At 56.8% G+C, this 103,347-nt stretch overlaps 7 protein-coding genes across 23 annotated transcripts; 3 read left to right on the forward strand and 4 right to left on the reverse strand.

Annotated features, from left to right (window-relative positions):
* The first annotated feature begins 11,851 nt into the window (after positions 1-11,851).
* NFIC (nuclear factor I C) lies at positions 11,852-59,020 on the forward strand. Of its 6 annotated transcripts, none has more exons than XM_064175380.1 (11): positions 11,852-11,942; positions 30,893-31,424; positions 41,794-41,865; positions 42,395-42,469; positions 42,616-42,739; positions 42,935-43,059; positions 47,688-47,816; positions 47,930-48,114; positions 49,568-49,727; positions 51,212-51,297; positions 53,205-59,020. In XM_064175380.1, exons 1-11 carry the CDS (start codon positions 11,940-11,942, stop codon positions 53,220-53,222), a joined length of 1,509 nt encoding a protein of 502 aa, XP_064031450.1. In that variant the 5' UTR covers positions 11,852-11,939; the 3' UTR covers positions 53,223-59,020. The 6 variants fall into 6 exon arrangements, with proteins under 6 accessions (XP_064031450.1, XP_064031447.1, XP_064031451.1 ...); XM_064175377.1 differs by lacking the exon at positions 11,852-11,942 and adding an exon at positions 12,336-12,404; XM_064175378.1 differs by lacking the exon at positions 11,852-11,942 and adding an exon at positions 12,599-12,625.
* Positions 59,021-60,076: 1,056 nt separating this feature from the next.
* On the reverse strand, positions 60,077-61,091 carry SMIM24 (small integral membrane protein 24). The gene is made up of 2 exons (XM_064175389.1): positions 60,417-61,091; positions 60,077-60,238 (listed from the first exon to the last, which is right to left on the reverse strand). The coding sequence occupies exons 1-2, from the start codon at positions 60,734-60,736 to the stop codon at positions 60,151-60,153; spliced, it is 408 nt and encodes a 135-aa protein (XP_064031459.1). The 5' UTR covers positions 60,737-61,091; the 3' UTR covers positions 60,077-60,150.
* A 4,053-nt stretch (positions 61,092-65,144) lies between these two features.
* Positions 65,145-68,183, reverse strand: DOHH (deoxyhypusine hydroxylase). 2 transcript variants are annotated; one of them, XM_064175388.1, is made up of 5 exons: positions 68,106-68,183; positions 67,333-67,678; positions 66,919-66,995; positions 66,463-66,700; positions 65,145-65,615 (listed from the first exon to the last, which is right to left on the reverse strand). In XM_064175388.1, exons 2-5 carry the CDS (start codon positions 67,604-67,606, stop codon positions 65,299-65,301), a joined length of 906 nt encoding a protein of 301 aa, XP_064031458.1. In that variant the 5' UTR covers positions 67,607-67,678; positions 68,106-68,183; the 3' UTR covers positions 65,145-65,298. The 2 variants fall into 2 exon arrangements, with proteins under 2 accessions (XP_064031458.1, XP_064031457.1); XM_064175387.1 differs by lacking the exon at positions 68,106-68,183 and adding an exon at positions 67,871-67,951.
* An 885-nt stretch (positions 68,184-69,068) lies between these two features.
* Positions 69,069-72,096, reverse strand: LOC135192028 (uncharacterized). The gene is made up of 3 exons (XM_064174829.1): positions 72,042-72,096; positions 71,529-71,842; positions 69,069-70,466 (listed from the first exon to the last, which is right to left on the reverse strand). The coding sequence occupies exons 1-3, from the start codon at positions 72,094-72,096 to the stop codon at positions 69,345-69,347; spliced, it is 1,491 nt and encodes a 496-aa protein (XP_064030899.1). The 3' UTR covers positions 69,069-69,344.
* Positions 72,097-74,083: 1,987 nt separating this feature from the next.
* On the forward strand, positions 74,084-97,024 carry FZR1 (fizzy and cell division cycle 20 related 1). Of its 3 annotated transcripts, none has more exons than XM_064175383.1 (14): positions 74,084-74,200; positions 86,314-86,450; positions 87,465-87,590; positions 87,829-87,892; positions 88,239-88,366; positions 88,734-88,816; positions 89,206-89,389; positions 89,581-89,646; positions 90,100-90,202; positions 90,906-91,090; positions 91,902-92,135; positions 92,215-92,319; positions 93,088-93,180; positions 94,010-97,024. In XM_064175383.1, exons 2-14 carry the CDS (start codon positions 86,382-86,384, stop codon positions 94,049-94,051), a joined length of 1,482 nt encoding a protein of 493 aa, XP_064031453.1. In that variant the 5' UTR covers positions 74,084-74,200; positions 86,314-86,381; the 3' UTR covers positions 94,052-97,024. The 3 variants fall into 3 exon arrangements, with proteins under 3 accessions (XP_064031453.1, XP_064031455.1, XP_064031456.1); XM_064175385.1 differs by having other exon boundaries at positions 74,086-74,192; XM_064175386.1 differs by lacking the exon at positions 74,084-74,200 and adding an exon at positions 74,281-74,305.
* On the forward strand, positions 95,966-98,647 carry TEKTIP1 (tektin bundle interacting protein 1). The gene is made up of 5 exons (XM_064174830.1): positions 95,966-95,996; positions 96,692-96,795; positions 97,799-98,024; positions 98,282-98,407; positions 98,491-98,647. Exons 1-5 carry the CDS (start codon positions 95,966-95,968, stop codon positions 98,631-98,633), a joined length of 630 nt encoding a protein of 209 aa, XP_064030900.1. The 3' UTR covers positions 98,634-98,647.
* Positions 98,648-98,843: 196 nt separating this feature from the next.
* Positions 98,844-102,778, reverse strand: LOC135192115 (GRAM domain-containing protein 2A-like). Of its 9 annotated transcripts, XM_064174988.1 has the most exons (13): positions 102,367-102,773; positions 101,974-102,057; positions 101,611-101,742; positions 101,381-101,477; positions 101,108-101,281; positions 100,924-101,022; positions 100,716-100,790; positions 100,556-100,615; positions 100,226-100,289; positions 99,851-99,964; positions 99,631-99,715; positions 99,328-99,435; positions 98,844-99,250 (listed from the first exon to the last, which is right to left on the reverse strand). In XM_064174988.1, the coding sequence occupies exons 3-13, from the start codon at positions 101,718-101,720 to the stop codon at positions 99,235-99,237; spliced, it is 1,002 nt and encodes a 333-aa protein (XP_064031058.1). In that variant the 5' UTR covers positions 101,721-101,742; positions 101,974-102,057; positions 102,367-102,773; the 3' UTR covers positions 98,844-99,234. The 9 variants fall into 9 exon arrangements, with proteins under 9 accessions (XP_064031058.1, XP_064031061.1, XP_064031057.1 ...); XM_064174991.1 differs by lacking the exon at positions 101,974-102,057 and having other exon boundaries at positions 99,328-99,409; positions 102,367-102,778; XM_064174987.1 differs by lacking the exon at positions 101,974-102,057 and having other exon boundaries at positions 102,434-102,773.
* Between the last annotated feature and the right edge of the window lie 569 nt (positions 102,779-103,347).

Consider the following 103,347-nt stretch of genomic DNA (forward strand, 5'->3'; position numbering starts at 1 on the left):
GAGAGCCTGGCAGTGGTGATAGCTTGATTGACTTTGGCTGGGATGCTCAGCTCTCGGTGCACACTGCCAAGGATGGCCTCTCCCAGAGCCAGCCCCTGTGACCTGGAGGACAGCATCCCCTGCCCCCTAACTGCTCTATCCCTCATGGGCACAAGGGACAAAGGTAGCAAGCGGGGGGAAGCCACCCAGTGGCCCCTCTCAGAAAGGACTGGGGTACCACTTCTGGCAGAGCAGGGGGCAGCTGGGAGCCACTGCCAAATCCGAGTCTGCCTTGGCCACATCTCCAGCTTTGCAGCTTAGCACTCAAATCAGCTTGTGAGGTGCTGGCTGCTTAGCATCCAAATCCCCAGCCAGGGCTAAAAATACACACACACACACACACACACACACGGGCTCGGCAGGTGGCAGCTGGCACTGCTCAACAGTACCTTGGCACAACCAAGGAGGGGCCCTGGAAATGCCACCACTAGAGTGGGAAACAAGGACCAGGAGGTGGGAGCTGGCTCCATTGCTTAGCTGGGTGTCCTTGCCTGTCACAAGGCCACCTCAAGTTTCTTGCCACCAATTCCTCCCACTGGCACTATGGGGAGTGGTGCCAGGCACTGCTGGCCTCTCAAACAGAGCCAGGGATTTTCACCTGCTGGCAGAATCTCTGCAGTAAACAGGAGGCTGTTTCAGAGGGAGCATTTAATATTACTTCATTACCCTGTGACACTGATGCTGCCTTCACATCACCCCTGATCACCTTTGTCCCTGGCCTGACAGACAGCATGGGGCTGGTCCAGTTGCCCATCTCTGCCTGCAATGAGTTTGTGCAGCCTCAGCCTCTGGGAGGGTGTTTGAGAGTTGCTGGCATTGGGGCTCCTTGGCTGTGGAGAGGAGCAGGGGGGCACTGCCACCTTATCAGAGATGGAAAGCTGAGCTCAGGAAGCCTCAGACCATGTCCTCAGTGTAATGGCCCCAGTGTGATGGCCCCATGGTGGTGGCTCCATGGTGGTGCCCCCATGGTACTGCTGTCCCTACTCTGCTGTCCCCATCAGCAGGACACCTCTGACCAGGCCACCTTGGCATTCTGGCACCGGTACTGCCAGGCCTGTGAGCTGCAGCTGCTCCTGGACCCACTAGTGCCCAGTGAGCCCAGGGGGCAGGGGGAGGGGGCATCAGCCATGAGTAAGAGTTGTCAACCACCCCCACACTGATGATGAGGCAGCACCTTCATACCTGCAGGGTCATGGACAAGGCTCCCCAAGTTGTGTTCTGGCAGCACCTGTGCCTGGCAGCTCCCAGACACCTCAGTCATGCTGTGCCTGCCTGCAGCACGCTCCCAACACCACTGGAGCCGTCACCAGGGTAAAAATAGCATCTGGGCATAGTGCAGCCACGCTCTTTACAAGCCATGTGCTTCCAGTTAGAGCATTAATTGGAAATGCTTATTTCGATTTGCAAAGTGATTGGATTTTTCCAGGGCATTTTGAAAGGAAAAAAGTCTGAATTTAATTATCACTATTCCAAAAGGCACCATGGGACAGAATGGTGAAGGCCATCTCATGTTTGCTTCACTCTCCTCTCCAAAATGCAGGCAGGCCATGGGGGACGTGGCAGGGATGCCTCTCTGTCCTCTGCACCCACTGTCAGGCCACTGTCCAGCTCCCAGCAGAGGGCAAGGCACCAGGACCATGCAGTGAACCAGCCACCCCTGACATCAAAGCAGTGAGTCCCAGGAGCACCCACCCGCATCATGCAGCACTGTGCACAATGATGCAGCTTAGACAGGACAGGAGCTCAGGGTGAACTGTGTCAGTGTGGACCAAGCCTGGTCCTGGAAGAGTTTTCTTTCACCAAGCTCCTTTGTTTTTACCAAAATGGATCTTCAGCAATGGCCTTTTTCTTTTTCCTTTTTTCTGTTTTTTTTTTTTCCCTCAGGGCAAACCTAAGTTCCAGTTACGTTTCTCTGGGTTTCCATTGAGAAATGAGAAGCAAATGGTCTTGCACACTGGCAAAATGCAGGAAAATGTCTAGGAACATTTTTGTCCAAATGAAAGCAGTTTCAGCTTTTTTCTGAGATCTCTTTTTTTCCTGAAAAGAAACCACAGTTGCCTTCCCAGTTCTTCTAGTCGGACTGGTTTCAAGACAGACTTCCCAGTTCAGAGCTGAAGCTGGGTTTATGGTGCTAGAGGGCAGGCAGCGTGGGCCTCCCCAGCAGCCCCAAGCCAGTGCTGCCGTGGCACTTTCCGCCACCTGTAGAAGGATGAGGCAGGAGCAAGGTGAGAGCTGCCTGCAGCCAGCACGGCCCTGCACGGCTGTGTCGGCAGGTGTGGGGTGCCCCGGGCTGGAGACTCCCAGCCCCATGCCCAGAGATGCTCCACACAAAACTTTGAGGCCAGTAGAGTCCTCCCCAGGCATTGGGAATGTGCCCAGAGCCCTGCATTTATGGGAGAGTTTGGGACCCTGTTGCTGCACTGCTCCCATCCTGGGGTCAGATGTGGATGCAATGCAGGCTGAGGACTCGTTGGCAGCTTCTTCACTAGTTGACAAGATGTTGGGATAGGGAATTTCTGCCCCAGCCCTGTGTTGTACACTGGGTTTGATTTCCGTGTGCATTTGTGTCCTGCACACAGAAAGTGGCAGCCAGGGGCCGAGGGCAGGTGACAGATCCGATACATTTGGGACTCTTCTGCAAGCACAGCAGGAGATGAGCCCACACAGAGGGCTGGAATTTCAGGATGCAGCTTCACATGGTGCCTGGCCACAGCAAAGCACCTGCAGAGGCCTACTCTTAGCTAAATAAACCCTGAATTCAAGATGCCTACATCCCTCCAAATCACCTTTTATTTGGAAGCTCTTCCTGCTTCCATGCCCCTCAGTCAGGTCTGGACCTCAGAGCCAGGCTGGAGAGGACACAGGTGCAGGATGGCCCCATGGTGAGCAGGCTGTGGCTATGGGAGCTGTTGGCTCTGCATGCACCAAAGTCCTGCCAGGCTATAGGATGGGAAATACAAAACTTCATGTAAAACTTTATTGCTGGGCTGAGATTTGGCTCCACTTCCCCACCCATGACACTGCCTTCTCCCTCCATTCCTCTCTGGGCAGCTATCCAGGATGCCCAGGCAGGTGTGGTGTGCCAGCACTGGAATTTTGGTGAGAAGCTGTGAGTCTTGTCTCAGTTCCATGCTGCAGTTTGTCAGGGCCAGGTGCCTTTTCCACTGCCCTGCTTGATGCTTGGCCTCAGTGATATCCCTGTAGTGGTGCTTGCCTATGCAGCCCTCCATGAGCAATGTATTAGCTGTGAGTGGGGTTCAAGACCTCCTGTCACTGCTGTGGCAACAGCACTTACTCCAAAAGGCATAAAAATATTGGTGTAAAAAGATTCAGGATCCAGTAGAAAAATCCTCCCCTGCAGGTTTGGTCCACTCCTGCTGCCACTGATGGCTAAAAGCCAGCAACAGAGCCATGCCTCAGTTTCCCCACTTGTTGAACACAGGGGGAAGTGGTGACTCTTCTGCAGCTCCACAGGAATGGGAGAGCAGAGACAGATTCTGCATTTGGCCCCAGGAAGGGGACCACAGAACTCCTTCTTAACCCCAAAACAGATGGAAGCTTGGGCCCAACCCCAAGGCAGTACTTGGAGAGCAGCAGCCAGGAGGCTTCAGCCCCACTCCTTCATGGGGGAGCTGAAAGCTGCCCCAGCGCTGGCAGGTGGCAGGAGGAGGTTTGCTGCAGTCACGTGGGTTATGCCACATATTTACACACTGGAGCAAGCCAGCCCTGGTGACAAACATGGTGCCACTTGAGTAAACATGGCCTCTCTGAAGAGATGCATCTGTGGCCACAATGGGAAGAGATCCAATTAAAAAAAGAAGAAAAAGGAAAGGGGGAGACAAAAACTGCAAACCACCTCAGCAACTAAGTACTATTGCCCTCACTTGCTGCAGAGGGGCCTGGGAGAAATGCTGGGAGCCAGTGCCCTGCTTGCCTGTTTCCTCTGAAAACATAAAAGCCCCAAGCAGCAGCCCGGAGCGAGGACACAAAGTCCACTTGTCACCCGCCGCTTGTACCCTCCCAGCCTGCCGCTCGCATGGGGCTGCTGGCACACAATGGTGCCTGTTGTTGCTGGAGGTGGCAGCTGGCTGCAGTTCAAGGCCAGGCAGAGCATGTGCAGGCGGTGCTGGCACTAACTCTCCAGACCCTTCCCTGAGTCCCCCTCATCCACAAAATGAAGGGAGTCAGCCACAGAAGCTCCCTTCCCTGGTGTGATGTGGTTGGAGAAACTGAGGCACAGGTGCCTTTGCAAGTTGTTAAGGGGGTGAACTCCTCCTCCTGCAGCCTGGGAACATGCCGCCCCCAGCCCTTCTTCCTGCAATGGTGTTGGGTTTGCAAGCAAGCCAGACCAGGACTATGAAGTGTGCCCACATGTCCCCTTCCCAGGGCTATCTGAAATCCCACCACCACCTGCCCTCTCCACTTTGCAGGGAGGTGGCTGTCCCCTGGCACCACTCACCAATGCCACCTGGCCAAACAGCGCCCACCGGGGATGCTGGGATGATGCTGGGATGCTTCTGAAGCATGGTGGCACTTTTCCCTGGTGACTCCATGCCTGAAGGGACTGCCACAGCAGCCAGCGCAGGCAGTTAGCACCCATGTGTCCATCGGGTACCACCATATGCCTTGGAGAGCCTCTGGCAAGTAGCACAACATCTCTCAGCACCTGCTCAATGTGACCATCCTGGTTGGCTCCTAGGATGCCAGCCAATCTCAGGCTGGGACACTGTGGTGCAGCTGCTGGGTGCCTCCTGCTCACCTGGGATGCTGCAGAGGGGTGAGCTCAGCAAAGCACCACAGCCAGCCAGGGCAGTGCTCTCCCGTCTGCCAGCACAACCCGATGCCCTATACCAAACACTTTGGGCAACGTGCCCCCTACTGAGTCTCAGGGCTAGCAAGTGCGCGTGCTCCCACCCCTGTGCCCAGCGGGTGGAACCCCAGCACCAGCAGCTCACAACTGCTGCAACCACAAAAGCCATTTTTTTGGTCCCTGCTTGGCCAAGCTGCCCAGGCCCACTAATAAAAAAAATTAATAAGGACACGGAAAATTCTATAATGGCCCTTTCCAGCTCCCTGGGTTTGGCTTTTGCTAATTCGAAGCAGACCCTGGAGGGGGGCAGGGAGAGTCAAACCAAACCAGAATCATGGCACAAAAAGCCATTTTTTTTCACAAAAAAAAAAAAAAAAAAAAAAAAAAAAAAAAAAAAAAAAAAGCCAAACACAAAAACAACGAAGCCAAGCCAGCAACCCCAACGTTTGAATGCAGCAGGGAAGGGGAGGGAGGGGGAAGTAGTTCAATGTGTGCTTAAAAGCAAAGGAGCAGGGGCATCGTTTTTAGTTAGGAGCCTATTTTGAACACCCTTATTGCTTACAGCCTGCTCAGCATCCAAGCGATTCTCCTCTCGTAAAACCGTGGCAGAGGAAGGAGGAACGCAGCCCTTTGTGTGGCCGGAGAGCTCTTCGAGCCCAACGCTCAGGCAATTTGGCAGCAATTGCTTTAGCTGTAGATGAAGGCTGGCAGCTGATCCTGGGAGTTGCTAAACTTTTCCCGGAGCAGGGACTCTGCCTGCTCCGACTTTCCTGCGCCTCCGGTTTGCGTCGTGTTCTGGAAAACTAATACAATTCTCTGCCGTGCTGTGCAAACTCTCTTCTTGCAAATTCCAGCCCAGTTTTCTCCTCCAGCAAACAAAAACCTTGAGAGAAACCATTTCCTATTGCAGCAAACGCCTCGCCCAAAGGGCTGCCAGAGGGGCCAGGGCCAGCGCTGGGCCATTACTGCAGAATTGTGGGCATGGGAGCTGTGCCAGCAGAGAGAACCCCCATGCCTGTCCCTGGGCTCAGAACTGGGTGAATGTGATTTTCATTTGCTGCTGCCAGGGCATTCGGCCACTGGTATTGCTTGGAGCCCCAATCCCCAACACCACCTGCACCAAGAGAATGGGGGCTCAGGGCTGGGCACAGCCTGCTGCTGTGGTGGGCGGTGAGGTGCCAAGTGCTGGAGGAGACACGGGAGCAGGTAGCTCACTATCTTCCCACACTTCTGTTTGCTTTGGCAACTGATTAAAATTCCCCCATGCTTCCCTGCTTCAGGCTCCAAAATGCCACCACCAGCCACATTTTTCCTCCCCAGGCCTTGGCAGCTCCCAGAGACTGAAACCCAGTGGACAGGGATGCCAGCTGTGTACCAGGACACACTTATGTCACGCACCGCAAGCCACTTTCACTTTCTGCTCCCCAAAGCCAGTGCAAGGCTTCTTTGCTTCTCCACCATTCCCCCCAGCTAAGGTGTATTTGGGGTGATTTTTGTTTGCCCCCCACCTTTGAGTGATGCTCCTGTTGCCACAAGGGTGTTTTGGGGGCCCTGCTGGGTGCCACACAGCGGCAACCGTCCGTGTTGTGCTGGTACAGAGCCACAACGAGGAAGCCATCACGGTTATGGCACCCAGCCGCTCCCGTTGCCAAAGCTGAGCCTTCCGCTGCTGCTGAGGCCAAGGGGTGCCTGTGGCAGTTTAGCAGCTCTGCCAAGTGGTGCGGGAACAGTGGCAGCAGCCCCTGTCTGCCAGGTTCATCTGCAGAGTGGGTTAAAAACGCAAACCTGGATGCACTCCCTCCAAACAAAGAAACGGAGCTGCACTGCTCCCAACTCCTCCACTCCAGACATTTCCCTAAAATCCCCCAGCACCAACATGACAAAATCAGCCCTAGGAGAGAGGCTGCACTTCAGGTCTTCCTTTTGTGCAAAGGAAAAAAATACAATCTGGTGAGGAAATATTTCCTGGGTGCATTTGGGGTTTGGTTGTTGGCTGATTTGGAGGGTTTAGTTGTAGGCTGGTTTTGGGGGGCTTGGTTGTTGGTTGTTTTGGGGGGGTTAGTTGTTTCTGGGGGGTTGGTTGTTGACTATTTTTTGGGGGTTTCTGGGGTCTGGTGGTAGGTTGTTCTGCTTTTTTTTCCCTGGGGTTTGGTGCTTTTTTAATGAGTAGAATTTGGCATTTGCAGAGTTTTCAACACCTCCATCCACACCTCCACAAAATCCCCAACAGGGTTTTGCCCACCTCAGCCCCTGGGTTGGGTTGGGCAGCAGCTCCATGACTGGATTTGAAGCTGTTTGGCGGCAGCAAAGGTGGCACATGCAAGGCAAAGGTCCCTCTCAAAATAAATATTTATTTTCAAGTAAGGAAACAAATTTAGGGGCAATTCAGGGGAGTCTGGTCCCAGTGAAGTGGAGCTTCCCAGTGCAGAGCAGCATGGAAGCAGGGGAAAGGGTTTGCAAAGGCTTGCAGTGGAGATATCTCACCAGCCACAGCTTTTCAAGGGCTGCTTTCCAACAAATCCAAAAGGAAGAGCTGATGGAAAAAAATACAGAGGAAAGAAAAATTTGGAGATGTGTCTCTTTTTTTTTTGACATCTAACCTGTAGCCAAGAGAAAAAAAACCACAGCAAAAATCCTAAAACTCCTTTGAAATTCTTGCAGAATAATTAACTGAAATCTGCTGGCAGTTTTTAAACTGACCCCCACCCCCCATGTCAGCAACAATTTCACCAGTTAAGAACAGGCTTTATAAATAAAAAGGGGAGGAGGTGGGGGGGGAGGGGGGATCTTCTTTCATTGCATGTTTTGGCTTTGAATTGAGCAGGGCCAGAACTCTGCCTGTTTAGGACTCAGGCCAAGAGCCATATGCAGGAATAAAGTAAATAAATTCTGGTCAAAACCAGAATATTCTCCTTAAAAGTTACATTAAAAGCAAAGAAAAGAAGCAATGAAACTGAGCATGGCTTATTTCCCTTCCTCTCCCTCTTTCCAGTGAGGGACGCGGCTTGGCAGTGCTGGCAGCACCCCACACTGAAGGCAGCAGAACGGAACCTTGGAAAAAAACCTGCAAAAAATGATAGAAATGAACCAGGAAAAAGGCTGCTGAGGCTGAGGGGCATTCCCCTGGTAATAGCAGGGGTTAGCCAGCCCTGTGCTGCTCCACAGGTATCTGTATCCCCTTGGCTGAAGCCAAGAGTTGGCATCGAGGCATTTTAGCAGCACGAAGCAACCATGAAATACCCTCTAGAAATAAAATGCAGCTTTGAGAAGGAGGCAAGCACAGCTGCACTGGCTACTGGCACCTAGGGTGGCAGCCAGCTGGCACTACTGGGCAGCAGCTCTTGCCCATGAGCACCTGGCAGGGTGGGGGGGATGAGGCAGTGGGGAACAGCCTGTGCCCACTGGCATGGCCTTTCACTGGCTTCTTGCAGCAGCAAATTTCAGGAGAGAGGTGAGCAAATTCCCAATTGTTTCCAGCACCAAGTTTATGGATGGGTGGTCAGAAGCCTGCAAATAGGCTGGGATATAAACCTGAGGGATGAAACAAAGGGCCTGGTCTAGTCGCTCTATCTGCATGCCAAAATAGGAGTAACTCAGCTTCCACCCTTGTGAAAATCCACTAGGAGAAACAAAACTGGACCCCAAATCCTCCCATGCTTTTTAAAAAATACTTTCTCTTGTTCTAATAAGGCAACAAGGGTGACCTGCACAGCAAAATTAAATTGGGTTTGGATTTCTATTTCCCTCCTCAAAATGCTGTTTACAGGGAGCCTGGGAACAAAATCAAACAAACCAACCAAAAAACAACAACATCAAAAGGAAAATTATTGTAAGTTTAGTGGTTTTCTGCCCAGGGTTTACACTAGGAATTGAGATTGAGGCTGGGGCGGCTGTGGGGTCTAGCAGAGGCTCCTCAGCCCTGCACCCACAGCCTGCACCCCTGGGCAGCAAATCCCACTTGCAGCAGGGTTGCCAGGACCAGGGCCACGGCCAGCTGGGACCTTTGCACTCTGGCCCAGCTTCAGAGCAGCAGCGTACAGGTGCCACTGGCGGCACTCAGATCACTGCCACCCTGGGCCACTGCTATTCCGTTTCACATGAGATCAATCCTTAGGGCTCCTCAAGGAGATTGGAGGAATGGGATTAATTGAGAGGACATCAAATGTGTGCTTGTAGATCACTGCACAACCGCAGTGGTGTCTGAGACCAGGCCTGCAGCCCTGCAGCCCTGCAGCCCAGGTTTTGAACCCTCCAGGAAATGCTATTTGACAGCACTACAAAACCAAGTCAGGCAGAGCCCCCTTGCCCACATTATCACATCCCAGATGCTCAGAGAAGTAGAAATAAACCCCCAGCCCTACTTTTTCTAGCCCTCTCATCAATCTATCAGCCTCCTTTTTTACTCCTTGCCTACCAAGCACTGGCCTCAGCAGCTTGGCACCACCAGCCTGGCAGAACTGGGCAATATCTTACAACGCTGAGGCTGAAGCCAAACATTCACAGCTTTCCCAAAACACAAGCAGCCAGGGAATCACCAGAGCAAAATAAAGGTGGTGGTGAGAGGGAGAGGAACTGATGAGCAAGCACCGATGGCAGTCCCTAGGAGCAGTTAAAAATTGGCCAATTCTTCCCCAGGCTCATTTCTGCACTGCTTCTTGTCCGGCGTTGGGCAGAAAATGAAAACTCCATCGTGTGCGCAGAGTTAGCACCGAGTTTGCATTCCTCAAGGCTTCTGGAGCTGGGGTGAGGCAAGAAAACTGCTAGCATCAGCCAGGAGCCTTCTTTGCAGCCTTCAGACAGGAAAGTGCCTTGGGGGGGTGCAGACAGCGATTTAAAAACAGAACAAAACAAAGCAGTTCTAGACTGCGTAAATACAAAGAATGTCAGAATAGGGAGGTTGGTTTGCTTGTTTGAATGGAAGGCTGGAACAACGTGAGCTGGCATTTCCACGAGGCCGCTCGGACTCCAGTGCCTTGACAAACAACTTGCACGGCAGTAAAATGCACCCTGCAAATGCACAAATTCCGGCGTGTAACATCCAGTGCCTTGCTGTATGCACAGAGGGTTTAGCGGGCAAAGGGAATCCAAGGATGGATAAAATAAACCACTGGTCTTTACGAAATCCCTGTTAAAATTGAGCTGATCCCTTGTAAAAATGGTCAGGACTCGCTGACTCTCTCGGACAAAAAAAAATCCAAAGAGGGAGAAATAAAAACCAGAGGAATAGCAGCATATCTTGCTTTAATTTTATTTAAAATACAGAGAATAAATTATTTAGCATATTATTTATCACACTGAAATCATCTGAGCACAAGACAGATGGAGATGATGTTCCTGTTTGTTCAAGACTACGGAGCATGCCTAAAACTACAGCCGTGCAGTGCACCCTTCAGCCCTTAATAAAGTGGACGGGGAGAAATGTAGCTTTTTGTTGCCTTTCTGTACAAGAACGTGCCCCTTGTAAAGAATTAAAAAGATTAACTGATAACTCGATAACAAGGGTTAAAAATACAAGTCCAGACACAAAGGAGGTCTACAGATACAGACACAAAACGCTACTCTCCGACCAAACCCAGCTCCTGCCCGCTGCCAACTTTCCGCTGGAGCCCAGGGAGTGAGGACGAACCTCAGCCCCACTGCTGGAGCAGCCCCCTCGGCTGCCAAGCGGCCTGGGTCCGTGAGACACCCAGAGAGGGCAAACGGAGAGCATCTGGGAGTAAAGCTGTTGAGAAGAATGGCTGAGTGAGGGTGGAACAACAGAAATGAAGGCACAGGGACGAGGCAGCCTGGAGGGGCTGGGGGAGCAGGGCCGGAGGATGTTCGGAGAGGTTGGAGCCTGGGGGGGATGACGGTGGTGTGCGGATCCCTGTCCACGGGGCAGGGCTGGGGGTGGCTGCGGGTGCCGGGGGAATGTCTGCTCAACAGGGGTGAAGATGTCCATGGGGACATAGGTGTGCGGGAGGTGGGAAGATAGGCGTCTGTGGACCGGAGATGGCTGTAAGCAGTGGGGCTGGGGAGGTGGGGGGGACCGGGAGTGTGCGCGACACGGATTGTGCGGGGCCGGGGGTACGCGCGGCCGCGGGTGACCGGCCCGCCCGATAGAGGCGGGCGGCTGGGCCCGGCGCTGCCCGCGGCTCCTCCCCGCTCTGCGGTAGCTCCGCACCGGTGCCGCGCCCCCAGTTCTTCATCCCAATCCCCCACCACCACCCCCCGCTCCCGCGCCGGGCAGGGCCCGGGGGCGGCCCTGCACCTCCCTCCTCAGCCAGCCAGCCCCGGGGGGGCCGCGCCGCAGCCCCCGCCACCTACCAGCACCAGGCGGGGGTCGCCGTCGCGCTGCAGGGCGAAAGGGGCCGGAGCCTTCCTCCCCGCCCCCGCACCGGGAGCGTCCCCTCCGCAGCGCCGCCGGTGCCCCGGGCGAGGGGAGGAGGCAGAGGCGGAGGCGGTAGCGATGGGGCCGGGGCGCTGCGGACTGCGAGGAGGAGCCGTGCCCGGCCGGAGTTGGGCTTCGCTGGGGGGGGGGCGGGGGCGATGCCAGCTCTGCTCTCCCGTAGGCGCAGCGCGGCCCTCCGCCGGCACTCTCCCCGCGGCTCGTCTTTATTTTTTTTTCTTAAATTCTTTTTTCCCCCTCTTGCTTTTCAAAACCAACCATCGCCCGCGCCCCCACTGCCCTCATCCCCGTCACCTCCGCGGTGCATGAGGCCGGGCCAGGCCAGGCCCCGTTCTCCCGCCGCTTCTCGCCGCCGCCCCGGAACTCGCCGACGGCGGCCTCGGGCCTTTGGCTCCGGCCCCGCGGCGGGGAGCGCGGCCCGGCCTGGCCCCCGGTACGCGGAGGCCGGAGCATGGCCCCCGGCAGCCGCACCGAGCCGGAGAGAACGTAAGCGCTCGCCGGGGACAATTTGACGTTGCCAGTGGCCTTTGGGAGAGCTATTATTCGGCGAGTTTTTAATTTTAATTATTTTTGAGGGCAGCGATTTTCCCCCCTCCGGCGGCTCGGTGGAAAACACACGGTTTAGAACAAAATACAAAAAACTCCCACCCTCTTTGCTTTGCTTTCCGCAGCAACTTGGAAGCCCGTTAATTGCACTTGGCTATGGTAGGTCCCATGACACTTTCATTTTCCCTTCTACTTTCCTCCTCTCCCCACCCCCATGTGCGTGGATTCGCGTGTGCACCCACCGGAGCCGGGGAGGGGGCGGCTGGGCCGGGGCGCTGCCGCCACCGGAGTTGAACAGGATGCCCGGGGGGGGGAGTGGGGGGGGCGGCGGGAGGGAGGGAGGGTGCGGGCCGGGCGGAGGGAAGTTGCCGCTGTCTCTCCTCCTCTGCTTCCCCCCCGCGCTGTAAGGGGGGACGGGAAGGTCGCAGTGCGGGGGGGGCTGCGCAGCCCACGGAGGGCTGGGTAGAGCTGAAAATGGCCGCTAAAAAGGGGGCGGAGAGGCTGCCAGCCGCACCGACTTGAACTTGGAAGTGACGCCCGGGGGGTCGCGTTCAAGTCCGCAGCGCGATGCGCGGGGCCACTCTGCGGGGGTGGAGGGCGACAAAAAAAAATGAAGCCCATGTAAGCATCACCCCCCAGCCCTCTGTGCTGGGCTTCTCCGCCCTCTGCCAAGGCCACAGCGCGACGCGGAGTCCTGCGTCCCCAGCTCCCCCGGAACAGCGGCGGTGGAGGGAGGGCGGTGGAGAGCGGGCCCGGTCGGCGAAGTTTGTGCGGGTCCGGAGTGGTGCTGCTGCATGTCACGGAGTGGAGCTGCCTCCGGGGCAGGTTTAATGCAGAGGAAGGTGGGGATTAAGCCCCCAACTCCTCGGACGGGGATCGTGCTACAGCGGCCGGCAGGAGTTGAGAGTGACAATCAGTTGTGTGAGAAGGGGGTCTGCAGGGCTGGGGAAAAAATGCTGTTGGAGACGCAGGGCTGGAGCCGCGGCCTCGCGGCTCCCCGAGCAGCCCCCGGCGTCAGCGGGGTCTCTGCTGCGCTTTGGGGCACAGCAGAGAGAATTAAACCCCCTCAATGTATGTGGGGCAGCGAGTGGGGCCGGGATCTGCGGCCTCGGCGGCTGCCGTCTGCCCTGCTGCGTGGCCAGGACTCCTTTCCACAATTAGGTGCGAGGATTCCCTTTGTTTTTCTATACGTGGCTCGCGCCCTCGCTAATTAGGTTTTATTAGAGCCGGCAGAATGGGTCGGTGGCGGTGGTGCCTGCAGTGAGAACTTGCGGCTTGGAGATTGCCGGCGCCGGTCTCGTTCACTTTGTGCGCTCGGGTCGGGGGGAACGCGGGGCTGCCCTGGCGCTATCCCCACGCCGGCCCCGAGGCCGTGCGTGGAGGCGCTGCTGGGCGTTAAAACAGGCGGGGGAACGATCAGCGTCGCTCCGCGGGCTGAGCGGGGATACAGCGAGGCAGTCTCTCTGGCACCGGGGCTCGGAGCGACCGGGGGATACCCCCTGCCCGTGCCAGGCCAGCGTCTCCCGCGGCTGCTGCCCAGAAGTTGCACGTGAACTTGAAGATTTTTTTCCTCTCCTCTCCTCTCCTCTCCTCTCGCCGTATCGGTTCCGTTTCTTAAATGCAAACTTTAAAAAACGCAAAACAGCCCAAAAAGGGCGAGCCCGCGGGGGGAGGCGACCCGTCCCTCCCCCGCTCGTCTCTGCCCCGCAGCGCCTCGGCCCTGGAGCCAAAGGGGGTTCCTACATCTTTAAGTGGGATGTAATATTTTGGGATGGGCTTTTTTCATAACGTCACTTCATTCCTCGCTCCTTTTTTTTTTTTTCTCCTTTTTCTCATTCTTTCTTCCCTCCCTCCGCTGCCCGTGGCTCGGATGGAGCCGCTTCCCCTCTAACTTCCCCGCTGCTCGCCGGCCCTGCCCGCAGGCTAGGTGCGGGACCCCCCCAGCCCCCTCCCCCGGGCAAAGATGAGCCTTTTGTCTCTTTAAAACGCGCGCCCCCCCCCCCCTCCAGCCACACAAACAACAACAACCAAAGAAGCGCTGGATTTTCCGGGGGGGGATAGTTGAGGGCTTATACTGCCTTTTTTTTTTCTTTTTTTTTGAGGAGGGGTGTGGAAGTTGGACCCTTTTTATTTCCTCCTCGGCCCCCCCTCCCGCGGGGACGCCCGCCTCTCCCCGTCCGCCGCCCCCCCCCCCCCCCCCCCCCCCGCCTCGGGCCCCGCACAGCCGCTCCAAAGGAGAGAGAGAGAAAAAACGCCCGGACTGCTCCAGCCTCCGAAATGACTCAGTAACTTTTACGCCTCGAGTCTCAGCCCTGCAATTAGCCGCTTTCCCAGCACGGCTCGGGATGTATTCGTCTCCTCTCTGCCTGACCCAGGTAACCAGACCCCTCGCGGGCCCCCCCCCACTTTTCCCTCCTTCGCCGCAACGGACTTTTACAGTTGCAGTGCAAAAAAAAAAAAAAAAAAAAAAACACCCAAAAGTAAAAGCCCCTTCCTGATAAAAAAAATAATCGTAGCAGGGAGAGGGGCTGCTCGGAGGAGTCGGGTTTACCTCTTGCTCCCCTCACACCTTTTTTTGGGCGTTGTTTTGGTGTTTCTGGTGTTTTCGGGGGAGTTTCTGCGTCCGCTTTCACTCGGGGCGCGGGAGGGGAAGGTTCCCTGTGGTTTGGGTTTTGTGTTTTCGCTGCGCCCGGGGGTGGGTGGTGCGGGGAGGCTGCTGGCTTTGGGGCTGCAGTGGAACGCGGTGAGACGCGGGGGGGTCCATGGTTGGGTTTGGGGAGGCTGGGTGGGGGCTTGGCACTGCGAGTTCGGCCTTGGCCACTCCACCTTTTCGCATAGCGTGAAACTTTTTCCTTCCTTCCCCAGCCGCCGCCCCCTCCCCCCCCCCCGCCTGGCGGCACATGGTGGGGTGCAAGGAAGTGGGGGTGGGGGCGATCCACACCGGCTTTATCTTCAAAATCCTCCTAGTTTGGGATTATTTGCAACCAGCTGTGCCATGCCACGCTGGCGAGCAGGGATGGTGGGGGGGTCATGCATGGCAGGATGGGGGGGCATCCCCTCAGTCTGCAGGGTGAGGCGCTGCGATGGCCCCTGTCTGTGTGTAGGGGTGTCAAGAGGTAACTCTGGACCATGTGCATGGGGACGCTGGTGTTACTCCAGGCCACGCCAGTGTGGCACGCGGTGGGGTGGCTGTGCCCATGGCGCAGGCAGAAGGGGGCATCCCTAAAGTCACCCTCTGACAGCTGGTATAGTGGCAGGGAGGCTTCAGGAACACTCCCCCCTGCCCGCACCACTGCCACTGCAGCTCTGCCTTTGCTCTGTCCTTATTGATCGCTGATATTTATTTAATTATTGAGCAGGCAGTTTCTCCCCCTCCACCCCGGCTTGTAACCTCTTCTCTGCTGGCAGCTGCTGTCTGCTCCAAATCTAGCCTGTGCCGCACCCAGCGAGGGCTCAGCTTTGGTAGGGGCAGTGCTGCTGCTGGACCCCTGTGCCCACAGCACCTTCCTTCCGGACCCTTCCCTTGGGCCTGATCTGCAGGCAAGGTCTGGCTCCACTTCAGAAGCTTGGAACCAGCTGTCCTGGTGGGGCTCAAGAGGGTCCCCTTGGCAGCACCATGGCACCTGCATTATGCGGAAGGGCAGTACAGGGCCTGGCCTTGTCTCTGGCTCTCCCTGGATGTGGTGTAGCATGTGAGGCTGTTGGTGGCACAGGTGCAGGCATGGGCACTGAACCGGGCACAGATGGGCAGCGCTAGGGCTGTTCAGAGATCCTGGGTATGGTGCTCCCCACCATTTGGTTGACTTGGTATAAGTCACACCTCAGTATGCCTCTTTTTCCTTTATTCATTTTTCCCCCTCTATCTTATTGTTTTCTGTTTTAGTGGGAGGGTTATGGGATTTTTTGTTTTGTCTGTTCTCTTCTTTTCCTTTTCTCTTTTTTCCTTTTTCTCTTTTTTTTTTCTTTTTCTCTTTTTTTTTTCTTTTTCTCTTTTTTTTCCCCCTTTTTCTCCTTTTTCCCCTTTTTCTCCTTTTTCCCCTTTTTCTCCTTTTTCCCCTTTTTCTCCTTTTTCCCCTTTTTCTCCTTTTTTTCCTTTTTCTCCTTTTTTTCCTTTTTCTCTTTTTTTTCTTTTTCTGTGTTTTTTCTTTTTCTCTTTTTTTCTTTGTCTCTTTTTTTTCTTTGTCTCTTTTTTTTCTTTGTCTCTTTTTTTTCTTTATCTCTTTTTTTCCTTTGTCTCTTTTTTTCCTTTTTCTCTTTTTTTCCCTTTTTCTATTTTTTTTTCCTTTTTCTCTTTTTTTCTTTTTCTTTTTTTCCCCTTTTTCTCTTTATTTTTACTTTTTCTCTTTTTTTCCCCCTTCTCTTTTTTTTCCTTTTTCTCCTTTTTTTTCTTTTCTCTTTTTCTTTTTCTTTTTTTAATTTTTATCTTCTTTGTTTTATTTCTTTTATGTCCTCTTCTTCCCCCTCTCCCTCTCTTTCCCTGCTCTCCAACACCATCCTTTCTGGGGGCCCCATTGCTTCCCCACCGTCCCAGTCTCCAGCTGGTACTGGGTTGGCAGAGCCTGTTGCTGCCAGCTACCATGCTTGGTCTGATGTGGGAAGCTGTGCAGTCGCCGGTTGGCCATGCCAGGGCTGGCAGGAGCCGTTTGGTCACAAACCCGAGCTGCTCCCAGCGCTTTGCCCAGGCGCTGGGTCTAAGCCTCTGCTCCGCCGCCTTCGTTCGGGGAAGGCTCTAGTTCCACTCCTTTGCCCTGGCTTAGCCTCAGCTGCCACCTAGCCTGACCGGGGTGGGATGAGACGCTGTTTGCACTTACCGGACCCAGCCCAGCCGTGCTCCCCCAGCCGCCAGCCCCAGCGCTCCCGTCCAGCCCGCGCAGCAGGGAGGCTCTCCCGGCCCGGTTGCCGCGGATGGTGATGTGGATACATTGGAACGTGCGCGGGAGCCGCCCTGCGCTGCTTCGCATCTCCTTACTGCCAGCCCCTGGAGTCCGGCACAGCCGCTCGCAGCCCAGCTACTGCTCGAGAAGCCTCCCTTCCCAGCCAGAGCTGGTCCGAGCTGGGCCTTGGCAGGCCAGCAGCACCGAAATAGCCCTGGCAAAGGCTTCTGTAACATGCTCCCAGCTGGGCCCTCAGCCGAGCCTCCTGTCAAGCAAGGAGGATCACTTTGTGCCCTCCTCCGCCCTCTGTCCCTGCCTCGGGCCTTGCACTCCCCCAGCTCACTTCTGTCCACTTTCAGGGACCGGCTGGGAAATTAAGAGGGAGCTGCATGGATTAGCAGGGAAGTGACACTGGCACTGTTGCCATGCATGAGGCTTCACCCTGCCCACAGGGAACCAAGGGGAGCTCCATCTGCCAGGACGCCGAAACAACCCCAGCACTGTGCACTTGCCACTGGCTCCACATTTGTGTCCCTTGCTACACAAGGAGCTGTTGGCATTTCCAGAGCCATAGCAGTTATCCCTGGCTCCTGGATCTGCAGTAGGGTGGACAGAAGGGGGTTTGGGATGCTCCCAGAAGAAAGATGGGCAAATTCTATGACAGGTGATGCTCCTGCAAACCTCTGGCTTGTCCCTGGCACCTATCAATCACCCTGGTGCTCCCTGAGACCCACACCCAGGTACTTGTAGGTGGAGAGCAAAGTGAGATGGGAGTGAGCCACAAAGGCAGCTGGAGCAGCAGGAGCCAGACATCCCACCGGGGTCTGTCCAGAGACCCTCTTCTGGGCCCCTTGGGTCTGCTGGGGCCCAGGAGAGGGTCTCTGGCTGGACCCTGGCAGGATGCCCAGCTCCCAGTGCTGTGCTCAAATGCATCCTTGGAGAGTGCAGAGGCAACATGTCCACACTGCCTGCCTAAGAAGCAGCAGCCAGGCATGAACCTCTGCACATGCCATGGCGAGTGGCACCCAGTCCTGGGGGCATCAAGGAGCAGCCCAGCCAGGCCAGCCTGGCACAAACCTCTGTACTGGCAAAAGCCATCATTACGTGGGGAAAGAGGCCTGCTGCAGTGCTGAGGGACAGAGCCCTGCTGCAAGAGGCACTGCGGAAATGTGGCCTGGTCGCAGCTGCTGTACCCTGGGTGCTGAGGGGGCTCTTGCTGCTCCCCACCCACCGCTGGCTGCTGCACATCACCCGACTGCTGCCACTGACTCAGGCACGTGGCCATAGCAGGGAGCTCCCTGATGGATGCATCTTACTGGGGCATCCTTTGGCAAATCTCTTCCCCAAGAGCGCTGGAGCTTTCCAGTAAGAGAGGGCAACACTGGTGCTCACCCCCTTAACCAGTAGCTCTGGCAAACTGATTTCCATCCTGGAGCTCAGATCGCCTGCCAGAGGATGGGAGAAGCAGGCCAGGCACGGCAGGGTGAGAGAGGGATGGTTGCAACACACTTTCAATTCTCCCATCTGCTCAGTATTGTTTGGGAAAAACAATGAGGCTGTTCTTTAAATGAAACCTTCAGGAGAGCCTGGCATTCCCTGCGAGGCGCCTGCCGTGCTGTGCCCGCCTGCCCCAGCTAGCCCTGCCCGGCCACTCACACCAGCAGTGCTGTTGAGGACCCTGCTGCTCTGCCTGATACGGTCTTAAATCCTTACCTGAAAGAAATAGATTGCAATTTGAGTGTAGTGTATGATGCCATGTTGGAGGGCTGGGGTGGGCATATGGGCGATGAGCTAGATAAGGCCTGCTGCACAAGAGGCAGCATTGGCTGCTTGCATGTGCTGCTCTCCACCACATCACCTTGAACTTGGCGGGAGCCGCACACAATAAATCAGCTGCCCTCCTGCAAGCACACTGAGGCACCGGCCAGTAATTCACCTTCCCGGGCAGCTCTGCCCTTGCCTGTGCTTTCTTCCCTGCCCATGATTCCCTCCCTGCCTGCATTCTCCGTACAGGGGCAGGGAGTGCAGGCACTGCCTGCCCAGTGCTGCAAGCGTGGGAACACTTCTGTGGTGTACGGAACAAAACCCAGGCACCAGGGCTCAGCTCACTGCCCAGCTCACTGCCTAGTTGTCTCGAAGCAAACAGAGCATAGCTCCCTGTGCCCAGGAGGGCTAAGGACAGGTGCTGGGCACCATGGTTTAAGTCTCTTACCCGTTGTGTTTTCCCCTCTTGCAGGGGTATCGGTGGCAGCGGCTGTGTGGCAGGGTGCGAATGAGGCAGTGGCAGAGCAGCAAGGCTCAGCACCGTGCCAGAGACAGCCTAGCCAGTTGCACCCCCTTGAGCAGAAAAGGGCAGCTCCCTGGGGTGCCCTGGGCAGTCCCAGCATGAAGGCTTGAGAACGGTGGGGGAAGACTGTTCTAACAGTGGTGAGATTTGTGCTGTGGTGGCGGTGGGGAGTGTCCCTGGGAGCCCTTGATGGAGTAGAAGGGAAGCTGGCAGGGAAGTTAAAAATCCCCTTGTGAATCTGTGTCGTTGCGTGTCACCCCGGGCTGTGCTGTGGCTCTTTCTGCAAGAGGATGGCAGTATTGGCACTGAGCACTGCTGAGGGGGCAAGGTGCTCACAGGAGGATGTCTGAGGCTCCTGTGCCCACCAGTCCCGGTACCCAAGGCAGAGGTGCTGGCAGGGCCTCCACAGGGTTGGAGTTTCTCCAGTGGCATCTCAGGGTGTGCTGGGCAGGTTGGGGCAGATTGGCAGAGGTAGTGGGGAACAACCAGGGCGTTGATGGGTGCTGAAGCCTTGATGGATGGGGCCAGTAGTGTGGCATCACCAGTGATGTCCCCATGGCATATCTGGGGGCTGCTGGTGAGTCTGAGCCTGAGAGCCTCAGGGGGGACAGAGGTGGCCAAATGCTTGTGAGTTTTGGGTACCAAAGCACCTTTGGAGGCTCTGGGTGCACCAGACTGGCACAGCAAGAGCCTGAGCTCAGCTTCCCTCCCATCCCTGACTGTCTGGGCACCCTGAGGTAGCACCACCCTCAGGGAGGGGATGCATGTTCCTGGGACGTGCCAGCTGCAGAGTGGTGATGCGCAGAGTCCTTGCAGGTGTCCTGGGGCTGGCTCACAGCCAGGTGGGCAGCTGGGCTTGTCATCTGTCACACCAGCCCTGGGCAGGTATGCCCTGTGGCCATGCCATACTGTGCCAGCTTGGCTGGGACCCAGCACCCTGCACCAGCTGCTAAGGCACGGTGCTTCCAAAGTCCTGGAGAAGAGCTGGGAAAGGATCCTGTGGCTCAGGTGCAGCAGTGCTGACATGCTGGGGGATTCGCTGGCCACCCCCTGCCAAGGATTGATTTCTGGGTTAACTCGCTGCTATTGGAGCAGTGCATTCATTCTCCCTTCCCTGGCCAGCGGCCAGCTCTAATCAGCATTTTGGGCAGAATCCCCAGGTCTGGGCCTCGGATTGCCCGCTGTGGGCATTGCTCTCTCAGCCACTGCTGCTGCTCAAGATGGGGCAGCACAGCCTGTCATGGGAGTATCAGGATCCAGCCCTCCTGCTGACCTCTTTTTCCCTGAGAGTTTTTGGGAGTTCGTGGCCAGGCTGACGTTTGAAAATACTGAAGGCTTTATCTTGTTTTCTGTGAAGGTTTTTGCTCTCCTTGCAGAGGGCCCCTGCATTCCCTTCACAGGGAAGTGGTATTTGAGCGGCTGCTACCCAAAAACCCCAACGTGGTTCTGATCATGAAAAAACAAGAAATGTGTTAGCTTTCATAGGAGGAAAAACAGCCCAGAGAAAGACATGTTGATTTTCCACACAGACGTTTCCCCTTGCCCTGAACCAGTCCCAAAACAAGAGGCATCACTGTTCCCTCTTCATCCCAGGATGCCATCCTGAAGGCACAATCCTACTGGGGATGCAGTGGATGCCACTGCCGATTCATCTGGGCACCACTGGCAAGGGTGATGACAATGCCAGGCTCTGGCAGTTCAGCTCATGTCCCCTTCTGCCACCTGCTCTCACCTTGCAGCAGGCATCATGGACTGCCAGGGAGGCTGGAGAGTGCCAGAGATGCAGCAGCTGTCCCTGGGAAGCCACCTGTCACGCTGCCTGCTGCAGAGCTCACCACTGCCCGCCTGCCAGCCCACCTCACCCTAAGAGAATGGCTTATGGGGATGTTCCATACTGTGATTGCTTGGTGGGAGTTGTGATGTGCCAGATCCTGCCTACCTCTACCACCATGCTTTGGCTTGTGCCTGGTGATTCAAGAAAGCGAGACAGGGTGGGCTGTAATGTGACCCCCCCATGCTGTGCTGCAAAATCTCCTTTAGAAACCTGTGTGCCAGGACAGGCGAGCAGCACAGCCTGAATACCAATGAGACAGTGTTGGCAAAAAGTGCAGAGCAGAGGGTTTGGGATGGAAATGGCATCGCATGAGAGAGGGAGGGAGGGAGTGGGAGCATGCGCCTGCAGCCTGCACCTGCCTGCCAGCCAGTGCATGGGCACTGCACAGGACACACATGGGCACTGCGCAGGGCATGCATGGACGCCACACAGGGCACGCATGGGCACACGTGTGGCCCAGGGACCCGGCGGCTGCGCACCAAGGTCGGGCAGGGTGCCAGGTCCCTGCCGCCCCGGCAGGTGTGAGGGCAGCAGGACGAAGCGAGCAGAGGAGTATGCAAGGTGCCATTTCGGGGGCGCGCGGTCAGGGCAAGGGTTTGCCGCCTGCAGCACGTCCGCAGGGGCCGAGGCTCCTGCTGTGGCCCAGCGTGGCCCTGGCTGCTGGCTGGCTGCAGGGAGCCGCTCCTGTGCCCCGGCGCAGCGCCGCTGATCAAAGCCGCGGGTGGGGAGGGAGCAGGCCTGTGCGAGCAGCGCCCCTGGCCGTGTGCCACCTACCTTCCCGCCCTGCTCCCCTGGGAGTTTGTTAAACAAATTTCTCTAATTGCACAAGCCGAAGAGGTTGTTGGAGAAAAGAGATGGGAAATTCCCCTCCTGTGGGCCAGCTCTTTTCCACTCGCCCCCGGGGCAGTTGGTGGAGAGCAACCTCCCCGTGCTCCCTCAGGTCTGTATTAATCTGCGACCCCAACGCCTGTGGGGCACAGCTGTGGGGTGTCCTCAGGTCACCCCTGCTCACACAGAGACATCCCCCACTCGACCCTCTCCTCCAGCCCCAGGGCTGGACCCTGTCGATTTACACACTGACACCCAGCACCAGCGCCTGCCCTTGCCAGCTGGTGTTCTGCCTCTCTTGGCTGAACTGCCCTGGAAACAGTCTTTATGAAGCATGGGCAGCCCCTGACACCGAATCCCCACAGATGAGTGAACGTATGGGATGAAAGCCTCGGCGAGGCAGCAGCTCTCTGACACGTGAAGGCTGTGGTGCCATCCCGGTCAAAAAGGGAGGACGCGCAACTGAGTGCCTGCCCCAGCTCCCACTGAGGTCATAGCTATAGATAGCTTGTGAGAGCTCAGGGCTGAGGGCAGGATCTCTGCATGCCCTTGTCAGCTCCGCCAGAGCCCCGTGGGCACCCACTGCCTTGGTAGAGGTGCTCCCAGGGCTCTGGGGGTTGCTGGCTGGGAGGAGGACGGCTGAGCCAGTCACTGGCCATCTTCAGGTGACAAACTGGTGCTGCAGGATGTGACCCTGCACCTGCAGGGACGTTCTGCTGCTGGCATGCTCTGCCCCAGTGAGCATTGCCTGTTGCCACCATTCCTTCTCCATCCTCAGTGGCACGGGTGGTTCCGCAGCCTGGGGCCCCATAGCCAACACAGCAACTGGGGGCAGCTTTGGCTGCTGTTTTCCACCAGGTTTCCTTTCTGAGCAAAAGCCAGGCTGGGCCACCCTCAGCATTACAGGGCACCTGTGCATGCAAAGCTGCTGTATTAGGGGACATGGGGACAGGGTTTGGCCCCCGCAGGCACCCAGTCCTGGGGCAGCTAACTCTCTTGAAAGGCAGGTGCCTGCCTAGGGTGGCCCTGCCAGCCCTATGGGACCCTGGTGCTCCAGGGTGGCTGGAGAAGGCATTTTTGATCAGAGCACTAAAAATAGCATAGAACTGGGATCTTAATGGGACTTTGTGGGAAACCTGGAAACATTTTCTCATCCCCATAAATGAGTCCAGATGCATTAGCGATGACTGCATAGCATCCTGAGGTACTGCCCTGGGGAGCTGGGATGCTCTCACCGCCCTTCTTGCCTTGTGGTGAATTGCTTGGAGAGAGGAGTCGCCAGCAGCAGCATCAGGGACCAAGCTGTGGCCTTGCTGCATCTGGTGTGAGGATGAGGACAGGAGCTGGCCAGCCAGAACTTGCCTGGAATGACCCTGGTGAGGACCCTGCCCCTCAGTTGTTCCTTGTTTTGGGGGTTTCTGATCCCCTCAGATGTGGCTGCACATGTGGGAGCTTGAGGGCATGTGTGGGCTGTTAGCACTGCAGCCCCCAACTCTGGGGAGTTCCAAAGCCCTTCGGGGACTGGAACAGGTAGTAGGCAAGGCCTGAGGTCATACAGGAGGTTCCCCAGCCCCAGGGCCTGTAGTGCTGCCACCCTGGTGCACCCTGTCATAGTGTCGAGCTGGCAAGATCCAGCCTGGGCTCCTTCTGCTCTGCCATGGAGCTGCTGGCTGGAGTGCTGGCTCCCAGAGCGCCTGGCCCTGCTCAGGGACCTTGGACTCCCCCAGGGCATGGCTCTGGGCCAGCCTGGGCAAGTAGCCCAGGACGGGTGGCTGGTGGACTCCACATCACGAGGCAGGTTGGCAGAGCCATGTCCACAGTATGACAGTGTCACTTAGCGGTTATAGTGGCAGCCCAGGAGGCAGTTTACCTCCAGGTGGGGGCCGGCACCCAACACAGGAGAGGGGCACTTCCCCCGTGCCCCAGCCCTGGCTGCTGACTCATCAAGCGAGGAACAAGGGGAATGGCCACAGCCACCAGCCTCTGCGCCAGGCACCGCTGGAGCTCAGCATCCCAAACAGAGTCCCTTTGTGCAGGCCAGCCCCCACTCCTGCCGCTTGGGAGCCATCCAAACCCCTCCCAAAACAGGACTCGTCCAGGAAGGTTCTGCTGAGCTGCTGAAAGCAGATGATCCTCCCCCTGCTGCCGCTGGAGCAGGCCTGTCCTTCGTACTGACAGTGCCGGATCTGACTGTGGTCGAACAGTGCGGATCCCTTGGGGATGCCCTCGACTCCATTTGCTGTCTGGGAGAGCCTGGCACTGCCCCATGCTTCAGCATCCCCTTCCCTATGTGGTCTTGGCAAGGTGTCCTCAACCCCCAGGGAGCCTGCGAGGTGCCAGAGGCCTGTAGCAGGCTGTACTGATGGCATGTCCATGGGGTGGCGAAGATGATATGGCTACAGGGGAGCATGAACTCTTCACCCCCAAGGCTCCAGGGGCAGCTGATCCTCCTGCAGGGTCGGCAGCTCTTCGTCTGGAGCCTGGGGTCCTATCTAACCACTGCCTTGTTCCAACCCACCAGGGAGCAGATTCGCAGCAGGGTGAGCACTGCGGACTCATTGCAGCACTCCGCATTACAGCATGTGGAGGTGGTGCCGCCTGTCCTGGCACATGCTCCTGGGAGGGAGCTGGGGACACCTCCTTACACCCCTAGACCATTATAGTGTATGAGGGAGGGGGGAAATTAATCTGCTTTAGAAAAGCCAGGACGGACCAGGAAGGGCTAAAATTGCACTGGGAGAGGAATCTCCTATGTCAGGGGTCAAAGCCAAGCTCAAAGCCCTGGGCTTGATCCAAAGAGGCTGGAGAGTCCCTGCCTGGTCCCAGCTTGCACACTGCTCGCTGTGTGGGATGCTGAGCTGAGGTTGCCTGCTGCTTTCCTTCACAGAGTGCTGCTTGCCCTGGGCTGTGTCCTGCCTCAGTTATCCTCTGTTATTCTGGAGGTGGAAGTTGCCACCATACCTGTGCCGTATCCCAGCGTCTCACAGTGCCAGGGCCTGCTGGCAAAGCCTTTTTTATTTTTTAATCCATAAAACATTTCCCTTCCTTGGATCCCCAGAGGGATTTCGGATAGGGAGGCACATGGCCACAGGATGATTTCTAGGGCAAGAGACATCTCCTTGGCTGTGGGCTGGGTCCTTTCTGTGCTCCCCCTGCGCTGCTCACAGGGCTCTTCCTGGAGCTCAGCAGCCATCGTCAGGTCCTACAGACTGGCCTGGCCAGTGCAATGCCTCCATTCCTCCATCTCTGGGCAGGCAGTGCTGCATGCTGGGGGCAGGTGAGGTCACCCACACGGAAACAGCTGAGCCATTGGTTCCCACACACTGAAGGGCACAGGCACAGACTGCACCTGGGAAAACCAAGGCACTGGGGGATCCATGTGAGTTTGCAGAAAGGCAATGAGTGGCACTGGGCACTCTCGCTGCCAGCTATCCCTCCACAGCACTATCCTAGCTCTTCCCCCCACCAGTGCTGGCAGTACAGGGACTCAGGACAATCCCCAGGGCAACCTTACCCTTCCTGTGCACCCTGCATGTGCTGCTCCCTGCCTTGGGCTGTGTTCAGCAAAGCCATGGACCAGCAAGGCCGATTGCTGCTGGAAGTGCTGGCACATGAAGGCAGACCAGAAGTGAGGTGATGGGCACAGGGTTGGGGCACATAACTGTGCCCACTGGAAGAGCTCTGCCTAGCTTCCGCCCACCTGAGCCACCCCTGATGGCTGGCTGCCGGTGGTGCTGCCTGACCAGGGAGGGCTGTGCTGGCTGGCACAAGCCCAAGCAGTGTTAGCACCTGAGCCCAGAGCTGCACAGAGTGCTGCTTCTCTTCCTGCTGTTTTCCACAGCAACTGGCAGGTTAACTGCCTGTCGCAGCCTCCCATGACCTGCGGTGGCAGCCTCGGCGAGCTCCCCGTGCCCCCCGTTCACAGCCGCACCACCTGCAGGGGCGAGCACTGGCATCACCTCACATCCCGGCACGTAGGCACAGGCAGGTGGGCACTGGCCTGATGGAGTGTTCGTGGCAGCCATGGTGCAGTAGAGCCCTGCTGCTCCAGGATAGCTCAAAAGACCACTGGGGCAGTTTTGAGCAGCACTGGGCATGAGAGAGCCAAGACATCTTGGTGCCAGGCACGTAGGTGAGCACCAGTTGCTTTATTTGCTCATCCACCACCTCCTGATCTGGTCCTGAGTGGGACTGAGTATTAAGGCAGTAAATGACTCCTTGTTGGAAGCAAGAGGGTGTCCACATCCAGAGCAGAGCATGCTGTGGGTACACTTCAGCCCATAAGCAGCCTTGAGCTGTGCACAGAGGTTGGGTGGAGGATTCTGTTGGCTCTGGGGGTAAAAAAGCTCAGGGGTCTGGGAGAGGAGGTGATGGGAGGTTGCAGCATGTCCTTCTTTCACCTCTGCCCTTGCTGGCAGTGACAGCAAGGCTGCTGTAGGCAGTGGAGCTCTGTGCCCCAGCACAGGCTTCAAAAGGAGTTTTGCAAGCGTGGGTCTCAGCCATCCCCCACCCCAGCTCAGCTGCCTCTGATGAGAGCTGTGTGGGACCATGGCCCTGACAGCCTGGTTTGCCCCATGAGCAGCTCCAGTACAAAGCCAAGTGTCTGCTTGCAAGGCTGGCACAGCTTCTACTATCCCCAGCTGCTTTCCCAGGAGGTCCAGCTGCCACTCTGCTCCCTGCCTCCTCCTGCCCCATGCCCAGCATGCCCGTTTCCTTCCCTCCAGCATGGCAGTGCCACTCTGCAGGGCCAGGGAAGCTGGGTTATGTTTTTTTTTTGAGCAGGCTGGGGAGCCTGGCTGTGCCATGCTGGCAGGCTGCAAAACTTGTGAATAAGCTCTTGTTAATAAATACTTTATGATGAGTCCAAATAGATTTCCTCCTCTGGAGCAATTATTGTAAAATGGGCTCTAATACAATGCAGGGCTGGCCCAGGAAGGCTGGGTGCTTCTCGGGGCCTAAGTGCCTCTTTCCATCCCTGTAATGAGCACTTCCCGGTCATTTGCATCTGTCTCGGCGGCAGCTCTCATTACCAGGTTAACTTAGTATCAAGAACCACAGTTAAGCAGCGGCTGCCGGAGGCTTTGTTGGGGCCACAGCAGAGCGATCTGTCCGTGCCCTGGGCGCCTGTAGGCTCTGTCGAGGGGAAACCAAGGGGCAAGAAGCGAGTCCCTGCTGTGCCCCTTTCAGGTACCAGGATTTCGGGATTTGCAGGATTATGGGAGCCTCTCTAGCTGCATCCCCCCTGCCGCTGTGCCAAGACTTCCTGAGGCCCGGCGCCAAACTTGCCAGCCCCTGCCCAGACTCGCTCGGCCGCGGGGGGTGGGAGCTGGCAGGAGCGGCAGCCGTGGGAGCTGGCAGCGGTTGGGAGGTGTGCGGCTGCCTGGCGGGGAGTCGGAGCCGGAGCATCCTCTCGTCAAAGAAACTCTGTGTGGTCCCCGCAGGGCCGGCGAGGCTGCCCCGTGCCACTCCCTGCTCACCGCTCCTTGCTCCTCTGTGGGGCCAGGGCCACTCTGGTGGGGAGCAAAACTCCTTGCGAAGTATCTGAACCTTCCCATTTCCCCCCCGCCATTCCTCTGCTCCCTACTACCCTACCCCCACACCCCACCCCCCTCCCGGGAAAACTGCTCGGGAATTTCCTGAGGAAGCATTTTCTCACTGGAAAATTCAGGCTGATTCGCCAAGCCCAACCTGTTTGGACAAGGCACTCAAGTGGAGGATGCTCCTAGGCCTGGCCAGCACATGCTGCAGTGCCCAGCCAGTGTCCATGCTTGCTGCTCTGCCCCTGTATGGCACAGATCCCCCATGCTCCCCAGAGTGGAAAGGCACCCACGGCAGCTGAGCAGCCAGGGTACAGAACCCTCACCACCAGCTAAGCCAGTGAGGATGGGCACAAACCTGGCAAGAGGCAATGCTTCGGCTGCGTGCCCACCAGGTCCCTGGCACTGCTGAAACTCAGGCTGCCAGAGGAGTTAATTGTGGCATGGGGTGCCTGGCTCCATGCAGAGCATCATTCCTTCCCCTCCCTGCTCCATGGCAGGACTGACACCAGGACAGAGATTGGCTTGACCCATGCCTCAGTTTCCCCTCATAGCATCTGGCGCAGAAAGGCAGCACTTCATCAGTCTCTGGAAAGGGGGGAACGAGGCCAGGCCTGGCAGCACCCTGGCACAGGCATGAAACTCCCTGGGTCGCAGGGCTTTACAAGCCTGGGCTGGATGAGGCCCAGGCAGAGGCTCTGCTGCCAGATTCCCATCCGGAAATGCCCTAGGTGCAGCCTCGTCTGGGGTATTGCAGCATGTCTCTGCTTTCCAGCCCTGCAAAGGAAAAACAGCAGGAGAACCACTTAACCAGCCCTTTGCCAGCGCTCTGTGCTGCCAGCTGTGGGGCACCCAGCAGGGAGTGGGGACAGAAAGTGCCCCCCTGCCTTTCATTTCTGTAGTGGAGCTGGGCATGAAGCTGGCTGCTGTTAGCTGGAGTGGTGTGCCCAGCTTAGGGGCTCACTGGCTGCATGATGCCAGCTGTGTGATGCAGATGCAGGGACACAGGCAAGGGCCCCAGGTCCTGTCCTCAGGACCCAACTGCAGCCATCCCAGTCGTCCCACCAGCTGGTTCTGGTGCCCCCCAGCCGCCCTCGCCTGGCCCCTCTAAAGCAGCTTAATTCTGCTCAGCATCTTGGCGCAGCATAAGCCGGGCGGGAGGGAAAGTTGGCAAGGGGCTGATTGGCTTTCAGCACAGCTCCCATCCTGCCATAATCCTGGGGAGGAGATGGCCCACAGTAGCTTCAAAGGCACAGAGCACTACAGGGCCTTCTGCACACGGTGGGTTTTTTGGGGGTTCCAGACTCTGTTCAAGTGAGATCTGAATGTTTTTGGGGGTTCCAGACTCTGTTCAAGTGAGATCTGAATGTTCTTGGCAGTGTGGTAAGAGGGAGCGAATCTAGCACCAGCTCTGCGCTCCAGAGAGACTGGAGATGGCAGCTGTCACCCCTGGGGCAGGGTACCGAGCATCCCCTGGCCCTCACAGCCAGGGTAAGCAGCACCTAAGGGTGATGCCTCACTCAGCTGGGAAAACCTGATTCTTGCCCAGCTTTTCTGCAGTGGTGCCTCAGGTGGCAGTGCCCAGCAGGACAGCAGGGACAGGGAAAATGGCATAGTGTTCCTTCTCCCTGTCCCTGCAGCCAGCCCTGCCAGCTGCCTGGGAAGGGTGGCAGGGCCAGAGGATGGCAGCAATTTGTAGTCTTCGCCGGGTCAGTGGCCACCAAGGAAGATCAGCCGCCCGCCGCCCAGCGCCAAGTATTGGTTTTGGAGCTTGCTGCTGCTTTTTTAGCTCCTGTCTTACTTTTCTTTGACCTTCTTTCCTGATTTAAGACACATGCCCAGCCCTTGCCCAGCTGTACTGAATTAGTAGCTGCTGCTGAGGAGGGAACCAGACTCTGTGGGTGTGCAGGGCTGCAGCCACCCCGGGAGCAGCTGATGGTGATGGGTTTCCCGGCGGGAAGATTGATCTGACATGGTTAGGTCCCCGTGGATGGGATGGGTTCCTCAGCAAGGGTGGGTCCCTGGTTTCTGATAGGGTACTGGAGGATGCTCGCTGAATCACGAGTTTGGTGAAGCTGGATCCTCCAGGGGGATGGGTCTGTGCTGGCAAATAACAAGGTCTGTGCCTGGGGGGCTGTTGCGGGCTGAGTGGGACTGTGCTGGTGGTTGATGCTGGCTGTTATTGACGTCTGTGCCAAGTTCAGGGTGGGGGGGTCTGTGCCAAGATGTCTGTGGGAGGTTACAGTGCAGTCTGTTTAGGGGACACTGATCCAGGGCCCACCAGAGGCTGTGCCAAGAGACCTATGCTGGCTGTTAGCAGGGTTTGTGCCGGGGGAGCAGGTTTAGGGTTTCACCGGGGCTGTGCAGGGGCTCACTTGGGGTTACTGAGGTCTGTGTTGGACTTGAGGCCAACCTGAACTCAATGGAGTCCATACAGAGCCAGTCCAAGCCAAGAGCCTGCTTCAGGGGACAGCATTTCCTGTAAGTAGAGTCACTCTGGGACATAACTGCTCATCTGGGGAGTGGCATCACTGCCCTGGGACGTGGGGCCAGCTACCATCTCTGTAGCCACTCACCCCATCCCACTGCCGGGGCTCTGTCCTTCCCTGGCTCCTGCCATGGTCACATCCTGAGTCCCTCTCTAGAGCAGTGCTTGCCCTTGGAACACTCCCCAAGGGAGGGTGACCCAAACCCAGGCACTATCCTATGAACCGAGGCAGCAGCACAGTGGTGGTTGTTGCCAGTGACCAACTGCCACCCAGCCCTGGCTGCCTGCATCAGGACTCAAGTGCTGAACTGGGCTCCTTCCTCCACATCATCATCATCTGTTCTGAGGTACCCTGTCAGCAGTATCTCAGGGACCTGCTTGCTGCTGCCCTGGCCAGACACAAGGCTGCTTGACCCTTTCCCTGCCATTTTCCAAGCTGTGCTGCTCCCTGATGGGATGGCTCCTAACACCTCTCCATCCTGACTCGTGTCCACCCCCAAGACCAAAAGCACTGATTTTCTAAACTGTGAAACAGTGATAAATAGGATGTGGGAAGGAGGGGCTGGGAAGTGGGATACATTTTCCTTGTTTTATTTTGAGGCTGGACTGGTTCAGCAGCACTACCCAAATGGAGGCAGAGCACAGCTTGTGTGCCAGACCAGGTGCCAGCTGCTGGGCTGGCTGCAACTGGACAAAGCTGGGGGAGTTTACTGCTGATAGAAAGGGAGCAGAGAGGTCCAAGGCCTGCAACCCATGTGGGAGCACGTGGTACACCAGCAGTACAGGGGACCCCTCCCTTGGTTGCTGCAGTCTGGCAGTGCCTGGCACCAGCATGGTGGCTCTGGTGGGTGTAGTCTCAGGTGGGATTCCTGCGCCTGTCAGGAGCAAATCCCAGCATGTGTGGGTGGGAAGGGGAGAAGGTCCAGATGCTACCAAGGAGCCTGTTGTGCCAACACCTGCCTCTGCAGAACCATTGTTTGGGCATGCCCCAGCCACCTCTGAAAGGTTTCTGGCCTGGTAGAAACACAGCCAGTGGCATTTGTGGGAGGCTGCTGGGACAGGACCCTGCGGTGTGGGAAGGGATTCCCCATCCCTGGCAAGCAGACACCTCTGCCACAGCTCTTCCTTTTTGGTTGTCCTGGGACGCGGCCCCATGGGGATGTTCCCAGCAGGTCCCTGTGGGCTCCCCAGCCAGCCTGGGGTGTGTCTGGGGAGGAGGCTTAGCCAGGAGTGACCTGTGCCTGTGCCTCTGCTCCCGCAGGATGAGTTCCACCCCTTCATCGAGGCGCTGCTCCCCCACGTCCGGGCCTTCGCCTACACCTGGTTCAACCTGCAGGCCCGCAAGCGCAAGTACTTCAAGAAGCATGAGAAGAGGATGACAAAGGATGAGGAGAGGGCAGTGAAGGACGAGCTGCTGAGTGAGAAGCCAGAGGTGAAGCAGAAATGGGCCTCGCGCCTCCTGGCCAAGCTGCGCAAGGACATCCGGCCCGAGTGCCGCGAGGACTTTGTGCTCTCCATCACGGGCAAGAAGCCTTCCTGCTGTGTCCTCTCCAACCCCGATCAGAAGGGCAAGATGCGCCGCATTGACTGCCTGCGGCAGGCCGACAAGGTGTGGCGGCTGGACCTGGTCATGGTCATCCTCTTCAAAGGGATCCCCCTGGAGAGCACTGACGGCGAGCGCCTGGTCAAGTCAGGCCAGTGCACTAACCCCATCCTCTGCGTGCAGCCTCACCACATCAGCGTCTCTGTCAAGGAGCTCGACCTCTACCTAGCTTACTTTGTCCGGGAGAGAGGTGAGTGCAGGCCTGCCTGCAGAGCAGAGCCAGGATGCATCTCTGCTGCCAAGGGATGGGGGAGGTGGGGATATCCCAGCTCTCCTATCCCCTCAATGTCCATCTCATCCCAAAACTGCTCCAAAGAGCTGCCCAAGTGGGTGACTCCACCATGCTCTTCCACCTGAGGTGGACTCTGGCTGCCCTGGGAGGCGTGTTTCACAGGGAGATGAGAGGGCGAGTGGTCGTTGAAGATGCTTCTGGCTCTGAGCATCCCCAGGGAGGGGGCCTGGGGGCATTAACCCCACATCCTGTGCCAGTGTGATGTGGCTGACTGTGGCATGAGCAGGGAAGGGGCAGCCTGTTGCCAATGTGTCTCCCAAGGGCTGCGGCTGGAAGCAGTCTAACAGTGGTAGTTTACTGTGGGCTGTAGTCCTGGCTCCTGACCCATCAGGTGACCAAGGCAGGGACAGGAGCAGCCGAGGCTGGCTGGAGAGGGGCCAGCAGTAACACCAGCAGAGGCAAAGTCCAGCGGCTCCTGCTGTGCACCGACGGGGTGCTGCTCCCCTGCCCTTCACTTGTCCAGGCATCCCACGCCCCCCCGGGCAGACCTGGACTGCTTTCACTGCAGGGAGAAGGGAGGGGCAGAGCTGTTCCTGACGCCTCGATGATCAAAAGAGGGAAACAAGCCGTGGACAGGACAGGCAGTGGTTTCCAGGCTCGGAGGATTAGCTCCCTGAACTGTCCTTGCTGCCGGCTGACAACCATTTCCCTGTGTGTTGACGAGGGGAAGTTCAGGTTGTAGCTCAGGTCAGATCTTACTTCATTTGGGCAGATTTGTTATCCCTAACTGGTGGCATGCTGGCATAGACACATTCCTGCACATTCCTCACAGGGTCCCTCACAGACCCTGACATCACTGAGCACCCCTGGGCAGGTGAGGAGCCTATGGAGATGCCTTGTGATCCCTGTGCATGAGAGCAGAACTTGGTTTCAGAGGGATGATGCAGAGCCAAGGATTTGTGACATGCAGTCCCAAGGAGTGCTTGTGGAGCTCACAGGCATGACCAAGCCAGGCTGCCCAGGTGTGTGGGAACCAGGACATCAGTCTCCTTCTGTCAGAAACCCTCTGCTCACCCCTACAGCACTGGGTGATACCCCTAGCTGTGCCCCCTGGACAAATAAACCTGTTCCCATTGACACTGCAGCAAGGGGAGCATAGGGCTGATGGCATCTTGCCCAGCTCTGGCCAGGGCCCAAGGATGGAGAGTGACACCATGGAGGGAACCATGGTGCCAGCAATCCCAACAAAAGGGGTGCCAGTGCCATGAATCACAGTGGTCATTGCATGGGGAACTGGAAACAGCTCTGTCTCTGCCTGGGCAGTGGTGGTATGCATGGAATATTACTGGGGAAACTGAGGCACAGTGAGCACACAGCCCACCTGATGCCCAAGTTGCTGCATGTCCCAGGCAGGGCACTGGGACACTCTGCTGAGCCCTCATTGCTTTGTGGAAAGCAGGGCACATCTTCAGCCAGTGAACAGCTGGGGCCAGATCCTGTCCCAAGGCCTAGGTGGGACCCCAAGCAGGTGGGGGGCATGGGATATCAGCATGGGGGTGGGTACAGCTGCATGGTTGCACATGGCTTGGTGCTGCTCCCCCTCTTAGAGGCAGGATAGAGCCTGGCTCTGCTGTTTCCCGGACGTGCACTGGGAGCAGTGGATGCTGTACTGGGGACAGTGACTCTGTGCATTGGTGGGAGGGTTGGGTGCCCTGTGCAGGATGGGACAGTGGCTGCTGGGCAAAATAGGGCCACGTCGTGTACTGGGCTGAGACATGGCTGTGCTGGGCTGAACAGGGATGTGGTATGGGGCTTAACTGAGCTGCCACATGACACCTCAGACTGGTTGGGATGGGGGTGCTGCATACTGGGCTGGACCAGGGGCACCCTGCACTGGAGATACAGTGTCCTGTTAGGACAGAGGGTACCCTGTACTGGGCTGCACTTGGAGCCCCCCTACACTGGACTGGGAGCCCTGCGGTCACCATGCTGATGGCAGGGACCAGGATGCCCAACGCAGCACTGATGGGGTCACTACTCTGTAGCAGAAGGTGTCTCTGCCCATGGCAGAGGGCTTGGAACTGGATGTTGAAACTTTAAGGTCCCTTCCAACCCAAACCATTCTAGGATCCTGTGATACACAGCTTGGCATGCCCTGTTGGGGTGTTTATGCCAGCAGGTCCCTGAGCCGTGCCACAGCCAGTGAGTGTCCTGGAGGAAGTGGCTGCCCCTCTGTGACCTCCCCACCCCCGCTCCTGCCGACGACCTTGACCCCGGCGTCTGGGACCTCGGCAGCCGCAGTCACCTGACTCTGGCTGGGAACACAGCGGCTGTAAATACTCCTGATAAGGCCTGGCAGCCGCTCACTTTCCCTGTTAAGGTCGCTCTGTGCCCCGGTTAAGGGGGACCAGGACTGCCAGCAGCAGCACCTGCGAAAGCCATAGGACCCCTTAGGCTGCTAGGTGCTGCAGTGGGTGGGTGCTCAGCATTCCCCCAGCCCGTGGCAGGCGTTTTCTGTGGGGCTGTTGCTAGCGAGGGGTTCTCGGGGTCTGCCGTGTCAGTAGGGAAGCTGAGGCAAGGAGGGATCCCAGGGCGGCCACCACACCAGAAGAACGCAGCACTGCGTGGCCAGGCCGAGGGACGGCAGCGTTTCGGACTGGGCTGGGTGTCCTCAGGGCGTCCTCCGTGCCTGCTCCTTCCCTCGCGTTTTGCCCCTTTGCATATCTCACCCGGCAGTGTCTCCCCGCGGAGGGCTGTGGGGGGAGCGGGAGGAAGCCGGGGGAAGGCAGGCCTGCGTGGGGCCCTCCCGGCTGGGCAGCGCCGGCTGCCCGCAGCGCTCCGGCCGCAGCACGTGGCTGCCTCTCGGCCGTTTCTGCTGCGCTCAGCACAATTCCCCAGCGCTGCTCTGGCAACGCCGAAGAGGGGAGGCGGTGGCGGAGCCCCCAGCTCTGCTCTCCCCACCCAGTGGTGGGAGCACCTCAGCGAGAGGAGCTGGTGCCTGCCCACCCCAACCTCACGCTGCACTGGTGCCAGCTCTGCCTCTCACCACATTCTTGCCCTCATCCCTCTGCCTGGGATACCTGCCCGGCTTTCCATGCCCCCGGCCGTACGTGGGAAACTGGGGCATGAGCGGTGCCAGGCTGGAGAAGGGACCCGTCCCGACCGCCCTGGCCCTAGGCGGGTAGCCATGGGGTGCAGATCAGTGCCGGCCGCCCGGGTCTGCTCCCCAGTGCTCAGCGATGCAGCAGCATCGCCCAGTTCACCCTGCCCCGCACCCGCGGCCCCTGGCACCCCTGTGGGCAGGGGAGACTGCAGCTGAGTGCAGGGTGGCAGCAGGACTGGGTGAGGACTGCGGACGAGGGTGGCTGATGGACTTGGAGTGCTCGGAGTGAGTGGGGCTGGGTGCTGGGGGTTGGATGCTCGGTGGGAGCGGGGCTGGGCTGTGCACACCGCAGTGGGGGAGGGGACGGCGCTGCAGCCCAGAGCTGGGTGTGCAGCGGGGGCGGGGGGGGAGGGCTGGGAGGGGGAACTCGGAGGTCGCTGGTGAAAGTCAAAAGCATTGCAGTAAAATGGTAATCAATCTCCCCAGTCGATGATGCCAGGACCTTCGAAGCATTACAGAGAGATTCCTACCAGCAGCTCCCCACGGCAATAGCCAGTCTGGGGGAGGGGGAGCAGGAGGGGGGAGTGCTCCAATCTCTGTACCCTCACCTCAGTGCTCCCCACCTCCATAGCCCCCCCCCTCCCTGTGCCCCCACCCTTGTGCATCCATCCTTGCATCCCCATCCTATGCACCCATTGCTGCATCTCACATTCCTGAATGCCCATCCTGGCACCCATCCAGCACCCTCACTCCCCTCCTTGTACCCCCATATCTCATACCGGCAGCCCCCATCATGGTCTCTCCCCATCCCCAAACCCCATCCACATCCTAGCCAAGCTTCACAAGCAGAGCCTGGTGACTGACCCCAACTCTGCTTCCCCAGGGACCATGTAGGGCAGGAGCAGATGAGTGCCCAGGGCAAGCAGGCAACAAGAGCCACGGTGCCATCCTGCTCCTGACACCTCTGGCATGCTACCGTGTGCAGCTGGCCACGCCATTGCCTATGGACATCACCTGAAAGGATGCAGAAACCTCCACACAGCACCAGCATCTGCATCTCCCACCACCTGGCAGCCCCTTATCTCCTGTCACAGCCTCACCGCTGGCTGACGTGTGAGGCAGATGGCACCAATCTGCTGGGGAGCCTATGCCAAGGCTCTTGTCCCAAGCACGCTGCTGGCTGTGCCAGGATGGTTGTGCCAGGATGGCTGTGCCAAACGTCTGCGTGGTCCCTCCAGATGGAGGAGCAGCACTGCTCCTCCAGCCCCCGCACAAATGTTTATGAGCAGGATTGTGAGGAGGTTGGTCGAGTGGGCAATATTTGGGCTGTGCTGTTCACAGAGCTGGGCAGGTGAGCCGGAGCACCCCCGCAGCACAGCCTCTTCCTGCTCCAAGTAACCCTCTGCTCCCAGCCGACCAACCGACGAGGCTGCGGCTGAGGGGAGCAAGATAGGGAGGACTCAGTGGGTCTGGGAGGAGACACACCCCCGAGTGAGGGCAGAAAACGCTGAAGAGGGGCTGAGTTTCTGCCCCTAAGAGCTGTGTGCTGCAGAAATGGGGTGCAAGAGGGGTCACCAGGGTGTGGTGAGCTCAGCCATCCCAGTCCCCTGTGGCGTCACTGCGCAGGGGACCCGCGGTCCCTCTTGCCAGCCCCACCGTGAGCCGGGCAGTGGCAACAGCAAGGGCGGCGGCGTGCCGGAGCTGTCTGGGTCGCTGTGCCGGTGACCTTGAGGAGGTCAGGGCTTCCCCAGCGCTCCCGCAGTGCGCCGAAGTGGCAGTGCCTGGAGCCAGCTGTCTTCCCCCACAGTGCCCCAGCTCTGCGGCACCAGTGAAGCGAGTTGCCTCATGCTCAGCCCCACAGCCTCAGCCACGCTGAGCGTGCCTTCTGAGCACCAGGCCTGGGGTGCCACAACCTGTCATGCCCAGACTGGGGGCGCAGGGAGCTGGAGTGCCATTCAGCACCCAATGAACAAGAGACGAATGAGTTCTGTCTCACATTCCCTGCCATTGCCATCACTGTACCTCCATACTGGCAAGCACTGAGCCTTCCCCAGGGCTGCAGTTACCATTCCAACCAAGTGCCCAGCTCTGTGCTGCACTGGCAAGGGACAGCTGGGGCCCTGGTAACAGCAGGCATGAAGTGAGGAAGAACAGATGCCACGAAGCCCCTGGCATCCCACTACACCACAAAGCCAGGTTTGCACCACCAGCTGAGGTCCCCTGCTATGCTGGCCCACACACTGAGGTCCCAGGTAGCCCTGGGGAGGGTTTAAACCTCGCCCCTCCAGCCCTGTGTGGCGTTCAACTTTATCCCCAAGCTGGGAGATTCCCACAAAGCACTGGGAGTGATGCCTGTGGTCAGTGTGGGATGAAATGGGGACTGGGAGCCATGAGGGTGTTTGTGTGACTCTGTTCTGGGAAGTTGCTCTGCTGCGGGACCACCTCATGCTGTAGGACCATGCTGAGCTCTAAGGCTGTGCCGTGACATGGGGCTGGGGTTGATGGGGCAGTGAGATGATGGCAGCAGCCCCCCAGCAGCTGCCCAGGACCAGGACCATTGGCAAGGCAAGCAGGAGCCTACCAGGGGACCGTCCAGGAGACCCTGTGTCTGTACCTGCAGAACTAGGTGTGCCTACACACCCTCAATTCCCTTCTTTTGATTGCTTCCTTTCCACCTTCCTTCCTTCCTTCCTTCCTTTCCTTCCTTCCTTCCTTCCTTCCTTCCTTTCCTTCCTTTCCTTCCTTCCTTTTCAGCTCTTTCTCTTTTTCCATATTATTTTCTTCTTTCTGATTTCCTTTTACCTTCCTCCACTTTCTTTCCTTTTCCTTTTCCCTTTCCTCAACTTCCTCCCTATCTTCTTCCCTCCCCTCTCTTCTTTCTCTTCTTTCCCATCCCTCCCTCCTCTATCTCGTCTCATCTCAGCTGCTCCCCACAGAGCCCCCAGCCTCGTCAGCCCCAAGCATGGGGGCTGGATGCCAGCACCTCGTGGGGAGGGGGGCAGAGGGGGCTCAGCCATCCCTTTGTCCGTCCCACTCTCTCGCCTGTCCTTTGTCCTCTGCCATCTGTCCCTGCTCGCCTCCACGGGCGCCAGCAGCCCTGGATGAGGCCCAGGGCTGGCAAGGCTGAGCGAAGGGGCAGCCAGGCCGCCCTCCTGGGGGGGTTCCCCCCAGCCGCTGCCGCCTCCGTGCGCCGTTCGGGGTCAGCCGAGGACAGGCCCCGCTCGCAGGCGCCCGCCAACGTGAGCGCGCTCCGCCGGCTCCCGCCCGGGCCAGCTGCGCTGCGGCCGCGAACGTGGCAGCGGGGAGCGGCCCCCCCGCGCCGCCACCTCTGGGGCCGCCTCCGGCCAGCGCCTCCCCCGGGTTTCGCTCTGCTGAGGGGGGGGGAAGGCGCCGCCCCCGCGGCGTTCTTGGGCGGCCCGAGGCCAGCGAACTTGTCTCATGCCCTCGCATCGCCGCAGCCCTCCCGGCACGGCGGCGAGGGCGGAAGGGGGAGCGGAGCCTGAGCGGGAAGGCGGCGGAGGGCTGCGCTGCCCTGGGCGCGGCGGCTGGCCTGGCTGAGCCGGGATTTACCCGGGACGCGGCGCTCCGCGGGGCGTTACATAAAGGAGGTTACACAAGTGGCTCCGTTCCGGGTTTTACGTAAGGGCCACCCAGGCCTGCCCAGCAGCGGCACAGGCAGAGCCACTGAGGGCAGTGGGGCCACTGTGGGCTGAGTGGTGCAGGGGGTGTGCCAGAGAGGGGCTGCCAAACCGTGCTCCACTGCAGGCTCAGCCGAACTTGGCCCTCGGAATGGAGCTGCTGCCCCACAGCACTCGAGTTCCCTCAGGCCTCCAGGTGTCCCCATCCTGATCGGGCTGTGCACTCTGGGCCCTGGTAATGCATGCTGTGGGGCAGAGGCAGCTGCTGGCACCCAGGGGTGCATTGTTCCTGGGGCTGCACCACCACCGAGAAAGAAGCTGGGCAGCAGTTCCCCAGAGGATTTAGCCCTGAGCTGGCCTCAAGGGAAACTGAGGTAAAGGGCAGGAGCCTGCAGGCAGCAGTGCTGAGTCCTCTCCCATCTCCTGCACTGCCAAGAGCAGAACGGAGGGAAGAGGATTCCTGCTGCCCTTGTAGAGGTGCCTTGGCCACGCACACTGGAGCCAGTGTCTTTACCAGCCCTCGGCATCCTCCAGCCTCTGCGCCTGCGCCCCATTGCACTGCCGGTAACACCGTGCCCTGTTACCGGCAACGCTCAGGCACAGAGCCAGGACTCTCCCACAGTCCCACCAGCCCCGGGGGCACCCAGCCTGCAGGGACAGCCCACATCCCCCTTCAGGGCTGGCCCTGCTGGCTGGTGGTCCTTCCCACATGCCAAGGCTGTGGGCAGGGAGTCGCCGTGGGGTCGCTGGCACTGTGCCAGCCGGTGGGGCCAGAGTGCTGGGGATCCATAATTCAATGTGTGGCATCAGTCCAGGCTGCCAGCAGGGCTGGGAGCCCAGGCAGCCCTTGTCCCTTCCGGGCACACACTCTGCTATTTTTAAGTGATTGGATCGACCTGTTTAGGCAGCGAGCACCCTCTGCCTCCCCACCAGAGGAAACTCTGGCACTGAATCTCCTCTGCCCTGGATTCCCCACAGTGTGGCAACAGCCACTGCTCCCCCTCCCAGATCCTCCAGTTTTTGCCTCAGGACATGGGATGCCTCTCGCCAGCAAGGCTGGTGTACCCAGAGGGGCTCCCCAGGCTTCTTTCACCATCCTGGTGTGGCTAAGCTTGCTGGGTGCTGGGTTTGATCTTCTCCCCAAAACGTCCCCGGTGGAGCCCTGCCTCCCTGCGCCATTTTAGCGCGAGGCAGCCAGCTGCAGGCAGCCGTCACATGGCGCTGAGAGCAGAGTTTGGCCCAGCTGTGCTGTGTCGCAGGAGCAGGCAGCCAGAAATCTGCTGGCGACCTCGCTTGGCCCAGCCATGAGGATCACTGACAGCCGGAGGGGTACCAAGCCCACAGCCCCCTGCCCTTGTGCCCACAGGCCTCTGTCAGGGCTCTGGGCGACGACAGTGCCGCTGCCAAACCTTGAAGCTTGAGAAAGTCCCCAGGGCTCCACAGGATGCTGTATCTAGGACTGGGGAGTTTGGGTTGGAGAGAGGCACCCCAGGAACAGGGACAGGTGGGGTGACATCGTTTGTGCTGAGTCAGGGTAATGCAGGGGGAATAGGGACACAGACACCCAAGGGGACAAGGGGTACCCAGGGCAAGCAAATGGCCCCTGGGGGAGCAGGGTCCAAGGTGAGGGAGATTCAGGAGGAGCAAAGGACTGCACCAGGTGTTCCAGGGGAGCAGTTCCACGTGGGGCATCTGAGGGTGAGGAAAGATCCATTTGTATCACCATGGGGCAAGCAGGCTCTGTGCAGGGTATCTCAGAGCAAGCACTTGGGGAAGGTCGTGTGGGCCAAACCAAGGCCCATGTGGGACAATTTGAGGCTGATGGGTGAAGGCATGGCCCAGGGGGGCTACCCAGTGGCCAAGCACCCCTGAGAGTGGGCAGTGAGGAGCCCCAGGGTGTCAGCAGGGGGTGGGGCACGGGGAGCCAGGCTGGCCTCAGGGCTGTGACCGCGAGACGCCGCCCCACGCCTTGGCTGGGCTCCATCGCTCACTAACCACTTCCAGAGCCACTGCAAGATTGTTGTTTTAAGAGGTGAGGAGGGGCCATGTCCGGCCTCGCGGTGCCCGCAGGCACATGGGGGTCCCTGCTGCTGCTCACGCCCCCCCTGTTCGCGAGTGCCCTGCTCCCTCCCGCTGCCCACTCCCATACACTTGGGAACACAGCAGCCCTCAAAGGGAAGGGAAAAAAGGGGGAAAATGAGAAACGGAGTGGAGGGAGGGGAAAAGCTCTGCACTCGCTGCTGGGGGAATTTCTGCTGCCTAAAATGGCTGCCTGTAGGAAGCTCAGTCTGCAGGCAAGGGCATGGGCAAGCACACGGGCACGGCACTGGCTGGCAGTGGAATGTGGTGTTGGGGCAGGATGCCGTAGGGCTGCCAGCATGAAAAGGCTGCCAGGCCAGCGCGTGTGGGAAGAGTGGGGAGAAATCCTGGCAACTGGGAAGAGAGACAAAATGGCTGCGTTTGGCTTCGCCGTGGAGTGGCCCTGGGGGTGGTGCAGGTGGCGTGTGGGGGTGTGAGGGCTGGAGGCAGCATGGCCCTGCTGCCTGCATGACTTGACCTGTCTGGCCAAAAACAACATCTGCCAGAGCCGTGTGTGCACAAGGGACTGGAGAGGAGCACAGCGGGGAGGGAGGAAAAAGGGGGGGAGAAAAAAAAAGGAAAGAAAGGGAAAAGCCCCAGGGTGTGGCAGTGGTCTGGCCCCTGTGGTCGCCTCCCTTGGACAGTGGCATTTACACTGTCACAGCCCTCTGCTGGCATCAGCCAAAACTGTGAAATGCCACAGGCAGGGTTGGGAAGAGGAGGATGGAAAAGCAAGAGGAAGAGGGGAAATACGTGGCAAAAGTTTTGTAGGGGATTTGGGAGCAGCCAGGTGAGGGGCATATGGCCAAGCCTGTGCCAAGGAGGGAGGATGCTCCTGAGTGCAGCTCGGGCCCTGAGCAGGGAGCATGCTGCCGTGGCACACCTGTCACACCCTGCCGTGCTGCTCTAGAGCATTCCACAACTGCTGAGCTCAGCGTCTGAGCTGGGTTATATGCAGCTAAGATGGAGGAGGAATGGCAGTGCCTTTGAGGATCAGAGAAGTGCAGTAATGCCCCCTGCACTTGCAGCTCCTGCAAGCTGCCCTCTGGGGGGCTTAAAGGAAGCAGGATGAGGTACCACTTGGTGGGCAAGGGTGTTGCCTGGCTTCGGTAACACTGCTTAGTGGGGCAGCTGGAGGGAGGAGGAGGAGAGGCAGGAGCATGTCCAGGTAACCACAGCCCTGCCTTGAGATGGGTGAAGTGTTGTGGGTTTCCCTCCTGCAGGGAGCAGTGCCCACATTCTGCATGCCAGCATGGGGGTGTCCCTGTGCCAGGCACCAGTGGGAAGGCCACAGGGAGGGATGCTCATTGACTCTTCCCAGTGGCTGGAGATGTGCTGGCTTGGTCGTGAGCCTCCTGCGGGGTATCAGGCACTGGCCAGACCATGCTTCAGTTTTCTCCCAGGCAGCAGAGCAGCAGAGGAGGCTGCCAGGGCAGGGAGCCAACAGGGCCCCCTGGCTTGTACTGGTGCAGAGCAACTCAGCACGGGTTGTTTTTTTCTCTTCCAGATACAGAGCAGAGCAGCAGCCCTCGAACAGGCATCAGCTCAGACCAGGAGGACAGCAAACCCATCACACTGGGTGAGCAGGGCAAGCAGGGCTCAGGCAAGGGGTCAGGGGACATCCAAACCTGCCCTCAGGGTTGCTGTGGTAGAGGCAGTCTCCCTTGACAGGAGTAATGCCCCCTGCACTTGCAGCTCCTGCAAGCTGCTCTGGTTCCTCCCAGCTCCAGCCAGCCACTGCCTAGCACCTGCAATGAGCTGGGCGATGAGCTCAGCCTCATTCCATGACTGGCAGAGTCCCACTGGACCCATGTTGCCATGGGACCACCAGCTGCTGTGGGGGTCCCACGATTGGGGGTGCAGCTCCCAGCCCTGCTGGTATGTTGAGCTGCATGGAAGCTCAGGTTCAGAGCAGTCCCAGAGTGTCCTTGGCAGAGGGTACCGGTCCCTTGCAGGAGAAGTGGAACGAAGCAGGCTGAGGGGAGAGACAAGTGGTGTTATGGGGGATTTGGGATGTCGAGGTGCCCTTGATCATCACCACAAGACAGTGTGGGGCAGAAGGAGTGGTCCTGTCTGCTCTGCAACACTCCCTGCTCTCTCCTGCACAGATTCAACAGACTTCCAGGAAAGCTTCGTCACCTCCGGGGTGTTCAGTGTCACTGAGCTCATCCAGGTGTCCCGAAGTGAGTGCCACGTGATGCCCTCCGTCTCATCTGCCTGTGCATGGCAGCATGCAGACAGATCCCCCATCCCAGCTGCTAGCTGGGGCTCCCCTCCCAGCTGGGTGGTTGGCAGTGCTGTGCCCTGCTGATTCCTTCTCTCCTTGCAGCACCGGTGGTGACAGGCACGGGGCCAAACTTCTCCTTGGGGGAGCTGCAGGGCCACCTGGCCTATGACCTGAACCCCTCCAGCACTGGCATGAGGAGGACATTGCCCAGCACCTCCTCCAGTGGGTAGGTGTCACCAGGGTCTTGCTGTGGTAATGCCAGGGCAATGCTGGGATGATTCTGTGAGCCATACCCAGGGCCAGCCTGAACATGACTACAGGCCACCGGCAACTAGATGGCGGGGGGCGAGGGGGGAAGGTGGGGAGAGAGGCAGCACAGATACTGCTGTGGGCTGGTGCTGATCCCTTCCCTGCCCCCCAGGAGTAAACGGCACAAGTCGGGGTCCATGGAGGATGACATTGACACCAGCCCAGGGGGCGAGTACTACACCTCCTCCAATTCTCCCACCAGCAGCAGCCGCAACTGGACAGAAGACATGGAAGGGGGTAGGTGCCTCCTGCTGTTGTACTGTCCCTCAGCCAGTTCCCTGTTTCCCTACAGGCACCCGTGGCAGGATGTGCTCTCACAGCCTGGGCACGCTGTTTGTGCTGCCATGCCACCGTTGAGCCCTCACCTCAAAGTAGGAGCTCCCTGTGGGTGCCATGGTGCTGTAGGACCCTCTGCTTGGACAGTCTTTCTGCTGCAGGACCCTCGTCACACAGGCTCTGGCTGTCTCTAGTGGTGCTCTCTGTCTGGCCCATCCAGCACCCCAGCTCCCACTGCTCGGCCCCACAGCAGCTGCTCCTTTGCTTCGTGCTTTTCTTTTCCCGTCTAGACAGCACCAATTAGCTGTTCATTAAAAAGAAGGGGGGCTGGGCTAATTAAAATGATGCTGCAGGGCTGGCATGCCGACTCCCACACTCCAATGTGAAGGAGCCGCTGTCTTTCGGCCTCCTTGGCTCTTTGTCCCTCCTGCCTCCCTGCACCTCCAACAGCGGGACAGGATCCATCCCGGCACGCCCAAGCTCTGCCAGAGCCTGAGGGGTGCCTGGCTAGGGGACTGGGGGCCACCACTCCTGTCAGAAGGAGGCTTGGGCAAAGCAAGTCCTGCCCTAGGGCAGTGGCCCACATGTTCCAAGGACTATGCCCCATCCTGCACCACCTCAGGCCCCATGGCATCAGCACCACAGGGGTGGGCTCCAAGCAGGAGGGTTCCAAGTGGAGGTGTAACCCCTACCTGAAGTATTGCACACAGGTGGGCAGGTGCGGTGGGAGTCAGACAGAGACATCCCTGTCACCTACTAGTGGCCTGATCCAGGACAGGGGCAAGAGGGGCAGCAGCGGGTGTTCAGCCGCGGGTGGCAGCAGAGTTACAGCAATCCCGTACGGGATGTTCTGGGAAATCCTCCTAACCCCGGCTGAGAAGGGACTAAACCCATTATGGGCCTAGACCAAGCGGTCAGCGCTAAGACCACGGGGCGGGATTAGCGTGCCCGACGGCCCCTCCTGGTCGGCTCTACCCGCAGGGGTGGCCCTCGGGAACTCGAATATCCAGCGCTGTGCCAGGTGCTGAGGCTGCAGGTTCCTGCGGGGGTCAACACTTGAGCATGCACTTGGCAGGATGTGGTCCCCAGCCCCACGATGTCATGGGAGGTGGTACACCGTGGGGGCTGCAGAGTCGTGGAGGCATCTGTGTGGGCACCCAGTTTTGCAGTTGGAGTGGGCACATGCACTGGGTCAGAGATGCATGCATGGGCACACACAGGTTGCAGCCCATAGCTGCAACCACACAGCTGTACACACCTCTGTGCACACACAGCTGTACACACCCTGGCATGCACACAGCTGTACACACATCTGTACACACACCAATGGGATCCTGGGGTGTATTAGGAGGAGTGTATCCAGCAGATCATGGAAGATTCTCCTCCCCCTCTACTCTGCCCTGGTGAGACCTCATCTTGAATATTGTGTTCGGTTTGGGGCTCCCCAGTAGAAGAGGGACAGGGATCTGCTGGAGAGGGTCCAGCGGAGGGCTACGAGGGTGATGAGGGGGCAGGAGGGCATGGCTGGTGAGGAGAGGCTGAGGGACCTGGGGCTGTTTAGTCTGGAGAAAAGAAGACTTAGAGGGGATTTGATAAACGTTTATAAGTATCTGAAGGCTGCCAGGGTTGGGGGGGACAGGCTCTGCTCACTGCTCCCTTGTGATAGGACAAGGAGCAATGGGTGTAAGTTGCAGCAAAAGAGCAACACAGACCAACACAAGGGGGAACTTCTTTACTGTAAAGGTCGAACAGGCTCCCCGGAGAGGTTGTGTAGTCTCCATCTCTGGAGACTTTCAAAGCCTTTCTGGATGTGTTCCTCTGTGATCTGTTAGATAGCATTGTCCTGCTCTGGCAGGGGTGGTTGGACTCGATGATCTCTTTGGGTCCCTTCCAACCCCTAACATCCTATGATCCTGTGATCTGCATGCGCACAGCTGTGCACACCTCTGTACACACACAGCTGTGCACACATAGCTATACACACCTCTTCACACACACAGCTGTAGTCTATCTTGACCTTAGCAAGGCTTTTGACACTGCCTCCCCTAACATCATTGTGAGCAGGCTCAGGAGCTGTGGGACGAGAACAGACAGAGATGGGTTAGGGACTGGCTACACAATGGAGTGCAGAGTGGTCGTCAGTGGTGCTAAGGCTGGCTGGAGAGCTGTCAGCAGTGGAGTCCCCCAGGAATCAGTGTTGGGTCTGGTCCTGTTCAACATCTTTATCAATACCATTGATGAGGGCACAGACAATGTCTGCTAAGCAAGTTTGCTGACCAAACTAGGAGGCTTGGCTGAGACACCTGGAGACTGTGAGGCCATTCAGTGAGGCTTAGATAGACTGAGAGCTGTGCAGAGAGGAATCTGGTGAGGTTCAACAGGAATCAGTGCAGAGTCCTGGGAAGGAATGAAAAAACTGCACCAGTACAGGCTGGGAGGTAATCTGCTGGAGAGCAGCCCTGTGGAGAAGGACCTGGGAGTGCTGGTAGGCAGCAAGTTCTGCACGGACAGCAAAGTGCCCTGGTGGCCAAGAAGACCATTGAGATCCTGGGAGGCATTCAGAACAGTGTGGCCAGCAGATCGAGGGAGGTTCTCCTCTGCCTCTGCTTTGCCCTGGTGAGACCTCACCTGGAATATTGCATCCTGGTCTGGACTCCCAGAGAGACAGGGATTTACTGGAGAAAGTCCTAGGGAGATCTACAGGAATGCTGAGGGGACTGGAGCACTGCCTGGTGATGAGAACCTGAGAGCCCTGGGGCTGTTCAGTCTGTAGAGAAGACTGAGGGAGGATCTGATCAATGTCCATAAATATCTGAGGGTTGAGGGTCAGGAAGGAAGGGACAGGGACAGTCTCTGCTCACTTGTGCCCTGGCATAGGAGGTAAACTGCAACACAGGAAGTTCCACCTCAACATGCGAAAGAGCTTGACTTTAAGAGTCACTGGCACAGGCTACCCAGAGGTTGTGGAGTCTCCTTCTCCAGCCCTGTCTGGATGTGTTCCTGTGTGACCTACGCTGGATTCTATGGCCCTGCTCTGGCAGTGGGGTTGGACTTGAAGGTCTCCAGAGCTCCCTTCCACCCCTGACATCCTGTGACTCTGTGAACACAGCTCTGCACACGTGTGCTTGCGCACTGAGCTGTTCACACCTCTGCATGTCCGCATGGATACAGACACCTGCAGCCAGGTGTGTGTGCAGCCAATCTAATCACAGCGTCATTACAGATGGAAAAGCCCTCAAAGTTCCAGCCCAGCCATCAGCCCAACACCACCATGTCCTGAAGTTCCATGGCTTTACATTTTTTTAAACATCTCCAGGGATGGGAAGTCCAACACCTCCCTGGGCAACCTGTTCCAATCTCTGACTGCTCTTGCAGCAAAGAAGTTTTTCCTAATCGCCAATGTAAGGCTCCCCTGACACAATTAATGGCCATTTCCTCTCATCCTATTGCTAGTTTAGAGAAGACCCCAATCCCCACCTAACTCTGGCCTCCTTTTAGGCAGTTGTAGTGGTCTAGGAGGTCTACCCTCAGCCTCCTTTTCCAGACTAAACCCTAGTTTCCTCACCAGGCCTGTTCTCCAGGCCCTTCACCAACTTCATTGCCCTTCTCCAAACCTGCTCCAGCACCTCGCAGTATCACAGAATCACAGAATGTTAGGGAGTGGAAAGAACCTCAAAAGCTTATCCAGTCCAAGCCCCCTGCCAGAGCAGAACCAACTAGAGCAGGTCACACAGGGAGACATCCAGGTGGGTTTTGAATGTCTCCAGAGGAGATTCCACAACCCTTCTGGGCAGCCTGCTCCTGGGCTCTATTACCCCTCACAGTGACAAAGTTTTCCCTTCTGTTCCCTTGGCATCTCCTCTGCTCCATCTTGCCCTCAGTGCCCCATGTCGTGTCCCTGAACATCCCTGAGCAGAGCCTGGCTGCATCCTCCCAACACTGCCCTGCACATCTTTATCAACATGAGTGAGAGCAGCCCTCAGGCTCCTCTGCTCCAAGCTACAGAGCCCCCAGCTCCCTCAGCCTGTCCTCACAAGGAAAGGCTCTTGAAGTGAGGGCCCCAAAACAGAACCCAGTAGTCAAGGTGTCACCTCACCAGTGCCTGATCCTTTCCCTGCTCCTGCTGGCCACACCATTCCTGATCCAGGCCAGGTTGCTGGTGGCCTTCTTGGCCACCTGGGCACACTGTGGCTCATGTTCAGGCACTGTCAACCTGCAGGACAGTTTCCAGTCACATTGTTCCATGCCTGGAGTTGTGACCCAAGTGCAGGACCCATGCCTTGGCCTTGTTAAACCTCATCCCGCTGACCTGGGCCCTTGCATCCAGCCTGGCCAAATGTTCTGCAGAGCCTTCCAACCTCTGAGGAGATTAACACTGCCACCCAATTTAGTGTCACCTGCAGACTTACTGAGGGTATACTCAGTCGTCTCATCCAGATCACTGATACTAAGCAAGACTGGCCACGGTGCTGAGCCTGGACTGCGCAGGTGCACAGCTGCAGGCTGCTCCCAGAGGAGCCCACACATGTGTACATGCTCTGAGGTTCCACAGCAGCTACTAAGCTGTAACTGTGCTCTGCTTTCTCCAGGCATCTCCCCCACCGTGAAGAAGACTGAGATGGACAAGTCTCCCTTCAACAGCCCCTCCCCCCAGGACTCCTCTCCCCGGCTGAGCAGTTTCACCCAGCACCACCGTCCTGTCATCGCCGTGCACAGCGGTGAGTCCCAGCAGGGAAACCGAGACATAGAGTGAGCGGGTGAGCGGGTGGAGGCTGGGCCAGTGGCTAACTCGCAATGACACCAGGGGACCCCCTTCTGCTCTCTCCCACAGGTATCACTCGAAGCCCTCACCCGTCGTCTGCTCTGCATTTCCCCACCACCTCCATCCTCCCCCAGACAGCTTCCACCTACTTCCCCCACACGGCCATTCGGTACCCTCCTCATCTCAACCCGCAGGACCCGCTGAAGGATCTCGTCTCGCTGGCCTGCGACCCGTCCAACCAGCAGCCCGGACCGGTAAGGACCCAGCCCCATCCCTGCATCCCATCACCGACCTCGCTGTGGGGTGCCAGGGGCTGCTGTTGGCTGAGCTGCCAGAGGGACGTCCACTGGATCGTCTGCTGCCACCGCCGTTCACCATCACCACAGCCACACGTCGGGGGTCAGGGTGCTCTGGTGGCACTCAGGTGCCAGCACCCAGACTGGTAGAGTGTTCCTGCCACTTCAGCCGGGGCTGAGTGGCTCCAGCCGGTGCCTTACTTTGTTTCAGGCGCGCCTCTGTGCCTGGTTGGTGTTGGCATCTCGTTTCTCCAGCGATAGAGATGCTGTCCTCTGGCTCAGCACAGGGCGTTGCCTTAGGGAAGACAGGGTGGCATGGTGCCTGGGCTGGGCCATCAGCCAGGGTTGTCTGCTGGGAGCTGGGCATGCGGCAGGGGATGTGTGACCGTCGCCAAAGAGCCACTGTCCACCAGCATGCCCAGGAGAGTGAAGTGCCCTGTGTGTCCTGTCTGCCCGTGCGGCTGGCTGGTGATCCATCAGCCCTGCCGCTGTTTGGTGTCCCTCAGCATCCCCGTGGGTGTGGCAGGGCCACACCATGCTGCCCTGTGGCTTTCCATGCCCCATCACTCAGCACCCCACCTAGCACCCCATGCACCCAGCAGCCTGCACACCCAGTGCATACAGCACCCTGCACCCAGCACACCACACACACAGTACACAGCACCCCACATACCCAACATGCTACACACCCAGCACCCCACACACAAAGCACCCCACACACCCAGCACCCCACGCACCCAGCAGCCTGCACACCCAGTGCATACAGCACCACACACACTCTACGCCCCACACACCCTGCACCCAGCACCCCCCACACGCAGCACCCCCTCAACAGCACACAGCACCCATACACCCAGCACCTCACACACCCAGCACCTTGCACATGCAGCACCCCATGCACCCAGCACCCCTTGTACCCAGCAACCTGCACACCTGGTGGTAACTCAGTGAGACTGGATGCTAGAGTGAGGGGTGTGCAGCAACTAAGTGCCAGGCTGGCAGAGACTGGATTTGGAGCGGCCTCTTACTGGATCAGGCACAGGGAGGTACAGGAGTCTTTGAAGGCCAGCACTGCACTACCACTGGAACTACCACTGCACTTCCCAGCAGGTGACAGCTTCAAAGGCCTCCTGCTACCATGGAGAGGAGGGCACAGCCCCTGTACTCTGGCATGCGCCGCCATGGCCCCTTGACCCCCCAAAACCCCCAGCTCCGCCGTGATTTCCCTATTGCCGGCGCCGACCGTTTAGGGCTGCTCTGAGACCCAACAAACTCAAACACGTCAGTGGTGAGGGATGCTCCATGCCTGTGCCAGGTGGCACTGGGGGCTCAGCAGGCCGGCTCTGCCGGTGCTGCACGTGCTTCCTAATGGCTTGTGCTGTTTGTTTTTCTGTCTGTGTTGTGTCCCCAGTTAAATGGAAGTGGTCAAGTGAAAGTGCCCAGCCACTACCTGCCCACGCAGATGCTGGCGCCGCCACCTCCCCCCGGCATGCCCCGCTTGGCCGTCTCTCCTGACACCAAATCCACCACGACAACTACCGAGGGAGGGACGACCTCACCGACATCACCCAGTAAGCACCCTGCGGCACCCACCCTCTCCCCGGCCCGGCTGGCCCCCTCCTCTTGCAGCCCCCTTAGAGTGTCGACCCCCATCTCAAAGCTGCTGGGGGTGTTGGTGGAGGTGGCCTCCCCAGAGCCGGGGAGAGGGTGGCAGCTGGCACACAATGAGTTTGCTGGGTCTCAGGCAGGTCGGAGCTGGCAGGGTTTGGGCAGGCAGCTGTTATGTCCCTCAAAGTTGGAGGGTCCTGTGCTGGTCCTAGGGACCAACCAGGTCCTGCATCCTGTTGAGACATCCAGGGGAGCAGGAGTGGAGCCATGGCAGGGCTCCCCCCAAGCCGATGCCCTGCCCAAACCCCTCCAGCACAGGCAGGTCTTTGAGGGGAGGCTGTTGCCTCTCTGTGCCTCAGTTTCCCACTGCCCAGCAGTGGTGGTGCTGCCAGTGGTGCAGGGAGCAGCGGGTGCAGGTGATATGCCGGGGCCAAGGGCATTGTGCGTGGCTGCGCCGCATGGGGCTGCTCTCTTCTTGCTTCCTCGAGGGTCCTTGGCACTGGGCAGACTGTGAAGTGGCACAGGTGCAAGGACTGCGTGCATTGTCCCCCAGAGCCCTTGGTGAGAGGTGCCTGGGGGACCTTCATTAGCAGCAGTGGTTGATAGCTTGTCCCCCTCTACTCAACAACGAGGGGAGCTTTGGGGCATTGGCCAGGAGAATTTTGGAGTGCTGAGACAGATGCTGAAGAGGGGAGACACTGGCGTTGCCCCAGGCTGGCGTCGGGGCACATGGTGCAATGCTGTGCCATTGCTGCACTCTGCGAGGCAATTGTCCCTGTCCTTGTCCCCCTGTACTCACTGGATGTCTCCTGGTACCGTGAGAGGCTACCACGTCCCCACAGGGGACAGGCCATTGCTGAGTGCCATTAGTGGGTTATGTGATGTGAAGAAGTCAAAGCCTGGCTGACCTGGAGTGGAGAGCTCAGAGTGGCATGACCCAGCTGGTGATAGGGCCACAGCCACGAGGAAGGACTGAGCAGTGTCAGTGCCCAGCCCTGACCTCAGGGAAGGACACACAGGGGACACTGGCTGTCCCCAAGAGGTGCAGAAGCCAGCTGGCTACGAGTGCCAGTGCCGGCCCCCCAGCTGGAGGATGGATGTGGCAGCAGGGCGCTGTGGCTGAGTGGAGGTGGTGGCTCCCATCACATCTGACCCATGGCAGCTCGGAAAGTGTCAGCACCAGCAAGGAAGGGCAGCACCCATCTGTGCCTGCACCCTGTGGCATCTCGCTCTCCTCAGCCAGCCCTAACAGTGAACAGGCACAGGTGGCACCGCAGCGTCCCCAACCTCCACTCACTTTTTCAGCCAGGGCTGCTGCCCGGCCGCCGGCTCCGGGTGCCCGGGACGCCCGTCCCAGCAGCGCCAGGGAGCAGGCCGGGTTTGGCCTGGGGGGGGCAGTGGCAGTGCCTCCGGCAGCGCCGTTAATGAGCTCTCGTTTGTTCCCCAGCCTACTCTGCACCAGGCACGCCCCCTGCGAACCGTTCCTTCGTGGGATTAGGACCAAGGGATCCTGGGAGTATCTATCAGGCACAGGTGAGAGCCGGAATGGTGCTGGGGGGACCCTGCTGCCCTCATACAGGGCACCACCACCGTGGCATCGCCGTGGGTATCATTGTTGTGGGCATGGCTCTTGCAGGCATCACTGTTGTGGGTATCACCACCATGGTGTTACTGACATGAGACTGTTGCCATGGCATTGCTGCCGTGGTATTTCCATCAGGGGCATGGCCACTGTGGCCATTGCCATGATGGGCTTCACCACTGTGGCATCATTGCCATAGGCACTGCCACCATGGCCATGGCTGTTGCAAGCATCATAAGCGCCACTGCTGTGACATTGCTGATGTAAGCATCCCGACCATGGCATTGCTGCCATGACTTTGCTGTGGTGGCATGAGTGCCATGGGTTCTGCTGTTGCCACTGTGGGCATGACCACCACGGCATTGCTGCCCTGGCACTGCCACTGCAGGCATTGCTGCTGTGGGCATCACTGCCTTGGCATCACCACTCTGGTTGTTGCCACCATGAGCATTACTGCCATGGCATCCCCACCATGGGTGTCGCCACGTGACGTTCTGTGATGAGACCTCAGGCACTGATGGTGGGTTGGGGCCACTAAGGGTCCCCCAGGGTAGAGAGGAGTCACTGCTGTGCCTGTGGATGGCACCTTCCCCTTCTCTCACCAGGCTCCAGCTGTACCCTACATGGCACTGTGGCACAGCCAGACTGCCCATGTACCCACAACATCCCCTAACAAGGGCACTGGGGCTGTGTGCCCCATCTCCAGGTGGGCACAAGCACAACATTCTCACCCAATTGTGCCTGCCAGCCACAGTAGGAGGCAGCTTGCGCCTTTCCAGGGCCTTCTCATTAGTCCTGGGGAATTTTGAGCCAATCGTTCGTGAGCCAGTGCCAGCACCGCAGACAGTGCCATGAGGCTAGGGCAGGAGCTCCTGCACCTTGCCTTGCTTGTGGTATGAGTTGGCCGCTCTCAGTGGTCCCAGCAGGAGCATCTTTGGGAGGCAGATGACACCAGTGCCAGGGCAATAGGATGGGTGTGTGGATGCATCGTGCCAGGGGCATCTTGGGCTGCTGCACCTACTGGGTGTGACTACTAAGGACACTGTGCTGTGCTGTGGGGGCAGGGACTGTGTGCTGGGACACTTAAGGGTGCTATGCCGTAGCAGGGGGCAAACACTGGGCACCCAGCTCTGAGTACACTCCCCTGCCTTGTCTTAGTTTCTCCAGTCATGGGCAGAGTGCAGTGGGATGTGCACCTCAGAAGTCCCTAAAGAGCGGACATGGGGCAGCACTGGAGGAACGCAGAAGATCAGGGTGCCAGGCTCTCTGCACCCCACAGCACCCTAAGGGTCACAGGCACTCACAGCCTCAGACTCCCTGTGAGACTGGTCACACTCCAGGAGCCTCCTCAGGGCTCAGGGATGTTGTGCACGGGGACGCTGAGGGATGGAGTAAACAAAGTGGTGCCTGCGTGCCCGGAAGGGGCAGCTAAGACCTGCTGCTCTTGGGTCATGTGTGGCAAGTCCAGGAAGGGTTAAGGGAAGCGGCAGCACTGAGCTGTCTGTTGCCAACGGAAACCAGACATGAGGTAATCAGGGACGAACTTGGACTTGGGGCTTCAGAGGGAAGACAATGGGAGGGAGACAAGGGGCCACCTCACAGGGTCCCCAGCTCTGCCACCTACCACCCATCCCCACACGGGACCCGAGGAGCATCACGTTCACCATGGAGGTACAGAGAGAGCAGCCACAAAGGGGGATGTGAGTGACTTTGGTACAGGTAGCTGACAAACTCAATGCAAGAACTGAGATACCAGCCCCATGAAGGGCAGCAAGGCAAGCCAAGCAGGGTGAATGTGGGGACAGCTGTCTCGGGGGCACAAGGCACTAATGCCACCCTCTCTTTTCTCTCCTGGCAGTCCTGGTACCTGGGATAACCGCCGCCGTGCCGCCCCTTCGCTTCCCTTCTCCTCTGCTTTAGGCACCCCCAGGGGAACATCCCCGTCCTCGAGCACCAGGCCCAGCCTTGCGGTGACGACGGAGAGTGAAGACTCATGATGACGATGATGACACCAAGCTAAACCCACAGCCGAAGGAATGAGCGAGGGAAAGGAAGATAGAAAAGGGTCAAACTTTTTTAAAAAGGAAAAAAAAATGCAAACAAAACAACAGCCCATCCCAGGAGGACCTTCCCCCCACCCTGGTGACACACCAGAAAACAAAGCAGCAGGAAAAAGAAAAAGAAAAAGAAAAAGAAAAAGAAAAAGAAAAAGAAAAAGAAAAAGAAAAAGAAAAAGAAAAAGAAAAAGAAAAAACAGTTCTTTGCCCTGTCAGCTGGCGCCACGCCGAGACCTGACACAACTCGCGCCAGCGATGCTCCCAGGAGTGGTAGCAGGGCTGTGGCGTCAGAGCCCTGCCAGCCACTCGCCGGAGGGTCAGATATGCAAACAGGTCTTAACCCTCATTCTTTCCTCTATGTGAGTAGAACAACCCCCTCCTGTCACCTCTCCTTGGCCCCATGCAGACTCACGGGGGAGCCCTGGGGCTGGGGTGGGTGCAGCGGAGTCGGGGGGGGGGACACCTCTGCCACTGATTCCCAATTGACGTGGCCATGTGTGCTCACCACTGGGGCAGTGGCAGGCACCATGCTATGAAGGCACCTTGGGGATGGGCAGTGCCATGCTGCGGTGGCACAGTGAGGTGGTAATGAGGTGATACAGTGACGTGATGACATGGTGATGCAGTGAATGGTGGCACAGTTCTGAGCTCGACTTGGCACAAGCAGATGCAACACGAGGAGAGGGCTTGGGGCCACCAAGGGTGTGTGGGCACAGCTGGAGATGGTGGCAGCTCAACCAATTCCTGTGGGGACACAGCATGGGTATGCCCTCATCATGGTCCCAGCAGGAGCCAGGCTGCCACCGACAGGGAGGGGCACCAGCTGCCATCTCTCCACAATGCCCTCCTCGTCCCCCTGTATGCATCGCCTGGCCCTGTGTGTCTCCTTGTGTCCCCCTGCATGTCCGTGGGGCCTGCATCTGTGTGTCTGAGCTATGCATTCCTGTGGACAGTGGCGGGTGGCTGGGCAGCAGCGCGCTCGTGTTGCACATTTTGTAGGAAATGCACTTTTAAGAGGGAATTGTCATTAGAAAAAAGAAGAAAAGAAAAAAACACGAAAAAAGAGGCGAAGAAGATGGAAGAGGAGGAAGAGCCCCTGGCACTGGCTTGTTGGGCCAGCTGATTTGGTGGGTTTTGGTTTGGGGTGTTTGTTTTTTGTAAAACAAAAGGATAGAGAAAAGGAGCCTGAGTCCAAGAGAGGGCAGAGCCAGACCCACGAAGCCCCCAGTCCGTGTCAAGTGCCTGAACTGTGTCGGGGAAGGGCCTCAGGACCCCTGGAGGAGCCTCTGGATGGAGGAAGTGCCCAGTGTCCCACACGACGGCAGGATGGGGACACAGGGACCTGGCAGTGCCTTAGATCAGAGGGACCCGGACCCATGCAGTGGCCAAGGCAAGGAGGAGGAGGATGACGAAGGCACCCTAGCGTCTCCAATGAGATGGTAGCAGCCATGAAGGAGGTCCTAGGTGTGCCCCCAAAGGTACCTATGGAGCCCATGCTGCAAGGGAACACCTCACGGCTCATGACAGACAGCAGGCACCGTGGGATGTCCTGGAGCAGTGAATGTCACCAAGGCCATTGCTGCCACTCACCTGGCCCCCAGAACTGTCCCGTGGACCATCAACATCACAGCCCCCATCCCAGCATCCCCCCCTCAACTTTCCACCCCTTTGGGATGGCACAGCAAGACTGGATCCTGCCCACCCACGGCTTGGCACCGGAGAAAGGGCTGACACAGAATATCCTGGGAGACAAAAAAAAGTAACCAAAAAGGTCAAGAAAAGAAGAAAACCCACCAAAAAAAAAAAAAAAAAGGAAAAAAAAAGAGAAAAAAAAAACCACCCACCAAAAAAGTGCTTGGCAGAGAGGGGAACCTGGGGTTTTTTTTTAAAGATCTAAGAAAAGAAACACATGGGGCAAAAAAAAAAAAAAAAAAAAAAAAAAAAAAGGACAAACTGCATGGTGCTTTAACAGGATCTGGTGACCTGGCTCTACCCAGCCGCCCATGGCTGATGCTGTGCATGGCAGACTCTATTAACCGGCTCTACCTTCCCCCCACTTTAGCAAAAGAGATGGAAAAAAAAGAAAGAAAAAAAAAAGAAAAAGAAAAAACCCCACAGACAAATCTGTATTTAAAAAGCCGTCGGAAAAAAAAAAAAAAAAAAAAAAAAAAAAAAAAGAAGAAAAGAAAAAAAGAAAAAAAGAAAAAACTCCATGTTTTCCTGATTTGCACGACATTTTATACCACATGATGTGCCTTGCCTTCGATGACTAAAGTATTACCGGACCCGATATCAGCACGAGGGAGTCGCTGCATGCCCGGGGCTCCCGGGGGCCCGGGGGAGCGGGGGCGGCTGCCCCCCCCTCGCCTCCTGCATGGCTTCTTGGCCGGAAAAGTCCTTTTCTCTCTCTAGTATGAGCTCGGTTTTTTGGTTGTTGGTTTGTTGGTTTTATTTGTTTGGGTTTTTTTGTTGTTCAACCAATTTTTCCCCTCGGAAAAGTCTTCCAGTTGGTAATACTGATGCATCCTCTGCGCCAACACACCGGAATATGCAATAGCCGCTCGGCTGCGCCGGCGAAGGGGGGTCCGGCGGGGGGGTCCGGCCACCCCGTGGCTTTACCTCTCTTTTTTTTTTTCCTTTTTCTTTCCCTTTTGGGAGTTGTTTTGGTTTTGGTGTTTGTTTGGTTTGTATTTGGTTTGGTTTTTTATGCTTATGGCAACCAAAGGCAGTGAGACGGGAGGCAGTAGGGACACCCCTCCACCCCACCCCCCTTAATACTGGGAGAACTCAGCCATCCAGGCATGGCAGGGTGGAGGAGGACACGGTCCGGGTACCCACGGGGCGGACCAGGGATGGAGACTTCCATGGCTATGCCTTTACAGTGGTCACAGCATCCCGCACACCCCTGGGGACGATCCCCTCCCCCTCCCTCTTTTTAATGGGTGGGGTGAAGGGCCGGGAGGGCTCACCCCAGCTGCTCCCGCGACAGGAATGGACCCGTCTGAATGTATCTGTGCCCACCCCCGCCTACGCTGGTGTCAGGGGGGGTCGCAGCCCCCTCCCTCTCCATCTCCATCGGGTTCATCTCCGGGGGTCCGGCTGGCGCAAGGAATAAAGTCGCAAGAGGAGGATCCCCTCTCGCCGACACTTTATTTATTCCGTGCTGTGCCAACCGCCAAAGCAGGTCAGAACACCCCCCAGAAATCCAGAATTTGCCTTAAAGCCCAAGCATCCTGCCGGGCGGAGAGAGAGGTGACCCTCCCCAGCCTCCCGAGGGCTGAGGACTGCCGCGGGTCGTGACACCAATGGGCGGGTGGCACCGTATGTCGCTGCTGCTTTGTAGCGAAGAAGCGTCGTCACCAGCGTTTGATTTTTAATTCCTTTGGTGTCTAGAAGTCTCAGCTGGGAGGTTGTGCGGTGGAGGGGGTCGTGTCCCGTTGGAGTCTTGCCCACCGCTGTGGTTTGCTGAGGCTACCAGAGGGCAGGGAACATCCTTGGGAGACTCTTGATGCATGGTGCAGTGTTGACTTCTGCAAGGACAATGCAACGGCGGGAGCGGGAGGGGAGCGTCCAGTATGGGGGAAAGAAATTTTTAAAATAGAATTATAAAAAAAAAAAAAAAAAAGTTTTAAGGATAGAAAAGGATCAGGTCGAAGCGGAAAAAGAAAAAAACCTCAACATTGCAAAAGGCATTTCTGAGCAGAGCAGAGTGACAGCCAGCCGAGGGGGAGCGGGGGGCACCCAAGGCCAACTCCCGGCGATCGTGGGGCCCGGAGGGAGACGAGGGACGCTGGCGCCCCTCGGGCCTGGGCCTTCCACTCCCGAGGAATCCTCGGTCCCGCGGTTGCATCGAGCAGGGTCCCCCTCCCGCCCCCTCTTTTGCCGCCTTCGCCCTCGGAATCCGCAGCGCGTCTGGCAGGGCTGCTACCGCAGCCTTCCCAAAACCCGCCCTCGGCAAGAAAAGCACCTTAAAAATTTTTAAAACAAGGCAAAAAAAATCACCAACTCATCCCCCAGCCCAGAGTTCGGCAGCAGGGGGGGGTCGACCTGGGGGCTTCCCGTTCGGGGGGGTCACCCCCGGCGTCTTTGCACTGCTTCCCCCGACACTCATCACCCCCGAGGCCGCATCCCGCCGGCTCAGCCCAAAGGGAATATGCAAACTGCCCCCGAACCCCTCCCTGGGGGGCACCGGCTGTGCGGGGACGGGGGGGACGACCACTAAAGTTTTATGCTCTTTTTTTTAAATCGTTCTCCCTTATTCTTTTAATCCTCTCGCAGCCTCTGGGCTCAGTGGTCACAATCGGGGTGGGCGCAAGGCGGAGGGAGACCCCATCAGTGGGGATGCCCTGGGGAGAACCCCTGGCAGGATGGGGATGGGGGTGGAGGGGAGGTCCTCTCGACAATCGCCACGCCCGGGGCTCCCGCGGGGGTTTCATGCACTACAGTCTCTCCTAGAGGTTTGGTTTTGTTTTGTTTTTTTTAGTTGGGTTCGTCGGCTGAAAAATTAATTAAAAATAGTCCTTGTGACGTAATAATAAATAATAACCTGTACATATATATATATACATCCACATATATATATATGGGGCTGCAGGGGCGGAGGTGGGCACACAGCTCCCTGCTGGCCAGCACACAATTAAGGTACTTTAAAGTGCAAAGGAATATATATATATATATATATATATACTCCCCATATGTATGTGTGTGTATATATATATCTGTCTGTCTTGTTTGGTGGTGTTTTGTTTCTTTTTTTCCCTTCTTCTTTATTACATTGACTTTGGAATTGCTGCTTTTCTGTCCCCCAGCCTCCTGCCGCTGGTTGGGGCGGGCAGCACTCGTGGGTGCCCCCCCAGCAGCAGTGTCCGTGAATGCCTCGCGCGATGCTCACGGGAAAGCGGGAGCAGAAAGGTGGGGGGAGGGGAGAAACCCACCCCCGGGCAAAGAGCGGCAAAAGGGGAGAAACTGCCCCAAAAAGGCGCTGAGGAGGCAGCCGGCAGGACCACGACTCACCCATACCAAAAATCCCGCCGCAGTGCCTCCGCGCCACCGGCTGCCCTCGGCCGCTTTTTGGGGGGTTTCCGCCGGCGGGGGGGGCGCCCCTCCCGCAGTTATATTTTACTAGTTAGCCGGATTTTGCTTCTCGCTTGCCGCAGCCGTTACACACCCGCCGAGCGCACCAGGGCCGCGGGCCGGGGCCTGACCCTCCCCAACCCCTCCTCAGCCGTGCCCCAACCTCCCCAGTCCCAGCATGCCCCCCCGCCCCCCTCCCTGGTGCTTCACGATATTGATTATACCCATTGTACGCAGCCATTACCGATAGCGCCGCTCCTGCCTACATACAGTTACTGACCCTGACTACGGATTTGGGGTTCTGGGTTTGGGTTTTGTTTTGTGGGTTTTTTTGGGTTTGTTTTGTTTTTCTTTCGGGGGGGGATTTGGGCCTTTTGGGAGGGATGTTGGCTTGTTTGGGGTTTTTTTTTTCGTTTGTTTTGTTCCTTTTGGAGCTTTCTTTTGGTTGGGGTTTGTTTGGGCTTTGTGGGGTTTCTTTTCCCCCTTCCCTATGAAAAAAAAAAAAAAAAAAAAAAAAAAATAAAAGAAAAAAAAATTAAAAACCCACAAAAAAACCCAAAAAACGGACACACACACATTAAAAAAAAAAAGACAAAAAGAAAAATGTATAAAAATTAAACAAGCTATGCTTCAACTCCAGCCTACCTCTGCCCTTCCTTCCTTCCTTCGCGGCCCTCGGGAGGGAGCTGGGTGCCCCAGCTAGGGAGGGAGCGCTGGGCTGTGCTAAAGCAGATCTGTGCTGGGCAGGGGGTGCCTACTGCTCTGGGTGCTCTTCACCCAGTTGTCAAGGGTGGCAGCCAGGAGCAGCAGCAGCTTGAAGTACTCCACTGCCCCGCTGGATGGCCCGGAGGTGGGGCCGGGGCAGGTGATGAGGGAGGACACGCAGGAACAGGGACACAGGTGGGTGCCGCCGCGGGCTTACATGAGGACAGCGTGCAGCTGCCACCGCCTCTAGATCAAGACCTCGGCCAGGTGGACATCAGCACCTCACCTGTGTGACGCCACTGCCATTATTCACAGGACATCGTCGGCCAGAGCTGTGCCTTGCCGCCACGGTCCCCATCGGCCCCATGCCGAAGCGCTGCTCAGGACAGCCGTGGGTGCCGAGGCCCAATGCCCCCCCCCCCCCCCCCCGGGTTGTCCCGATCCTCCATGACACCCACTCGCGGTCTTCCAGAACCCCCGAAATGCAGGGCAGGACGGCCGGGTCGGGCCGTTTCAGGGGACAGACGACAGCAGCTCTCGACCGGGCAGCTTGTCACCTGCCAGCAACCCGCCGTTGTCCCCGACCGCACCCAGGGGTGTTCCCGCACGCAGCGCTCTTGAGCAGCGAGGCAGCAAGGCAGCAAGGGGGGCTCCATCCTGAGGGCACGGAGCCCTGCGGAGGCCGCGACACAGCCCCACCCCCGGCACGGTGACACCAGACGCGGCAGGCCGGGTCGGGCTGGGGACTTTTACTGGGGTACAGCCGAGGACAACCCCTGCCCCCCCCGGGTGGGGCCGCCTGCAAGCCCAGGGCCGGGCGGTGCGGAGGGGGGACCCTTCCCGTTCCCCTTCGCCACCCCTCCCGCCCCGCGGCCGCTGTGCAAACCCCGGCGTGGACCGGCGCCCTGCGGACGGGGCGGCAGGCGTGGTGCCCCAGGCCGGGCCCCGCGGGCGCCAGGCGCGGCCGGTTCAGAAGGCCGTGACCTTGCTGCTCTCCTCGCCGCTCCTCTCGTCGCTGTCCTCGGCCGCTGGGGTGGCGCGGTCGGCCCGCTCCAGCCTGCCGGGAGGGTGGCGACAATGAGCGAGGCGTCCCAGCCCGGTCCCCTGGCACACCACTGCCGCTTTCGGCTATGCCAGGGTCACAGCTGCCCACGCATGGCACCGCCATCCTGTGGCCATCCCCAGCGGGGAGCCGAGGCCTAGCGCCAGCTCCGCAGCACCTGACGCCGTGGTACCTGCCACTGCCTTGAACCTCCTGGTGACGGCTCCGCTTCCTGCGGGGCAGAGAGAGGCTCAGCCGTGCCCTGGGGCGCTCGGCCCCACCCACAGCACCGTGCGGCCAGCCCCGGGCACGGCAAGACCCTGCGGCTCCTGGGCCGGCACCCCCAGGCCAAGGCAGGTGCCCTGTTACAGAGGCCCACCTGTGCCTCCTGATCTGCCAGAGCCGGTTGATGAGTAGGAGCACGAAGACGATGAAGAGGAAGATGACAACGGCCGTGAGGGCAACCAGCCAGGGTTGCAGCTCCTTGGGGCCGACGGCTGAGCAGCAGGACATAGGGACAGGGAGGCAGATGGAGATGGGAGCAGGGAGGGGAATGGGGGCAGCTTCAAGGGAACCCCATCTTGCAGGTGACAGAACCTCCCCATTGCGGGGTCCTGATTGTGCCAAGCCTGGCACTGGGGATGCTGGGAATACAGGATGCTCACTGCCACTTCCCCAAGCATCCTGCTGGTGCTGAGGAAGCTGCCCTCAACACAACCAACCTGTCCCTGGGGGTGCTTGGCATGGTAGGGAGCACTGGGGACAGCAGGTAAAGGCATCCAAATCTTTCTACTCTGCCCCCAAAATGGTTGCTGCCAGCACACTGGGACAGACTGACCCTATTGGGAAGGGCTCCCAGGGGCTGATCTGATGCCCAAGGGCATCAGCCAACCCTCCCCTCAGGGCAGCCCAGGGCACAAGGATTTGAGGGGACTGCAGAGCACCTACCGGCCTGTCCCTGGGCAGCCACAGCTAGGACGAGCAGGACCAGGAGTGAGAGGGGCTGCATTGCCCTTGGCATTTTCAGAGGCCGGTAGAGGGCTGAAGCACGGCTGGATCCTGCACCCTGAGGTGGGCTCGTCTGCTGCACAGCTGCTGGGGCCAAATGCAGGTGCTGTGCTCTAGACCAGAGGCCAGCAGGCAGCTTTTATTGGGTTCAAGAGGACAAGTGCCATCAGAGTCATGGCAACAAGGCTCCTGTAATTCTTGGGAGGTGGCACCTCTGCCCCAGTTCAGCCACCAGGACCCTGCCACATCCAGTGGCCACCACCTCATGGACCACTGCAACAGCTCTGTGCTCAGGGGTCCACCCCTAAGGCACTTGAGTGAGGGATGGAAGACAGACAGATGGGTGGGTGGGCAGACATGTGGAGGAGTGCCCACTCTGCCTACTGTCCCATCACAATCTGCTCATGGGGCACCATAACTCCATCCCCCCTGGCAATGCTGGGGCATATCTAGGCCAATATCCCACCCCCGCAGCCCCTGCTCTGCCACATGATGGCCTCCTTGTGGGCACTTGTGGCTACATTCCCATGTGCACATGTGCACACTGGTGTCTGTGCCCACACCCAGGGTGTCCCCATGCCAGTGGTTTTCACCCTTGAGCACTCACCTTTACATACCCATGTATTTGTCCACACGGGCACCTGCACATGCCTGGGCGCTGGCACAGATCCACTGAGGGTCCCAGGCCTGCCACCTCCCCATGCCCACACCTGGCTAAGTGGCACGTCAAAGGGGCTAGAGCAGGCTGCTTTATTTGAGGAGCAATATCAGCCCCACTATAAAGCATGTGGGGCTGTGCCAGGGATGGTGAAGCCACGTGCCAACACCAGGCAGTATCACCCCTGCACCAGAGTCTGAAGGCCATGCTCTGACCTAATGGCTGGGTACAGCTGCTGGGTCCTGGTGCCAACGGTGTGGTCCCCTGGCCCTAGAACCTCCTCTCATGGGAGCCAGTGAAGGAGGTGGAGCTGTGCCAGCAGGATGTTCATACCCGGCAGGATGTCAGATCCCTCACCTTCTGGCTTCCCCTCTGTCAGAACCCCCTCCTCCAGCCATTCCACCTCCAGCACAGTCCCTGCATCCATCACTGCCTTCTCCTCTGTCTTGGGCCCGAATGCCCAGTCTGAGGGGCAGAGACGGAATGGTCAGTGGCACATCCACACCATGGCAGGAGTTAGAGGGACTCCCCTAGCCCCTGTCTGACCCCCAGTCTCCATCCTGCTCCGGGCAGCACTCACCAGCAAAGTCATGTGCCAGGTCCTTGGTGAGATGCCCCACAATGGCATATGCCACCACCAGCAGCAGGGGGGCTGCCATCACCAGGTAAAGGACACAGCGAGGCAGGTGGATGCTGTCCAGGGTAGGGGGGTTGTAGTCCACATAGAGCACTGCATCCTCCTTGAGGGGAGACTGCAGCAAGTGCCATGGTCCCCATGCCACCCCAGTGCTGGACAGTAAGGTGCCCTCTGCAAAGGCCATTGTAAGCTCCCAACACACCCCATCCTGAGACATCAAAGCCTCTGCTGGACAGGAAGCTGCAGAGAAGTGGCATCAGGGTCTGCAAGGCTCCTTGGAGCCAGCAGCTCACAGTGACAGTGAGGTTCCCATGGCCAGTGGCAGTGTCTGTGGCAGACTGACTGTGGGCAGTGGGGAAGCCTTCCCAAGGGCAGAGTGTCTGGGGGAAGCAGTTTAGTCCTTGCTAATCCAGGCACATCTCCAGTGGGCTTGGTCTAGGTTCCAATATGGCTCAGGCTCCCCAGAATCTGCCCTTCTGGCAGCACTGCAGCTACCTCCATACCTCCAGAAGTGGGGAATGAGCTGCAGCTGAAGAACCCCCAAAGGCAGGGATGGAGAGGGACACTTCAAGGCTTCCCCCCTCCTCTTGCCAGCTTAATTAAATGCCTCAGCTGTCCCTCGGTCCCCTAGGCAGACAGTGTGAAACCCAGCAGCTGTGCCCTTCCTCAGAGGACAGCACCCTCTGTGCTAGGCACAGCACCCTCTGCACCGGGCAGTGCAGAGCAGAAGAGATGGCTGCTGCTGCAGCCTCACTCTGAGGTTATCCCACAAGGGCCCCTTTGCTGCAGAGCCCAGTAACAGTGAAGCAGCTCACAGCAAAGGGATGTCACCTTCCCAGGGCTTCATGCTGGCCACTGTTTGCAACACCCCAGTGCCCAGTGTTGCTCCTGCAGCGACGGAGAGAAGCCTCAGTGGGGTGATGGGTCCAGACCAGCAGCAGCCTTGGCCAGGCACAACTGTTCGGTGCCAAGTCAAGTCTTAATGCCCAGGCCCTCCTCCATCCCCAGCATGCACGCTGGCTCTACTGCACCCAGGTTGCCCCTGGCAAGATCCTGGCCACAAAAATGCTGGTTTTGTTCCAATCTGGACTTAAAAGGCCTTTAGGGTAGCAGAGGTAAATGCTGGGGCAGAAAGATTTGGAAACAACTCTGCGTGATCTGAGTGAGTCACCTGTGGAAATGCCAGACAGCAGCAGAGCAAGGGTTGGAAGCACCAGGGTGATAAGCAGGGCCAAAGGGACTGGTAAACACCAGAGAAAGGTGCTGCCAGCTGCCAGCGTGCCAGAGCCGTGCAGCAGGGAAGTCCTGGTGTGGGTCTGTGAGCTCCCTTTCACAACACTGTTGGGGGAAACAGTGCATCCCACTGCTCTGCCCCACCACCCACAGGGCGCAGAGACACTCTGAAGCTTGGCAGTGCCAGATGGGTCCTGCTCATCACCTGGGCTCTGTGTAGGTTGAGGTAAGGGAGGCAAAACCCCTAAGAGCTGCTGACTCCAAAGCAGTGTGAAAACATCAGGTTGGTGACTGAAATTGGTCACATCCCCATCTAAAACCCCTTCCATGGGGTCCTGACCTGGGCCAGATGAGCTGGCTGCCACAGGGGCTTTTAGGGACTAAGAGAACTGAGCCTGGGAACAACTCCTAAGGACACTCTGGTTAGGAGAAAAATTCCTTCAGGAGGATGCCTGCAGCACAGCAGGACCTCACTGGCCTCTCTGCCAGCAGTGTGGGAGCTTCTAATGCACCCTATGGACACAGATGTGGGATTTAACCCATGCCATTAGGGACCCCACCCTGTGCTATCTCCTCCCATTACAGTTGGGCTTGATCTTAAAGGTCTTTTCCAACTTAAATTACTTTGTTCTGTGATTCTATTATGTCAGCCCCAGCCCCCCCCCCAGCCCAATCATGCAGCACTGGGTGCACTGCACATCTGGGCAAGGGCAGAATCTCAGCTCAATTCATGTGGGAGCTCCCCGCAAACATACTATTCCCTGCCAGCTCCTCCGTGCCTATGCTGTGCAGGGGGTTAGGGTGCTGGGTGATGGCAGTAGACACCAGCCTTAGATCTCCCAGTTTTGGTTAGATGTGGGAGAAAGTCTGGGCAGGCTCTGCCTCACCCTGTAAGCCCTAGCAGCAGAGCCATTCCCTGCGGAAAGAAAAAGTGCAGCCAAATCCTCCAAATTTTGCCATGAAACAGCTCCCATCCCAGGGCAAAGCTGCTGCAAGCACAGCCCTGGCCTGCCCCGACAGGAGAAACCAAATCCACAGCAGCTCCTCCACGGCAGAGGCAAGAAGAGATCTGTCTCAGCCCCAGCACCAAGGGCGATTTTGAGGCATTGCACTGGTACAATCCTACAAGAGCAAGCGCCCAAAGCCTGCCCTGGCCCCCCAGCAATGCTCAAGCAGGAAGAGCAGAGCTCTTTCACAATGAGCTGCCATAGCAGCACAAGCACAGAGCAGCCCTGAGACCTACACAGCTGCAACAGGCTCCAACGTGCAGAGCAAAGCCCACCCAGTCCCAGCCTCAAGCCAGGCTGCGGGCAGGCAGTGCTGGCTCTGGCAAGAGAAAAGGAGCAGATCCAGGAAATGGGGGGGCGAGAAATAGCAGTTCAGTCTATATTTGGAAGGTGGCTTTAATTGTTCCAGAGAGCAAATCCTGGTCCTTCTCCAGCTCCACTGCATGAAAGGCAGGAATGCACACTGACCGAGGCAGCCACGGCAGCAGGAGGGGCGCGGGTGGCTCAACACCGCGCGCCCGTCAGCCGGGGCTCAGGCAGCGGCATGCAGCTTGCGGAGCGCATCGGCGTACTGGAACTGGGCACTGTTCTCATACTCGTACATGTCCAGGGCCACCTCGCAGCTCTCCCGCACCACCCGCTCCTCATCGCCGGCAAAGGCGCGCAGGGTCTCCAGGCAGGCCGGGCGGGCGATAGCACCCAGCGCCTCAGCGCACTCGTGGCGCACCATGGGGCTCTCGGTGCGGCTGCGCAGCGCTGCCGTCAGCTGCGGGACGCAGGCTTCGTCCTGCATCTGGCCCAGCACGTAGCCGATCTCGTGGCGGAAGAGGGCGCTGCCGCAGCGCAACCCTGCGGGGAGGCCAGAGGGAGCCGCTCCCAAACCGCACCCTGGCGGCCGAAGCCCCCTAACCGAAAGCCGAGGGGAAGCCACGGGGCAGACTGGCCCATGGCTTATTGCCGGCGGTCACCACCCCAGAACCACAGCCTACAGGCTGTCCCACTCGGACCCTGCACAGCTGGAGCAGTGTCTGCACCACATGCCATCCTGGCAGAGCTGGCAGCACCTTCACCTGCTCTAGGGAGCCCATGCTGCCCACAGGCCCTAACCCACCAGGGTGATACGCCTGGGGCAGGCTGGCAGCACAGCCACAAGCCCCCTAATGATATGGGACTGAACAGCTGTAGCAAGAGCTCACTGATCCCTGCACACCCGCAGCTCTCCCCAGGCAGCTGAAGAGCCTTGTCCACTTCTCTTGGGCTGGGGGCGTGGGTCCTAACAGTTCCTGGGCTGCAATCTGCCCCATCTCCACTCAGGAGAATTTAGATCTCATCTTCAGAGTTATTCCAAAACTCCCGGATGAGGCTGTCGGTGACTTTCCAGGATGGGTGACAGGACCCTGAAACCCTGAGGCCAGGTCCCACCAGAAGACACCAGGCCAGACTGCCTGGTTCCAAGCTAACAACAGTCTGTGCCCTGGCCCATCAAGACCCACAGAGAAATGGGGCCTGGAGGACAGTGAGGGAGCTGTGGCTCTTGCAAACAAGTAGGGGGACAGCAGCTCTCTGCAAATGAACCCACGAAGAATCCAAGAAGCCAACAGCTCTGGCACTCCCGGACTTGGGACAGATTAGTCCTGGATTAACCTGTACAGACCTAGTGAGAGGAGGCTGCAAGCAGCCCCACACTGCCTCTTACCATCTGCCAGAGCCAGCACAGCAGCCTGGCCCCCCAGGTTTCGCAGGGCAAACATGGCTCTGTAGCGGTCAAACAGTGGGCACGACTCGTCCAGGAGGGTTTGGCGGAGTTTGGCAACATCTGTTTCCTTAGAAGGGGGAGCAGGATCCACGGAGAGGTAGGGGCTGGTGCTCAGCTCCTGCTTGTTCTCCTGCAGCCACTCCAGCCTCCTCACTGCCAGATGGCATGTCTCTGCCACCTGTGGGGACCAAAACATAGCTCTGGCTGTGGGATGGCACCACCTGGCACTGGAAGGTGCCCAGGGCTTCTCAGAAGCTGAGTGCCAGCATGCAGCAGGAAGCAGCTCATGGTGTCCCTGTCCACAGCCAGAGGCTGCCTAGAAGAGACCTGCCTCACCCTCCTGGACCAGCAGCACTGCACCCTAGAGGAAATAAACCACCCCTGCAAGAGCCTCACCTCAACCACAGGATCCTCTGAATAGTGTTTGAGGATATCCAGCACATCAGGATTCCCAATAGCACCCAGGGCTTCACCTGGAGGAGAGATGTGTCAGGACGTTACTCAGGTGTCTGTGTGAGGAGGGCCCTGTTGTGTTCTGTGACAAAGCCTCACTGGGCTCTGAAGTGGGAAAACAGACCTGAGTGATCCTAACTGAGTCAGCCTGGCCAGCAGGAAGGGGAAGGCTCAAACAACCAGGCCAGCCAGGGGATGTGGTGAGGTGGTTCCATGAATGTGGTTCTTCCATACCACAATGCCCAAGCTGGACCAGGCCATCACAAACTGTCTGGTATGGGGTGGGGAAAGTACCCAAAAGGCCTTACAGGCTGGACCCTTCCCTGGCACGTAGTGCTGCAGGAGCTGCCATCCTACCTGCCTCGTGCCGGACCATGGGCTCCTGGCTGGTGTCCTCCAGCACTCGAATGAGCACGGGGATGGCTGCCTCGTCCCGCATCTGGCCCAGGCAGTAGGCCAGCTCATGCTTCAGCAGCGCCGAGCTGTCCCCAAAGGCTCTGCTGATCCAGGCCACGGCCGCCTGGCCGCCCAGGCTGCGCAGGGTGAAAAGGGCCCGGAACCGGGCGGGCAAGGGATGGGCCGCGTCCGTCAGCGTCCGCCCGATGGCCTCCACCTCCTCCTCTGTCACCATGGCCCAGGGCAGGCAGAGAGGGCAGGATCGGGACTCACGCAAGTGTCCGGCGGGGCTCCAGCTGTCACACTCCTGCGGAGAGGAGGAGGATGAGGCAGTGCCATGGAGGCTGCCGCCGCGGACAGGGCAGGCCTGAGCCAAGAGCGTGCTCCAAAGGAGCCGGCAAGCCTCGGCTCTGTGCCAGCTGGCCAAGAAGAATCAGACCCCAGCGCCGACCCCGAGCTCCCGGAATCCCCGGGGAGACACGGACACCGCCACACCGACCCTGAGCTCACGGGACCCCCGGGAGAGGGAGAGGCACGGGCACGGACACCGCCACATCGACCCTGAGCTCACGGGACCCCCGGGAGAGGGAGAGGCACGGGCACGGACACCGCCACACCGACCCTGAGCTCACGGGACCCCCGGGAGAGGGAGAGGCACGGGCACGGACACCGCCACACCGCCGCCGCGCCCGGGCGGCCGAGTCGAGTCGCAGCCACCGGAAGTGGAGACTCACCGCGCGCCGCCATGCAGCTGCTCACGTGACCGAGCAGGTCCTCGCGCACTTCCGGGGCGGGGCCGCTGCTGCTCCCGCCCCTCCCGCGAGCGGCGCGCGGGGGCTGCGCCCCGGTCCCAGCGCTGCCCTCTGAGCCTCTGCTCTGCCCCCGCACCCCCCTGTGCCCCTGCGGCCGTCCAAAGCAGCGTAAGCAGTGCTGGAGACCAGGGCCTCCAGAGGCCCCGCCCCGGGGCGCCTCCTTCCTCGGAGCTCTGCCGCCCGCTCCCCGCTGGAGCTTGCCCCGAGGCGCTTAATGCATTTGCGGGCACCTGCGGCGCTGGGAGCCGTCGGCCACTCACGCTCGATCCCGGGCCGGGGCTCTGCCTCTCGTGCTCCAGCTGCACACAGCAGGTCCTACGCCCGCGGGAAGGGTGGCACACCAGGACGTGTCTGCTGCTCTACCGCCCACCGCCCTCCAGCAGAGTGGTGATGGAGGAGCCCTCGCTCCTGGCACTGCGAAGACAGCGGGTCACCAGGCTCCTACCTGCGGCAGGAAGGCTGTGGATGACCACGGCCGCCCGATTTCTGAGCCGATACAAGGGGCAGAGCTGCGTATTTCTACTTACACTGCAGCAGGACTGGGAGCACAGCTCAGAGGTCCTGACAGAAAGAGCTGTCCAGTAGGATGCAGAGAGGGACCTTGGGGGCCAAGCCATAGACTTACAGCTCTGGAGAGGTGCAAGAAGACTCGGGCAGCTCAGCTCACTCCCCTGCTGCTCCCCTGAGCAGCAGCACAGTGGGAATTTGTGGATGCAGCTTCCCTCCAAGCTGGTACCAGCTCTTGGCAAATCAGTGCTCTGCCCCTTCGTCGCCTTCCCCTCTCAAGTGTGTTTACACAGCAAGTTTCATGCTTTCAAAGGCCCAACAGAGTGGCCTCAGGACAGAGATATGCTTCTAGGAAAGGAAAACCCAGGCAGCCCTTGCTCAGCCCCAATCCCCACTTTACTCATGCACACAACACACCACTAGACTGCTCAAATCCTGGAAAAGATCGTTCCACTGCCTAAACCCACCATGGGAAAACCAGCGTAGGTGTGATGCAGCCACCCCCCTCCCCACCCCAGAAAGAGCTGGTGCAGTGCAGCTGGTAGCCTTCAGCAATAAAGAGAGGGTGCAGTCCTCTGATGGGACAACATTTGCCAGAGTCCATGGGAAGCCTGTGAACAAGGATGTGCAGAGATGCTTCTCCCTCCAGACTCATCAGCCCTCCCCACAGCTCTCGAAGTACTGGCACATCAGCTCACGCACCTGCTCAGCCTGGCTGTCCTCCATGGCAGCAGGCGCGGGCTGGCAGGGCTTGGGCAGCTCAGTTGGCTCAGTGCCCTCCAGCCACTCCTCATTGAAGGGGTTGTCGTGGGCTTCGCAGATGTTGTGCAGGATGCAGCAGGCAAGGACAAGGGTGGGCAGCAGCTCCAAGCTGTAGTCATCACACTTCAGGAGGATCTGCCAGCGTGCCTTTAGGCGCAGGAAGGCATTCTCGATCACGCTGTGTGCCCGCTTCAGGCGGTAGTTGAACTGCAGCTGCCGCTGGGTGAGGGTCTCATCCTCTTGGTAGGGCTTGAGGATCCAGTCTTGCAAAGGGTAGGTGGCATCACCTAGCAGTACATACTTCTGTGCTTTCCCCATGAAGTGCTTGGGAGGGTTGGGGCAGAGCCGCCCCTCCTTGGCCAGCACCCACAGGCTGGAGCTCTCCAGGACTGCACTGTTCTCCATGCTGCCAGGGAAGGCAGTGGAGACATCCCAGAACTGTCCCAGCCCATCCACGGTAGCCTGTGTCAAGATGGAGTGCCAGCCCTGCCCATTGCAGTAGTCAGCACTGAGGTGCAGGGGGGGGTGGATGGGAATGTGAAGGCTGTCCAGGGCACCAATGCAGTGCGGGAAGCCCCAGCGGGTGCAGAAGATGCGCACCATGTTCTCCAGCTCCTTCTCAGTGGGCAGCCGGAGGTACAGGGGTTTCAGCAGCAAGACGATGGCGTAACTCACCTCCCGGACACACATCTGCACCGTGGAGGGCCCTATGCCAAAGAGCGGGCTGAGTGTCTGGTACTCCACGTTGGTGGCCAAGTGCCACAGGGCCACAGCCACCCTCTTCTCCAGGGGCAGGGCCGGGGGGTGGAAGTGGGAACTGTGTGGAGTCAGCCCAGGCCGCAGCTGGTTGCAGACATAGAAGAATGTCTCCTTGGACATCCGAAACTTCTCCAGCCACTCCTGGGGCCCAAATTCCTTCAGGACCACCTGCTCCCACCAGTCTGTGCTCCTGATGCTAGGCCAGGCACGGGGGTAGAAGTAGCAGCTGGTTCTCCTCCGACGAGCGATCAGAAGCTGTGGTATGGTGGAGAGATAAATGGGGTGTGAGGCAGTGTCTGCCCAGTCCACACCCTGTACTTTGCTGGGACTACCCCCATCTCTGAAGACCATCCAGCTCAAGTGACCTGCTCAGGACAGAGAGGTTGCCCAGACACTGGTCCCAGCTGGCACCAACCACTGGGTCAAATACCCCTGCACCTGTGAAACTCCACTGCAAACCCTGAAGGCAAGAGCTGTGACCCTGGACGAGATGCTCACATGCTGCAGATGACAAGCCTTCTGCCAAAGTCCCCTTCTGGGTGGCCGCAGTCTCTGTGATTTTGTTTTTAGCGAGCTGCCTTGCTGTCCTGCAGCTGAATCCGCTAGGAGCTCAGCCGTGCCTCGGCCGGGGAGCAAGCACCCACACCCCCAGCCCCTCCACAGGAATTGTCTTTCTACTACTGAAGTTCACAGAACATTTTAAAGCTGAAACCTTTCTCAGCAGCTCTGGAGAAATGGGTTCCCTGTGTTTACCCCCATCTTGTGCTAGCTGCCACATGTCCCCAGGCCCCAGGTGTCCCCCACCTTTGATACCACTTTCCTTCGTGTTCCCATGTCCTCTGCATCCTCTGTCCTTTGTGGCCGAGTTCACATTCCATGTCCTGCGAGTCCCCTGTCCTTTGTGGCCCTGTCTTCACGTCCCGCATATCTCCCACATTCCCTGTCCTCTGTCGCTTATGTCTCCCTGCGTCCTTTGTGACTCACATCCTTCCCGACCCTGTGTTTCGATACATGCCCTTGTCCGCCACCCTTTGTGTCCCTGGGACCTGTGTCCCTCTCGTGATCTCTGTGCCCTCATCCTTCCCCTCCCTGTCCTTTTGCCTGCTGCACATCTCCCCCGGCCCCCATTTTCCACGCCCCCGTGTGCCCCCTCTTTCATTTCCCTGTTTCGTGTCCCACAGATGCCCTGTGCTTTGTGTGGCCGTGACCTCTGCTCTTCCCGCGTCCCACGTCCTGCTGGTCCCGGCGTATCGCATCTCCACGGACCCGCGTCCTTCCCGCCCCCCGCGCCGCGTCCCTGCGCCCCGCCCCGGTCACCGTCATGAGCCGCTTCTGCCGCTGGCTGTAGTAGTGCCGGAGCCAGGCGCGCCGCTGCGGCCCGTTCCAGGCCCCGGCCCCGGCCATGGCCGCAGGCTGCGCTGCCCCCCGCCGCCGCGCCAGCGCGCACAGCAGCACCAGCAGCCGCTCCCGCATGTTCAAACCGTGAGCCGGGGCCGCCCTGGAAGCGATCAGCCGCGGGGTCACGGCGGCACCGGGGGCGGGACGAGGCGGGGCTGAGTGCTGCTTCCCCCGCGGCGCGGTCCGGTGGTCCGGCGGCCCCTCGGGCGGTGCGGCCAGGGACGCACCAACGACTTACAGGTGCGGGACAGGAAGGCTCCCGGGCGCAGCTCTGGGGAAAGGATCGCACCAGAAAGACGCAACAAAAAGCCCACAACAAGCGGGCGGTGCCAGTGCCCAAGCCTGTTGGTTTTTCAGGATGTGCCATGGTGGAGGATGGAGAGACCTGGGCACGCCGCAGAGTGGGGCCAGGGCAAGCCTCAGGAGGCTCACGGCCAGGCCGAGTGCCAGGTCCTGCATACAGATTGGCACTGTCCTCAGTACCCATCCGATCCGGGGCATGAAGGGGTGGCGAGCAGCCCTGTGGAGAACTTGAGGGTACTGGTGGGTGAAAAGGTGGACATGAGCTATCGGTGGGCATCTACAGCCCCCCCAGCAGTGTGGGCAGCAGGTGGAGGGAGGAGGTTCTGCCCTTCTGCTTCCCTATGCTGAGACTCCAGCTGCAGTGCTGGGGCCAGCTCTGGAGTCCTCATCACTGTTGGAGTGGGGCCAGAGGAGGACACAGCAGTGCTGGCAGGGCTGGAAGCCCTCTGCTGTGAGGCCAGACTGAGGCAGTTGGAGTTGCTCAGCCAAGAGGAGAAGGCTCCAGGGGGACCTTCTGGTGGATTTTCAGTGCTTAAAGAGTTGAACAGAAAGCTGCGGACAGACTTTTGAGCAGGACCTGTTGAGACAAAACAAGGAATGATGGCTTTGAACTGAAGGAGGGAGAATTAGATTAGATTAGATATAAGGAAATTTTAAATTATAAGAGTGGTGAGACCCTGCCCCAGATTCCCCAGAGAGGTGGGAGGTGCTCCATCCCTGAAACCATTCCAGGCCAGGTTGGTTGGGGCCTTCAGAAACCTGAAGATGTCCCTGTTGACTGCAGGGGAGCTGGACTGGATGAACTTTAAAGGTTCCTTCCAACCAAGGACATTCTGTGATTCTATGGTATTCTACATCCTAGAATCCTGTGTGACAATGAGGAGTGGAGGTGTCCCTCTAAGGAGGATGCTGGGGTACCTCACATCCTGCCTCCAAGGGGTTTAAAAGGAATGATTCAGATCCTTCTCACAGAATCACAGAAAACAACCAGTTGGAAGAGACCTCCATGATGATCCAGTCCAACCTTTGACCCAGCACTTAAGGGTCAACACTAAACCATGTCCCCAAGCACCAGCTCCACAGGGCTGCTTAAACACCTGCAGGGGTGGCAACTCCAGCACCACCCTGGGCAGCCTGTGCTAATGTTGAGAACCCTTTCAGTGAAGAAATATTTTCTGAGATCTAGCATGAACCTCCCCTGGTGCAGCTTGGAACCATTTCCTCTGATCCTGTCACTTGCCACTAAGAGGCTGCCCCCTCCTTGCTCCAGCCTCCTTCAGGGAGCTGTAGAGAGGTTGCCAGTTATTAGCTGCTGCTTCTTGTGGCTGTAAATAACATAAAAGGGAGTTTCAAAATGACAATCAGGGGAGCCCAAGCTGCATTGGTAACAGGGGAACCGCCTGTCAGCAGCTTGTTACATCACTGCAGAGCAGCTGGTTACTGATGCAGGGCAGGCTGCCAGTGGGATATGGGTGCTGGGTTATGGAAACGTGGGAGCATTACAGGTCGACACTGTGGGCTTGGAATCCTCTGCCCTGACTGACATGCGCCGAGCCCCAGCAAAGATAGCTTGGCAGAAGGGGTGTGCACAGCAGGAAGTTTCACAGCTTGGGCTGGCTCTTGAGCAGGAGCTGGTGCTGGGAATGGCTCTGGGCAGTGAGTTCTCTCAGCCAGCATCAGCCCAGAGCTGGCAGCGGCTCCTCAGGGCACTCCGCTCACTCCCCTCTCCAAGCCTCGGCGTCAGCCAAGCGCAGGTGCCGGCTCCACCGGAGCAGCTGAGCTGGAAGCGGTTGTGAGGCTTCACACCTGCCACTGCGGCGAGAGGCAGCTGGGCACCGCGACCCTGTGCCTCGCTGTGCTCCCGCTGACCCCTGCCTGCCTCTGGGGATACCTCGGAGCCCTCACAGCCTACCGCCGAGCCGGGGCTATTGCAGCCACTTGTGCCGCAGAGCTCCAGGGACGGCAGCTGCCACAGTCGCACCCCCGCTTGGCGCCTCGGCAGCGGGGAGGGCACTGCGGCCGGCTCAGACAGCGCAGCCCGCCGCGGCCCCGGTGCGCTCCGCGGTGCCGCCAGGCCTCGCGGCCGTTGCCATGGCGCCGCTTGCGCCGCTTCCTGTGTGGATTCGAACGGGGGCGGCGCGCGCTCCCGTCGGCCCGCGCGCGGGGGCAGCGGCGGGGGCAGCGTCGCGGAGCTGTCGCCATATTGGGAGCGCTGGGGCCGGCGGAGAGTGACAGGCGGAGGCGGAGCGGAGCCGAGCCGAGCCGGACCGGGCCGGCCGGGTGAGCAGGTAGGAAGGGAGGAAGGGGCGGGCAGGCGGCGGGGTCGCAGTCCGTGCCCGTGGTATAGCGGCGCAGGGCAGGCTGAGGCTGATTCCTGCCCACTGGCGACGCAGGTCTGTGGACTACCGCCGGGACGGGGTGGCGGAGGGCCCCGGTGGGTCAGGCTCGGCTGTGGGGCTGCGGCAGCCGCTTCTCGGCGGAAGTCGGAGGCCGACTACGAGTGCCCCTTACTCTGCGGGTACTGCTGGTGGGACCTGGCCCGAGTGAGGGCCCCGAGGTGCAGCGAGCGGTGTGCAGCGGCCTTAGGGCCTGCACCGTGTCCGGAGCTGAAGGCGGTTGGTGAGCAGTGCTGGCTCCTCGGCTCGGAGCGGACGCGCTCCTCGTAGTGCTTCGCGCTGTTTTCATAGTGTTTTGTGAAACCTGACAGAACAGACCCACGTCTGCAGAAAGCCGGGAGCCGCTGCGCTGGCCTCTGTGCTGAGGACACCTTACCATGGGCTGCGGCGCTGCTACGGCTGCCTTTTGGAGCCGGTGTGCTTCAACGGCTCTCGCATCGTGTGCGTTTGTTACTGGCGGACCCCCGAGGGCGTTGTGAACCAGCAGAAGGCGCTTCACTTGCCGTGGACCGTCTGTTGGGTCAGCATACTCTGAAAGGTGTAATGAGAATCAGCTGCTGCGTCTTCACCGGTGCTCGGTTTGGTTTTGGTCACAATGATAGCATGAATGGTAGCTGAGATGTTTGTGGTGTGAACTCTGGTGCGAAAGAGAGATGTCAAAACCAACAGAAACTTTTATCAGAAGTCACTTGTTTTTGTCTAACACGAGTTGGTGAGATGCCATTGTCTGTCCAGTGAGTTTTGGGGGTCTGAGTGTGCTCAGGATCACAGTGTCTTTTACTAGGTTGTTGACATTGTTCAAATGCAGGTGGCATATGTGTTCAGGGAGTTGCAGGTGGGAGATCTTTAATAGTCCAAAGGAAACATCCTCCAGGTGTGGTGAAAGAGAAGACCTAGGGGAGTCTTTGAAGTGCAGTGAGGTCATCTAGGTCATGTTGAAGTTATCTGTCAAAGGTGTCATAGGCAGTGAATGTGGATGACTCTTCTGGATTTGTACCTCTCTTAAAGCCGTTGTACTCATTTTTTTGGTGAAGTGCTGATTCTTACTGATCATCTCTAATGCTAGCCTAAAGCTTTTCACAGAGCAACTCTTCTGCTGGTAACAACATCTCCTGGTGAGGACTGATTTTAATTCTGTTATTATTTTTAACACAGAAGCAGAACTTTCTGGAGCTGCTGCATTTCTTATGCCATCTTTGTGGGTTCACTAGGGACATAAATGCACCTTCAATAGCTTACATGTTAGGTTGAAGCAGACTTTTGAATTGAATGACTTTTTAAGTAAAGTTCCATGGGCAAGACCAATTGTGAATTTTTAATCTTGGCTTTTAGTGCACTGACTTCTGATACAGTGGACCTTTACCTCTTAGCTATTTGCACTGTATTTTGAGATGTAGGATAATTGGACAGCTGCACTCTGTGAGTTGAAGGGAAGCTAAATGTTACTAAAGGTGGCTTTATGAAAAACTGCCATGCTCAGAGCATGTAAACTACTAAAAAACCTAAACAAAGCCCTGAGGGTTCTGTAAAACGATACAAATTGCACACAGCCTTTCTCTTGTGCTTTCTTCTATTCCTAAGTCTTCTTTGAGGCTTAACATGCTTGTGTGGCAAAACACCATCCCTGTATCCCGAGGGTTCTTGACTCCATGCTTCTTTCTTAAATAGTTTGCTGCATGCAGAATAAATAAGTGAATGTCTTCTAGGTAATCACCAAAAAGGATGCCATAATAGCTGGTTGGTGAGCAGCTGAAAGCAGCTGTCTAGTGAATTGTCCAAACTGTGTGTGAGCAGTTACCAGGAGGTAGCAGTGCCTTCAGCTTACTCAGCCAGCTAGCTCTGTGTAGCCCCATGGCTGCCTGGAGCTCGCCTCTCCTATCAGGGGGTGAGGCTGTCGAGAGAGAGCCTCTGGGGTTTTGGTTGCTCCCTCTGCTTTCTAAGTCGGGAAGGCACCCAGGTGGATCAGTTGGGCACAGGTCACCACGTGGGCTGAAGTGAAATCTCAAAGGAGAATGTGGTGAGCTGGTGTCTGCCCCTCTTCAAGTAGTACATTGAGGGAATTGTACACAGCTCTTTCCCCAGCGCAGGTATTGTCCTCTGCCCAAGTGCAGAGAAAGGCACAGCCAGCAGGAGCCTGCCATCACATCTGGGGGAGCAGCAGAGTAAATAGGAGTTGCAGAACTCATTCAGCACTTGGTATTTCTCAAACATGATCTGCCAGAGCTGAACCTGATCCTTAGCTCAGCCTTCAGAGCTTTAATCAAGCCTTTCTAACAGCCAGAAAGGAAGCAATGTTCAAGTGCTGTCTAACCAGGTACTGCAGCTCTAAAACTGAGGGTGTTTTTTCTGCTGTCTCTATTACTTTCATAATCAATGAACCTCTTGTTAGACTTCCTGTCAGTCAGATGCAGAGATTGCCTAGTGATCCACCAGCAGGAGGTGTCATAGAGGCGACCCCTCACCGAGCAAGGCATTCTGTGCATTTCCCAGTGTGTGGCTGGCTGCACTATTGGTTTGGATTCCCTGGAAGCAGGCATGGCCCTCTTGCCTATGGAGCAGCATGGTGAAAGGATGAAATAATTGCAACCTGCTAGCAATAACAAGGGGTCTGATGGTGATGATTTTCTGATAAATCTCCTGCTGAGCGATTTGGGAAAAACATCTCTGCTGAGGGCAGTGGTGGTGTCTGGGCATCACCCATGTGAAAAAGGCATCAGTAGCAGTGGTCTTGGTAGACTTCCTGGTGTCTGCTCTGGTGAGGACATATATCTTAGAGCAACTACTTTGTGTGTGAAAATCCTGGTGAAGAACTTCAGGGCTTATAACGGTGTAGTGAGATTTATCAGTGGAGGAAGGGGTGTTTAGTTTATTTAAGGCCCTTCTAGAGACAGATTTAATGTTTCCCAAAGGTGTTAAGAACCCAGAGGTTTCACTTGTGTGTGTGAAAATCTGTGCTATACCTTTGTTGTGAATGCTTTGTCCTGGGCTCATGCAAGCTTCTTGCAGCACTCTGTGGATTGAGTACCCTAAACAGGTGCTGTTGCCCAGTGATTTGCTCAAAGTTCCTCTGTCCTCTTGGCAGGACTGTACACTGCTTTAGAAAGGCAGATGCAAAACCTTAGATGAGCTTCAAAAGCTGACTGGGAGGGCTGTGGGAATTCTTGCAGCTTATTGTGAACACAGGTAGAGGTGCAGTGAGTTGCAGGTCACCTACAATCTGAGTATAGATTGGGCCCTTGACTGTGAAGAAGGAGTAATACTTTTCTGACACTAGAGGTGAAAGGAGGCACAGATGGCTGTGCACACCATTTGTGTTCTAAGCTTAGTATGGAATTGCAGCATCTTGAGCTTCTACATTACTCTTAGGAGCAAGGAGGCTGAGTGAGGTGAAAACAATGTCTTTGATACATGCTTTTCAAATCAAACTTGAATTCAGTTTGTACCTGTTGTTGGTCACCTTAAAACATTGGCATGCTCAAAGTAGAGGCATTCTGGAGATGTTCTGACACTAGTGAACCTGTAAGGGGATATACAGGCTCCCTGATCAGGAGGTGCTTGTTTGCAAGATGCTTCGGAAAGGCAGTAGGATGGTTGTTGCAGTAACACAGTGTTGTCATCTTCTTGGTGGAGTATTGAATCTCTCTGCAGCTTTCAAGCACAATGTGAAGGTCTTGTCTGTCACTGTAGCACTGAAGTAATTTTGTTGTTGCTGTGAGTGTGGTCTTTGTGCACTGCCTAGTTGTGACCAATCTTCTGGAATGAGTGCAAGGCTGCAAGATTTATGAGTGCAAGACCACAAGGTTTATATTTTGGTTTGATACAGACCTTTATTTGCTTCTGCTGTGTGAGGGCTACAGTTGTAAATGGTTAGGTTTATAAATGCTCTTGACACTACTCTCCTACTAAATCATTGGATAAGAAGTTTTGTACTTCTAGTTTTAAAGAGGTAAACGTTGTCAAAGCTTATATGAGGCTCCAGCTTTTGTACTGCTGCTGTTTTGGAAATGCTGCTTACTGAGGAGGGTTGGTTGTTTGACATGATGTGTAAACTCTCTTCACTGGGTTAAATGAGGACAAACTCCAGCTCAGGTTGGCCAGGTACAGACTATCCTGATCCTTGTCCATGCCTGCATGGTCTCTGTGAAACCAGCTTTAGTGTTCTGAATGTGTTTGTAGTAGGCTTGACTATTACATAGCAAACATGCTATGGTTTATTTTTGGGGATGATATTTTGTGGGGTTTTTTTGTTTGTTTTGTTTTTTCCTTGCAGCTTATTCAAAAGTCTGGGAAAGAGACTATAAAATTGGAAATAATTTTACAGACACAAGGTACAGTTTCTTCCCCTAGGGGGTTATCAAGGCCTGGAACAGGCTGCCCAGGGCAGTGGTGAAGTCCCCATCCCTAGAGGGGACATGGTGCTGAGGAACATGATTCAGTGATGACCTGACAGCGCTGAGTTAGTGTTTGGATTGGATGATCTTAAAGATCTGTTCCACCAAAAAAACCCCAAACCACTGGAAATACTCTTAAAGTACTCCAGGCTGAAGTGCAGGTCCTTAGTGTTTGGGGTTTGTTTTTTTGTCATCTCAGTGAGCCAAACCAGTGCATGCTGTGTGGTTGGGCAAGGGCTGGAGCTGGCACAGAGGAGGTGCATGGCTGGGAGGGATAGATGCATCACCGTTTCTGAGGTCTCTAACTTGTAGATTTGCAAGTGTTGCCTGGTAATGGATTCTAGGGAAATCACTGGAAAATTAAAACTGACATCTGGGGTTGAGTTCAAATCCTGCTGCTCATGACTGACAGGACTAAGTACTTGTTTATTCCATCCTTTTCCCCTTAGTAAATTATGGGGTTCTTCCTGGGAGCTTGTAAATATTCAGCACCTGAATAATTATATGTTTTTACCTCAAAACATGTACCATTAAGTACAGGCTCAAAGAGAAGGCAATGTCTCAGGGTAAGCTCTTGCTAACTCTACATTTTGGAGCTGTTTGAGGCTTACTAGTAAATACTCCCCAAACAACCTTTTTTTGGCTTGAGATGCTTCAAAATAAAGCATTGATAATATGAATTGTATTTGGATTACTAAGGCATCCTCCAACCCTTTGACCCTGTCTGAATTTGGAAATTACTTCATCTTTTTGTGTTTAAAATTTCTCCTTCCTTCAATGTTCTCAAGTCTCTCACAAACGCATATCCTGTTTAACACACAGCCAATTCCCTTCCAGTTTTAAGAAGGGCACAAAGGATTTCTGGAAGAAAAAAAGAGTCAGGGATTTGTCTAATGCTTGCTTTGCGCAGGGGAGGCCACATCTTGGATTGACAGAGCCAAGAGAGCCAACACAGCCCATCTGTGTTACCCCAGCTTTGGTGTTTGCTGAAAAATCTACATAGGTTCCTGCCTCCCAGACAAGAGATGAACAATTGTACAAAATAACTGTGTTCATTTCCCTGCCAACCCTGGCATTCCACATCCTGAGTTATTAAAAACAGATCCATACCAAGGAAAACAAAACAACCCCAACAAAAACAACCCAAAACACTTAAATATTTGAATACGTATTGGTTGGGTCCATAAAAAGAACAAAAGCACTTGTTCAGCACCATAGCTTTGCCTAGAAGCTTTGTTTTGGAAGTGAGCTGTGATAAACCCCAGCCAGTTCAAACACAGGACATCCCATGCATGAAGAGAATAAAGTTAATCAGAACACAAACTCTGTCTCAGGAATCAAAAGCACTCCTCCAAACCTCACCTTTTTTCTCCAAGCATAAAGTATGTAATTAGTAACAAAATGGCGTTTAAAAGGCAGCTGTAACATCTGCAGCTCCTCCAGAGTTTTTTTTCTTCAGCTCAAACAGAATTTAGGCTTTGCCATAAGGACTGGGAGCGTGTAAACTTACTTCTTGCTTGCTTCAGAGGAAAAGGAAACCTCACCCACTTCCCACAGATGAAGTTAGAGTTACCAAATGTAGAGATTCTGACTTCTCTTTGGGCTGTGTTTAATGACAGAAGTGAGGTGGTAGAAAGCAGCCCTGAGGAAAAGAACTTAGGGGTGCTGCTGAGCAGCTGGACATGAGCTGGCAGTGTGAGCCTGCAGCCCAGAAGGCCAAGGGCAGCCTGGGCTGCATCTAGAGCAGCATGGCCAGAGATGGAGAGAAGGGGTCCTGCCCCTCTGCTATGTTATCTGATACCTTACCTGGAGTACTGCATCCAGGTCTGGAGCCCTCGATACAGGAGGGACATGGACCTGATGGAATGGGTGCAAAGGAGGCCACGAAAATGATCAGGAGACTGGACAATCACTGCTATGAGGACAGACTAAGGGAGCTGGGGCTGTTCAGCCTGGGGAAGAGAAGGTGCCACAGAGACCTAACAGTGATCTGCCAATACCTGAAGGGGCTGCAAGAAGGCTGCAGAGAGACTGTGTGAAAAGGCTTGCAGGGACAGGACGAGGGCAATGGCTTCAAACTAGAGCAGATTGAGATTGGATGTGAGGAACAAGTTCTGAACTAGGAGGCTGCTGGAACACTGGAACAGATTGCCAAGGGAGGTGGTTGTGGCCCCATCCCTGGAGATCATAGAATCAAACAGGTTGGAAGAGACCTCCAAGCTCATCCAGTCCAACCTAGCACCTGGCCCTGTCCAGTCAAATAGACCATGGCACTAAGTGCCTCACCCAGTCTTTTTTTTTTTTAACACCTCCAGGGATGGTGACTCCACCACCTCCCTGGGCAGCCCATTCCAATGCCAATCACTCTCTCTGGCAACAGCTTCCTCTTGACATCCAGCCTAGACCTCCCCCAGCACAACTTGAGGCTGTATCCCCTTGTTGTGTTGCTGGTTGCCTGGGAGAAGAGACCAACCCCCACCTGGCTACAACCTCCCTTCAGGTAGTTGTAGACAGCAATGAGATCACTCCTGAGCCTCCTCTTCTCCAGGCTACACAACCCCAGCTCCCTCAGCCTCTCCTCAGAGGGCTGTGCTCCAGGCTTCTCACCAACTTCATTGTCCTTCTCTGGACATGTTCCAGCACCTCAGCATCTCTCTTGAATTGAGGAGGCCAGAACTGGACACAGATGTTCAAGGTCAGGTTTGACAGGGCTTTGAAAGACCTGATCTGGGGGAGGATGTCCCTACTGAGTGCTGAGGGGTTGGACTGGATGAGCTTTGGAGGTCCCTTCCAACCCAAATCATTCTATGACAAGTTCTGAGGTAAAATCATGTACTTATTCAGGTGCTGGTTCTTTATTGCTGACTTGTGCCTGTGCAGCCTCTTCTGTTGTTCCCACTTGATGTTGTATTTCTGATTAGAAGTTGTAGTTGACATTTGTACAGATGGGAACTCAAATAACAACCTATGAAAACAAATGTGTTTGATATCCAGAATTCACATTCCTGTGCAGCTGGATCTAGACCTCTCCCAAATGCTGTACTGAGCCATTTTGGAGGATGCTTCATGTTCCCCAGCTGACCCTTGTGCAAGTCCTGCAATCTGGTATCTCTTCTTCCTGGTGCTAACCCCTCTGCCTCCCAGACAAAAAGGAAGTGAGGTGTTTATTGAAATGCTTGGTTTGAGAGATCCTGTGAGCCTCTAAAATCTGGTAGCTCGTGAGTACATAAGGTTGGCAATGAGTAAATTACGAGAGGAAGAAGTGTGTTTGAGTTGGTGTGGTGGTTTGGGTGTTACCCACCCTCCACACACACACTCTGGAAATCACCTGGACTAGACTCAGCCAGCTCTGGAAATTTGAATGAAGCTTAGATTTACAGCATAGCACAATATACAAGCAGATATTTACAGTATATACAGTTATAGACAGAAATATACAAGGTAAAAGGTAATACAGAAACACAACAGCCCTCCCAGAAACCTGAGTCTTCAGGAGGGGCTCCCAACTGCCCTTCTACCTTCTCACACCCCTCTGCCTTACTCCAGATATTGCCTTGTTCCCCAGGGAAGAATGGAGGGTTGGTCAGGAAGCAAGTAGATTAATCAGAGAGATGGAAGGTGAGGTTAGAGAGAAATGCATCCCACAGCCCAGACAAAGAGTGACTCCCTTGTCTGTGTTTGGATTCTTGTTCTTATACATTTCAGCAAGCCTATGAGTGAAGTAGACATGACCATTGTTTCTCTTTCACAGCCTGTGATCTAATCCTTATCACCAAAACATTCTAGCTAGCTTGAAACTAGCACAGCTGGGGTGCACTGAGTTTTGTGGTTTGTTTTTTTAACCTCCATTGTTAGTAACATCACAGACTTCTCAGTCATAATGGTGCCATCTCTGAGTATTTACTGAATTTTGTGGAGGCTGATTACTGTTAAATTTGGTAGCTCTGCTTCTGAAACTTTGCCTCTGAAAGAGCATATGTGAGAATTCTACTAAATTAAAAATGCTTGGGAGAGGAGGTGGCAGAAACCCGTTGGTGTTATCTCTTTCAGGAATAGTCCTGTAAAAGTGTTGGCATGCTTAATGGAAGGAAGAAAAGGCCTCTTCTGTATTTCAGTGTTTGTAAGAAGATCAGGTCTCAGCACTGACAGTGTCACAGTGATGGGGGTGAGAAGGGACCTCTGGATGTCATCTAGTCCAGCCCCACCTAGAGAAGGTTGCACAGGATGGCATCTGGGCATTTGGTATGGCTCCAGAGATGGAGACTTGCCTCTCTGTGCAGCCTGTTCCAGTGCTCCGCAACCTCAAAATCAAGAAGTTCCTCATTTCAGTGTTTAGGTTTGTGCCTGTTCCCTCTTGTCCTGTCATGGGCACCACTGGAAAAAGCCTGGTACCATCCTCTTGACACCTTCCCTGTAACTACTGATAAGCATTGATAGGATCCTCCCTCAGCCTTTGCTTCTCCAAGCTAAAAAGCCCCAAGTGTCTCAGCCTTCCTCATCAGACAGATATTCCAGTCTCCTAATCATCTTTGAAGCCCTTTGCTGCACCCTCTCAAGTAGTTCTCTGTCCTTGAACTGGGAAGCCTAGAACTGGACACGGTACTGCACATAGGGCAGAGTGGAGGAGGAGGGCTTCCATCAGCCTGTTCACCACACTCTTCCTGATGCATCCCAGGATACCATTTGTCTCCTCGGTCACAAGGGCACATTGCTGCCTTGCGGTCACCCTGGTGTACGCTAGGAGTCCCAGGTCTTCTTCTGCAGAGCTGCTTTATAGCAGGTCAGATCCAACATGTACTGATCCATGGATTTATTGCTCCCCAGGGGCAGGACCCTCACTTGTCCTTGTTGAACATATGGTCAACACTCTGCTCAGCTCTCCAGCCTGTCCAGGTGTTGTGGGTTGGATTTGGACCCCAACAAATTGGAATTTACCCCCTGGTGTAAATTGTCAAAACAAACTCGGGAGTGAAATGAAGGTTATATTTACAAGGATGGACTGAAATCTAGAAGTATAAAATGCAATGAATATGTACAGAATATATTTACATACACTTACAATTAAGAATCGATAGAAGGATCTGCCTATACCAATTCATACTCCCTGGACAAGGAAACAAACAAATAGCTCTTTCCCCTCCCACCCCCAATGCTTTGTACAAGAGAACAAGAAAGAGAAAGCCTCACTGCTCCTTAGCCATAACAAGCATCTCAGCTAAGCAAAAGCAGCAGCCAGTGTGGAGGAGAGAGAATAGTTTGTGCCTGAGAGGCTGTCAGCCACACCTCCCAATTTTGTGTCATCAACAAACTGGTTGAAAGTCAACTCTGTCCCTTCATCCAGGTTGTTGATGAAGATGTTGAACAGGATTGGACCCAGTACTGGCCCCGTGATCACCACGTGTTACAGGCCTCCAAGTACACTCTGCCACTGACTGCAAGCCTCTAAGTTCTGTCCTGCAGCCAGTTCTCCACCCATCCGGTCTGCACTTCTAGCCCATGCTTCCTGAGGATGCTGTGGGAGGAGGTGTCCAAAGCCTTGCTGCAGTGAAGCCAGACACCATCCACTGCCCTCCCCTCTCCTATCCATCCCATCATGCCCTTGCAGAGGGCAGTCACAGTAGTCAGATGTGGCTTCCGCTTGGCCAATCTGTGCTGACTAATGCTTGGATATAAAGGGAATTAACTCTGATAGATCAGAGATGTCCACAGCCCAGAGTCCCTGTGCTTTGTCTTGCTTTCAAGCTAATTTAATGGAGCAGTGTAACAATCTCCTCTCCCTGGGTTACAGCAGTGCTGCTGTACCCTTCCTGGCTCAGTGCCTTGCCTCCAGTTTCTGGTGGTGAGGGCTGGGTAGGCTTCCTGTTCTTGGATGCAAACCCTGCCATAGCAAAGCTCACCCACAGCTGGAGGAGGTGGAAGGTATTTTGCAGCAGCGTAGGTTGTCTCTGCACAGCTTTCTCACAACACAGCAGGTGGTGCAGTTGCCTCCCGGATTTTGCCACAAGTTTGTGTCTCGAGGCAAATGATTTGTGCAGCTGGGCCTCTGGCCAGGTGTTGTAAATGTTTATGCAGCAACAGCCAATTAAATCTCTTTGCATTCTGCACAGCTTCTGCATGCCTGACTGTTGTTTTGTGTGCTGTGTGTGTTAGGTTCCACCTTTCCTTTTGGAGATGTTCATCCTGGGTTGAAAGGCCACCTTGGCTGGGTTCTTCTGATGTTGGTATTTTTCTGCCAAGACAAGCTGTATGCAAACGTGAGGGGTGCATGAAGTGAGGAGGTTGGACAATACCAGTGCCGGTCTTGGCTCTGAAAGGCAGAGGAGGGCTGTGACTACATATCCTGACAGAAGCATTAGCTACTTGATCAGCCCAATCTAGACTATGAAGCAGTCCTGTCATCTAATCCTAGAGTTGTAGGATGTTAGGGGTTGGATGGGACCTCAAAAGCTCATCCAGTCCAACCTCTCTGCCAAAGCAGCGTCATCCAGGACAGGTGACACAGGAGCACAGGCAGATAGGTCTTGAATGTCTCCAGAGGAGACTCCACAATCTCTCTGGGCAGCCAGCTCCAGCACCCTCACAGCAAAGTTTTCTATCATGTTGAGGTGGCACTTTCTGGGTTCCAGTTTGTGTCCGTTGTCCCTTGTCCTATCACAGGGCACCATTGGAAAGAACCTGGTCCCTTCTTCTTGACACCCACCCTACAGATATTGATCAGATCCTCTCTCTGCCTTCTCTTCTCCAGACTCGCTAGCCCCAGGACTCTCATCTTTTCCACATCACACAGATGTTCCAGGCCTCCATTGGACTCTTCTCAGTATCTCTCTTGAACTGGACGGTATAGAATTGGAGATGGTATTCCAGATACGGTCTCACCAGGGCAGAGGAGAGTGGGAGGAGAACCTCCCTTGGCTTGCTGGCTACATTCCTCTTAATGCCCCCCAGGATGCCATTGGCCTTCTTGGCCACACAGGCACATTGCTATCCCACAGAGAACTTACTGCCCACCAGCCCTGTCCAAAGACATGTACTGGAGAGATGCTTAATGTAATTTACAGCCTGCACAGCCAAGAGCAAGCTCAGTTTCTTCTGGCCAGGAGGAATGTTGGGCTCAGCTTGGACATCAGATATTGAACACTGACTCCAGGGCTGTCTGGTTCCTCCAGTGTTCCTGCTCTGTGTGGGACTGAAAGCTTGTAGGTACCTTTAGCATGGCTGAAGGTGACCCAACTGCCCTCAGACATTGCCTGCGGAGCCTCTGGCCTGGGCTGGGGTTTTCCCAGGCCCGTGTCCTGAAGGCTTGCTAAAGTGTGCTGCTGCAAGTTGTGTGCACAGGCTGATTTCCAGCACCCCAGTCTGTTCTGTTGTGGTAGGTGCCTGCTTAGGTCTGTCAGACACAAAATACTGGTTGCGTTTTGTGTGGGTTGACAGCCAAGGGTAGCTGCACAGACGAACACTGCAGTTGGCAGCCCTGTGCTGCACCATACCAGGCTGAGTCGCTGCTCTGGACAGAAAATCTCTGATTTGTACAACAGGCTTAGGGAATTCTGAAAAGGCTACTTCCACAGAATGACACGTATCATACTTTGGTGTTTTCTTCCCTGTCTGCTGCAGGAGATTACATACTGACTGGACTTCATGACCGTAAATTCCTGAGCCTGCTGAGCTCCCTTCTTCCCACCATGGACCAGGATTACGAGAGACGTTTGCTGCGCCAAATCAACATCCAGAACGAGAACACAATGCCCTGTGTAAGTACAGCCGGGCCCTGCTGAATGCCTTAGACTAGCCAGTTGTCTATCCTGCCTGTGACTGTTTTCACTTGAGCTTTTGAAGGATATGGGACCTCTTTGCAGCAAGGCTTAGTCTTTTCTTTGTCTGTGAGCTGGTTCCTGAGTTGTTGAAGGAATAACCAAATAACTTGAATTCAGAACTTTTGAATATATGAAGTCACATCAGGAAATGACAGAAACTAATTAAGATGATTATTCTTTTCTTTTTGGTACCTTAGTGATGTCTTTTTTACTAAATAATCTCAGCATGTGGAACATAAAAACTTCCCCAGGAACCAACCAAACCAACTGTAGGGCATGACAAGATAAAGTAAGGCCAGTGGAGGCCACCAAGTTGGTCAGGAGGCTGGAGCATATATTCTGAGGCCTGTATTGCTCACGCTGGAGGAAATGAGGCTCAGATGGGATGAAATTGTTGCTTTCAGCTGCCTGCTGTGTGGTTATGGGGAAAATGGAGTTAGACTCTCTTCCAAGACACTCAGTGGAAGGATCGGAGGCAAAGGATGCAAGCTGCAACAGGGGGAATTCCAGTTAGATACTAGGAAAAGTGTTTGCAGTGAGGTTATCCAAACACAGCAACAGGGAACTTGTCCTTGGAGATGCTGAAAACTCATCTGGATGAGGCTGTGACCTTCAGTGTAACTTTGAGAGGAGCCCTGTTCTCAGCAGGGGTCCTTTCCAACATAAATTATTCCATGAAAAAGAATCTGACTGCAGTTGAGGAATCTGCTGCTTGCCCTGCAAGCAGCCTGTCCTGCTGCAGCCTTCCACACATGTGCTGCAACAATATCATCTTGAGGAGGATAAAAGTTCCCATGACAGCTGGACTCTGACACTTACCTTATTGTCTTAGGGGATAAACTAATGCTTTCCTCTACTACTTATGTGTCTTCAGCTTTGGCAAGACCTGGTTGATGTGTTTTAGACCGTTGCTGTGATCAAAACCTGGTTTTGTCTGCACCTTTAATTCAGGTAGCAGAAATGAGAAGAACCCTGACGCCTTCCAATTCTCCCATGTCTTCTCCTAGTAAGCATGGTGATAGATTCATTCCTTCAAGAGCTGGGGCCAACTGGAGCATCAACTTCCACAGAATAAATGTGAGTTTTGCTCCCTTCTCCTACAACTCAGTCTTGAAACTGAGGAAATTGTGCTCTTTGTTCTGGTTGACATAATTGCTCTGCTTATCCTCAGCACTCTGGTCTTCTGCTTCTCCAGATGAGTTCCTCTGAATGCATGTCTGCTGTCAGGCTGCCTCTGTGGTCCAGGAGGCTACGTTGGTATTTTACCATGTCTCTTGAGGTGTCTGTATGGTGACAGCTTGTTTCTCCCTCTTAGGAAAATGAAAAATCACCAAGTCAAAACAGAAAAGCAAAGGATGCTACATCGGACAATGGCAAAGGTGAGACCACCTCCCTACTACCCCTACAGCTTTTATTTCAAGCTGCTGATGAGTTTGGAAATCAAGTAACACTTCTGTGTTTGTGGAAGAGTCATGCTGCTGGTTGAGGAGACACCCATGTTACAGGAGCAAATCCCAGGTCAGGAGCCTTTTGTCAAGTCTCTGGAAAGCAAGAGGCTGTTTGTGCTCCTGTATCTGCTGTGTCATGGAAGCACTTCCCTGGTGGAAGCTTGCTGCTAATCTTGGTTCCAGACTAGGGCCTAAGAGTTATTAAGAGGCCCTGTAAATGTGTAATCCAGGTCACACCTTGCAGAGCTCTTGCCTCATTGCTGGTTTGGCTTCACAGATGGCCTTGCTTACTCTGCCTTGCTGAAGAATGAACTCCTGGGAGCAGGCATTGAGAAAGTGCAAGACCCACAGACAGAAGACAGGAGGCTGCAGCCATCCACCCCAGAGAAGAAGTCTCTCTTCACTGTAAGTTGCTTGATGTGCATTCAACTCAGTGGAGGCTGCACCTGTTGCCTCACAGGGACTCTTCTGCCAAGCTGCTTGTGCAGGCTGAGGTGGTGCTGTGGCTTGGCTAAGCTGTTGGCAGTAAAATTTGGTGGCTTGTAGAGAGAGCAGCATCTGCAGCAAACTACTTCCTGTGCTAGCAGGGAGACAGAATTGGAAGCAAAGTTTTAGGGAGAATGTGACAAATGACCAAATTGAGGGCTTGGACTTCAGTGGAAATGAAGGTTTTTATAGAACTGGAAAATCTGTGTGTGGGCATTGGAGTTAGCTCAGCATTGGGCACCCTTAGGCCTTGCTGGGGTTCTCCCTCTGTGTTGTCTTTCCGCAGTACTCGCTCAGCACGAAACGCTCCAGTCCAGATGATGGCAATGAAGTCTCACCCTATTCCCTGTCTCCTGTCAGCAACAAAAGGTAATACTGATCCACCACAGACTGCCTGAAGGGAGGGATTGGAACAGGATTCAGTGAGGTTCTCTAGGGCTTCTTTCTAAGGCACCCAAAAGTACAGTGCAAATAGGTTATTGGATATCTGGGGAGACAATCAGTAGGGACAGTCAGGTTCTAAGAACTGAAGAATTTCTGCAGGTACCCAGCCTGCTGAGGTCATGTCCTGGCCAATTTTCAGTTGACCTTTTTACTGTGTAGCTGCTTTATGAGACCCAGTTCCTTCCAGTCTTACCTGCTGGAAAGAATTTTACAACCTCTTTGTGCATTTCTATAGAACTAAAGATAGACTTCAAGAGTGGCTGTGTCTGGCTCTGCCACCTCCTGTTGTGTTTACCTCTGTTTTTTATGAACAGTCAGAAGCTGCTGAGATCCCCTCGGAAACCAACTCGGAAAATTTCAAAGATTCCTTTCAAAGTGCTGGATGCTCCAGAGCTGCAGGACGACTTCTACCTGAACCTAGTGGACTGGTCCTCTCTTAATGTCCTCAGCGTTGGCCTTGGGACTTGTGTTTATCTCTGGAGTGCTTGTACCAGCCAGGTGTGTGGCTGTCAGTGTCTGAAAATGGAAGCTCCTGTTGCTGTAGGCCTTCTCCAGCCATGGGACATGTTGTGTGAGGGATTCAGCGCTTGCAGAGCTCTGTCCCGAGCTAGGCAGAGGTTTAAGAGGCACCTGATGGTGTTCTGCAACAGTAACAGCAGTTTGTGATTCCCTTCTGTCCTGCTCTCCAGGTGACCCGTCTGTGTGACCTGTCTGTGGAAGGAGATTCAGTGACATCTGTGGGCTGGTCAGAACGGGTCAGTGGAACGTTGTTAGCAGGGACAGCTGAGAGGCTGTGGGTCAGACATGTCCTTCCAGCCTCACAGCCCTTCCTCACAGCTTTGCACTTCTGGACTATTTTCCCTTATTTCCCCAAATTCCCTGTGTGCATCACAAATCAAAGGAGTTTTCCTGACTGCTGAATAAGAGGGGATAGAGAGCAATCTTTTGTATCTTGAGGTTCTCAAGGCATTTGGTAAGAGGTGTGGGAGGGAGAAGGAGCCCATTTGCTTCTCCAGCTCCTGGCAATAAGATGTTATTGTAAATATTAATCATTCAGCCAGGTTGCTTGGCCCTAGCAGTGAAAATCCAAGCTGGAGGAGGTCTGGATGATCAGTTCCTCTCAAGTCTGTTCCTCAGCTTTATAGCTTTTCTTTTATGTCTGTGTTTCTTTACTGGCTTTGTCCAATTGTGTTTTTTAATTTGTCTAGGGGAACTTGGTAGCTGTTGGCACTCACAAGGGCTTTGTACAGATCTGGGATGCAGCTGCGGGAAAAAAGCTCTCCATGCTCGAGGGGCACACAGCCAGAGTTGGTAAGGAGGTGGGAGGCAGAGGTCTCACATGACTTGTTTCTTTATGATTGGTCTTCTTCCTTGTAAGTGAGGGATCTGCTTGAGCTAGCAGAGCTCAGAAGACACTGGAATTGGCCTCTGCCCCCTGCTGTGTGTTGAGCAGTTTTCAAATTATTCTAGTCTAGAAGTTGTGATGTTCTGCTCTCAGGGGTGATGGTGTGAGACTTGGTGTGGCCCTGGGCAGCCTGGTCTAGTTGGAGGTGTCCCTGCTTGCTGCAGAGATGTCAGACAGGATTGCCTTTGAGGGTCCCTGTGCAGTCTGTGAATCTGTGCCTCTTTGTGAGGCTTGCTTGCGACATCTCTGCGCTGCCACAGGCTTCCGGTTTCAGCCCCACAGGCAGCTGCCTTATTCTGTGGGGGTTTGGATTTTGTGCTCAGAGGTGTTGTGAGTCTGAACACTGGAGTGAGATTTGAGAAGTCAAAGCATCTCTGGGGTTGTGTTTCTGTGCCACTCTGCATGGTGGCATAGGGTTATTGATGCCTTGGCTGAGCCTGTGCAGGCTCTGCACTTGGTGTCCCAGGGAGGTCCTTGGTGCTAACTTTTTATTGCAGCTTGTCATCTTTATTAGCTTTTTTTAATTCTGGCAAATGTGGGGGCTATATTCTGCCAACCTGCTCCTGCAGGGGTCCCACAACATATTCTTCTGCTCTGCCTGTGTTCCAGGTGCCTTGGCATGGAATGCAGACCAGCTGTCCTCTGGGAGTCGTGACAGGATGATCCTTCAGAGGGACATCCGCACTCCTCCCCTGCAGTCTGAGCGGCGGCTCCAAGGCCACAGACAGGAGGTCTGTGGGCTCAAGTGGTCAACTGACCACCAGCTCTTGGCCTCTGGAGGAAATGATAATAAGGTATAGTACTTCCAAGGAGTCACGTGAGGCTCAGCGTTGCTCATGCAGAAATGTCAGACCTCCTTCCTTTAAGGATGTTTGGCCTCTCTGAAGGGGGCTTTTGTCTCAGCTGCTGGACTCCCACGCTTCTGCTCAGTCTCCTCTCTCTAATAAAATTAAAAAGGCAAATTTAATTGTGCTTCTGTATTTGGATAATTCTGTAGCTTGACTAATGGGTTTGGGTTCAACAGATCTCCTGTGAAGCTCTGCTTCATGACTTTCTTTAGGTAGCATTTAGTCACGTTTTTTGCAGTAATGTTTACATATGCAGAAGGCAACGGAGCTGTCTGAGCTCTGATACCTGTAGTGCAGGCTTGTAGTTCACTGAGCACCATATGGAAGAAGCATCTGTAATGGAAAACCAGTGGGCAGAGCCCTTTGGAGAGGGTTGCTAGGTAGTGAGTTTGTTCAGTGTCTATGTGACCACATCATTGTGCTCAGCACCTCCTGCTCAGACACCTTCTCAGGAGTTTGAGCTTAATTTCTAAACGAGTTCTGAAACAGCACAGCCATAAAGACAAAGAGCTCCAGTTCATGTGCAGTGGCACTGTGTCTTTGGCTCTGTAAGCTTGCTTTAAGGGTTGTTAGCTTTCTTGTGGCCCAACTCCTCAGATGAGTGTCATGGTAGGGTGGCACTGGCTTTGGGCAGAGCTATGGGAAATCATCCTGTTACCCAGCTGCCCCCATCAGCCTCAGTGCAACATCACAGCTCATGGGTGCTGCAGATCTGTGACTGCAGCACAGGTTTGACCCTCTCTTTTCTTTCTGACAGCTCCTTGTCTGGAATCATTCCAGCCTGAGCCCTGTCCAACAGTACACAGAGCACCTTGCAGCAGTGAAGGCCATTGCCTGGTCTCCACACCAGCACGGGCTGCTGGCCTCTGGTGGTGGCACTGCCGACCGCTGCATCCGCTTCTGGAACACACTGACGGGGCAGCCGCTGCAGTGCATTGACACTGGCTCGCAGGTCTGCAACCTGGCCTGGTCCAAGCATGCCAACGAGCTTGTAAGTTTCCCCCCTGCATGTCCTGCTGCTGAGCTGGCTTGTGGTGGGCAGTGTTGATGCTCTTTCCCTCCCCTCTCAGGTGAGTACCCACGGCTACTCGCAGAACCAGATCCTGGTCTGGAAGTACCCCTCGCTGACTCAAGTGGCCAAGCTAACAGGGCACTCCTATCGAGTCCTCTACCTGGTAAGCCATGGCCACGTGTCTGACAACTCTGCAGCTGCCTGCCTGCCTGAGACAGACCCAAACGGCAGTGCCAGTGGCACTCTGAGCTGCCTGCAGCCTGGCTCTGCAGGCAATGAGAAATGCTCTGTCTGGTTTCCTTGCCTGTAAGGGATGCTTTGACTTGCTGCTATGGAAATGTGAGGCTTTGGTAATGAAGAGCAGAGCCTGCCAAGCCTTCCCTGAGGAAGTACAAGCAGCTCATCTCCCTGAACACTTGCACGACTTCTCCTTGCTGACTGCCAGCAGGGGAAGAATTGGATGCTTTCAGTCCTCCTAATTTATCATCAAAATGCTTGGTGTGGTTAATCCACTTCCATCTTGTAGTTGCTTTTTCAGCTCCATGGGGCTTTCAGCAGATTCATGCAGGAATGGTGAGTGTGCTGATGCTGTCCTGAGGCAGATTCCAGCGCAGGTGACTAACAGCTGGCAAATGCTGGTGGCATCCACGTTCTGCCTTAACACCTATTTCTAATCTGGGGAGGAACAGCCTCAATTACAGAGGGCTTGGATTTCTTAACACAAGAATCCCTTTTATGGGAATTCCACCCCATTGTTCCTCAGATGCTTAAGTGCTCAAACTGACACCTACTGAGACTGGATAAGGCATATGAAAGCAGAGGGTAGTTGTTGAATTTCTCACAAGGAGAGCTGATTCTCTGCATTCTCATGGAGATTTTCAACCTCACAAATAAGAGATGATGCTGAAGGTTGCTCTTTCTTGGTTTTTAGGCAATGTCCCCTGATGGGGAGGCCATAGTGACAGGAGCTGGAGATGAGACCTTGCGCTTCTGGAACGTCTTCAGCAAAACTCGCTCCACGAAGGTGAGGCTGTGCTGTGGGGCTGGCTGCAGCTGTGTCCTTGGCAGTTGAGTTCAGGCCAGGTTTGCTCTGCTCTGCCCTCTTGCTTCTGATCTCTTTACCGTATCCCAACCAAGTGGGGGAGTTGTAGTCGCAAGGCAAGACAAAAGCTTGCCTCAGTACCCAAGGCAGTGTTCACAGAACATCCTTCTCCTGGTTCTTACAAGGACCTGGTTCTTACAGACTGCTGCACACAGCAGCATTCCAGGAAGCTCACTCTGACCCCACCACCTTCCCTACCAGCACACTGCTGTGAGCTGCCCCACTTCTCCAAGGGCATTATCCCCCAGCCCCTAGCAGCTGCTTAAAGTGATAGCTTCGGTGGAAACAGCATCGTGGATGCTGCCACTTACAACTTGTCAGCACTGTAAGTGAGTTGTGCCAGATGCTCAGAGCTGTTCTAGATGTCTGGCAGAGAGTGGTAAAGAGATCTTGGGGAATGAGCTGCAGAGAGCTGCTCCTGTTTGGTGCTGGCTGTTCCTCTGGTTTCCAGTGGCCCTGGAGTACAGCTTCATGCAGAGGTGCGGCAACAGGATACCTGAGTGCTGTGCTGCTTGTTATCAGTTAGAAAACACCATGGGAATGTTTATGGTGTTGGACTTTGGTGTGCTCAAAGGTGCCCTGAGCTAGAGAGACCTCACCAGAGCAGCAGGGTTGAGTTGCTGGGTGTTTTAAATAAAACAGCAACACTAACCCAACCAAGGCCACCTCAACCAAAATGCTAAACCCCACAGAAGCAGAGGGTGCAGCATTGGGCACAGCACTCAGCACCTCCTTTGTCTTTCCTTGCCAGGAGTCTGTGTCCGTTCTCAACCTCTTCACCAGGATACGATAAGCCCCAGGTGCTGTGACCTAGGAGACTGCAGCCTGCTGCCATACCAGGATCAAACCACTACCTTGGTGTGCTTGGAACCCCAACCAGCCAGCAGGGGAGGGAGTGCCTGTGGGACTGGAAGATGGACCCCAGAGATGCTCATTAAATATGTGCTTGTGAACCATGCTAGGCGGTGTTTGGGATGCAGCTGGGGAGGGAAGGGAACTGCCAAAGGTCTCTGGATTCATCCTTCATGAAGGACCAAGGGGTCCAGCAGAAAGGTCAAACCAGCACCCTGCACCCGCAACCTCTTCTTGTGGACTGGCACAAACATGTCTGACGTGGACCACCCTGGCTGAACCAAGGCCCTTCCAGCTGCTGTGTTGTCCCTTCTTGGGAGAGATGGGACTATCCATGCCTCTGCCCTGACAGGTTTGATGTGCTGCTCTGGCATACTCTGGCTTTGGATGGACATTTGGAAGGTAGGAGCCAGCCAGACTTGTTCAATACAACTGGTGCAAGGAGGCTAGACTCCAGGGTGGGCATTAGCCTCTGCTCTTTTAAGGGCATTGTTTCTGGCCTGGCATCCCTATTACACAGAGGAACTGGAGAGCTGCCTTTTTTTTATTATTCTCCAAATAGGTGCTGCAGTGCTTCCTGCAGTGCTCAGCAGACAGCTGGAGTCTGGCATGCTGGACAGCTGCCTTCAGACAAACCATTTTGGGCTCTAAACTCTGGAGGAAACTTGAGGCGGCTCAGTCTCTGAGAAGCATCTTCATAAGGTTCTGAAATTGCTCTTGCATGTCCTGAGCCCATCCTTGTAGTTAAGAGAGGAAAACCAATGGCTTTAAACCAAGCAGAAACCAAACAAACCAACGAGTACCACGCCTGTGCAGCATCCTTCGGTGCCATTTGTGGCTGCTGCTTGCTCTGTAGTCTTCTGAGGACAAAAGCAGCTGAGATGTGTTCGTGAAACCAAACAACTCCTGTGGATTTTTTTTTTTTTTTCGGAAGGAGCGTAGCACCTGCTGGCTGGCAGGGGGGCAGTGCCCTCTGGGCACGTTCTGTCTCTTAAAGCAGGCAGGAAATGCTGCTTTTTAGTGTCGCACCTCCAGGTCAAGGCCAGGGAGCTGGTGTTGGGTTTGCTGTTTTGAAGTCGTGGGGGAGGAGAGTGCTGGGAGCCTGTGGGAGGAGTGCCGCGGGCGGGGCCGCAGAGCACTCTTCTGCATGTGTTGCTGTTAAAGAAGCTGCTGAGCTTGCAGCCTCTTCCTGCCTCACTCTGTGCTTGTGCCAATGCTCTGTCCACCGTGTACCCGGCTCCTGCTCACCCCATGCCCTCTCCAGTATGCTGGGGTGCCAGTGCTGTTGTTTTCTCCTGTGTGGATTTCCCTGGCTCTGTATATAGACCTTGCCCTGCTCTCTGTGGGTTGCACAGGCAACGCTGCTCTCTTTTTTGTTGCTTTTTGTTTCTCTCTTTCCCTGGAAGCAGACTGAGGGGTGGTGGTAGGAATAGCGTTGCCTCTGCCCAGTGCCACTGGTATCCTTAGGGTGAGCTGGTAAGCTGCCGGGAGGCTGGTGTGGAAAAGGGCGGTGAGCTACCCTGCAGTGCACTGCAGCCTTGACCACTTGTGCCTGCCTCAGGCCCTTGGTGCTGCCTCTGCATGTTTGAAGGCACTTCTAAGGAGCTGGCACACCAGGAGCTCACTGCTGCTTAGCAGCCTGGCTCCTTGAGTCCCACAGCTGAGACTGGCAGCTGCAGTGTCCCCTTGCAGCCTCACTTGCCTCCAAGCTGTGGTTTCAGGGTAACTCCTGACCCAGCTCCTTTCACTGCAGATCTTGGGGTGGGAGCACAGGGTTTGGTTTAAAAGTCATTTGCTGGGCTCCCAGACCCTGTCTTGCTGCTTGTGACATTCATTGGCACTGTGACACTTCATCATGTGTCAGGACAACCACAGAGCACTGAGAGGTAAGTTGGCACACAAGGTTTGAAGTCACAGCTGCCTGACCTGTGTGACGTTGCCCTGGTGAGCAGCAGAGCAGTGGCAGCGGTTGCGGTCAGGTGGAGGTGGTGGGTAGCTGTTGCTGTGGATTTGTGTCTCATGCCCAGGCTCTGAGGCTGTTGCTTTCTCCTCTGGGAGAAATCAGACGGTTAGCATAGGGGTGCACAGCAGGCCTCAGCCGTGGGGTGATCACACACTGATTTGTGTCTGTTCTGGAGCAGGAGGAGGGAGTGAGGCAGCCCAGTCAGAACACGAGGTGACAGGGCTTGAGCACAGCCCTGCTGGACCTCCCCACAGGACTACCGAGGTACAGAGCTGCCTTTGCCTCTCACCAGGGGCCCTGGGAGCTGCTGGGGCAGTGGCAGTGCTGCCTAGGAACGTGCCCTGTGCTGCATCCCAGTGCTCCCTGCACTGCTAGCATCCAGCTGCACTCCAGGGTGTGATGGAAAGGGATAGCTCCTCACTGCCCAGTCCTTCATTGGCACCAAGGGCTTTCACAAACCACATCTCTGTTTTCTTCCTTGGGAGCTGCCTTGGGACTGGGTTGGCTCATTGTGACTTCTCTCATCATGCTTGGCAGGGAGGACCAAGTGATTGCCAGGCCACAGCTGTTCTGCATCTGAGCACATTGGTTGACAGTGAGCTGTTCTGATTGCCTTAGCTGTGAGCGGGGCACAGGCTCCTTCCCCCATCCTGCTTGCAGCTGCCAGGGCAGGAGTGGCAGTCCCAGAAGTCGTCTCTGCAGGTGCCGCACTGCAGGAGGGTGTGGGCACACTGAGCAGTCTGATGCTGGCCAGAGGGCATCACCTGGGGAAAAGGGCAAAGCTCAGGGCAGCTTCAGGCTGTGTGCACTGAACCCTGAGGGCTGAGCAGGCCCTCCAGAGTCTGTGATTAACGTCTGCGACGTGTGGCATTGTTCTGTGTAAGGCATCATGTGGGAAGGAATTCCAGAGAGCATTGCAATCTGACTGGCATTAAACAAGTTGTGAATTGATGTTTGTTGAGCTTGGTGGCTGCTCTTCGGGTTTCCACAGTGAGGTCAGGATGCAGCAAGTCCTTTGGCACTCTGGAGCTGCCCTCACAACAGCTTTGGAGGCTACAGCGTCCCTGCAGCAGTAACAGCTGCTGGTTCAGGAGGTGCCAGCTCTCCACACAGGCCTGGCCTGTGGTTTATTGCTGCCTCCTGCCCATTCCTGTTTGCTTTCCTGCTGCTGGAAAATCAGGGAGGTCCAGGCCCTGCCTTCCCTGCCCTGCCCCTCTTCTCGCCAGGGTTGGGAGGGATCAAAAGTGCCTCTCCCTGGTGCAGGCACCGGGTGTGGGGCAGTTGCTAGGTGCCAGTTCCATCATTGTTTGTTCCTGAATGGCTGCAGTGAGGCCGTGGGCAGTGCTAGGCATGCAGTCTGGACCCTGGGTCCTGCAGAGCACCCTCGAGACAGAGGCTCCACTGCCCCTATACAGGTGGGACCCTTGTCTGGGGAGGGAGAAAGCCCTGCCCTGGCAGCTAGAGCCCTCTGCATTGCCTGTGCCTTCGTTTCCGTGAGGTAAAGGGAGAGCTGCCAGTGGGGAATCTGCTGGGGAGCGATTGCGGCAGCTCTTCTGCTGCCCTTGCTGGCTTAGTTCCCACCAGCTGAGGGCATCCCTACCCCTCTCCCCAGCCCCATTAGACCCTGCTGCCTTAAGGCCATCCTGCCCTGCCCCGCCCCGCCCCTTGTTAGCTGTGTCCTTGCCCTGCTTGGGGTGTGCTGGGGCAGGCAGGCAGCCCTGACAGCTCTCCCCCATCCCCAGTGACCAGTATATAAAGCTGTGGGGGCCACGACAGGCCCCCCTGCTGAAGCAGGCTGTGCGAAGGAAGACCACCCCCCTGGGCTGGGGTGCTGTGGGGCAGAGCTGGCCCGGAGGGCTGAGCGGCAGGAACGAGCAGGCAGAGCAGCCCTGGTACAGCCTCACCTCCGGCAGCGCCCGCAGCTGCTGGCAGCGGGAACCCCTGCCCTCAGGTATGCAGCTGAGCTGGGGGTCTGGGGTGGGAGAGGCTGGGGCTGGGTAGGGCGGCACAGGGAGCTGGGAGGAGAAAATAGTGGGGCGAGGACCCACCAGTGCCGCGGTTTCCCTAGTCTGGGGGTGGAGGGGCCAGCCCCAAGGACCCTCAACCACATCAGGATGCAATGAGCTGAAGAGCTTTGGGGCGGGAGGAGCCCCCGGTGGGGTACAGGGCTTGCTGTGCTCCATCCCCAGCTCTGCTCCTCACCCTCAGCTTATGCCCAGCACCTGAAGGAGGTGGCCTGGTGGGACCCCATCGTCCCTGCTGTGTACCTGAGACCTTGCACCCGCTGGGGGTCCATCCTCTGGCAGGAGAAACTTATCTCGGGGAAGGAGTACGGTAAGAGCTGGGGGCCTGGCTGCCTGCAGGGCCCTGCGCCCCCCAGCAGCATCCCTCTCACATTCTCGTCCCCTGCTTTCTAGTTGCCACCCGTAGCCAGAGCCCCCAGGCGCTGGAAGGCAGCTCAGGGTACGTCCCCCTGCTCTCCTTGTGCCGCCCCCACCTCACCACCCGGGACATCAGCACTTGGGGCCGCCTCCACCACCAGCCCTCCACCCGCCAGTAAATGCTCACGGTTCCTGCTGCTGTCCCAGTCTGTTCCTGGGGAGCAGAAAAAGCAGGGCGGGAGGGTGGGGGGAGGAGGTGTTGCAGAAACAGGGGAGGGGTTGGTGCTTGTCCTGTGGCACCTGGCAGGATGCTCCTGGGTCTCCAAACCCTGCCTGCAGCTGGGGAGCTCATAGCTTCCCTGCACTTGTCCCAAGAAAACAGCCACATGTCCTGAGGGACCTCCTCCAGCACAGAGCACCGCACAGCGGGGGGGGCACATCTTTAATAGTATTGTCCGTGCCTCTGCCTGCCACGTACCTCGGTGGGCAGAGCTGGGGACAGGTGAGTGACCTCAGCCAGCCCCTGTGTGATTCTTTGCTCCTGGGAGCTGCCAGGCTCCACCTGCTGCTGCTCGGGGTGGGCAACCATGGGAAGAACAAGATGTAGCCCCCAGCTTGGGTGGGCTCCCAGGCGTCCTGGCGGGGCTGGAAGAAACTTGGTGAGAGAGTCCCCAGCTGCTCCCTGACAGATGGAGGAAGGGTTTGGATCAGCTCCGCAGTCTCTCCCTGTGGGCTGGAGCTGAGGCTGATGCCTCAGTGACATCTGGGCCCTCGCTGGTCTCATGTCCTCTTGTCCCTGGAGGAGGGGGGCAGTGACGGGGGGGGTTCCCTGCTGTGCTGGGCACAGAGAGGCCCCTGGCCCTTCTCACTCACTGGTGTGGCAGGTTAAGGTCTGGCCAAGCCCCCATGGATGCCAGCTGCTGCTCCAGCTCTGAGATGCGCAGACCGATGTACCCTGAGGACAGCAGCAGGGCCACCATCCTGGGGGACAGGCCCCTGTCAGGAACGGGGCTCAGCCCGGCAGGGGGAGGGAGGAGGGACAGCGCCGATGGCCCAAGGGGGAGTGGGGAGACCCTGGGCTGCCAGTGCCACGGGGGAGAGCTGGTCTGTGGCAGGGTGCAGTGTGGATGGTGACCCAGAACCCTGAGATACATGAGTGGGGCCCAGGGGACTCACAGCAGCAGGTAGATGAGGATGATGACATTGAGGGGGCTCAGCTGCATGGCAGTCCAGGCCCATAGTGTGGTGTGGGGTCCACCTGCTAGGATAAGGTGGTGTCAGCATTTGGGCTGCTGAGAACCTTGTGGCCCCCACAGTTGGCTCTGCCCCGTGCCAGTGGCGAGGCCTGGGGCCATGCTGCAGCAGCAATCCCTCTCCCCTGGGCTCCCTGACCCACCCTGGAGGCTGCATGGCCTTGCAAAGGGCACCGGCGCAGCGCTGCTTCCAGACAGTGCTTCGGCCTCTCCACCATCCTTCTGCTCCGCTTGCCCTGGCACCAGGGTCATTCCATCTGGGTGCAACCAGGAGAGATTCAACATGTGCTCCAGGACCGTGGGGGAACCCAGAGGGTCCTGGGAACCTGGCACAGCACACAGGGCCACAGGAAGCTGATCCTGTGCTTCCTGGTGCTGCAGCAGATGGTGGTTGAGGGCTGCATGATGCATCCCAGACCCTGTGTGGCTAGGGATGGGGATCAGAGCTGTGAGCAGCCATGGGGCAGAAGTGTGGGTGAGGATGGGCATGAGCAGGGCTGCCATGCATGGTCACTCACCTGGCAGCTCCTGCAGGCTGTCTGGCTCAGGGACGCTCTGCTCCAGGTCTGAGTGGCTTGAGGTCTGAAAAAACAGGAGCCCTGGTCATGGCACATGTGCTCAAGGCACCTGCCCCACAGCAGTGGGATGCAGATGAGACTCAGTCGGGCTCATGCCACTCTAGAGGAGGAAGCTGTGGGTCCTGGGCTTTGCACCACCCTGGACTGAGGATTTCAACTCCTCATTTCCCCTTAAAAGTCTTCCCAGGAAACAGTGCAAGCTGCCACCACTGCACCTATCTCAGCTCAGAGGCAGGGCTGTGCCAAAGTCCTGTCATCTCTTGGCATTACCAGAGGTTTCCTAAGGACTTCCTCGTTGTTCAGAGAGGTCAAAGGGCTGCGGCTGTTGTCCTGGACAAGAAGAGATGACAAAAGGGGCCAGGCACCCCCCACAGCCCTGCAAGGGTGGGGATAGATTCCCCACAAGCCTGGCTCCCAGTGTGCTGCATACCTGCAGCTGCCTGCAGACTGACTTCAGGAGCTGGTATGTGGCCTCTCGCTGGCGCAGCGACACAAAGAGGAACTGCTAGGGAGTGGGAAAGGGACTGTGATAGAGCTGCTCCTTCAACAGCCCAGAGCCTGCCAGCTGCAGGCACCAGGACACCAAAACCAGCCCTGGGCTGAGCTGCCCCTCAGCACCATCCCTGTCCCCACTGCACCTTCTCCCCCTCAGCTGTGCGGATGCTGAGCGCGTTGGGCACCAGCAGTGCCATGTTGGTCTTCTTAAGGGCTGAGATGGAGGCAACTGGGACCACCACCTGTGCCAGAGGAGACAGGCACCATTACCATGTCCCTGGCTGCTGTCTGTGCCTGCTGCTGGCCCCAAACCCAGCCCCAGCCCACCTTGATGTCCTTGAGCAGGAGGCTGGAGTGGAAGCAGATGTGGTGGGAGGAGATGTAGAGGCGGCCACGGTAGGGCATCTCTCTCTGCCAGGCACAAGAGAAGCAGGCCAACAGTGCTTCCTGCTTGGCAAGCTCCCCGAAGGCTTTGTGGTAGCTGGCAGTGTGCTTGGTCAGCTGTGGGGGACACCAGGGCACGAAGCCAGTATGGCACTGTGATGACCATGATGTGGGGCTGGGGCACTTCCCCCTGGGCCCCAGTGCCCCGAGACTCACCGAAGGTGATGGGCATGGGGATGCGTATCCCTGTGCACCTGTGGTCGCCACAGCCTGCTCCGTCTCCTTGCCAAAGGAGGGATCACAGGTTTTGGATCTGGCGGGAGGCAGAGCTGAGTCATGGGGCTGTGTGTGCGTGGTGCCACCTCACCCAGTGAGAGCCACACTGGGCTTTTGGAAGGTGAAGGATGGGATTGGGGGACATGACCTCAGCAAGGTATAGCAGCCACCTGGTAAGCAGAGAGTGCCCTAGCTGGGCACCCACAGTGCCCTTCTCTTCTAGGCTCTGCCACTGCTTCTCCAGCACCCTCTTTCTGCTCCTCCTCAGCTTCCCTGGCATGAAGGATGAGTCTGAAACGCAGCTGGGGCAGAGAGGTCAGGTTAGGGGGGACACTCATCAGCTTCCCCACCCTTGCATCCACTAATCCTAGCCAACAACTGGGACCAGGAAGAGCAAAGCCCACCCAGTCGCGGGGGCAATTCCCCCACCCCACGGTGGCACACCGTTGGGCACGGGGCTTGCCTCGTCTGGCTGCTCCATGCCTCCCCAGTATCCCGCAGGAGCTCCTGGGGCTCACGTCGAAGCCACAAACCTTGCGACAGCATCTCCGCGGGGAGGGGCAGCGGGCTGGAAGCAGCTCGCCTCGGCTTGCCCAGCGCGGAGAGAGCCGTGCAGCCTGTGGGCACCGCACCGTGGGACGCTCAGCGAGCGGCCCCGCTTCCGTGGCGCCTGCCAGCTCCGGGAGGAGCCGCACCCCCTCCTCACACCGAACGCAGCGCCAGGGGCACCGGAGCTCGGCCCCATGACTCAAGCCCTGCCCGGCCTGCAGGGCGGCAGGGCCCGGGGCCTGGTCCCCGATCCCCGGAGGCAGCCGGACCAGCTGGGTCCCTCCGGGTGAGAGTCCGCGGCCGGGCTGCCTGCCGGGGGCACGGGCGGGCAGCGCAGCTCTCTCGCCGGGCAGCCCCTGCCCCGCCTCCCGCGGTACCTGGTGGTGGGCGCAGCCGAGCCCGCTGGTCCCGTCCCGTCCGCGGTCCCACTCGCGTTTCGCTTACCCTCACGCTCCTTCCAGAGCCGCCTCTGACCCGCAGCTGCCTCCTCCTCCTCCCGCTGGCGAGGCAGGGCAGGCGGGGCCGGCCCGCACCGCTCGCAGCAGGTTGGCAGGGAGGCGTCGGGGCAAACGCCAGCCCGGCTCCGGCTGGGTGGGTTCCGAGCCCCATGGCACCCGGGGGTGCTGCAAAGGGCTGGGCGGACACGGCCTCGAGGAGGCCTCACTGCCCGGCCCCGGTGCGATGCAGAACACCGCCCCCGGCCCAGGCCTGCCAACCTGGGCGCAGGTGTGCCTGTGGCCAGCGGGGTGACGTGGGCACCAGCTCACGTGTGCCCTGGCAGCAGAAGCTCCATGGGGCAACTGGAGGGGTGGAAAAAGCACCCTTACCCTCTCGTGTCTGCCCCGGGGGCGTTCCCTGGCCACAGCCCCCAGCTCCCTCTGCATGATATGGTGCAGAACCCCGAGTGGAGGGGTTCACCACCCTGGCTGTGGCTGCCCCGGACAGAGTCTGAGCAACATCTCCTGCCCACACTGCCCAGAGCCAGGCCTCAAGATGCAGCAGCTGATCTGCAGGCACCCCTGGCACCACAGCCCTTGGGGGAAGGGGCGAGGCTTAGCTGCCTCTGAAGCGAGCTGCAAACGCATCCCCTCCCAAGGAGAGCAGCACACCCTGCGCTCCTGTGGGTGCCTTGCAGCCTCGCCCACCCAGTGCCCACTCCCCACCTTCAGCCTCTTAAGAGGCTTTGCTATGCCTCCACCAAGTAGTCCTGCGGGCCAGGTTTGGTCCTTGGCCTCATCAGGGGTCTTTGCTTTGGGACAGGTGGCAGCATCCAGAGACCCAGCCCCAGACAGACTGCTGAGGAAAGTGGAGAGGAGGTGAGATCAGAGTAGGAGAGCTGAGCAAGGCCAAGGGTCCAG

Source organism: Pogoniulus pusillus, chromosome 41, assembly GCF_015220805.1.
Source record: "Pogoniulus pusillus isolate bPogPus1 chromosome 41, bPogPus1.pri, whole genome shotgun sequence".
Classification (NCBI taxonomy): domain Eukaryota; kingdom Metazoa; phylum Chordata; class Aves; order Piciformes; family Lybiidae; genus Pogoniulus; species Pogoniulus pusillus.

Coding starts and splice junctions, on each gene's coding strand:
- NFIC (XM_064175377.1), top strand. CDS start 12,351: ATGCGCGGGGCCACTCTGCGGGGGTGGAGGGCGACAAAAAAAAATGAA. Junction 41,866..42,394: donor CAGCAAACCCATCACACTGG/GTGAGCAGGGCA, acceptor TCTCCTGCACAG/ATTCAACAGACTTCCAGGAA. Junction 48,115..49,567: donor CCAACCAGCAGCCCGGACCG/GTAAGGACCCAG, acceptor TTGTGTCCCCAG/TTAAATGGAAGTGGTCAAGT.
- SMIM24 (XM_064175389.1), bottom strand. CDS start 60,736: ATGTCCTGCTGCTCAGCCGTCGGCCCCAAGGAGCTGCAACCCTGGCTG. Junction 60,239..60,416: donor GAGGTTCAAGGCAGTGGCAG/GTACCACGGCGT, acceptor CCCTCCCGGCAG/GCTGGAGCGGGCCGACCGCG.
- DOHH (XM_064175387.1), bottom strand. CDS start 67,927: ATGTGGCGGTGTCCGTGCCCGTGCCTCTCCCTCTCCCGGGGGTCCCGT. Junction 67,679..67,870: donor GGGGGTCCCGTGAGCTCAGG/GTCGGTGTGGCG, acceptor TCCTCTCCGCAG/GAGTGTGACAGCTGGAGCCC. Junction 66,701..66,918: donor CAGAGGATCCTGTGGTTGAG/GTGAGGCTCTTG, acceptor TGGTCCCCACAG/GTGGCAGAGACATGCCATCT.
- LOC135192028 (XM_064174829.1), bottom strand. CDS start 72,096: ATGGGTACTGAGGACAGTGCCAATCTGTATGCAGGACCTGGCACTCGG. Junction 71,843..72,041: donor ACCTGGCACTCGGCCTGGCC/GTGAGCCTCCTG, acceptor CGCACCTGTAAG/TCGTTGGTGCGTCCCTGGCC. Junction 70,467..71,528: donor GGCAGAAGCGGCTCATGACG/GTGACCGGGGCG, acceptor ACCATACCACAG/CTTCTGATCGCTCGTCGGAG.
- FZR1 (XM_064175383.1), top strand. CDS start 86,382: ATGGACCAGGATTACGAGAGACGTTTGCTGCGCCAAATCAACATCCAG. Junction 88,367..88,733: donor AGAAGAAGTCTCTCTTCACT/GTAAGTTGCTTG, acceptor GTCTTTCCGCAG/TACTCGCTCAGCACGAAACG. Junction 93,181..94,009: donor GCAAAACTCGCTCCACGAAG/GTGAGGCTGTGC, acceptor TTTCCTTGCCAG/GAGTCTGTGTCCGTTCTCAA.
- TEKTIP1 (XM_064174830.1), top strand. CDS start 95,966: ATGTGTCAGGACAACCACAGAGCACTGAGAG. Junction 98,025..98,281: donor GCGGGAACCCCTGCCCTCAG/GTATGCAGCTGA, acceptor CCTCACCCTCAG/CTTATGCCCAGCACCTGAAG. Junction 98,408..98,490: donor TATCTCGGGGAAGGAGTACG/GTAAGAGCTGGG, acceptor CCTGCTTTCTAG/TTGCCACCCGTAGCCAGAGC.
- LOC135192115 (XM_064174987.1), bottom strand. CDS start 101,720: ATGCCAGGGAAGCTGAGGAGGAGCAGAAAGAGGGTGCTGGAGAAGCAG. Junction 101,282..101,380: donor CCCCATGCCCATCACCTTCG/GTGAGTCTCGGG, acceptor TGTCCCCCACAG/CTGACCAAGCACACTGCCAG. Junction 99,716..99,850: donor AAGGCCATGCAGCCTCCAGG/GTGGGTCAGGGA, acceptor ACCTTATCCTAG/CAGGTGGACCCCACACCACA.